Here is a 136,579-nt window from a genome sequence, read left to right as displayed (position 1 = left end):
TCATATGATGCTCAATAATGAATAGACGTATAAACGGATATCTCTTATACCAAACCATCTCCAAAAAACGATCTATTGGACGTCGGGACGAAACTGACAAACGCATATGTTCAACCTGTTGTGTATGAAGACATAAATGCGCTTTCTTTTTAATATTTAGAATATTAAGACACAACAAACTTGAGGTGCGGATTTCTGTCTTATCAATTTTGGCGATATTCGGTTTAAAAAAACAAGATGACGGTGTGTTGGTCAAAATCACCAACAGTTGAAATCAGTCTCAAACTTATGAGGTTACACACTACTAAATTATTTCCATATTCATTAAATGCAAACAGATAACATGTCTGATAACAACTTTGCTAATGGGCATAGTTGCTAACTTTCAAATCGTTTCTGCTCTTGAACTTTGATCGATACGCTTTTGTTCTGCAGTATTCTAACAATATTATAGACAACAGTTTCACCTGCACATGTTTATATTTAAAAATGTGTATAAATAATTCACGGTTAAAAATTTAACAACGATGTCATAAATCATGCTGCTTAATTTTATAAAGTTCTGAACAGTCGGCCCAAACATCTATGACAACATGGCATAAAAGAAACTGTCATCCACCCAAGAGTGCTTTCAAAGTTATTAATTTCCAAAGATAAAATTTGAGACTGAATAAGAAGCCCGTGTAAATACAAGTAGGATACAATTTCATGACATATCTTTAACATCGAAACTTGAGCTACTAATTTATATTTAAACTAGCTTACAACCTCACTTGATAAAGCCATATCATCATTTACTTAAGAAATTGTGAACGTTTTCCCCTTTGTGAGGCTATAATAGGCTTTTAGATTCCTATGCTGTCTTTTTATGTTCCCTTTTGTCTGTGTTATAATATTCGAAAACAAATTAAGAACGAGAATTTTAAGACGTTGAAGAACGCTCCTCTGCATAATATATGTCTTTGAAGTCACCATTGGTTTTACTGTAAGGTGTTCTAAAATGCAAACAAAAGCAGATTTACTTTGATGGTCTGTTTTTACCCTGAAATCATAGTCAGGAATGTTAATGCTTTAATGAGAAAATGACCATCAATCTGGGAGTTACCTAAAACTTCTTTGAGTTTATCCAACCACATTGTTGGAAAATACACTTTTAAGTCTAAACTGGGCTGTTTGAACAGCGGTGTCGTCAGTGACGTCACTACTTGTTTTATCGACGTTACTGAAGTTAATAACCGCTATAGAACGGCATTTATATTATCACATGTTTTGTTTTAGTTAATTGAGAAATATGGAATTATATTTCTTTACACATCTTAATACGTCGACGTTTCAAAAACATGTTAAACTATAAATAATTTTATATACGATCACCTTTTAGAAGCCGGGAAGTAAGTTTATATGTATTCTTTAATAGCTGACACCATGTTTAAATCTAGGTTATTTGTAAAGAACAACTGTGCAAATGAAATTGTATTCTTTTGACACAATTTGTTGTATGATATCATCATGGTCACAAAGTTGACAATGTCTAGTCTTACTTTTATAAATACAAAAACTAGTCATGCTGGTCCATTATGGGGTTATATTTCACGTTATTTGGCGATGGCATTAGAACATAGCTAACAAGTACATATATCGCATTTCGAGAAGGAGCTGAGCATGCTGAAGAACACCGGCGATATAAAACGTGTCGCTGACAATATATAATACAGATTAATAATACAGGCATCATGTCCAATACTTATATTGTGGAATTATTCTAGAGAAGACAGTGTTATATCTCCTACAAATACTTATACTTTCTAACACGGGGTATATAAAAGCCAGCATGTTCAATGGCTTTGATATTTCGCTGACATGGACGTTTCAGTGTCGGGCATGGAAATGTGTGCGATTTAAAGCGGAGCGGCAGACCGTCAGTCATGAGTGAAAGTGATGCAAATTCAGTACGGGACATGTTACAAGAAGACCGGCGGAGGACAGTGAGGTAAATTGGCGAATCCGTTCAGCTAAAAAGGACAGCTGTTCATAATATCAAAAAAGAGTGGAACGGACAGATATTCAAGCAATGGGTTGATTGTCACCATAAGTGTGTACGTGCAGAAGGAGTGTATTTTGAAAAACTGTAAATGACGTGACGCAATGGGACAACGAAGTGCTCCGTGGCTTGTAACCTGTACTGTTTGTAATGTTTGTTGTATACGTTCACTTCGTAGTACATTGTTGAAACTTTCAGGATTTGTTTATATTAGATACAATTGACAGCTGATTACATTTTAAATGCATCCTATGAGTGGTAAGCTTTTTATGAATGCAGTCTCAAAACTTTCCGGACAACCCTCGTAATGAGTCTATTTATTTTTTTGTATCGACAAATCGTGCTTTATATCAAGCGTACACAGATACATTTCTCGATTATAATTAAGGAAACTAGTAACTCTTACACGGTTACATCATAAAAATGCGCGTGTTTCGGATTTTAAGGACTTTGAAAAAATAATGTTGTATTAATTAATTCCTTAGAAACGAATGAGTTTGTCGTTTTGGGGAAATTTTAACCTTTGCTGTCCGATGTATTATAGATGAAATTATTATTTCAAACAAAAAGTGATTTTGCAAAGCGTTGGGGTGGAAATATATATTTGCTTTCATAAAATTAAGTTCCTTCATAGTCTGTCCACATACATGTAAAACAACACAGCTGTGATAACATTATATTGACATTCGATTGTCTACTTTACGCTATCATAGTTTGTTAAACAAGAGATTTTTAAATCCAATAACAAAACTGTACAATGTTTCGAACCCATACGAGAACTTAAGACTGACTTTGTCAAAACATGTATTATATCCAACAAGTGAACAATTACTATGGTGAAGAAACAGTGAAAAATAAGAACCTTCGGTTTAGGTTCACGTTTCAAAATGGACAAATTGAAAGCGTTAATTGCATTTTCAACCCTGTTGAAGAGGTGACAAAACTATGATATTCATAATCCTTTACAAAGGTCATGTTTTTATTCGGTGTTTGCGATGCAGTTTGCATCTCTAGGGGATGATGATATGTTATTTTAAGAACAGCTTCTTTAACAACAGGTGTGCAGATGTGAATTTAGCAACCATTTTAAATATAGCATATTGAATATACGTTTATTTATAGTAGAGGTTGTATGAATTTACAAATATTTTTTTAGCTAATTTATTGATATACTGATTATTCAATCTTTAGTTGCCTAACAATTTAAAAGATGATGCATCTTGTCGCATGATTTAAACAGTAAACTCCACAATCATGAATGGTTACCCCTTTTCAAAATAGCGCGAATGGTTTTTCCAAACACCTTGCAAGTCAAGTGATCATTTTACTCACTAACCTGTCTATAAGAGCTTCAGCCAATAAAGTCGTTATATAGTTATACCAGTTAGCACTTGCATTGCTATAAGAGCGCTTACATCATCAACGTATTTGTAATAAATATTTTCTTTTTTCAGCGGGTTAGGGGTATTTCTGCACCAAAATTTAAGTGCTCTTTTATTTTCAATGCAAGTATAATGGGAAACGCCATCACCAAGTACCGCCGTTTTTATAGTTTGAGCACGTATGCGGATAATATGTTTGCAAATTGTGATGTAAAGTCTTTGTTATGATTGTTAGTTGTATTTGTTTTTTTAATTAAAACTCTGTATAAGTTTCAAGACACGATCCCCTTTTATAAGTCGGAGAGTCACTTTATAGGCCGTCTTTTATAACTGGCACCATGGCTAAATCGATGAATATCGTAATGTGCAAATCTAATTGTTTGATTTCGACACATATGTTTTATAATTTCATCATTTTCACAAAGTTAATAAAAAATGCCTTAACTTACTTTCATACAGCAATATACTAGTCATGATGGCCAATTATGTGGTTATATTACACGCAATTTGACGATGTCATTTGAACATACCTAGTTGTAACATATACCAAAGGTCGAGAAGGATTTAGAGCATGCTAAAATTCACTGGCGATAATAAATATTTAACACGGACCCATTGTTCATTAAAGGCATCGTTTCCAAAACTTACATATTAGAAAAAGTCTGTTTAACCCCCCCCCCCCCCCAGAAAGTCCACGTCTTTAAGAGATCATTCAAACCAAATAGTTAATGCATTGTTAACTAAATATTCACACATGCATGCAATCTATATTCCAGATAACATTGGAAAAAAATCAACAAACAAACACATATACACAAAAACGTAAGAAACTTTGATCGATTAAATACAGATTAATGGAAAACATGGCGTCGACCTATACATTCGTGGTCATTTTGAGTTTTGTTCAAATATGGCCAGGCGTTAATTTATTTTCCCATATAATATTTTTTCCGAGATCATTTTATGGTAAGAACGCTTTGTAACAGGCCTTAATGTCAAAGTCATGATATAGTATCTTGTCTCAATTATTACGCTATCATCATTTCTGTCAACAAACATGTATAACAACACAACATTGATAACATTTTATATTACACCGAGTGTCCACTTTAGGCTACCATTAAACACAAGGATTATCTCATCCGATCAAACATTTATTTCACACCCTTATGGAGAACAAGCGACTTAATATGCCAAAACCATTTTATATACAACACGATAACAATTACTGTGATGGAGAAACAGTTCAAACTTAAGAATCCTCCGTTGCTTTCTCAAACAAGTGTTAGGTTGACTTATCGAAAGTGACAGGATGACAAGGTTAATTGCATTTCCCAACATTGTTGAAGGATATACAAAGTAGTTTGTCCATAAACAGATTACAAAGATCATGTGTCTGTTTTTCTCGGTGTTTGCGCTGTAGCTCGCTTCTCTAGGTGATGATCATATGGTGTTTCAAGAACAGCTTTTGTAACAACAGGTGTGCAGATTTGTTGTAGAGATTGTATGGAATTACAAATAATTTTAACCTTTTTCTGATATATTATGTTCTCCTTTTTAAGTTGTCTTTCAATATATCGACTAATTATATACACGGTTGGAATTGTCTGTGGATAAGCGGATGACTGTATCGACTAAAGAATTTTAAACTGCTATGATCGGTAAATTGATAGTAAACTTAGGCCAACCAAATATTCTATTACTTTCTTTGATTCAGGTACGATCTACGACCAAGGTCAACCAATTCTTAGTGATGTTAATACGGTCGACCTACGATCTACGACTAGGGTCTATCTTTTTTCAGTATATTTTAGATGGTCGAGCTCCATCTATGACGTAGGTCAACCTAGTCGATTCGCACTGTGGATGGACGGATGGTCAATCAGTTATAAATGTATTTCCGATGGTTGAGCTACAATTTACAAACCAGATAAAGCTTTACACACAAGTCATAAGCAGTTTATTGTATTCCACATAAATACCAGTTACAATAAAATAATGTCGGTATATCTATCTGTGCTTATAACGTGACTTTCAAATGCTAAATATACACACTATAAACTTGGAAAGCATTATGCGCTTTTATAACGTGTAAACGCAGCTGAGACGGCGACCAATATCATTGGCTTCATACTAAAAAAGCAAGTAACGGCTTTCGAGGAAATGTTGTTTTTGCCGATTTTTTGGACCATCTAGTGTCACTTTAATTTCGACACATAACAGCATTATGATTATTGTTTTATGCTTCCAAAACGTAATAAACGGTGTTTATTCTTAAACTGTCGGCTACTGGACATGTTTCTGTAGATTTATAAAGTATATAACTAATAGAAGGTAAGCGTATGATACATTTCAGGGTAGCTGCATCATAACGGCTTCTTTTATCACTAATCAAAAGAACTCACGATGCTAAGGATATGATCAAGCACCAGTTAAACGGTATAATTATAACAATAAAGTATGACAATACATACATTAATCAAACACAGTTGTTTAAGTGGTATGAAAATACGTCTTTCAGCCATGGAGTGATATCCATTATGATAAATCATTATGCATTCTCTGAAAGCGAACACCAATGTAGATTTTAACGAACTTACAGAGTGTAGTTGATTATCACTTTATCTTATTCTTGACAATCGCGAAAGAATAAATAAATCAAAACTATAAAAGCCACATAAGTCGTGTGCACCATTTTGCCATAACTCTACCGGGCGGCTGTCTGCAATGAGGCACGCCTAAAGGTTACGGATGTCTCCCATACATCACATATCAATAAGAGAGACTTGTCTTCCCTTTAAAATGTTTATTATATCTAATATTTCCTGTTCAGTATCACTTCTGTAATGTGAGATCAACCTAAAATGGCAATTTCGTTGGCTACGTAGTGTTCGCTTGATATCACACTCTCCTCCCAAAGACGGTGTGTGTGTTAAGGTGACATAATGAAGAACAAGAACCGTTTTACCTACATGATCCTCGAGTATTTACTATTATAAAAAGAAAAAAGCTCTGCAAATCTTTTCATCATTTCTAAGATATGCTTTTGAGATTCCTCGAGCATGATGAACAACGTTCTTTTACATATTTGTAATAATTGAAGTATAACTGTGTTGTGATCATGTTTCTTCCATTGGGAGCTAGGGTTGCAGTACATAATCAATGTTGTTTTTAAGAGTAAAAGTATGTGAAAGATACCGAACGTGATGTTGTCCGGTATTTGATAGCGGAAAGGCATGTTGCGTCCTGTTTAAGTTTTAAATTAAATAAAAACGAAAACTTATTTAATACGTTGTATGCTTCGGAGACAAGAGATAGGTGCTTTTTGTAAATATTATCCTGGGTTTTCTGAAAATAACCTTTAGTTAAATGATTGTCAAGCATATTCTGATAGAAATACTTAAGTAGTACAAACTAGATACGAAGGATGACAACTGCAGCCTCGCTGTGACTGAGACTGTTCATTACAAGCAACAATGAGAGCAATATTGCGAACAAAGGCATCACAATTATGATAGCAAAAATATCGGTACGTTAACGGCAAAGATAGGTGTTGAATGGAAACACCGTCTTGCGCAAGCATGCACAAGAACAACTCCATTTTCAGGACCGTCAAGACAAGTCCAAGGATTATGAAAGACAAGCAAATAGACTAATAAGCTGTAGATGTCCCTCGCTCCTACTTGCAGAATAACGGCAGGACACCAGGTATTTACACATGCGGTTTGAAAAATATATTTCACATATAAAGTTCATGATAAGATGAATAGATTGCCATTAAGCGTATATCACTCATAACGATATAAAAACTGTTTCTTGAGATAATTTGCCTGAAAAATAGGCTTCAATTTTCAAATGTCAATGAGTGAAAACTAAACATCGAATTTGTTATTAAAATGTTTTCGTTTCTTAGAGAAGAAATAAGATATCTCGGATAAATGAAAATTAGAAGATTTGGCAGATTAAAGCGACTATCAATTGATACGAGTATAACAAACAGTGAAAGTTTATCTGTCAATGTTCTTGTTTATAGTCTTTTGCCGGACAGTGATTTCATTGATTCATTTATGTGAATCCTCAAATGCCTTGTAGGTAACATGAATATTCCTTACACAGACGCACACATACATCAAGTATGTGTATACGTTGATGTAATGAAGCGCTTTGTGTACTTGCAATTTAAACATAACGTGTTCAAACTATTTCGACTAATCTGAAAAAAATACATTTTGTCAAAAATGATTGACAAGTACATTATGTTTTAGAACGATTTCACACGTAGAAATTGTACACAGTACGGCTCAGTATATTTTAGTATCTCAATCAATAATGTAGGCTGATTTTGATGTTACTGGAAGACAGAGAATGCCATGTCAATTCCGTAACGAAAGAGATCGCTTGAGTGATAGCTTTTGTCATAGAATTATAATTTATTAACAATAATGTAATGCTACTTATAGTGTCAATCCGGAATCTCCGTTTAAAATACAATGTAAATAACTACAAATGCGGTTGACTAATAATATAAAACCTTATGTCTAACTAAATCACTATTAAGATTCCTAGATGTAAAAGTTGGATTGAATTAAGATATTCATACATTTTGTCGAAATAAATTATGATTAAACATATCACTATTCTGTCTATTAACAATAAGGTAACTGAGATTAAAAATGAACATAACAGTTATTTCCGTCAGCACCTTTTGCGTTCAACATAATAAAATAGATAATAGTTTATAATTGTCAGTAATTGTAATAGCACTCCAACAACAAAATACCGAAAATGGAAAAATGACCTGATCTTGTACTTGCAGGTACTTCGCGTGTGATTAGAAGCCGTTGTTTATAAAGAAAATATTAGCTTTATTGAAATCAAATCCGAAACCTACCAGTAAAAATACTAAACACATTATATCCGACATGTCAAGCAGTTACGTTGGTGTACCAGAAACTGGGCACTACGTATGTCCCTGTAATTGTGAGTTTTCTATTACAAAGAATGTCAAAACTATGCCAAAAGTCTACGTATGCGCAGTGGTTTCCATACAATTGTTTACGAATTGTTGGCTGTCAAATTATGTCAAATTTCATCGGAAAATTCGCCCAATATTATATTTCATAATACTGGTCAAGCAAATATTTCTCTTTTGATGAGATAGGAAAGTTTTCAAAACTTAAGAGCATTTGTGTGCGTGCGTGCGTGCGTGCGTGCGTGTGTGTTTGTGTGTGTGAGTGCGTGCGTGTGTGCGTACGTGCGTGCGTGCGTGCGTGCGTGCGTGCGTGCGTGCGTGCGTGCGTGCGTGCGTGTGTTGATATTTACACTTGATAAGCTCTGTTTTGAGTATTTCATTTTAATGACTATACCTAAAGTTGACTTCAAAATGTTTAAAAAAATATCAATATTGACCATGTTGGCCATGAGTGATGACTGTCAAAGTTCGAATATAACAGTGAAAATGAGTCCACTCAGTCTTTAGAAATAGTGCCTCTTTTTGTTTTTCCATGTAGACAATTGTCCCTATTCTGAGTTGTGCATATGGTGTGTTCACTTATATGATTTTAATTTGTTTTGTCAAGTTGATTTGTGTTTCGTTTAGGTGAAGGTTTTATTAAATGTAGGTCACATTCTCATATTTTGGAAAAGTGTCCTCTGATTCCTCAAAATAGTATTATTCACGGCCATATGATCAACAGTAAACAGAAATGATCCTCATGGATCGAAGTCAATCTTCTACGGAAGTATGTTCTACATGCAATTTGCCATTTATTGCCAGCGTTCCGTTGCAAATACATGAAATAGAAAGGTTAAAACACAGCGTTTGCACAGCTGGCAAACAAGGTAGCATTTGTTTACTGCAGTTGTCATTATGCTAAATACTTATAAAACAGTATATGTTAAAGAATAATACTTAAGCTTATCGATCAAAACATTCCTATTTCTGGCTTCCAAATCTTATTATTAAATCAATTACCGAATCTTGATTAATACATTTAGCATGTAAGACGTTTTAGGGTCATGTTGTTTGTATGATACCATAACACACATATAATCTACGCTGTCAATGCAAGAGGGTTCAATGATTTAAAAAGTTACTCCGAAGAAGCCTTTCGCTTGATATCAACAATGCAACAGAAACTAGAGACAGTGAGCCCATTTAGGGTCATTAAAAGAGTTATTTAAATTATGAGTAGCCTGAATTAAGAAATGCTAAAGATACGAACTGTAATGTTCACATCAAAGTTTGATGATTAGTGTACATTGTATTACTTTTGCATATGCCATTGTCATGCTAACATTTCTGAAATAAGTCGTTTAGTGTAATTATCTGAGTGTCAAACTTTTACTTATCTTAATATAAATGTATTTTTGTATAATCGACAATGTTAAACGCAAACAAAAGTAAAATTGTTGTCATCAGTGGCGTTCACACATATCTAAGGTTTGTCAAGTAACGACTAAAATGCTAAAATGATACAGGGCAAAAGTTATTTAACTATCATAGTCAAGATTTTTTTAATATTAAAATCAATTGAAACACTTTCGCTTTTTCAACTGTTTTACATGGTTTGAATTCCATAATTATAATCAATTCTTTTTCCATACTATAAAGCAAAACCCTATTGCCTAAATCACAAGATATTCAAATTCATCACTTGCGTAAACGCTTGTTCTAAAAGGTTCAACAGTTTATTGAATATGTCATCACACGAATATATTTGTACAGATGCACAAAGTTGTTTATTTGTTTCATATCCGTGAACAGATGTATCAGTCTACCTGACATTCCGAAAGCGTATGGTATGCAACTCTAGATTGCTATAAGTATACAAAACAGGCCTAAATGATGGATACATTTTCTGTACAATTGAATTTTCATAGCATGAGAGCTACGAGATATGTTGCTCATCTTTGAACTGTGTTGATATAAGTTGGAACGGCTATATACAAGTGCTATTTTGATATTCTACTCGCATGTTGAATTCTGTTTTTCTCTGAAAAGATGTGACAAGGCACATTATAGTCCAATATGGAACTGGGTGTGTTGGAGATGATGATGCAAGAGCAAGGCCTAAATCACATGATACTGAGAAAAAATCAACACACTATGCCCCTAGAGAATTGCAATTCAGCTGTATTTTTATATGGGCGAAGGTCAAACCATCTTTGCAAATTTAAACTTATACAGTCTTTATCCAAATTCAAGCTTATAATCCTAAATACTAAATAAGTTTCATGCTTTAAAAAACAAGGACTACAACAGCTCAGTGTCTGAATCTTGATTTTAAACATTTACATTTAAGCTTATGAGCGTATGAGCCAGGTTTTAAAAAATGGCAAAAAAAAGGGTGCTGCAAAAAGTGGATAGGGTGCTAATGGAGAAAGGGCTAACATGTAATTGTAGAATAGGCGTTAAATCAGTACAATGTAGCCGGTCAAAATAAGACACGGAATGCTGACACATAAACTGTCCGTTGTTGTATCTGCACAAAATGCAATTTTCAAAAACACAAAGTTTAAATAAAACCAATAGTGATTTACATCTTTGATACTGGATATTAAAAAAATACCGTATCCTCTTGTCACTATAATTATTTAGCATTGATCTAAATAGCAGATATAACACGATAAGTTACTTGGCTGGGGGTATCTTCTCTCCTATATATATACCTGTAGGAAGCCGTATCGAAAGTAAATTTCAGTCGGAAGTGCAGTGGCTAGGTATACAGTATCTGAAAGATTAAGGGCAATGCTTTGAGACATAAAGGTAACATTTAATCTTCAATTTTGCTGAATCTTCAACATAAATGTTTAAATTTTAAAAAGTTTAAAGGTTTAAAATCATTTTATATCATATTATATTAGTGAGGCTTTGTATTTCTTGAACTGTTAAGTTTATGTTATAAAAAAAAACTTGTTTAAAACGTTATTTAGGTAATAAAATCTGCAACCTAAATTAAACAATCAATTTAGCTTTAAACCAATGAAAACTATTCGTTATAAAGCTTGATGATCTGATTTATACATTTGTTTATTGAAAATTGAACTGCAGTCAGACTGGTTTAAAGATGCACTCTTTCTCCCAAATAAGATTTACCACAATTAATAATATTGTTTAAATATTCCAAAAAGAACGAATAAATAACAAAAACAATGGTTCTTATGACGGATATCGAGTTAAATTTGAATGAAATAAGCACAGGGTATATCTACATCATGAGACTATTGTAGACCACTGTAAATATTTTAGCATTCACCAATCATTTAATTTTTTTGCGCTTTCTGTTATTATATACACGGTTACAATCTTGTTATATGTAAGTCATATTTTCCATAAATGCATTATTTAGTAAGTAGTTAGTCAAAATTGATGTTTGTTATACATGTGTATGTATTGATTTTGAATAAGAGTGTCACATTAAATATTTATGTTTGTTAGGTTTAGCTATTTTAAATAAAATGGACATTATAAAACAAGCCGAAATAAAACTAGGAACGGCAATTCAATGAGATAAACGAGAGGTTAAGATTCCAAAGTCTCTAGATACGCAGTATCTGATTATATTTTTTTTGCTTTTATCTTGCTTGATAAATGCATTATCATGCCCGATCAGACGAAGTCATGTGATTTCGTAAAACTAAATAGTTTGTAAGCATGCTCTTGATTAGCGACACTAATATCGAGTGTCCAATATTCAAACCACGACCTAATATACTGCAGAATTTTGACCTACTGGGTGCATATATTAATGTTTTCCATGATATAATATTACAATACCTTTTACTGGGAAATTACTAGCAGCCGAAATTTCCAGAGACGAACAAAATAAAGACTAAACATGAAAAGATATCAAATCATCCACTATACGATTGTTTAACAATGACAAAGAATCCATTTGTTTGGGCTGAAAAGAAGTTAGTTTGACATATTTTAAGCTAATAGACCCAGCCGTTTTAGACAAAAACATTTCGCCTTTTTTTGCAAAAATTACAGACTGACAGGAATGATCTGCCATTTTCATCATAGTGTAAATATCGTCTTACTACTAAATTTTATATAACGTTTCATTATTTAAACAAGTGCCTCTCTTGACATTTGTGGGACAAACATAGCGGTTAATTCATTCGATCTTTCCAAACAGTCTGTTGAAACATTTTGTGAGGCATTTACATGTGAGAAAAAGGAAAAGACAAATTGTATGAATGTAACACTACGTGGCATCATATTGAAGTGAAATATAACAAACAGTTTTGTGGTAAAAAAGAAAATATGACGTGATATTTGTTAATATCGTCTTTCGAAATATGGTCCGATTAAATATTTAAACATCCATATAATATAGACCTGTAGAAGTTATTACCCCTTTAAATTCTTCAATTCAGCAACCCTTGTGGATATGAAGTGTACATGTCGTTTTGTTTCTACTACTGCTCGAGTGTTTGTATGATCCATGAAGTTTTATAGAGATTAATGTAGTGTATAAGTTATTCAAAATTGAAGTAGTATATGGCTCATATTCATTTAGCAACAATTTGGAATGTATACGTTAATAAACGTAGCACTTCTATAAAAAAACGTTTACTTTTGCATTGTCAATTCAAGCAAAACACAGATTCATGAATGAAACGAAGACAATCTAAGACACTTGTCTATTTGACCACCGTAATGGACTGCGAAATGCCATTTACGGTAAAGCATATTACTGCTGAATAAGATTTTAAAAATGGTTTGATTAAGATAGTGCTGTTATAATTTGGATTGCAAAAGGGCACATAATTATAGATAAAGAAGGTGATACAAAAGTATCTTCTCTAATAAATAACAAAAAGTTCCTGTTTCATATGCGCTGGTGATGAACACAATACAACAAATAAAAAAATCAAAGCTATTTCCAGCCCGTCATTACACATTTGTTTATTACTACATTAAATGTAGTACCTGACAGAACTTGAACAACAATATACATATCTGATAATTTATATTCCATTTAAAAGAAGAAAGAATTATCTGATGATATCCAGAAAAAAATAACAGACAGCAGACAGTCTCTTCAAACGAAATTTGATTTCTTTTTAATGGTGACATCACAACCGGTAAGAGCCACAATGCTCAATGCTTAACAGGATCTCAAAGCGAATACAATGCTCAATGCTTAAATGACACTCAAAATGAGGAACATGCTCATGGCCTAACATACACCCAAAGCCTGGCACAATGTAGAATATTGAACAGCAACTCAAAGCTCGGCACAATGTAAAAAGCCTAACAGCCACTCAAAGCTCGGCACAATGTAAAAAGCCTAACATCCACTCATAGCTCGGCACAATGTAAAAAGCCTAACAGCAACTCAAAGCTCGGCACAATGTAGAATATTGAACAGCAACTTAAAGCTCGGCACAATGTAAAAAGCCTAACAGCCACTCAAAGCCCGGCACAATGTAAAAAGCCTAACAGCCACTCAAAGCTCGACACAATGTAAAAAGCCTAACAGCCACTCATAGCTCGGCACAATGTAAAATGCCTAACAGCAACTCAAAGCTCGGCACAATGTAAAAAGCCTAACAGCAACTCATACCTCGGCACAATGTAAAAAGCCTAACAGCAACTCAAAGCCCGGCACAATGTAAAAAGCCCAACAGCCTCTCAAAGCTCGGCACAATGTAAAAAGCCCAACAGCCACTCAACACTCGGCACAATGTAAAAAGCCCAACAGCAACTCAAAGCTCGTCACAATGTAAAAAGCCTAACAGCAACTCAAAGCTCGGCACAAAGTAAAAAGCCTAACAGCCACTCAAAGCTCGACACAATGTTAAAAGCCTAACAGCCACTCAAAAGCGAGGCACAAAGTAAAAAGCCTAACAGCCACTCAAAAGCGAGGCAAAATGTAAAAAGCATAACAGCCACTCAAAAGCGAGGCACAAAGTAAAAAGCCTAACAGCCACTCAAAAGCGAGGCACAATGTTTAAGACCTAACATTAACTCAAAGTTAAGCACAATGTTGAATGTCTTAAAGACATTCAAAGCGAGGCACAAATTCCAATACCGAACATATATACTCAAAGGAGAGGAACAATGCTCAATGACTTACAGACACTCAAGGCAGACACAAAGTTCAATGCTTAACATACACTTAAAGCGAGAAACAATGTTTAATGGTTAACATACTCTTAAAGCGAGACATAATGTTTAATGGTTAACATACACTTAAAGCGAGACACAATGTTCAATGCTTAACATATGCTTAAAGCGAGACACAATGTTCAATGTTTATCATACACTAAAGCCAGACACAATGTTCAATGCTTAACATACACTTAAAGCGAGACACAATGTTCAATGCTTAACGTACACTTAAAGCGAGACACAATGTTCGATGCTTACCATACACTTAAAGCGAGACACAATGTTCAATGCTAAACATACACTTAAAGCGAGGCACAATGTTCAATGCTTAACATACACTTAAAGCGAGACACAATGTTCAATGCTTAAAACATGCCTAACGGATAGTCAAAATGAGGAAAAAGTACAATGCCTGTCAGGCACTCAAAGCGAGGAATATATTTCAAGGCTTAAAACATACTCAAAGCGACGCACCAAGGACATCTATTAACTGCTTTCCTTGTAAATTTCCATTGTTTAATTGTAATTAATCATGACTTTTTGTATAACTTCATATGTTTTGACTTGATTAAATATGTAGACAATCTAATTCATATTGTACTTCGTTTGATATGTAATATAACTAAATAAGCATTTGGATGAGCTCCATTCATTTTTGTTAATCAAACGCTAGCTTATCTCAGGTCTATTGAATTAACTACAACGTTATTTACTTTTTCATTCTAATATTTATTACAACCGATTTTAATCGATTGTTTTCAAGCACTTGTCAACTTTGTAAATTATTTTATTATATCTTTGACTGCGAAATAAAATGAAACGGCATATATCAATTGAAGGTTGCAGGAAAGAGAATAAATTTAAGTCTAGTACATGCAGCAATGCAAATTATGTTAAGCTAAAAGGATGCAATTCCAAATGCTCTGTTTGGATGTTAGTACAAATAAACAAGGAAACGTAACAAGTAAGTGGAGTGTGTGTTATTTTAAAATTGTAGTTTCGAAAAGCTTTGTTGTTGTGTTTTTCTACTGGCGGTTTGTGTAGTGTTAAATGTCTGTTGGTTTTAAACAAACTATTTAATGTTGGACTGTTATGTAGATATTTAAATTTTCCTTTACTTTAATTTCATAAACAAACAATGTAATTATAAAAATAGCGTATTGTTTTTAATTTGATGATTGAGCCGTTTATATTTACATTATTTTGATACTTGTATACGAGCCTTAGATGAGGCAAAATAAGTACTCGTGAAAGAAAACATATCAGTCGCCTTGTACTAATATTTTGCCGAGGAATTTCCAAACAGTTTAAATAAGAATCAATTATTTATTTTTATAACTATATTCTGCCTATAGGTGTGTAATTGTGGTGGTTATTTACTGAAAAAAATCCTCTGCTGCCAAAGTCAGAGGTAAAATTACCCCAGGAAGGGCATATCACCGAGCGTAAATCGCGTTATATAAAAGACGTACAAGATGTTTTATAAACATTATGTATAGACTTTAAGTATTCGCATTTTACTCATTCATTGTTTTGAAAGGATATGAACGTTGCTTTATCATACGCAGTGTGTCATTTCAAAAGAATCATTTAGGTACAGATGTAATGAGATAAACTGAATTATATCAAGGTTGCAAATTTAACTTTCGACCCTAATTATTATCAAATTGAATATACTTGAATGATTTCAACTTTAATTTAATAGGCAATGTCAGTGACCTTTAAGTGTCAATCACTTATGCGATACTGCATATAGTTAAAATTGTCAAATTGAGCAAATCATATTGATATGACAGGTATAAATGCACTGATTTTTGCTCGTGTCAACATGCATTAACTCATTTGGAATTGTAAAATAATGCGAGACCTCCGACTGAATCCAAATGCATTTCGTCATTTGCAGCTGTAATGATTATAATATTGCCTAAATCGATTCGCCAGTCATTTATTAATACAAACGACAAAAACAATTAAATCATTTAGATCAGACAGAAAAGGACATAAATAACCGCTACAAGTCAATTTAACCTGTTTTGTTTCGTATTGTACCATATTATTATTTTGTATGGTTACGTTCGTTCTGTTGCAAAATGTTTATAATCAATAAACAATCATTTATTGTATATAATATATGTTGCTAATCTGATAGCTAATCTGATTTATTAGACCATTTTGACCTTAAGCATATAAGTGCACTTTGTGTTTTTATAGCTATAAGTTATATTTTCCTGTTTAAACACAGGCATTATTTGGACGTAAATTCACGGTGTAGCCGAGCCGTCGAGTGATTATAAGCCCGAGTGACTCATAATTGCCCGAAACGTAGTCGAGGGACATTATGGGCACGAGGGCCAATTTCCGTCTGGCTTGACTACGATGAGTTAACTCACTCTCAAATTATTTTTTTTGAGAGTAAGCCAAAAAGGCAAACAACATTTTGTTGTCATTTCATGTTCCCATCAATTTCAATTGTTCAGCTTGAAAATTCCACAAAACTCCTATCCGACATCGCATTCACATGTCTTGAATTTCCCAATTCAGTTTAATAAAAATAAATTCGAGCAAGCAGATCATTTTTTTGTTCTAAATTAAACAAATACCTTGTATTCTTGATGTCAGCATGTATAAACAGTGCTGTTGTTTTTCAAATAGATACAATTTTGCCTCTCCGTTTGTTTTGTTTTTTGACTGTCAACGATGAGTAAAAAACGACGCCCTAATAGTTTTTACTGCTTATCGAACACTAGCATGTCTTCATAAGCTGCATTTGCCTCCCTTTACGATTTTCATTGTTAATCAAGCAGATCACTAAATTGTGATTATTCAGTTAAGACATTATTTTACAGTCATCAAATTATATTTTAAGACAAACATTGAATTTACGTGCGAACGTTCCACCGGCCGCAAAATAAAATTGATAATCAAACCGGGTCGCAAAACTAATAATCGCCGAGTCATGCAAATAATCGCGGAATCCATGTACAAATGTGTTACTAAATTTAGTATTAAATGATCGCGTTACGATAAGCGGACATTCATGTCTTTTTAATTCAATGTTTGATAAATGGTATAATATTTGTATTGCGGTAAATGTTTAAGTCTCTTATAAAATAATTAAGAATAACCATTTGCATGTTTTAACTGATTAACGTACATGTATGTATATATTGTATGTATGAACATGGATGGTACTTTTATAAACAAAATTGATATTAGTCGATGAAGCAATTGTCGACATATGGATCTGTATTTACAACAAATATATACGGCGGAAAACAAATTAGTGATATCCAACTGAGCTGATGGGTATTTTCTTTATCAACTGGTATTATCTGAAAAGAGAATGATATAGTTTAAGGTTCATAACTATTTATAACGATATTTAAACTGACCGATTTTTGATTCATATTTTGTTTGTGAATAATTTGCTTGATTATTTATATAGGCTATTTGGAGAGGGCGAGACTTCGTTGTCTCGGAGAACACGTCTTTACACACCGAGCTCGGCGTGATACTGGTCGACAATAGCGTCCCTTATAGTATGCCTTCTTTTAATAATGTTCACTTTTATTTTAAGTATTGCAATGAAGATGGGGTCTAATATTGAACATGTGTGTTTAGCAAATGTGCAGCTGAAATCTAAGTATCTTTAAACTGCATTATCAAACCATAGTTTTATTTAGTGGTTTTTGATTTCACTTTTGATACGTTCCGGTACCTATACGTTATAATTAAAAAATACACACTGACCTGTTTTTAAAAATAAATTAACAATGGTAATGTTAGCGTGATTTGGTGAAATTATCTGAGAATAGTTTTAACTAATGTGTAATTGTTTTAACTTTCTGAAATGAGACAGCAATTTCTTTTGGATATATATCATTTAAGAGAAGAAAGTTATTTAAGAGACCAAATGTTAGTACCCTTTAATCCCGTTCTGTCACATAGAGAAGCACAATGAATAACATGTATTACTGTAAAGTGGTTTGACTCTTTGAAAACCAATTATCCAATGTATCAAGCTGTGCTTTAAAAAGGTTTAAGTGAAAGTATCTAATTTGTTGACGCCCGAAACTAGTTAGTATCACAGAAACACGGAAATCTGGTCGTAAAGCAGCGTGTGTGAGATAACGTAAACAGGTCATAAATTGTGGAAGTGGCTACAAAGAGATTGATTAATTTGGTCTCATACATTAATTAGTTTGAATATTTCGTAAACCAAAACTGCATTACTTATTTTAACGTCGATCATCCATTACTTATGGGTTTGTTTTATTTAAACATCAAAATGTTTAACAAAATGACATTTGTTACATTTAAGAGTCGGCCTCTTCAGCCGTGCTTATGTTGTGTTAGATCGTTACATATTTCACCGAAAGTCATATTTCGCGAGTGGAGTAAGAACTTTTCAAATATCAACTCCTGATGATAATGAGGAGACATTCATTGCGACCTGACATAAATACACATCTTGGGTATGCTTCAATCCTAGTTGAAACCATATTTATGCCTGAATCATATCTCGACCAAATTATTTTTCTTGTCCAATTTATGTTTATTTGCCCAATATATATATATATAAATCAAGAAGCCAGAATACATTATAGATTGTACATTGAAACGCAAAGACATGTTCATTTTGTCGAACGCAGATAAAGCAACTTTTGTCCAACTCCTTAATACACCAACAATTGTAGCAAAGGATGTATACTTGTAAACCGTGATAATGATGAACCACAAACCTAAATAAAAATGACAATTTACGGTTTAAGGTCCTCAATCTTTTGTAAGAAGATGCAAGATTTCAGTCTAAACGGTTTTCAATTTCGACGCATATTTCATGCAAAACATGTTCAAAATGTTTGAGATTTAAGGAAAGCGACACTAGGTCTCACAAAGCTTGTAAATATATAAGGTACACAGAGTAATTAATTTGAAAAAGTATTAGTTAAAGCTTTTAAAGTATTACCGCTATCCTTACAATAGATAACCTCATGTTTCAGAAGTGACAGATTGATTGGGTAAGACTGTTTAAGATCTTTTTATAAAATTATAATATGTAAGATAGTCTTTTTCAAATAGCATTTATCTGCACCACTTGAATTTGAATAGAAGTATCTTCTTTAATAGGCAAATTAATATACTGCACTAATTAATAAATAATATCATTTAGATAACGTTTCGAACATGATCCTTATTTTGTGTTGCTTATTTAAAAAATACCATTTAAGCAGAAATATGTTACAATATTCAAATTTAATGAAAATGAACAAAACCATATGCTAACAATATACTGAGTTTGATTTTAAACTTAAAAAAGGTTAACATGTAGAATGTATTCGCTATCGAAATTTGCACGTTTCATATCGTGAAGGATTAGATAGAATGTGGCGGTTTCATACAATCAATGATTTTTTTTGGACATTCCATACCCATAAGGATATTTAATCATTCGTTCCATAACTACCGAGGTATTTACCTATCATTTGATATAAGAATGCATAATTTATAAAATGTATATAATGGAACATTTCTTAAGTTTTTTAGAAATTATGCTCTATACCATGGGAACATTTTAGTCCGCTCCTCCTGGCAGCCTGATCAAGTTATTGCCAACAGCCCCTTGCAGAACTTTCATATTGTATTCTGCATACGCCTTTGTTTGATTAAATATGTAGTATGGAAATTAAAGTATTTTTTTTTCAATTTTAACATAGCCAAATTAGCATTAGAAATAGCTAATTTCAATACTTTTAACTAAATAGTTACTTGTCTGCAATCATATTAAATTAACTGAAAGGCAATGTACTTTACCATTTTATAATTTATTACACTCGACTTCAAGTGAATGTTTTCAAACGCTTCTTAAAGTTTGCAGTTTGTTTAATTTAAATTAGGATCAAGTTTGTTTTGTTATGCGGAAAATAAACATAAAAAATGAAAAAAGAACTTGTTACAAATGTAGGTCCACGTAAATCGAAAGTATTCGTTATCGAAGTATATTATAGTTATGCTTAATTGGATAAAGTGACCATTGCAGTCGCGTTTGTATATATTTAAAAATAAGCCAAAAGGCTGGGTTGTTTTGAGGCGCTGGAATGTTGATATCACATTCTGTTTTATCTATTGTTTATTAGGTGTTTTCAAGAATATTTTGATTGTGAATAATTTGCTGGGTTATTCAATAAGATTTCTTTGAAGAGAGCGAGATACTGGTCGTCGTCATTGTAAGCCTCCTTTAATTTATGTTCATGTTTAAACGCACTCTTCGTAGTTTTAACTACTAAACTGCGTTTCGTTTTTGCACGGCATTTCCCGAAATTTCATATAAGAACTTAAGACGTCATAATACGAAGGAAAACGGAATTAATATGCAAACAAAAAAAAACTTGATACAATCAACCCAATATATTTTAACAAATCATATTAAAACCTATAACAATTAAAGAAGATAAGAAATACATGTAATTCTCACTATAAATCCTACGCATGACTCGTTATTGCTATTGAAGTCACAAATCGATTTATCATAATTCTAATGAGATTTTTTTATTTATAAATTCATTTTGACACATGGTCATAAAAGGAAACCACAGGCATATGTAACAACATAATTATAAACAATTCTTAAAATTGACAGAGGGCATTGTCGACATCTGCAACTGTATTTAGAGTCTGTTTACGATACTTTTTTAACACCAAGTTGCATTAACGATCTTTTTCTAGTTTGTATGAACAATTTGTTGTACATACTGTATGTAAATATTGCGGGCCCTTTATTTAACTATTCAATGAAAAGAAAACAATTCAGTTATTCCGACTGAATCCCCTTTTTAAATTACCCGTTGTTACACGGCTACCCGTGGGACGCCCCTCACGCATTTCTTTACGCTGATGACGTAGTGTCGTTCAGGCGGTGGCTCGTGGAAAAGAAGTTTTGCAAGAGGGGTTTTAAAGTTTATTAGTTTCTCGTGTTTCAGTACAAACATATCATACACATTCACCAATGCAATTTAAATAATGAAGTTGTGTTCCTTATATAACAAATAATGCAAAAAAATATTTAAATAAACAGGACAGGACTATATTGACTAAATTACAGAGGTCGCCATTTAATGAATGAATATTTGAAAGCTTGATAGTGTAAACAAAACAAACCTGGAGTATTCGTTGTTGACTTGTTGTATGTTTTGAAGTGGTTTATTACAAGTCCGATAGTTTAAAAATTAATTAAATGCATGTTAAAAATCGAATTTGCATTCATATGTTTTCATCTAATGTTTGTACGGGCATTTGTACGAAGCAAATGTTCGGGCATTGAGCTTATAAAAACGTTTGAAAATGAGATTGCCATTTCCCTTATAAAAGGACTTTTTTATTTTGTTAAAAAAGGACGTCCAATTGACGATACTTGTAAGCATACGATAAGGACACCATTTGAAAATTGTTTTTATCGTAAAACAAATCATTGAAAGATATAAAATTTAGCTGAACGTTTATAGAGATGTTGTATCTAAAATAACAGATATTTATTTTATGCGTTTTATGCAATGTCACTCAATACACATTTGTATATAAAGCTGTTGTCCAACGATTTAATATGTTCAGTATCCGAAATAAATCCTAATTTCATACAAATTTATGAAATAAATCTGATTTCCACCAAAAAGAGCAGTACAGTTTATTTCTAATAGCGCGTTATCATATGTTATAACTATTTGCATGTATATGTACGTTTTGACTTCGCCAAATAGTTGAACTTTGAATTTAAATTTTTACTTCTTTACTTCTTTTCAACGTTTAAATTAGCAAACCTAAGTAAGCATTTCTATAATCTCGGGTCATTACTTAGATCAAACACACGTTATGTACGAAATTTAGGTATACGGAAGGCGGATGGAGTTCTTTTAAAAGACTAGCTCAATTATTTAGTGAGTGTTAAACTGAAACAAGCTCTAATTGTTTGGATATACAATATATTCAAGAATCATAAACAAGTAAGCGTGATTTGTTGACTATTAGTTTTCCTTTTGTCCCTCAATTTTATTTAAAGATGCACTATAACTCCTAAATAAGACTTAACCCATTTTATACAAGGTTGTTATAAAGGATACCGAGTTTAATTTAAAAAATGAGCATAAAACACGGTCAGAAAAAGATCTGATCGCAGATATTCATATTTCCATTCTAAATTAAATGTTTTATGGCTTACCAACGGTTTTAAGTAAAATGCATAACACATCGATTTTGGAGCGGAAATATGAAAATCTTTTGTCATCAGTCTTTTATCACTGCTTTGCAGATATTTATGCAAAAATTTGCTTGTTCCAAGACAAAAAAAAAGAAAAAAAGTTGTTAAAACGTTCAATCAGTAAGAGTGCAGTTTTAAGATCAATGATGGCTACATCTAGTGAAAAGCATATTCCGCTTATCTTATATTTTATTAAAATTAACTTTGTGTATCAAACACCATACTTATAAAACGATGCCTTGTATTACATTTACAAAACAAGATACATGTCTATTTCACACTCTCAAATGGTGACTGGTTTAAGGTTTACCAACTATCTTCTCTAAAAGATTGGCAACTGGGCTTGTCCGTTTACAAATACAACTGCCATACAAAATCATATGATTATCGCTTCTGTAATGTCTGCGCTCTTAACTTTAAAGTCGGTTCCTTGAAGTAATCATCCTCTGGGGTTGTCGAAGGTTAAAACATCCGTGTTTTTCATACGCCAGGCAAAACACCATAATGAGATTCAGTTGTATCCGTTATTGATTAACATGTTACATCAACGGCCTGTTTGGGCAACACAAATCTGTACTGTATGTTGCAAAACAATACAAAACACATGATATATAACATATGGTGTTTAAAAAGGTTGTATCGATATAATAAATGCTGTTTTATTGTGACTTGTTGGTGATCTTAATCTTAAATTTATTCGAACATGAAAATAGATTTATTCATTGTTCACACCACAATCGATTAATCCTTCTACAGAAGTGCACACACTCATACATACCCTGTTTAAACAAATACTGAAACATTGCATGTGTTCGACGTAGGTATTTCTTCCTCCCACGAAAAATCAATGACAAGATCCACGTACCTTGATTGTATGTCAAACACGTCATGAGAAGGTTTTGGTTGTGTAAATTGGCTTTGCTTATCAATATATCGTAACCTGTGCCGAGCGAGTAGCTCCCCATACACACCTGAAATTTTCGATACGAATATGTTACAATCAACATTTTCAGTGAGGTTGTTTAGTGATCATGAGAGTCACCGCAAACTGTGGATCAAGTCTAAAAAAGCTGTCATTTCAGAGAATGTGCTAAGCTGGTTTCAACGGCATCTAGTTATATTTATATTCGATTGCAGTATACCTGTCTTATTATTCAGTCCAGATTGGTTTGACATTAAGGAAATATGGATGACATAGTCGACCCCGGGACGGGACTTACAGAGCGACAGAAGACGGCCGTCCGTGAAAGCTGGGCCAAAATGGGGACAAATGACATTGTGGAGTTCTTCTGTAGGTAAGAATATTAAGGTTAAACTTGTTAGACTGCTGGCTTTCACATCGCTATGATTGTCCTGTTGTAAGATTTGCGACGCTTGCTACTGCAAAAATGTTTCAATCAAACGTTGATGATCTGAGGGGCAACAATCTAGCTTATCAGATGGGAAATGTTGACGAAAAGATAGAGAAATTTGGTAAAATTGTTCGCACGTGTACATGTCAGATAGTACATTCCTAAAATGCAGTATCAGTTTCCTCACACACAGGTAAATAAGACTGATAATAGTACTATGTTCAACTGGTTTGTCTATCATCAGGTCATAAAATAACACTATGGTGAATGTGTATGTGATTACTTTCAAATCTTCATGTGATCTATTCTGGGCAAATTCAATGCGCTCCATATCAAAAATACTTTGCTTTAAATGTTTGTCGTAATGGTATGATTAAAATACTATTTTTCTATAGATAAAATATATCTTGAAATAAACCCACATCTTATCGCTTTATATTATTGTGTATGTAGCGTTTGCTTTGTGTTTTTAACCACGCCAACACTGTTGTGTATGATATGTCTCCCTTAATATATTCTCTGACATTTCCATAGTTAGTTACATATTTCACTTCAGATTGTTTAAGACGTTCCCATACACACGAGCATATTTTAAGACTCTTGACGGCATTGACCAAGATGCCCTAAAGACCTCCTCTAAGCTACGAGCACATTCAATCAACTTCAAACACGGTGTCAGCTCCTTTATAGATAACTTGGACGATATCGAATGCCTCGTGATCCTCATTCAGAAAGTCACAGAGAATCACTTCAGGAGAAACATAAAACGAAAATCGTTTGAAGTAAGTAAAAATCTATATATTGCTGGACACTATTCAAGTATTCATAGATAGTTTTATAAATGGAAACAAGTCAGAAGCATTAAAAAGAGCAAAGTTGAAATATCGTGCGTTATAAACTTTTTTAATCTTTCAGCTGTGAATACTAAATTGGAATTATAGTGTTAGAAAGGGTTAAAAGGGTGGATACTACATTTACATAATTTTCCATTTAGGTAAAAGTACATACATTTTAAGTGTACACTCAATTTTTCAATGCCTCTCAATTCATACTGCAGAATGCATTGGTGACACATAAAGACTGAAAAGTGAAAAACTACAGAAACAAGTTCAGTAGCAAAAAGTTTAAACATTAACCCGGTATAATGGCACCGCGTAAACGCCACAGATATAGAACACAAAAACAAAAAATCACAAACAAGAAATATGGAAGAACAGCACAAAACTCCACAAACAGCACAGTGCATACATACTATATATAAAAACTAGGTATGTTTATCAATAATTGTTAGGTACCGCCTTGAATCGGTCAGTAAAATATAAATTTACTGGGGGTTTTAACCAGTTTACGTGCACAAACCTCACTCTTATCCCAACAATCCTAAATAAAGAAAAAACGTAAAAGGTAAATCTTATCAAAGTATACATTAAGCTGAGGAAACTTAATAATAAAACAAATAATAATAAACTTATAGGTAAACCCCAAGTACTAAAGACTAAATATTTCAGACAACGTTATAAACCTGTCAGAGATAACGTCATAACTAGCATAATATATTGGTGTCTCTCTATGAAAATCAACAAATGAACTTAATTCTTCAATTTGTTTACAGTAAACTTTAAATCGTTGTTTTTTTAAATGCCTTGGCATCATTTACCATGTGTAACTTGGTCCTTTCATATTTTTTTTATTTCACTAGTGGATTGGTCATGAGAGAGATAATTACTTTTATCTTGACGTGGTGAAATATTTAACAATCTTACTTTTAAACGGATAAAAATGAGAATTTAGTTGAGTTGATTTAAAAATGATTCCTACATTTAGCCATGAGGCCGTTGATATTTTAGCTCAGCTCTGTTTGCGCTGACGTTTGATTTGGAAAACAGAACGAGTGAAATTATAAATGGAATCAAATATATCAAATTGATTTGTTCTCTGTTTGAACATAAATTGTGATTTAATAACCATCACAAAAATCTTCACGCAATACATATCGCAAGCTGCAGAAGTCCGCATTCCACTCCAGTGCAATACGGCTGTATTTCACTCTTCTGACGTCATGTCATAAAAGTTATCATTGCACTATGTTAAAATGACATAATTTGTCAACCTCCCAGATCAAGCCAACTAAGTCAATCTTGTGTACACGTTGCTCGCACAATTTGCTCCATTCCTCCTTTATCTCAAATAAAAGCATTAATTCGATATACGTTTATGTTCAGGAGATTGTTAAAGTTCACATTAGACAGCTTGCACTAGCCTATGCTATGTTATTTTCTACCATCTTTGTTCTCTACTTCCAGGAGGCGTTCCCGCTATTTACGACGCTTGTCGGAGACGTCCAAGAAGCTGATGAGTTCACATTGAACGCATGGAAGGACACCCTCGCCACTGTCCTATCCGTGATCACCGAACACATAAAAACACTGGAGGCACAGACGGTTGGGCACGCATAGAAATCTGATAATGTTAGACTTCAATGGCGTTTAGTATTACGCAAGTGTAAAGTTCGTGCCAATATATTTAGAGCATGCACGTGTTATTGACTTATATCATGTAAATGCAAAAGGTTGTATTCAATTCAGATATGTTTTATGAATAGATTTTAAATTAGGTGAGCCTTGTTTTAAAGCCCCGTTGTACCTAAATGTTGTCTAGAAATTAGTTATTTAAGCGGGCTGCTATTGGACTCGGAAAAATGTCAATTCCACGTATAAGTCAAAGCACCGAAATCGTTGCAGGAAATGGGTGTTGCAACAACCAATGTATGTTAGGGGCGGCGCTAAACATGTTTCGAATGTATGTCTCCGTTTTAGTGTTGTCCACACGATTACCGTTTACTTTTATTTCGGCAGTTCGGGCCTTGTATCAATATTAGCTTTAATATGTTGCCACCGATGTAGGCAGGGAGAAGTCACTTAATTGTAGACTTTTCACCGAAACGACCGTAAAGACTACAGTTTGTATGCATCGAAAACACTTGACGTATGTGACATCCGCGGGACAAATAGCATGTTGTTGTTTTTATCGCACAGACGGACCACTCAGTATTCGCACTTGTATAAACGAAACCTCCTTACATATTGTCTGTAACTCAATCAAAACTTCGGTTGTTATTTAAACATATATTTTATTTGACGCATTAGGAAGAAAGATAAAATAGAACCGAGGCAGTTACTCTTCTTTTTACAACAAAGGTGAAATACAAATAATAGATACAGGAGTAATTTACAGTAAAATAAGTATCCACTCCTAGTAACAGTACAATTAATATGTATGCGAAAAGCTACAGAAACAGGCTCAGTAGCAAGAAGTTTAAACATAAACCCGGTTTAATGGCACTGGGTAAAAGCCAAGGACATAGAACATAAAATCACAAACAAGAAACATGGAAGAACAGCACAAAACTCCACAAACAGCACAGTGCATACATACTATATATAAAAAACTAGGTATGTTTATCAAGAGTTGTTAGGTACCGCCTTGGAACGGTCAGTAAAAAGTTAATTTACTGGGGGTTTAAACCAGTTTGTGTGCACAACCTCACTCTTACCACAACAATCCCGATTAAAGTAAAAAAGTAAATTGCAAATCTTATCTTATCTTATCTTATTATTAAGTTTATGTCATAAACCCGTTAACGCCTTATCTGTTTAAACTAATCAATACATTCTGACTATTATTTTTCTATTTACATGCATGAAAATGGCCATCCAGAAATATGTTTCCAGTTAAGTAATTCGCCAACATTTTTTAACTATTACTAATTAAGAAAAAATGGTCGAATTAAATTTCCGACTGCAACTAGATACCACTTCTTTACAGTTGCAATGCGTTTAGTACGTTTCATACACAAATTAGTGTTGTAATAAATTGTTGCATTAACGGAAATCAGAATTTTAGACTACGCAGAAAATGAACAGCTCTACCGTTAATAATCTTAGGGAACAAGTCATTTACGTATTCGCGATAACACTACAGTCATTAGAAGGATATGTACCGCACGTCAGGAGTACAATCCCTTTGAATTGTACACAGTGTTGATCAGTTAACCGGATCACAGCGTTAAGATTTTTGGGGGACACAGTGGAAACTTGAAAAAAAGTCTTCAACTAGACGCATGTAAAGGTTAACATCTGGTTGCTTTTGAAATATTGGAAGGTAATCTGCATATAGGCTGCATGTTTTTGTTGCAACTTTTTTCCTTGGGTACTTTTCTTTGCATGTGTTTCGTACTCAAAACCTTTCGATTAAATCGAAGTGTTTGAACTTTAGGCTCTGTAAGCCTTGCGAGATTTTCTGACATTTTCTGCAGTAGTGTATAGTAAGTATGCTAGATTGTCTGTAGAAGTGACTCCTTCGATAAATCTGAAGAAAAATATTTTTTCTGTTAAATGTTTGTTAATGTATTTCAGGTCATATGACACCAAAGCAGGAGTTGCGAGGTTTTCTGACATCTGTAGAAGTGACCCTTTTGATAAATCTGAAAAAAAAAATCAAAATAATTTTAGATTAAATGTCTCTTATTATATTTCACGTCATATGACACCAAAGGAGGTGTCCATTCCTTTCAAATGACTGTGCTTTTGATGTTTCACGTGTTTTCCTACAGACTGTAGCTTGTGATTTAACAATTTTTATTCGTTAACGGCTTGACCACTAACAATCATAACTTCACATTTCTTTCATATTAATCAATTAGTTTTAACGTTTTAATACAAGCTTCAACAGCTGAAAAGTTCTTACAGAAACCATTGAGATTGAAAGCGGTCTAATCAATCGGTCGCCTGGATACAATTGGTTCAAAGATAAAACCAAACTCAACAAAAAGTCATAATCAACAATTTTATTCTAAATTTTGAAGACATATTTCAAGGTGATATGAACGCAGATTTAAATTGCCATGTCATTAAAATTCAGGCCAAGTGTCTGCATTTCAGGTCAAGAATTTCAAATTGATAAATTGAGACTGAATATGGAAAATATTGTTAACAAGTAAGATCAAATTCCCTAGCTCACATTCATCATCGAAACTCGATAAATAAATTTTACAAAAACTTAATCTTAAATAGCCAGACTGTAGATTTCAGACTGCAGCATCATTCACTGAAGCTATTTTGTATGGTTTATATATGCACTTGGGTATACGTTGCGGTCATTTATATGAATTAATGGGCTATTTCAAGTATCCAATCTCACCAAATTTGAATACGAATTGTTTAGGCTCTTTGATACAGTTGTTTAAAATGCATTACAGTTAGATATAGCTGTAGTAGAGTTGCTTACATCAGCTGAAGTTAATGCCATTATTGTTAGTAGACGAGTACTTATATGAATGTATATGTTTATATATTTCAATATACCCAATGTAATTTCGAAGTATCAATTTCTGGGCGCCTATGAGCGCATGGTTGGGTAGTATGTAGGTTCCATTTGTGTCTTTCATATGAAACGCTATATATCCCATGATGCTCAATAATGAATTGACGTATACGCGGATTACTTATATATCAAACCATCGCCAAGAAAACAACTGTTGGACGTCGGGATGAAACGGAAACACGCATATTTTCAACCTTAATGTATATGAAGACAAAAATGCGCTTTCCTTTGGAGATTTAAAATATTAACACGACAAACTTGAGGAGGTTTTGTCAATCTTAGGGCAAACAAGTGCGGAATTCTGTCTTGGTAATTGTGGTGAAAGTCGATTTAAATCATTTGATTGCGTGATAAAACACTCTTCCATCTAAAGTTCGATTTTCACTTTTGCATGTTTTTCATGAAATTTTGCGATTCAAGAAACAGTCAACATGTAGTTTAGCTTTTTTTATAAGAGTTTAATGTTTAGCTGTTTGGCATATCCCTGTAATTGTCATTGTTATATGTACTTTGTACGAAGAAAACAGGGTGCTTTTACTTTTATGCTTATAAGGTAGTCAACTATGAAAATAAACATTTTCCAGGGCATTGTTTACATTTCAATACACTATTAAACGGCAAATAAGTTTATATAGTTATTTGGAAAAATATCCTTTCTTAAATTGTAATACTAACTTGAAAAAAAACCATAATAAAAACAGATTAAAGCATCAGCCAGAAATAAGCATAGGGACTGTATGCTACGGGTAAATAAATTACTTACGCATACAATAGTTTGTATAGTATACTTACAGGAGAAAAGTTTGCATAACATTTATAAATAAAATATTTAAAAAAAAATCTATAAATGAAGTACTTGTCATGTTGGTTATTAAATCACATACGGGTAAACAGACACAGCGTACAGCATAAACTCCAACCATTTTTTTAAATATTATTTGACAACGCATATAGTTGACTAATTAAATACGTTAGTTATACATATACGAATATGTGAAAAGATGCAGTACCAACATATCAACTTCTAGCAAAGCAACTTAGTACACTGATTCAGGTCGATACCTGTCAGATAATGCTTATTAATAAATTAATCTTATCCTGAGAAATGCATTTGCGCGCCAGATTGCATCATATGGAAGGTAAATTATGGTACAACATGCGGAATTTTTCCCTTCATTAAATGATAATGATGATTCCAAATAATAAAGGCAATGATATGCATAAAGTTAATAGTTGTTTACTTTATACTACATTCACCTATCCCTCCAAGATGACGGTGTGTGGGTCAAAATCACCAACGGTTAAATCATTTTAAGCTTATAAGGTAACACACTGCTGAATTATTTCCCTATACATTCAATGCAAACGAACAACATGTCTGAATGGAACAAAAGTGCCATTTCTAGCGTATTTCTCACGTATATGACAACCATACATTTCCTTATATTGTAGTTCACACCCAATTGATTTAAACAATAAAAAGGATATGTCGCGTGGATAAGATGTAAAAATAAATCAAAATTTCGGAAGAACGTTTTTGACAGAATACGAAAAAGTAAATAATTAACTCCATGTATATGCACGGCCAAATGTGATAAGGTTTGAAAGGGCATAATTGTTAACTTTCAAATCAATTCTGCTCTTGAAGTTTGATCGGCACGCTTATGTTCTGCAGTATGCTACCAATATCATAGACAACTGTTTCATTTACACATGTTTATTTTAAAAAATGTGAGTACATCATCAAATGGTTCACTTTTTAAAAATAAACAACGATGTCATCAATCACGATGTTTACTTTTATAAAGTTCTGAATAATCGACCCAAACAGCTATGTGAACATGGCATAAAGGAACCTGTCAACCACCCAAGTATTGACATACATGACATATCTTTAACATCGAAACTTGAGCTACTTATTTATATTTAAACTAGCTTTTAGCATCACTTGACACGGTTATATCATCATTTGCTTTACAAATTATGTATGCCTGTACCTTAATGAGATTGATATTGGCTTTAAAATTCGTATGTTCCCTTTTTATATTCCCATTTTTCTGCGTTAATGAATTTTAAAACAATATCAGTACAAGTATTTTAAGACGTTTAAGAACGCTCTTCTACATCACATATGTCAATGAAGGCACCATTGGTTTGACTCTATTGTCTTCCAAAATGCAGACAAACGCTATTTACTTTACTAAGATGGTATGTTCTAACTAAAAGAGCTTTTAATTCTTTGATGAGAAATTGACCATCAATCTGGCAGTAACCTAAAACTTGTTGTGGTTTATCCAACCACATCGTTGGAAAATAACGCCTCCAAGTATGGATTAGGCAGTTTGGACAGCGGCATCGTCAGTGACGTCACTTGTTTCATTGACGGAAAGTACCGACGTTATTTACCGCTATAGACCGTTATTTGTATTATCACAAGTTTTGTTTCATTAAATGAGAAGTATGGAAGATTTTGCTTTACATATCTTTATGCGTCGTCATTTGAAAAGCATGTTAGCCTATAAATCAGTATATAAACGATCACCTTATAGAAGCCGGAAAGTCAATGTATATGTCTTTAATAACTGACACCATGTTTAAATCTAGGTGATTTATAAAGAACTGTGCAAATGAAATTATATCCTTTTGACACAATTTGTTATATAATATCATCATATTCACAAAGTTGACTATGCCTCGTCTTACTTTTATATGTACAAATACTAGTGATACTGGTCCAGTATGGGGTTATGTTTCACGTTATTTGACGATGGTATTAGAACATATATAACAAATACCGGTGAATATATCACACCTCAAGAGAGGGCAGAGCATGATAGAGAACACTGGCGACATAAAACGTGACGTTGACAGTATGTAACACTGAGTCGTAGTACAGGCATCATGTTCAATACTTACATTTTGGAAACATTGTAGAGAGAGAAATAATCAGAAAGTGCACGTCTATTAAAGTTCATTCAAACCCAGTTACAATTCGCATCATTTGCATTATGTGTTTGTCTATTTACTATGAAAGCACATTTAAACCCAGTTACATTTCGCATCATCTGCATTATGTGTTTGTCTTTTTTCTATGAAAGCACATTCAAACCCAGTTACCTTTCGCATCATCTGCATTATGTGTTTGTCTATTTTCTATGAAAGCACATTCAAACCCAGTTACATTTCGCATCATCTGCATAATGTTATTGTCTTTTTTCTATGAAAGCACATTCAAACCCAGTTACCTTTCGCATCATCTGCATTATGTGTTTGTCTATTGTCTATGAAAGCACATTCAAACCCAGTTACCTTCCGCATCATCTGCATAATGTTATTGTCTTTTTTCTATGAAAGCACATTCAAACCCAGTTACATTTCGCATCATCTGCATTATGTGTTTGTCTATTTTGCTATTGGTTTGCCTGGAAAGTGTGGTAACAATATAGTATGCTGTCTTAATCATAACGCTCCCATAATGCTTAGCTATTTCATAGTATGTCGACATACATGTTAAACAACACAACTTTGTTAACTTTGATAACAATATATATTCATTTGCATGTCATTTTAATGCTATCATAGATTGTTAAACACGATGTTGTTTAATCGTATCACACAATTGTTACAAACCATTGAGGAGAACATGACACTAAATATGTCAAAACCAATTTATATACAACAAATGATTAGTTACTGTGATGGAAAAACAGTTAAAGCTAGGAAGCCTCTGTTGCTTTCTCAAACAAGTATTAGGTTTACGTTTCAAAAGTGATAAGGTGTCAGGTTTAATTGCATTTTTCAATACTGTTGATGAAGATACAAAAAAATAGATGTTATGTACTTATTCCTTTACAAAGGTCACGTTTCTATCGTTCTCTGTGTTTGCGATTCAGCCAGTTTCTCTAGGTGATGATTTTAATGATGTTTTTAACCAAAGAACATCTTCTGTAAGTACAGGATATGAATTTAGCAACCATTTTAAATAAAGCACAACGAACATGCTTATATATATATTCTGGAGATTGAATTACTACTGAATTAAGCTATACTTCAATATATAATTTATTCCTTGTTAGATCTTACAATATAATAAAAACACGATCCTGTACGTGGACATGTGTATGTTTGTAGCGACACGTATTTTGAAGCGCTATGATCGATAATTTGATTGAACACTATCAAAGTCAACCAAATCATGTATTTTTGATTGTCGAGCAACAATCTAGAACCAAAGTCAACTAATTATTAATGTGTTTTAGAACGTCGAGCTATGCTTGGTCGCTCAACAATTTGTTATTGAATTTTAGACGGTCGAGCTACAATCTTCGACCAAGGTCAAACACTTATTAATGTTTTTCATATTGTCGAACTACAATCAACGACCAATGTCAACGAAGTCTTATTGTTATAGGTGGTCTACGGGCTACGCGGGCTTACTCCACAACACCTGTCATATACGGATAATCGCAATGCAATCGAACTACCACGTCGTTCGATGTCGTGAGTACATACTTCCATATGAAGTGCCTTGATATATCCTTTTCAGTTATGCATATGACGTCATTTGAATACATCTCAAATCATTCTTGTTCCATAAATAAATCACAATAAATCATAGAAAGCAAATACTCGAAAACATCTCCAATACCACTTTAAGATACATTTTGATCATCTGAATTATCTAATGGCTGATACCTTAGCAAATCGCCGTCCGTCGGAAAATCGGTTCGTCCGCCACCTTAAACATTACGCGACCAGTTAAGAGCCCAAACACAATGACTAAAACATGCAATCGCTGAAAGAAAGTAGATTGATCTGTTCGTTCTGGTTGGTTATTGTTTTAACCAACAAACACTGTATCGATATTTAACGCATGCTTTCTTGTAAAGGTATTGTGTGTCGATGGCTATTTGAGTTTTGATGTCAACGAGCAAACGTGTACTTTAATTCAGGGATGCTGAGGCTTTTAGATTTGCATTCTTTAAGCGTTAAATTATATTTGTTAAAGTTAATCTATTTTGAAATATTAGAAAGGTAAGAGTATTTCTACATATAATAGTGCCTGCTTCAATTGGCTTCTTAAATTACTAGTTACCAAAACCGGTGCTAAGCGTTCATCATAAAAAGTATGTATAGCAATACTACCTGTAACAACAAAAACATATGAAAATATCAGAATCGAAAAAGTGTATGGCCGACAGTTAATTTGACCTTAATTATTTGTACAAATGGAAGACATGAGTTATTGCAATAGTCTCCTATTTGCGTGTGTGATGTTGTAATGGAAGATGGCAATGGCGACAAACGACACTTAGCTATGCGAACTATGACAGAGGAAACACATGAGTACGCAAAAGCTAAATATTATTACGAAGCAATATGTGAGCCCGTGCGAAATTCGTTTAAATGCAGAGTTGGTCTAGTGGAATGGGCGTCCGAATCTCAACCAAGGGGTGAGCGATTCATTCAAGCCCTATCAGGATCACATCAACATGCCAACCAAAATTGTACAAAAGAATTGTTGGTATAGAATGTGAATGGTTTTCCATCTAAACGTTCTCTATGATACAACTTAAAGCTACAAGGTCAATTAAATGAGCCAAAAAACAAGCGTCAAATGTCAAAGCCGAAACGATAAATACGAGCCTAAAACACCAAACATAATCATACATGTCATTATTAAGATATTGCGTTTCAATTAATGTCGACAGGGGAAGTAAACCGGTTTGCATATAACCGTCTTGACCTTATTGTCTATAAAATGAAGCCTTCTTGTGATGATTTGTGGCTAGTTCTAATATACTTAATACATACATCAATCAAACTCTACATGACCATCTCGCCCAAGCTCTACCGGACGACTGTCTTCAGCCGCTCAGTGAGACCCGTCACGAAACACGTTATATTGTGTACTTGTAATCTAAGTATCAGCATTCTGATCAGAAACTGTTTCTACTATGGAAATCAATGTCATTTTAAAGAGTATAAGTATTAAAAAAACTTTGGTATTTAAAAGTTTTTTTTTTTATTTTTATCCGCCTGTAGTTGTTGTTGGAAAGGCATTATCCTTTTACGATTTAATTTTAATATAACGAGTATTTAATTAAGCACATGGTATGCTTTGGTGTATTGTTTGTGCAATTGCATGACGCATTGACTTACATTTTAAGAAGAATGACAGTTCAATGGGCAATTTAACAGTGACAGTTGAGTTTTACAGTTGAAATTAGTATTTTCATCATAGTTACTAAATAACACGATGGAATCTACAAGAGCAAGCCTACTTTACCGAAACTGTCAATATGCACAACCATGAAAAACATTGGCGCTTCCACCTGTTATCAGTTGCTGAAAAGGGGAGTTCGCTTAGGGATAAAACTAGTTAATTAGATAAAAAAGTCCAACCAAATTTACAATTAAACGTTTGTCCAAACGTTCAATTTCCTCCATTTTCTGAGCATTAAAATCAAAGATGCAAAATTAACATTATTTTCTTTGTGATCAGGTAAAGACGCACGGTAATTAGGTAAACGAATTAAAAGGCGTTATTTGTAAAATCAAACTTAGTTCTGTAAGCTAAGTGTTACATTAAGATTAATTGTTAATAAGCATATTCTTGAAAGGGATTCTTCGGTTGTACACAGTTTATATAAAGGATAAACAATGCAGTCTTAGTTTGCCAGATACTGTTCATAGACAGCAGTGATAACTTCGACCATGGTAACGCCCTGGATTCCGTTTTGAGGATATTTAAGACAAACTGTTCGATGGACAAAGTAATGCATAATGCCCGCATAATTTTGCAGCAATACGGCCGGAAACCAAGTCATTGCCGATGCGGTTTTCAAATTTTAGTTTAAAGCTTGAAAGGAAATTTGTCCCTTAACAGCCTGTGAGGTTTTACAATATTTCAAATGAATCTGTAATAGGTACAAATGTACCACAGCTGAAGTGACTATATAATCGCAAATTTCACATCAATCGTTCCACGGTATCCATGTCAGTAAGGCATTCGTCAACAAAACATCCTACATCAAACTCATAGTACATGTTTCAGATATAAGATTCCACAAGATATTATTATTGTATGGCGTATACTATCATGTATCATGCCATTTGTTCAGAGATTAAACAAAACAGTTTTAAGGCCATACAGGTGTCCCACATACCCTGATACCGGGTAACACAAGTAATTTAAGAATGGGGGACACCCTAATGCAACACATCACATCAATTTCGATACGGTGTCTACATCAGTTTTGCATTCATCAATAAGATACCTATTATATCAATCTCATATTTAATCATTACAGATATAAAGTTATACTTGTAACTTTTGTATGTTTAATACTATCATATATCATGTCATTTTATTCAGCTTTAGACTCAACGCGGTTCTCTGTCCTGAATTTGGAGAAGTATCTAATGATAAACGTGTTACGGCTAAATTTAAGAATGACGAAGAACATTGTTATGGGAAAAAACCGACCTGTGAAAAAACATTACAAATACTGCTTCTCAACGAAACATAACGAATTTTTTAGATCTTTTATGTTTTTCTTACACTTGCGCCCCTATGAAGTAGATGTTTCACTTTTGGCTATTATTGTTTGTGAATTCGAAAGCACAAATTTGGAATCAGTATTGAAAGCTCAGACGCTCTAACACTTGATTTTACTTCTAATCGTTTTCCTTTGAAACGTCAGAAATATTCAGTTCTATCTTCAAATGTATGCGAATTTAACAATAGGCGAAAACAGTTTACTTTTGATCAAACTAGATACTCAGATAATAACCAAATGAGCAACACAGGAAATTTCAAATACTTCATTTGTGCAACTAGCCCACTACCCTGATAATACAAAAGACAACAGGACATTGCTATTTGAGTGCATTTTGCTATGTGTAAATGAAAAAAGAACTGTTTGGCGTATCATCACCGCAAAACGTTTTGGAGTGTATATCAAATGCATTTGAAAGTCAGTTATAGTCACAATGACTTATTACATGTAAGTAACATATTTTGACTGGCATGAAATATTCCTTCATAAGTAATAAAGACGCTAGGAAATGAATATTTCTTGTGGATATTTTAAATGATACTATATCTGTTTTTCATTTATGAAGGAAATTCTACCTTTGAGCGAAACAATTCCTGTTTCTGAGTGGTGGGCAAAACACTGCCATAGTCTTTGATTGGAACTGTTCCTTTTCTGGATCTGGTGAGCGCAACACTGCCGTAGTCTTTGAATGAATTGAGGTGAGTGAAACACTGCTGAAGTTTGAATGAAACTGCTGCGTTTTTGACTTGTGAGCGTAACACGACCGAAGTCTTTGAATGAAACTGTTAAGATTTTGGACTGGTGAGCGAAACACTGCCGAAGGTTTTGATTAAACTGTTATTTTTTGCGCTAGTGAGCGAAGCACTGCCAACGCCTTTGAAACCGTTACTTTGCAAGAGTGATTGGCGAACAAAACTACCAACGCTTTTTATTGAAACTGTGTTTTTATGAATGATGAGTGCAAACAGCCAAAGCCTCCTAGCATCAGCAAACAAATTGCCAGCGCCCTCAGATTGATTTATGACCTGACGGCATATCCTTTTCGTTTGACAACGATATCTGAAACGATGAGTGGGATTTCTAAACAGTGGGTAGAGAATCATAATATGAAGCTATACTAGATCAAAATTTATTGTAACTTAAGTTACAAGTCAATCAATGAAAACGGGTTTCTATGTTAGTAAGGCATTCATCAACGAGACACCCGCTCCACCAGTATCGTATAACATAAAACACATAACCGCTATGAGTAAACTATTATATATCATGTCATTTGTTGAGATGATTAATTAAAACATTCCGCAAAAAAGGTCATCTTCGAAAATATGTGAGAACAAACATTGTACCTGTATGGACAGGAAGAACATTTCTCCCACCTCATATAAGTTGTTCCAATAATTAAACCATGCTAGAAATTATATTTCCCACGGGCAAAGATAAAATGCCCGTATGGATCTCCTTTTTTATGGTCACCACATTGTAATTACCTCCCTTGTTGAAGACTGCCGTCTGTAGCATCATGAAAACCTTGTCATGTGGCAATATTTAGAACGCTCATTAATTATTTCTCGCTTCAAATGTCACCATAAAACATTTATCACGCACCTTTCAAAAAATAATGCTTCACTCTCCTTAGAACTATTTAAAGACCAATTTGACTGTTAAAATCATCTGAATCACTGCGCGCATATCCATGACAACCACGATCTATCGCATATCGCAATAATTATAGGATTTTAAGTATCTACCATAGCCGTTCGTGTAAGATCGGTTCATCGCGACCCTCGCGCAGGGTGTTTTGCGGAAACTCGGTAAACCTCGTTTCCGCAAAACACCCTACACTGGGGTATAAATGAACGTATCTTACACTATCGGCCATGGAAGATACTAAAAATCCTATAATTATTGTTCCAACACAAATGTAGTGTCAGTGCTAGTAGGTTATACCGTATGAATTATACTGTCAGAAAGACATCGGGATTTACGCTTCATCATGATATACCCACCATCTGTGCATCCACCTTCTTAAATATAGCATTTAGGTTCTGTTACCAATAGGTGTATTTAATTATTATAGTGAGAACAACCATTGTTGGAGTATGACCAGTAACAAAACATCATATTATGCTTGTTTCAAAGCGAATATTTTGTTCGTTCTCGTTTGTATTGTATCTGTCTTACTCCTAAAAATAAACACAAAGAAAAAAAAAACACTTTCGAGTAGTATGTACTTAAGGCAATAGCGTAATATGCACACCGTCAGTGCATCCATATTCTTTGAAATAATGGATTTTCGCGTTGTTATCTAGTAATGCAAACAATTGGTAATAATGATTATTTGAAGCACGACATATACTCAACCGGCACATGTGTAATGTCCCTTATCGATCCCTTCCTATATTATGGGAGGTCATTTCTTCTTAGACTTAACTCTTCTCTCTGCCTCAATAACCTTTTTTTTAAAGTTCAAACAGTTTATTTCGATATATGAACGCATTATAATTGTTTGTTTCTGGCGTACTCCAAATACCACATACTCCAAAATTATGTTGTTAATTCATTTATAGATTTAAATGAAAGGTAAGTATATTGATTTAATGATAACTGTTTTACACGGCTTCTTAACCCACTCGGAACCACAACCGGTTAAAAACATTCATCTTTAACTTTGTTCAAACAATATTTATCACAATACCTTTTAACATGTTACAACGAAAATATATGAAATACTAGTACCCAAAAACGTTAATGGCCGCCAGTTAATTTGACCTTATAAATTGTACAAATGGACTAGATGAGTTATAAAAATAGGTCCCATAAATTTATTTCTTACGTGGTAATGGAAGACGGGAAAATGCTTATATATTAATGTGGACAGGGTGGGTAAACCAGTTAGCATGAAATCGGCTAGACCCTACTGTTCAAAACTGCAGTCTTCTGCTGGTGATTTTTTATGCTCGTTTCAAAATAAATACATACATCGTTTATAATAATTAGGCGGAACACTACGCCGTTTAGACCATTTCGCTCAATGTCAACTGGGCGGCTGTCTTTTGCCGCTCAAGGAATGTTCCTTTGGCTCCGCAGTGTTCGCGTTATATCACACAATTAGAGCCAGGATGCACAACAAGGATGCCGTCATTAAGATCATGAAGACATGTTCAAGGATTGTGAAGACAAGCAGAAAAAGCAAGTAAACAAACACGTCACGGAAGTCCCGCACCTATGCAGCTTTACGGCCTATCACCAAGTCATGCCATTTGCGATTATAAAATTATATTATAGATGAAAATGAAGTACAACTTAAGTGGCAGTGTCATCCAAAGGAAAATAATTAAATTTTATACAGATCCATTTCAAAAATGCATTCTTCAACACGATGCATATCACATCAATATCAAATGACATACGATATATCTCTCAAAGGTTTCTATAAGATATAAATATCAAGTGGGGTATACCATCATAATTATATTATGCATTTTTTGTCAAGATTTTAAATCAAAATGCATAAAAACTGCGACATAGGTACATAGGTAACTCGTATGTCGTGTTTCTCGTGTTGTACCTATTCATTAACGTGTATTTAAAGAATGAGGATAAACGTTGTAACGACTAAACACCGACCTTTGACAAAAACCTTCATAATTCTACTTCTAAAGTGAACATAACGAAGTTACTTGAGCTTGTTTAAGGGTTGTCTTACATTTACGCACATAAAAGATTTGTATTGCTTTTTGATTTTGCTGTATATGAATTTGGGAACGATTAGCTTTAATGTTTTACTCTCTTCCACCTCGACATTTGTAATGCGTTAAAGCTTCAGTTTTTTTAAATGCATACATACTTAAATAAGTAATTTTAAAGTTTTACAAAATCGAACAACGGTGAAAATAATAGCGTGTCAAGTGCAGTCGTTTTTGCGTCGCATTACTTATTCAAACATAACGCATTACCTATTCAAACATAAATGGTAAAGCAATGAAATAATTATATAATGGTACATCTCACATTTAATATACTTCTATGACAGTCTACGTCGTTTGTACCATCACATAAAAGCTCCATCGTACGACTGTCGTTTGTTTGTTTTAAGCAGTACATAGTCGTACAAAGGTAACAATAATGTCCTGTCATATGCGACCTAATGTGTCGCGTTTCTTATGCATGGTTTTATGATAAAGCATTTAAATATCATTTTGTGAAATTCTATCTGTCTTTTGTCGTTCAGTTGGAGAAGGTGGTAGGGAGGTCCTCAACTCTTCAAGATGCAGACTTTGATGTTGAATATTACTATTATTATTATGTTCAAATGTTTATAATATCTTTAGATCATTGAATACAATATATGTGTGTTAACGTGTCACTTCCACGAACACTCAATACTTTAGAGATCAAAAGTTTTAACTATTTTAACTTCATATTTCAACTTCGTTCAAATAGGTTTAAAATCCTTTTTATTATTCTTTAAAATGCTATTTTGATATTTCTGGAGATAGCCTTATCACAATGTCATTGATAATTGTTATATTATACTTAGCTGATACTCGTTACCGTATACTCAATGCTAGAAGTGCAGTGATCTTCATATTTAAGGGAATCAGTATGTAAGCTTTTGACATTTCCGAACGTGATACGCTGATCATTTTGGTGGAGGAAAGGCATTACTCGTCCTTGTTCTATTTAATAAAACATTAACCTATTTAAACGCATTGTACATATGTACCGATGTTATTTTCGTGCAATTCAAGGATCCACTGAAGCTATTAAATGGCATATATTCGGACACTTAAACAGCATTTATATCATCAAAATCTTTAAAAGTGTAAACAGATGATAACTATATCTTGAACGTTTAACTTTAATAATAATTCTAAAGTTATAAGTAAAAAGTGCCTTAACATTACAAGGGATCTAAAGATCTGCACATCATTAGTATGGACTTCAAGCATAATTAAAGAGAAATTTGAACATGCAAAGACTACATCATATGATTCCCTTGACAGTTGATAAATCTAAAATAAATTTCTTTTGAAAGAGTGTAAAATTAAAATAACATTTAATCAAAACCGATGCTCTTTGTGAATACGATCTTGGGTTTGCAAAACATAATCTTTCAGTTGGCAAATTTTAAATTTAGCGGAACGATTTTTCTATTAAGAGCTCCTTTGAGTAAATTGAACTAATCCCATCTTGTTGTTATTATTAGAATTTCAGATAAAATACATTGATTAAAATCAATTGACAATGAAACTTTTACTTTTGCTCCTTTATCAAATATATTTCAATTTGTTTTCAGCAGTGAATTCAATTAATACAATTATTATCGGGACTAATCAGTTTTAGTCTTTATGATCTTACAAAAACTTCATGTTTCATCTTCATACGTTATTTCAATGTATATTAACAGTACGTTTATAATGGTTTACATAATTATAATATGTCCAAGTGTAACTTTCAGATACATTAAGGTCAACCATTACCCTCTGCAGCGCTAGTGTATAACTGCAACAACTCGGGCTGTGGATGCAGGGACAATGTCTTAATATACTGTTCGTCAACAAATGTAAGAAAATTTAACAATTGGCGAAACAGATTACTTTGGATTGAACTAGATACTCAGATAATAACCAAATAAGCAATGTAGGAAATTGCAACTAGCCCGCTATCCTGATAATACAAAAGACAACAGGACATTGCCATATGAGTGTATTTTGCTATGTGTAAATTTAATACGAACTGTTTGACATATCAAAACACCGCCGAAACTTTTTGGAGGGTATAAAATGCATTTGAAGGTCAGTTTTGGTCACAATGACTTATAGCATGCAAGTAACATGTTTTGACTGACATAAAGAAAATCCCTGTGTAAGCCATATCGACGATAGGTAATTAATAATTCTTGTGCATGTAAAGAATGTTGATTTCATGTTTATTAGGACGTTCTCGTAGAGATCCGTTGCAATCACAGACATCATGCGAATCGTCTCAATGATATTGCTTTGAAAACAACACTGAAAACAGCATTCTTGTTTAGTTTGATGCTATTCCTTTTTATAACTTTTGAGGGAATTTCAGCCAATGCCGTTAAATGAAACTATTCATGTTTTTGAGTGGATGGCAAAACAATGTTTAAGTCTTTGGTTGAAACTGTTACGTTTTTGGACTAGTGAGCGCAACACAGCCGAATGCTTTGAATGAAACTGTGTTTATTTTTGACTGGTGAGCGCAACACTGTCGAAAGCTTTGAATGAAACTGTGTTTATTTTTTACTAGTGAGCGCAACACAGCCGAATGCTTTGAATGAAACTGTGTTTATTTTTGACTGGTGAGCGAAACACTGTCGAAAGCTTTGAATGAAACTGTGTATATTTTTGACTGGTGAGCGAAACACAGCCGAATGCTTTGAATGAAACTGTGTTTATTTTTGACTGGTGAGCGCAACACAGCCGAATGCTTTGAATGAAACTGTGTTTATTTTTGACTGGTGAGCGAAACACTGTCGAAAGCTTTGAATGAAACTGTGTTTATTTTTGACTGGTGAGCGAAACACAGCCGAATGCTTTGAATGAAACTGTGTTTATTTTTGACTGGTGAGCGAAACACTGTCGAAGTCTTTGAATGAAACTGTTACGTTTTTGGACTAGTGAGCGAAACACTGTTAACGCTTTTGATTGAAACTGTTCCTTTTTTGACTGATGAAAGAAACACTACCGAAGTCTTTGAATTAGAATTTACTGTAAATCAAGTTACAAGTAATTCAATGGAACACGGGTTTCTATGTTAGTAAGGCATTCATCAACGGGACACCCGCTTCACCAGTATCGTATAACATGCAACACATGACCGTTATGTGTAAAGTATTATATATCAGGTCATTTGTAGAGAATGATATTCAATTAAAAAATTCCGCCAAATTGGTCATTTTAGAAAGCATTAATATGAGAATTAACATTTTAGCAGCATGACCAGGAAGACAATATTCTATAATTATTACCCCACGCGAACGTAGTGTCAGTGCTAGTTTGTGAAATCATATGAATTATACGGTCAGAAAGGTAGAAAAATATACGCTTACGCCTAATATACCCACCATCTTTGTATCCACATTCTTTGAAATCTTGCATTCACATGTTGTTATCTATTGGTGTATTAAACTTTTAACGTGAGAACAAAAGTGTAGAAGTATGACCAGTAACAAAACATCCTACGCTGCGTGTTCCAACGCGAATATGGTCATCACTCGTTTGTATCGTATTTGTTTTAAACTTGCAAACAAATACCGAAAATAACTGTGAAACATTATTTGTTCAATATCGAAAGACAGTGAAAGCTGTGCTTAATCGTAATACACCGTTTTTCAATCCATATTCGTTTTAAAACAAATGATTCACTCGTCGTTATCTATTAATGCAAACTACTATTAATAATGTTTATTTGAAGCAAAACATATACTTCTGATGTATGACCATCACGTATTTTTCTGTATTAAGCTCTGTTCTATAATTAATTTGTTAATATTTTCAGTTATGTGGATGATTGTACCGACAAGTTTTAGAAGTGCTATTACTATTTGATAGTAAACTAATAAGGTCAACGAAATCATGTATTTTCGATGGTCGAACTGAAAACAACTACCCAGGTCAACCAATTATCATGCGTTTTATACAGTCGAGTTACGGTCAACAACCAAGGTCAACCAATTATCATGTGTTTTATATAGAAGAGCTACGATCTACAACCGAGGTCAACCAATTTGATTTACATTGTTGATGGCCGAGCTACAATTTATGACCAAGGTTGTCCAATTACCAGTGAAGTTAAGGAAGTCGAGTGACATTCCTCGACCATGGTCAGCCGCCAATTCTAACTGTATTTTAGATGGTCGATCTACACTTTACGACCCAGGTCAACCAACTATTTATAGAGGGTGGTCGATCTACGATCTACTGGCTACGGGTTTACTCACACTCCTGTAATATGTAGACTATTACGATCGCATTTCCAATCATAACGTCAGTCGTTGCTTTGAGTGCGAAATTACATAATATGAAGTGTCTTGAAATGTCATTAAAATATTCATATGACATCATTTAAATACATCTCAAACCACTCATATTCCATACAAAATCACAATTAATTCCACTTTGCGAATCCTCAAATGCAACTCAAGTATCACTCGATACATGGAAATCATCTGAATTATTTAATGGCTGATACAGAATCAGCGGCGGAAAGTCGGTTTGCCACAACTTTATACACTATGTGCGTTTAGGACCAAAATAATTTTACATACAAATTTTACAGTCGAAGCCCGTTGGCTCGATATCGCTTGACTCGATCTTCTCGTTGCTCGAACCTTATGTAAAAAAACAATCTCCTTTCACTCTATGTAAAAAAATCCGCTTGGCTCGATATTCGTGAGACTCGAAGTATTTTGGCTGGTCCCCGGTACATCGAGCTAACGGGTTTAGACTGTATTTTGAATAAATAGGGGATATTTGTTGAATTCAGTGTAAGATCGTATTTTATTTCACGAGTGGTCACAAAAATACTTTCACGAATGGCGAGTATTTTCATTTTTAACCGATATACATGAAATAAAAGGTAATTTCTTCAATATGGTTTTGAGATTACTCGAGAAAGTTGCAACTGCGTTCAATTGCGTATTTGTGATCAACATTATTATGGTGAAAACGTGTTTCTACCATTCGAATGCTCTCGAGGATGTTTTATCTAAAGTGATGTTACCCTGTTATTGTAAGCAGGAACGCATTGCGCGTCCTTTTGCGATTCAGATTAAGTATAAACGAGAATCTAATTAAATTTAATGAATGCTTCATCTTTATCGTATGATGTCCTTTGAAATGATTAATATGAAATAAATTTGGATGCACTAGCGTAAAATTGAAATGACATAATAATTTAGGTATTAAAAATCAAATCTTTCACTCGACAAGTTTTAAATTTAGCCTAACCCTAAAGATATCTGTTGATTAAATTTAAGTTTCTGTTTGTTATAGAAGAACACTCCGATAAAATCGTATTACAACGCGATGTTAGTGTTTTCCGCCGTTTAACAGTCGCCGAGGAGGTGATTGCTTAGGGATAAAATCAGTCAATGAAATAAAATTAATTTAATCAGTCTGAGACTTAAAATTAATCAGTATTTCACTATCTGTTGATTTGTTAAGTAAATTATGCAAGAGGGATCCTTTGGTAGTAAATACTTCTTACGAAGGTTAACAACTGCAGCCTCGGTGTTACTTTGAATGTTCATTAACAGCAATAATACATGTAATGCTGCAAATGTAAGCAGCATCACAACTTTGATAGTAGAAGTATCGGTGCATTAACGAAAGTGGTAAGTTGGTACAATTGTAATACCCTCAAGCGCACAACAAAGATTCTGTCATTACGATCATGATGACATGCTCAATGATTATGAAGGACAAGAAAATAAACAAACACGCCTATGGAAAGTAGGCAGTTTTACGGCCTGACACCAAGTCATTCCACATGCGGTTATAAAATTATATTTCAAAACTTGAAAGAGGATTACCCATTAAATAGTCCGTGAGGTCTTAAAGGAAGCAATTATTGACGGAAATGTAGTACAGTACATCTGAATTGGCAATGTCATCCAAGGAATACATCAATCTTGATGCGATATCTATTTCGTTTATGCATTCAGCAACATGATGCCCATCACACCAATATCATATAACATGTTACAAGTTACTATAAGATATATCTTAAGAAGTACATTATATCATATGTCATGCCTTTTTGTTCAGATTGTAAATTAAAACGTATAAAAAATGAGACAAATAGATAATTCATCTGTCCTGTTACTGGTGAAGTATGTTACAATAAATGTGTACTTTAAGAAAGAGGATAAATATTGTAACGACTAAACACCGACCCTTTGACAAAGACTTTCATAATGCTACTTCTAAAGTGAACAAAACGAAGTAACTTAATATTGTATAAGTTTTGTCTTACATTTACACACAAACAAGATGTTTGTGAATTAGCTTAACGCTCAGATGTTCGTTCTCTCACCTTGACTTTTAAAGGCGCCAAAGTTTCAGGTTTAGAAATGCATACGTACTTACGAAATGTATGTTTAAAGTGTAACAAAATAGTACAACAGTATCAATAATAGCTTGTCTAATGGAGCCGTTTTTGCGTTGCAAAACTTATTCGAACATAAATGGTATACCAATGAAATAATTATATCATGATACATTCAACATTTGATATCTTTCTGTGAAAGTCAACGCCGTTTGTACTGTCGCATAAAAGCTCCATCGTACGACTGTCTTTTGTCTGTTTTAAGCAGTACATTTTCGTTCAGAGGTTACAATAATGGCCTATCACTTGCGACCTGATATGTCGCATTTCTTATACATGGTTATATGATGAAGCATTTAAATATAACCATACATATAGCATTTAAATATCATTTTTTTTGGAATTATATGCCGATTAAAGCGTGTCGAACAAGCTGACAGTCGGAAATCTGACTTTTGTTGTTCAGTGGAAGGAGGGGTAGAGATGCAGACTTTGGTGTAGCATATTAATATGTAAATGTTGATATCTTTAGATCATTGAATACAAAATATGTTAACGTGTCACTATCACGAACACTCAATACTTTAAAAGTCAAACTAATCTTGACTACATTTTTCAACTTCGTTAAAACAGGTTTAAAATCATTTTTATTATTCTTTAAAATGTTTTTTTTATATTTCTGTATCACTTTTTCACTGGTAATTTCTATATCATACTTAGTTGTTACTTGTTACTGTATACTCGATGCTAGGAGTGAGTGATCTTCATTTTCAAGAGTATCAGTATTTGAGCTCTTGATATTTCCGAACGTGATAAGCTGATTCATTTGGTAGCGGAAAGGCATTACTAATCTCTTTTCTATTTAATTTAATATAAACTTATTTATAAAAGATCCAATGAAGCTACTTCAAATATTACATGACATTTTAACGGACAATTAGACAGCATGTATACCATCAATACAACATAATCATGTCCAAACCTTCACATGAGTGAACAGTTGATAAGGATGAGTTGAATATTTAACTTTAAAAATAATTTCAAAATTATTTTTAAAAGTGCCTTATCATTACATAGGATGTAAAGATCTGCATATCATTAGTATGAATAGACTATAAGCATCATTAAAGACAAATTTGTAGATGCAAAGACTTATCATATGAATCATATCAATTGACATTTGATAAATCTAAAATAAATTACTTTTGAAAAAGCGTAAATTTGAAATGACATGGTTTATACATTTAATCAAAACCGATGCTCTTTGTGAATACGATCTTGGGTTTGCAAAACTTATTCTTTGAGGTGGCAAATTTTAAATTTAGCGGAACGATTTTTCTAACGAAAACTAATTCCAATTTTTTGTTATTTTTAGAATTTCAGATAAAACAACACATTGATTAAAATCAACCAAGCGTTGGGATTTTTATTTGACAATGGATTTATTACGTTCGCTCCTTTGTCGAATATATGTCAATTTGTTTTCAGTAGTGAATTCAGTCATTACCAGGACTCGTCAATTTTTGTCTTTTGACCTTACTCATTTAACGTTTTGCTTAACACATTGATAAAGTTTAATAACAAATACAAGAAAACACAGATGTTGAAATATGACTTTCGGTACAGCCAATCGATCCAAGGTAGAATCATCTTTTAGCGGGGGTAAACTGCTGGTAAAATCCCAACAACCAAATGGCCCCGCACCCCGGGGACATCAAAGTTGAGGCCCATTCCTCGCTATTTTCGCCGCGAAAACAAATAATGACCGTAACATATGAAGCCCTTTGACATTTGACCATCACAATCGCAAAACTGATATGACAATGGTATTCAGTATTCGGGTTTCGAAAATCTATCATTGATTGGACACATTTTAAATTTAGCCTCACATTTTAATTACCGTTTTGTATTCAATTAAATAACATTTTTTTAATTAAATTTTAGTTCAAAGTGCACACTCAAGTCACCTCAAATTAAGACGCACTGTTACACTTTTTGTGGAAGTACGTACCTAAATTGCTCATTGAGGCGTATTAAATTAAAAGTATTGTAATATGCCATCGTCTTTTCAGCAAAATAGAAGCTTCAAGCACAAGTCTAGTAGTCTAACACCAACAGTAATTAATAAATGTTGACGTTTCCGCCTTTAAGCTGTTGCCGAAAAAAAAAGTAGTTTACTTGGGAATTAATGAAATAAAATAAAAATAACCAGGTTTACATTATAAGTTTTTCCACATTTTCAATTTACTCCCACTCTGTGCATTAAATCAAAAATGCAAATTTGACAAAGTTTTCCTTGTGATCTGGTCGAAACTCCCGGTAACTAGCTAGACGAATTTTACGGTGTTATTGTCTAGTTCTGGAAGCCAGGTTTTGTTTTATACCAATCGCTGTTAAGCATATTCCTGAAGAGGATTCTTCGGTTATACGTTTCTTGATCGTGTATACGTTTTTCTTACTTTAACTGACATACAAGGTGTGTGTTGCACTGTTGGCTATAATTGTTTGTGGAAGCGCGTCAGTGTTATAATTCTAAACTAAGAAGCTTATACACTCACCTATACATCACTCTCCTTTGAAATGTGTCAATTCTTCAGTAATAGGAATGCAAACAAGTTAAAAAAATACCCGATTAAAGCGTTACATTCTCGTATGAAAGCAGAAATAAGAGCGTTTTACGCTCATCCCATTACGCTGCTTTTCATATTCAAATATATATGATACGGCATTTAAATACTTCACAAATAGCTTTGAGATATCATTTAGTGGCCGAAAGGTACTATTCGTCCTTTTATGATTCAAATTGAATACCAACCTAATTAAACACATAACTGTCAGTGATTTTGCTCATGCAAATTTAGAATTCTGTGGATCTGTTTCAAATGTAAATGACAGCTCAACGGATAATTAAACAGCATCTAATATAATTGCATCTGTAAAACATAACTATGTCAAGCCTTTTTGTAATCATTTTATCAGGATAAGTTAAACATTTAACTTCAGTAGTGAAATCAAAATTATAAGTATAAAGTGCCATGTCATTTTATCGGATCTAAAGATCTGCATATCGTTAGCATGAATAGATTACAAGCATCATTAAAGAGAAATTTAAAAATGCAAAGACTACTGTATCATATGATTCCAATTGACATTTGATAAGTATGAAATTAGTTGCTTTTGCAATGGATGCAAAAACGTGAAATTGAGAAGACAAAGCTTTATAATCTTTGATTTGAAATTTAGCGGAACGACTTCCCTAACAAGCCCTCCCTTGAGTAATTCAAACTTTTTTCCATTGTCGTTTATATAATAGTTAAATAACAGATCAAAGAGCATACCGGTTAAAATCAATTTAACATTTCTATTAAAGGCTTTAAGTAGTTTCGGCATTTTTAAATAGTTCCAAAGTAAACGTTCCATTATCAAATCCACTTTTTTGAACCGTGAATTCAGTTATTACAATAAGTGTCAGTACTCATCAAATTAAGTCGTGATGATTACCTAGATTGTTATGAACTCCTTCGGAAGTGTGCTTAATATTACATTGATAATGTATAATAATAAATACAAAAGAACAACATATGTTGAAATATGTTAAAATTGTATTTTTTAATGGAATCCGTCTCTGTATCAACTTAAAATGTAATGTCTGAAGTTATTCTCTCGTGTTGCCTTTGTTGAAATAGTTCAAAGGACCAAATTTAATAATGATTTTACACCCTCTAGAATCTCAGTATACGAGTTTGTTTAAAAGGGAATCATGTATATAAGCTTTAAGAAGAAGTAGTTGGATCCTACACAAATCTATCGAATAATACGTTTCTAGTCGAAGGGAGACACGGACCAGTCGAACTATTTTTAAACACGTCCGGAATTAAATTTGGCACACTCTTTTAGAGCAGACCTCTCGAGTTTACTCCCTCGCTCCCTTCCCCTATCGTATTATTCTTCCCTCGACTTATCAGCCTTTTTCTATAGACTGGGTATAATTCACACATAGTTATTTGATCTTGTATTTGTTTCTCTAACATTTAGCCACACGCAATGTATGTGTTGCACTTTTGGAATACTATTGTATGTGAAAAGTGCGGGACTCGCGTCAATGAAATAAGCTCAGACGCCTTTACACCTGCCTGTACATCACTTGCCTTTGAAATGAGTCAATTCTTCAGTAAAAGGAATGCAAACAAGTTTAAAAATAAAATACCTGTTTAAAGCGTTACATGCTCGTATGGAGGCAGAAATAATAGCGTGTCACGTTCAGTCTTTTACGATGTTTTTTTATATTCAAACTTAAATAATAAAGCATTTAAATAAGTCACAAAATGCATTTAGTTATCACTTGGTGGCCGTAAGGTTCTTTTCGTCATTTTACTATTCAAATTGAATACCAACTTATTTAAACACAAGTGTCGCAGATTTTGCTCAGGCAAATTAAGGATTCAGTGGATCATTTTTCAAATTTAAATGACAGCTCAATGGAAAAATTAAACAGCATCTAATAGTATCGCATCAATAAAACATAATCATGTCAAACCTATTTATTAACGCTTAAGTATGATAAGTTAAACATGTAATTTCAATTACAATAATCAAATCAAAATGATTAGTAAAAAGTGTCACGTCATTTTATCGGATGTAAAGATCTGCATATCGTTAGCATGAATAGATTACAAGCATCATTAAAAAGAAATTTGAAGATGCAAAGACTGTATCATATGATTCCAATTGACATTTGATAAATACGAAATTAATTGCTTTTGCAAAAGATGCAAAAGCGTGAAATTGAGAGGACAAGCTTTAATAATCTTTGATTTGGCAATTTTGAAATTTAGCGTAACGACTACTCTTTACAAGCAGTCATTTGCGTAACTTAAACTTATTTCCACTTTGACTTATTTGAGACGTCAATTCAGTTATTACAATAGGTGTCAGTACCCATTAAATTAAGTCGTGATGATCACCTAGATTGTTTTGAACTCCTTCGGGAGTGTGCTTATTACATTGATCAAGTATGATACTGAATATAAAAAACATCCTATGATAAAAAACAATTAAAATATATTTTCAAATGGGATCCATCTCTGTACGAACTTAATATTTCATGTCTGAAGTTATTCTCTCGTGTTACATTTGTTGAAAGAGTTCAAAGGACTCTCTAAAAGCTCAGTATACACGTGTGTATAAAAAGGGTATCATGTATATTACCTTAAAGAAGAAGGTGGGTCCTACACAGATCTATCGACTAATAAACTATTGATCGAACGGAGCCACGGACCAGTCGAGCCATTTTAAACCCGTCTTTTAGAGCAGACCTCTCTCCCTAGTAATGACCTGCCACCCTACCTATACCGTATTATTCTTCCCTCGACCTGTCACCCTCTTTCTGAAGACTATTAGAGTAGTTACACGTACCTGCCAAGTGCATACCCTCTATAAACATGGTATCGAATTCGTTAACACCAAATTTCAACCCGAATGAATGACAGTAAAGAGACATCGCATCAAGGTTCAGCTTGCTTCGCGATTCTGTCAAATACAAATCTTAATCATTTGTTAAGTGTCTATATAATATTTTATATGTGATATATTTAATGTCGATACCACTTATTCTGTATTATATACAGAAAATAAATATTGTTTTAAACAAAACAAAGAAGCTTCCAAAAGTAATACAGGTTTGAAACAGTGCCCTCCTGAAGTTTAATATTGCATACACAAACGATTTGAATAATTATATAAAGAAGTGTTCCTTTTTTTGAAATACAATTGACTTAGCTTCTCGTTTGGATTTCCTATAATCAGAAATAATAACTGAAAACAAGGCGGTACCTAACAATTCTTGATAAACATACCAATTATATATATATATATATATATATATATATATATATATATATATATATATATATATATAGTATTTATGCACTGTGCTGTTTGTAGAGTTTTGTGCTGCTCTATATTACTTGTTTGTGATTTTGTGTTCTATGTCTTTGGCGTTTGCCTATTGCCACTAAACCGGGTTTATGTTTAAACATTTTGCTACTGAGCATGTTTCTGTAGCTTTTTGCATAAATATTGTGATAGCTCATGTAATCACTGCAAACATAAAGTTACAAGGGAAGTAATCAATGTTTTGTTATGTCTGCAAACTTCCAACATTTATACATCCTTCCACATTGACATTATATAAAAAGTGTTTAAAATCCTAAATTGTTCGTTTTTTAATAATATCATATTATTTTATTGAATGATCCATTTACTAGCTACAAAGAAACCACAAAATATTTGCATAATGGTATTTAAGGCATCTTTTTGCGTCATGGGCAAATTAAATTCGATTTATCCAAAACTCATCGAAAGATCTTAAAACATCCTTGCATCTCTTTAATAAAAATGAATCAAAGAACAGCATTGAGCTGAAACAAATAACTCCACAGTCCGTTCCGTACTTTGGTGCGTATAAATTCAAACATTGATAAAAAAAAACTCAACATTCCTTCAACTATCAAAGGAATTAACACATACAAAAACGATTTTTAGAGATATCATAAAGGAAGAGATAACTGAGGTGTCAAATACATGGGTAAAATCCAATGACGGGGATAGAAAAAGGAGATACGTCCTGAATATGACAATCAAACTTGAGATATATGTAATTTTGCCGGTACAGACATGGACGTGTTTGATGGTTGCTAAGAAGAGCTTGTTTAGCCGGAAGCGTGATTCTACACAAGTATAGAAATCAGAACTGACATTAGATGGACTGAAAATGGGACCCTATAAACAACGATCTTATCGTATGATCATTTTTCTGAGCTGGTTATTCAAAGAAGTAATATCATTTGTTGCTTAACATAATTGTTTCGTTGGTCATGTAAGAATCCGTTTTGTTTTTCATTTCAAATAACACTTTAAATTCTATAAGTGGACCCATGGAGATTCAGTCTTAGATCGTGTTAAGCAGCGTTGATAAGATGGACCCACAGAGATTCAGTCTTAGATCGTGTTAGGCAGCGTTGATAAGATGGACCCATAGAGATTAAGTCTTAGATCGTGTTAAGCAGCGTTGATAAGATGGAGCCATGGAGATTCAGTCTTAGATCGTGTTAAGCAGCGTTGATAAGATGGACCCACAGAGATTCAGTCTTAGATCGTGTTAAGCAGCGTTGATAAGATGGTGCCATAGAGATTCAGTCTTAGATGGTGTTAAGCAGCGTTGATAAGATGGACCCACAGAGATTCAGTCGTAGATCGTGTTAAGCAGCGTTGATAAGATGGTCCCATAGAGATTCAGTCTTAGATCGTGTTAAGCAGCGTTGATAAGATGGTCCCATAGAGATTCAGTCTTAGATCGTGTTAAGCAGCGTTGATAAGATGGTCCCACAGAGATTCAGTCTTAGATCGTGTTAAGCAGTGTTGATAAGATGGTCCCACAGAGATTCAGTCTTAGATCGTGTTAAGCAGCGTTGATAAGATGGTCCCATAGAGATTCAGTCTTAGATCGTGTTAAGCAGCGTTGATAAGATGGTCCCACAGAGATTCAGTCTTAGATCGTGTTAAGCAGCGTTGATAAGATGGTCCCACAGAGATTCAGTCTTAGATCGTGTTAAGCAGCGTTGATAAGATGGTCCCAGAGAGATTCAGTCGTAGATCGTGTTAAGCAGCGTTGATAAGATGGTCCCACAGAGATTCAGTCTTAGATCGTGTTAAGCAGCGTTGATAAGATGGTCCCATAGAGATTCAGTCTTAGATCGTGTTAAGCAGCGTTGATAAGATGGTCCCACAGAGATTCAGTCTTAGATCGTGTTAAGCAGCGTTTATAAGATGGTCCCACAGAGATTCAGTCTTAGATCGTGTTAAGCAGCGTTGATAAGATGGTCCCACAGAGATTCAGTCTTAGATTGTGTTAAGCAGCTGGTCCCATAGAGATTTAGTCTTAGATCGTGTTAAGCAGAGTTGATAAGATGGTCCCATAGAGATTCAGTCTTAGATCGTGTTAAGCAGCGTTGATAAGATGGACCCATTGAGATTCAGTCTTAGATCGTGTTAAGCAGCGTTGATAAGATGGACCCACAGAGATTCAGTCTTAGATCGTGTTAAGCAGCGTTGATAAGATGGTCCCATAGAGATTCAGTCTTAGATCGTGTTAAGCAGCGTTGATAAGATGGACCCACAGAGATTCAGTCTTAGATCGTGTTAAGCAGCGTTGATAAGATGGTCCCATAGAGATTCAGTCTTAGATCGTGTTAAGCAGCGTTGATAAGATGGACCCATTGAGATTCAGTCTTAGATCGTGTTAAGCAGCGTTGATAAGATGGACCCACAGAGATTCAGTCTTAGATCGTGTTAGGCAGCGTTGATAAGATGGACCCATAGAGATTCAGACTAAGATCGTGTTAAGCAGCGTTGATAAGATGGAGCCATGGAGATTCAGTCTTAGATCGTGTTTAGCAGCGTTTATAAGATAGACCCATAGAGATTCAGTCTTAGATCGTGTTAAGCAGCGTTGACAAGATGGACCCACAGAGATTCAGTCTTAGATCGTGTGAGGCAGCGTTGATAAGATGGACCCATAGAGATTAAGTCTTAGATCGTGTTAAGCAGCGTTGATAAGATGGAGCCATGGAGATTCAGTCTTAGATCGTGTTAAGCAGCGTTGATAAGATGGACCCACAGAGATTCAGTCTTAGATCGTGTTAAGCAGCGTTGATAAGATGGTCCCATAGAGATTCAGTCTTAGATGGTGTTAAGCAGCGTTGATAAGATGGACCCACAGAGATTCAGTCGTAGATCGTGTTAAGCAGCGTTGATAAGATGGTCCCATAGAGATTCAGTCTTAGATCGTGTTAAGCAGCGTTGATAAGATGGTCCCATAGAGATTCAGTCTTAGATCGTGTTAAGCAGCGTTGATAAGATGGTCCCACAGAGATTCAGTCTTAGATCGTGTTAAGCAGCTTTGATAAGATGGTCCCACAGAGATTCAGTCTTAGATCGTGTTAAGCAGCGTTGATAAGATGGTCCCATAGAGATTCAGTCTTAGATCGTGTTAAGCAGCGTTGATAAGATGGTCCCACAGAGATTCAGTCTTAGATCGTGTTAAGCAGCGTTGATAAGATGGTCCCACAGAGATTCAGTCTTAGATCGTGTTAAGCAGCGTTGATAAGATGGTCCCAGAGAGATTCAGTCGTAGATCGTGTTAAGCAGCGTTGATAAGATGGTCCCACAGAGATTCAGTCTTAGATCGTGTTAAGCAGCGTTGATAAGATGGTCCCATAGAGATTCAGTCTTAGATCGTGTTAAGCAGCGTTGATAAGATGGTCCCACAGAGATTCAGTCTTAGATCGTGTTAAGCAGCGTTTATAAGATGGTCCCACAGAGATTCAGTCTTAGATCGTGTTAAGCAGCGTTGATAAGATGGTCCCACAGAGATTCAGTCTTAGATTGTGTTAAGCAGCTGGTCCCATAGAGATTCAGTCTTAGATCGTGTTAAGCAGAGTTGATAAGATGGTCCCATAGAGATTCAGTCTTAGATCGTGTTAAGCAGCGTTGATAAGATGGACCCATTGAGATTCAGTCTTAGATCGTGTTAAGCAGCGTTGATAAGATGGACCCACAGAGATTCAGTCTTAGATCGTGTTAAGCAGCGTTGATAAGATGGTCCCATAGAGATTCAGTCTTAGATCGTGTTAAGCAGCGTTGATAAGATGGACCCACAGAGATTCAGTCTTAGATCGTGTTAAGCAGCGTTGATAAGATGGTCCCATAGAGATTCAGTCTTAGATCGTGTTAAGCAGCGTTGATAAGATGGACCCATTGAGATTCAGTCTTAGATCGTGTTAAGCAGCGTTGATATGATGGACCCACAGAGATTCAGTCTTAGATCGTGTTAGGCAGCGTTGATAAGATGGACCCATAGAGATTCAGACTAAGATCGTGTTAAGCAGCGTTGATAAGATGGAGCCATGGAGATTCAGTCTTAGATCGTGTTTAGCAGCGTTTATAAGATAGACCCATAGAGATTCAGTCTTAGATCGTGTTAAGCAGAGTTGACAAGATGGACCCACAGAGATTCAGTCTTAGATCTTGTAAGGCAGCGTTGACAAGATGGACCCATAGCGATTCAGTCTAAGATCGTGTTAAGCAGCGTTTATAAGATGGACCCATGGAGATTCAGTCTTAGATCGTGTTAAGCAGCGTTGATAAGATGGACCCATAGAGATTCAGTCTTAGATCGTGTTAAGCAGCGTTGATAAGATGGACCCATAGAGATTCAGTCTTAGATCGTGTTAAGCAGCGTTGATAAAATGGACCCATAGAGATTCAGTCTTAGATCGTGTTAAGCAGCGTTGATAAGATGGACCCATAGAGATTCAGTCTTAGATCGTGTTAAGCAGCGTTGATAAGATGGACCCATTGAGATTCAGTCTTAGATCGTGTTAAGCAGCGTTGATAAGATGGACCCATAGAGATTCAGTCTTAGATCGTGTTAAGCAGCGTTGATAAAATGGACCCATAGAGATTCAGTCTTAGATCGTGTTAAGCAGCGTTGATAAGATGGACCCATAGAGATTCAGTCTTAGATCGTGTTAAGCAGCGTTGATAAGATGGACCCATTGAGATTCAGTCTTAGATCGTGTTAAGCAGCGTTGATAAGATGGACCCATTGAGATTCAGTCTTAGATCGTGTTAGGTAGCGTTGATAAGATGGACCCATTGAGATTCAGTCTTAGATCGTGTTAAGCAGCGTTGATAAGATGGTCCCATTGAGATTCGGTGTTAGATCGTGTTAAGCAGCGTTGATAAGATGGTCCCATTGAGATTCAGTCTTAGATCGTGTTAAGCAGCGTTGATAAGATGGTCCCATAGCGATTCAGTCTTAGATCGTGTTAAGCAGCGTTGATAAGATGGACCCATTGAGATTCAGTCTTAGATCGTGTTAGGTAGCGTTAATAAGATGGTCCCATAGAGATTCAGTCTTAGATCGTGTTAAGCAGCGTTGATAAGATGGAGCCATGGAGATTCAGTCTTAGATCGTGTTAAGCAGCGTTGATAAGATGGTCCCACAGAGATTCAGTCTTAGATCGTGTTAAGCAGCGTTGATAAGACGGACCCATTGAGATTCAGTCTTAGATCGTGTTAAGCAGCGTTGATAAGATGGTCCCATAGAGATTCAGTCTTAGATCGTGTTAAGCAGCGTTGATAAGATGGTCCCATAGAGATTCAGTCTTAGATCGTGTTAAGCAGCGTTGATAAGATGATCGCATAGAGATTCAGTCTTAGATCGTGTTAAGCAGCGTTGATAAGATTGACCCATGGAGATTCATTCTTAGATCGTGTTAGGCAACGTTGATAAGATGGACCCACAGAGATTCAGTCTTAGATCGTGTTAGGCAGCGTTGATAAGATGGACCCATGGAGATTCAGTCTTAGATCGTGTTAGGCAGCGTTGACAAGAAAGACCAATGAGATTCAGTCTTAGATCGTGTTAGGCAGCGTTGATCAGATGGACCCATTGAGATTCAGTCTTAGATCGTGTTAAGCAGCGTTGATCATATGGACCCATAGAGATTCAGTCTTAGATCGTGTTAGGTAGCGTTTATCAGATGGACCCATTGAGATTCAGTCTTAGATCGTGTTAAGCAGCGTTGATAAGATGGACCCATTGAGATTCAGTCTTAGATCGTGTTAAGCAGCGTTGATAAGATGGTCCCATAGAGATTCAGTCTAAGATCGTGTTAAGCAGCGTTGATAAGATGGTCCCATAGAGATTCAGTCTTAGATCGTGTTAAGCAGCGTTGATAAGATGGTCCCACAGAGATTCAGTCTTAGATCGTGTTAAGCAGCGTTGATAAGATGGTCCCACAGAGATTCAGTCTTAGATCGTGTTAAGCAGCGTTGATAAGATGGTCCCATAGATATTCAGTCTTAGATCGTGTTAAGCAGCGTTGATAAGATGGTCCCACAGAGATTCAGTCTTAGATCGTGTTAAGCAGCGTTGATAAGATGGTCCCACAGAGATTCAGTCTTAGATCGTGTTAAGCAGCGTTGATAAGATGGTCCCACAGAGATTCAGTCGTAGATCGTGTTAAGCAGCGTTGATAAGATGGTCCCACAGAGATTCAGTCTTAGATCGTGTTAAGCAACGTTGATAAGATGGTCCCATAGAGATTCAGTCTTAGATCGTGTTAAGCAGCGTTTATAAGATGGTCCCACAGAGATTCAGTCTTAGATCGTGTTAAGCAGCGTTGATAAGATGGTCCCACAGAGATTCAGTCTTAGATCGTGTTAAGCAGCGTTGATAAGACGGACCCATTGAGATTCAGTCGTAGATCGTGTTAAGCAGCGTTGATAAGATGGACCCATTGAGATCCATTCTTAGATCGTGTTAAGCAGCGTTGATAAGATGGACCCATTGAGATTCAGTCTTAGATCGTGTTAAGCAGCGTTGATAAGATGGACCCACAGAGATTCAGTCTTAGATCGTGTTAGGCAGCGTTGATAAGATGGACCTATAGAGATTCAGACTAAGATCGTGTTAAGCAGCGTTGATAAGATGGAGCCATGGAGATTCAGTCTTAGATCGTGTTTAGCAGCGTTTATAAGATGGACCCATAGAGATTCAGTCTTAGATCGTGTTAAGCAGCGTTGATAAGATGGACCCACAGAGATTCAGTCTTAGATCGTGTTAAGCAGCGTTGACAAGATGCACCCATAGCGATTCAGTCTAAGATCGTGTTAAGCAGCGTTGATAAGATGGACCCATAGAGATTCAGTCTTAGATCGTGTTAAGCAGCGTTTATAAGATGGACCCATAGAGATTCAGTCTTAGATCGTGTTAAGCAGCGTTGATAAGATGGACCCATAGAGATTCAGTCTTAGATCGTGTTAAGCAGCGTTGATAAAATGGACCCATAGAGATTCAGTCTTAGATCGTGTTAAGCATCGTTGATAAGATGGACCCATAGAGATTCAGTCTTAGATCGTGTTAAGCAGCGTTGATAAGATGGACCCATTGAGATTCAGTCTTAGATCGTGTTAAGCAGCGTTGATAAGATGGACCCATTGAGATTCAGTCTTAGATCGTGTTAGGTAGCGTTGATAAGATGGACCCATTGAGATTCAGTCTTAGATCGTGTTAAGCAGCGTTGATAAGATGGTCCCATTGAGATTCAGTCTTAGATCGTGTTAAGCAGCGTTGATAAGATGGTCCCATAGCGATTCAGTCTTAGATCGTGTTAAGCAGCGTTGATAAGATGGACCCATTGAGATTCAGTCTTAGATCGTGTTAGGTAGCGTTAATAAGATGGTCCCATAGAGATTCAGTCTTAGATCGTGTTAAGCAGCGTTGATAAGATGGAGCCATGGAGATTCAGTCTTAGATCGTGTTAAGCAGCGTTGATAAGATGGTCCCATAGAGATTCAGTCTTAGATCGTGTTAAGCTGCGTTGATAAGACGGACCCATTGAGATTCAGTCTTAGATCGTGTTAAGCAGCGTTGATAAGATGGTCCCATAGAGATTCAGTCTTAGATCGTGTTAAGCAGCGTTGATAAGATGGTCCCATAGAGATTCAGTCTTAGATCGTGTTAAGCAGCGTTGATAAGATGATCGCATAGAGATTCAGTCTTAGATCGTGTTAAGCAGCGTTGATAAGATGGACCCATGGAGATTCAGTCTTAGATCGTGTTAGGCAGCGTTGATAAGATGGACCCACAGAGATTCAGTCTTAGATCGTGTTAAGCAGCGTTGATAAGATGGACCCATGGAGATTCAGTCTTAGATCGTGTTAGGCAGCGTTGACAAGATGGACCCATTGAGATTCAGTCTTAGATCGTGTTAGGCAGCGTTGATCAGATGGACCCATTGAGATTCAGTCTTAGATCGTGTTAAGCAGCGTTGATCAGATGGACCCATAGAGATTCAGTCTTAGATCGTGTTAAGCAGCGTTGATCAGATGGACCCATTGAGATTCAGTCTTAGATCGTGTTAAGCAGCGTTGATAAGATGGACCCATTGAGATTCAGTCTTAGATCGTGTTAAGCAGCGTTGATAAGATGGTCCCATAGAGATTCAGTCTTAGATCGTGTTAAGCAGCGTTGATAAGATGGTCCCATAGAGATTCAGTCTTAGATCGTGTTAAGCAGCGTTGATAAGATGGTCCCACAGAGATTCAGTCTTAGATCGTGTTAAGCAGCGTTGATAAGATGGTCCCACAGAGATTCAGTCTTAGATCGTGTTAAGCAGCGTTGATAAGATGGTCCCATAGAGATTCAGTCTTAGATCGTGTTAAGCAGCGTTGATAAGATGGTCCCACAGAGATTCAGTCTTAGATCGTGTTAAGCAGCGTTGATAAGATGGTCCCATAGAGATTCAGTCTTAGATCGTGTTAAGCAGCGTTGATAAGATGGTCCCACAGAGATTCAGTCTTAGATCGTGTTAAGCAGCGTTGATAAGATGGTCCCACAGAGATTCAGTCTTAGATCGTGTTAAGCAGCGTTGATAAGATGGTCCCACAGAGATTCAGTCGTAGATCGTGTTAAGCAGCGTTGATAAGATAATCCCACAGAGATTAAGTCTTAGATCGTGTTAAGCAGCGTTGATAAGATGGTCCCACAGAGATTCAGTCTTAGATCGTGTTAAGCAGCGTTTATAAGATAATCCCACAGAGATTCAGTCTTAGATCGTGTTAAGCAGCGTTGATAAGATGGTCCCACAGAGATTCAGTCGTAGATTGTGTTAAGCAGCGTTGATAAGATGGCCCCACAGAGATTCAGTCTTAGATCGTGTTAAGCAGCGTTGATAAGATGGTCCCATAGAGATTCAGTCTTAGATCGTGTTAGGCAGCGTTTATAAGATGGTCCCATAGAGATTCAGTCTTAGATCGTGTTAAGCAGCGTTGATCAGATGGACCCATTGAGATTCAGTCTTAGATCGTGTTAAGCAGCGTTAATAAGACGGACCCATTGAGATTCAGTCTTAGATCGTGTTAAGCAGCGTTGATAAGATGGTCCCACAGAGATTCAGTCTTAGATCGTGTTAAGCAGCGTTTATAAGATGGTCCCATAGAGATTCAGTCTTAGATCGTGTTAAGCAGCGTTGATAAGATGGTCCCATGGAGATTCAGTCTTAGATCGTGTTAAGCAGCGTTGATAAGACGGACCCATTGAGATTCAGTCTTAGATCGTGTTAAGCAGCGTTGATAAGATGGACCCATGGAGATTCAGTCTTAGATCGTATTAAGCAGCGTTGATAAGATGGTCCCATGGAGATTCAGTTTCAGATCGTGTAAAGCAGCAACATGAGAACAATAATATATTAGATGGACCCAAAGAGATTCAGTGGAAACGATTATGGAAGTTTTACGATTATCCCAAAGTTGGCATATGAAATTCGTTTAAGATTAATAATATTTACTCTTAGATGCTTTCAATTATGTTGGAGTATATATGTATTTATATTTTTGTGCGTGCGTGCGTGCGTTTGTGTGTGCGTATGGGAGTGTCAAGGATTTCCAATCAATAGAGAAGTGTATATTTACTCAACTAAACGCTTCCCTTGCACTCCGCATATGCAAATCTAAAAATCAGTGATCAGCTTTTGATTTCATTAAATGAATTTTCCCTTTTCAGGTTGTGTTTGTTAATAACTTAAATACGAGTTAACTTAACACATGCTGTAATTAAAAAGTACTCGTTTATAGAACTTGTATCTGGAAACTAGAATATTATTTTGCGGCAAATATGCTTTCGTTTGAATAAGACTTAAGCGTGTTTTAATAGAATTTTATGCAGACAGATAATGTGCACTCACTCTCTTAAGTTTTGTTTATTCAACTAATGCGCGTTTAAAGCGAATTTAAAAACTAGCTGTTCGTTCTATTGATCGTTCTAACGTTTAAATGCAAATCCACTGCATTTTATAATTGAAATCTTAAAATCACATCATCCTTTTAAGTCTAGCTATCACCATACCTGAAAATGTAATAAGACGGGTTTTAAGACTTAAATCTTTTAATCTGTCTTTACTGTTTCAATTATTGCGAGTTCTTCGGGTCAAAAGTGGTTTTCTTAATGGGCATTTAACGCTTTAAACATATGGGTCATTTCGTATCATAGGCTTTCAGTCAAAATGATTTTGCATTGCTTTAGAAGTGATAAAATGCTTAAGTAAACTTTATAATTTGCTTTTATGGATTTCGAATGTTTCTCAAGTGATTTTGATAAGAGGCCATTTATTTTATATTGTTTCATATATTGACATTTCCAATTCTGTAGAGATGATATTTCTTTCTGTGTAAAAGGCAGTTTTGTAAATATGTACTTTGCAATACGATGTATTCACATCTGTTGTGTAAATACATCAATGAAGCCGGCACCATCAAAGGGTGATAGTTGTACATTGTGTGAAAACTCGATATAGGAAATGGACTTGTTAATATTTCGGATAATTCGGTGACGTCGGAAAACTATTAAACTAATTGATGTTATCTGATTAAGGGTAAAACAATAACTTATACAAAATCGTGTTCTTTAGATGAAAAATATTATATTGACAAACATGAGATCTCAAATGGCATCTTCTGTTGGGACGCGTCATGAATTCGACGCCAGCAAACGCACGTGGGATTTTACCAGTTTGCAGGAGGTGCACGTGCGCGCGAACGCCCTGCTACGACAAGCCATGCTGAACGAAAGATACAAACGATGGAAAAAGGTCACATATTTTTAACGTTACCTTTATATGTTTCTCGTATAACTTTATTGTTGTCGTTTGGATAAGTGAGACTATTAACCATTTAAATAAAATGACAATACTTAATATTAAGAATAATTATAAAAAAGACCCTGTTTTTTATTATATGATTATGTAGTTAGGACACCGAAGTCCTCTTAAAATACATCTTTATGTAGAACATGTAGGTCAGATTTTTTTCTTGAAATGATGTAATGTCTTAGAATTTTGGTGAAATGGTACATACTGTCTGGTACTGTCTGGTAATGTTACTCTGTCTCTAGAAGCCCTTATTTTTATTGTATTTTCTGTGCATGTCGACCAAACAAGATCTAGATTTTTCCTATATCAATGGCCTAGACAAGGTCCTCTGACAGCTGATTCCACATTTTAACAACACGGTAGGACGAATGATGTTCTACACAGTGTCTTTTTAAGCTAATAAATCTGACATCTTGAAAATAAATCTCCATGACTAATAACAAGGGTTGATAAATATTGTCATAATGGTGTCATGGAATTATTGCAGAAATATAAACAGTTTTTTTTTCTCATTTATATTCACATAGGGTACCAATAACACATTCATGGTCATCTTTAAGTAATATAACCTTCTATGCATTTTCTATGAGTATGGTTAAGCTCACACACACACACACACACACACACACACCCACGCACACCCACGCACACCCACACCCCCCCCCCACACACACACGCGCACGCACACACACACAGTGGAATATAAACAGTTGTAATCTCACTTGCATTAGTTCATATTGAACTGAACATAATTGAAAGGTTTAAATATTATATATATATTTATTTATCAATGAATACATCAGTTAATTGGAGAGCTAAGGTTTTGTGACATGTTACATTTCAACGTTAAGCAGGTCTATTATACAAACGAATACATGTCAAATGTTTGATTTAACGTCAAATTGTTTGGCAAATAATGCATTATGGTTTATTGGTTTTTAAATGGCTTTGTTGAAAAATGTTTCAAATCTTAAGTACATTTCCTGCATAATACGAAAATAAAATGGATCAATGTTTATTTGATTTGTCTACAATGAATTGTACAAACAAAGGAACAATTGATATCAATCGGATTTTTTAGTTCGATGGATTTTTATAAAACCGAAAGCGATTTCACAAGTATTTATCAAAATAACGCGTCCAATTTTTATTTTTTTTATTTTGTGTAAATAATATTGAAACATTGAACTTGTTGAGTATATATAAAAAAAATGAATATTTTTTTCACAAAAATACGAAGTCTTGAATACAGGTGTCAACTTTCTTCTTTCTTTCTTTCATTACATTCAAAACATTTTACATGTGAATAGAGGTAGACATTATATTAATATATAATATAACTATCAAATAAAACACAACAACTAATTAACAAGGTTTTTAGGGTCGGGATGTTAAAGCATAATTTGTTTGAAAATAAAAAGACATAAGATACACTTCACCATAAAAAGACATAAGATACACTTCACCATAAAAAGACACAAGATACACTTCACCAAAACAAATCATATAATGACATAAGATACACTTCACCATAAAAAGACACAAGATACACTTCACCATAAAAAGACATAAGATACACTTCGATACACTTCACCAGAAAAAGACATAAGATACACTTCACCATAAAAAGGCATAAGATACACTTCACCATAAACAGACATAAGATACACTTCACCATAAAAAGACATAAGATACACTTCACCATAAACAGACATAAGATACACTTCACCATAAAAAGACATAAGATACACTTCATCATAAAAAGGTATAAGATACACTTCACCATAAAAAGACATAAGATACACTTCACCATAAACAGATATAAGATACACTTCACCATAAAAAGACATAAGATACACTTCACCATATAAAGGCATAAGATACACTTCACCATAAAAAGACATAAGACACACTTCATCATAAAAAGGCATAAGATACACTTCACCATAAAAAGCATAAAAAGACACAAGATACACTTCACCATAAACAGACATAAGATACACTTCGATACACTTCACCATGAAAAGACATAAGATACACTTCACCATAAAAAGACATAAGATACACTTCACCATAAACAGACATAAGAAACACTTCACCATAAAAGACATAAGATACACTTCACCATAAACAGACATAAGATACACTTCACCATAAAAAGACATAAGATACTCTTCATCATAAAAAGGCATAAGATACACTTCACCATAAAAATACATAAGATACACTTCACCATAAAAAGACATAAGATACACTTCACCATAAACAGACATAAGATACACTTCACCATAAAAAAGACATAAGATACACTTCACCATAAAAAGACATAAGATACACTTCACCATAAAAAGACATAAGATATACTTCACCATAAAAAGACATAAGATACACTTCACCATAAAAAGACATAAGATACACTTCACCATAAAAAGACATAAGATACACTTCACCATAAAAAGACATAAGATACACTTCACCATAAAAAGACATAAGATACACTTCACCATAAAAATGACATAAGATATAATTCACCATAAAAAGGCATAAGATACACTTCACCATTAAAAGACACAAGATACACTTCACCATGAAAAGACATAATATACACTTCACCATAAAAAGATATAAGATACACTTCACCATAAAAAAAACATAAGATACACTTCACCATAAAAAGACATAAGATACACTTCACCATAAAAAGACATAAGATACACTTCACCATAAAAAGACACAAGATACACTACACCATAAAAAGACATAAGATATACTTCACCATAAAAAGACATAAGATACACTTCACCATAAAAAGACATAAGATATACTTCACCATAAAAAGACATAAGATACACTTCACCATAAAAAGACATAAGATACACTTCACCATAAAAAGACATAAGATACACTTCACCATAAAAAGACATAAGATACACTTCACCATAACTAATTATAGCCGAACTACTCATCTAAAAAATACTAGGTTATATTGCCAGGTGGGTTTTGCAATGTTTTAAAAAATATATGAATTTGCTTGTGAGTCATTTTTTCGGTGGTATTAGAAAGAAAGGGTTTACATTTGGTTGGGTCTTGTCTCTCGTTTTGCAGTTTAATCTCGGTTTACAGTGCAGTTTCTACTTCCAGATTGTACATTTTCATGGCTTAATCTTTGTTATAATGATTGTAATTATATATAATAGCATTAAGCACTTTCAAAAGGAATTAACCGGTGAATTAATCAAGTAGGCGTCATTTAAATTGTTCCCACCAGTACGAGGTAAATAGGGCAGCAGCCGAACATTATCCCACGGGTCAATGAACAGATCTGACTCTAGGTAACACTGTGTAATGCTTAAAGTCATATAGGATTATAGTGTGATCAAGCGATATAATGCAATATATATAGCCCGGAATTACCATAACTGGGTTTTCCCATGCCGGTACAAATAAAAGGTGAATTTCGAGCTATTGAAATTCATGTAACGGTCCAATGACTCTATTTTTTCCGAAGTAACGTGTGTATATTACAACGGTTTAATTTTGTTTGTACCGGAGGATTAGGTTGGAAAAACCAGAATTTCTATAATTCCGGGCTTGAACTATTACAAGCCCTGTAGCCAACACTTTAAGAGAGCCTCATACATATATGTGTGTATTCCTACCAGTATGTGACAAATTAGGCAGTAGGAATCATCACAGAGGCCAATGCACACATTCGACGGCAGTTGACACTGTTTATTGCTATAAGTCATTGGATTTTAAGGTGATTAAAAGAGTAAATGCAAGACCAATAGCCAAAAACCATATATAATCGTATTATAAGTTGTTTTAAGGTGAATTTAAACGTCTTCGATTTGGTTACTTATAGTTGCGTGGCGTCTTATGATGAATGTCCCAACATAATTTGGTCCCATGCACTGCAGAAATATTATTGACCATAGTAATTTCATAGATTAACAACCAATGTGTTTAAATTGACCTTTATTAGTATGTAACAGAACTATAATGACCATTTTGTTTGCATTAACTATATTAAAAAAGAAGATGGGTGGTTTTCTATCTTAAATGGTTCCCCCAAACATTGCCAAGCCCGGTGGCTTTGAGTCAAATGCATTTCAGTGCCTGTATCAATCTGTAACCAGAAGCTATAATATTTTGTTTCTTTTATTTGCCTTTTTGAAATCAATTTTCTTGGTCAGCATCTTAGAATTACATAACATTTTATAACATAGACGATTTGTATATGGGGTCTTACCAATATTTAGTATTTTCAATTGCCTTGCATAATTTTGTAGTAAATATAGACCCATTCCTTAATAAACATTCAAATACACAAAATTACAAAATATATTACACTTGAGGGCCTCATAAATTAAATGCAAGCTGAGTGCTCAAACATTTATTTCTAAATCAAAAGCCTTACAAATTAAGTCACTCTGTGTTTGCTTTAAGGTTAACTTTAAACCACCTGAGTTTCTTATCAAGAAAAGTTAAACATAAATTTGAACGTTCCCACTTAAAACTTTCACATCTTTCTCAATATAACTTTATCAAACTTTACTATGGCACTTTAAATAAATGCAGCTTTTATAATTAAAGCATAATCTAATCTTGAGCGCTTAGAGTATACTTCACTGCTTAAGATAACATTATTTATTACTTTAGGCTTTTAAATACCTCTTAACATTGCAAATGGTGGGAAGCCGGCATAACACGATGTCGCATTTTTAAGATAGTTTGTGCATGTTGAAAGTATGCTTGAAATTCGTTTTGCAGTTGTTTCTGCAATATAAACTATATGGTTGATATACCTTATTACGGCTTTGTACTATAAAACTACAGTCGAACCCCGTTGGGTCGAACTCGCTTTACTCGATTTTCTCTTTGTCTCGATCTGGATCTAAAAGACCGAAACTGAATGTAAAAATTCCCGCTTGGCTCAAACTCCCCGAGGTTCGAGATATTTTTGCTGGCCCCTTGGAGTTCGAGCCAACAGGGCTCCACTGTACTTTAAACTTCCATCCTTCAATTTACTGATTCTAAAGGAAACACCATTCGTCCAATGCCTTTATGACTTGATTAAAAATTGGTATTTTTTTCAGGTGATTGAGTTATACAAGGAACTTCTGTGGCTGATAAGCCTGGAGCATTTCCCAGATGATTACGAACCTCCATCAAGCTACTCAATGCTGGTAAAACTGGACTTTAATAGCATTCTTTATAAGTTTATGCTTTTATAGTACGAACTATAATTCCTGAATGTTGATACTCTTTCAGGGGTTTTTACGTTTAACATTTATGTTTGATATAAACAAGTTAGAAACACATTGGTGAAGAAACCCTAAACCTATTAAGTTATTGTAATGACACGATATAGTTATTGTAATGATACCATGTTATTGGCGCAAAACTAGACCAATGTAGCTGCTGTGGTGATACGGTGTTGGGCACGTTTAACTAGACTTTTATAGGTATTGTGGTGATAAAGTATTGATGACGTAACTGAAAACCTCTGTAGGTGACGATACACTAGACCTATGTATGTATTCTAATGATACAATGTTGGTGACGATACACTAGACCAATGTAGGTATTGTAATGATACAATGTTGGTGACGATACACTAGACCAATGTAGGTAGATCTCATGATACAATGTTGGTGACGATACACTAGACCTATGTAGGTATTGTAATGATACAATGTTGGTAACGATACACTAGACCTTTATAGGTATTGTAATGATACAATGTTGGTGACGATACAATAGACCTATATAGGTATTTTAATGATACAATGTTGGTGACGATACAATAGACCTATATAGGTATTGTAATGATACAATGTTGGTGACGATACACTAGACCTTTATAGGTATTGTAATGATACAATGTTGGTGACGGTACATAATACCTGTGTAGGCATTGTAATGATACAATGTTGGTGACGGTACATTAGACCTATGTAGGCATTGTAATGATACAATGTTGGTGACGGTACATTAGACCTTTATAGGTATTGTAATGATACAATGTTGGTGACGGTACATTAGACCTATGTAGGCATTGTAATGATACAATGTTGGTGACGACACACAGGACCTATGTAGGCATTGCAATGAAACATTGTTGTTGACGATGCACAATACCTATGTTATCATTATAATGAACAATGTTGATGACGATGCACTAGATCTATGTAGGTATTGTAATGATACAATGTTAGTGACGATACACTAGACCTATGTAGGTGAATGTGATGATACGATGTTGGTGATGATACTCTAGACCTATGTAGGTAATATAATGATACATTGTTAGTGACAATTCCTAGACCTATGTATGTATTGTAATAATACAATGTTTGTGACGATGCACTAGAACTATATAGGAATTGTAATGATACAATGTTGGTGACGATGCACTAGACCTATATAGGAATTGTAATGATACAATGTTTATGACGATGCACAAGACCTATGTATGTATTGTAATGATACAATGTCTGTGACGATGCACAAGACCTATGTATGTATTGTAATGATACAATGCTTGTGACGATGCACTAGACCTATGTATGTATTGTAATGATACAATGTTTGTGACGATGCACAAGACCTATGTATGTATTGTAATGATACAATGCTTGTGACGATGCACTAGACCTATGTATGTATTGTAATGACACAATGTTTGTGACGATGCACTAGACCTATGTATGTATTGTAATGATACAATGTCTGTGACGATGCACAAGACCTATGTATGTATTGTAATGATACAATGCTTGTGGCGATGCACTAGACCTATGTATGTATTGTAATGATACAATGCTTGTGACGATGCACTAGACCTATGTATGTATTGTAATGATACAATGTTTGTGACAATGTACTAGACCTATGTATGTATTGTAATGATACAATGTTTGCGACGATGCACAAGACCTATGTAGGTATTGTAATGATACAATGTTTGTGACGATGCACTAGACCTATGTAGGTATTGTTATGATACAATGTTGGTGACGATACACTAGACATATGTAGGTATTGTAATGATACAATGTTGGTGACGATACACTAGACCTATGTAGGTATTGTTATGATACAATGTTGGTGACGATACACTAGACACCTATGTAGGTATTGTAATGATACAATGTTGGTGATGATACACTAGACCTATGTAGGTATTGTAATGATACAATGTTGGTGACGATGCACTAGACCTATGTATGTATTGTAATGATACAATGTTTGTGACGATGCACTAAACCTATGTAGGCATTGTAATGATACAATGTTGGTGACGATGCACTATACCTATGTAGGCATTGTAATGATACAATGTTAGTGACGATACACTAGTATTGTAATGATACAATGTTTGTGACGATGCACTGTCTCTATGTAGGTATTGTAATGATACAATGTTGGTGACGATACACTAGACCTATGTATGCATTGTAATGATACAATGTTAGTGACGATACACTAGTATTGTAATGATACAATGTTTGTGACGATGCACTATCCCTATGTAGGCTTTGTAATGATACAATGTTTGTGACGTTGGACAAGACCTATGTAGGTATTGTAATGATACAATGCTGGTGACGATACACAAGACCTATGTAGGCATTGTAATGATTCAATGTTTGTGACGATACACTAGACCTATGTAGGCATTGTAATGATACAATGTTAGTGACGATACACTAGACCTATGTAGGCATTGTAATGATACAATGCTGGTGACGATACACAAGACCTATGTAGGTATTGTAATGATACATTGTTGGTGACGATACACTAGACCTATGTAGGCATTGTAATGATACAATGTTTGTGACGATACCCAAGACCTTTGTAGTTCTTGCTGATGTTCCTGTTGTTTTATAAAATTATATCTGACACAGTCGTATTGGTTACAGTTGTACGAGCTTCATTTCCATCTTGGAGTAGCATTTCAACATGTTGGTAAACACAGCAAAGCAGTGAAGGAGTTCGGGAAGACGATTGAGGTTGTCTCCATAGCAAAGGTAGTCAAGTATTCCAGTTATCGAATTTATATGATGTGTTAACGGTATATTTTAATGCTTCAATACACTTTTATTATAGTACGGCCCGTGACCTTGGCTACCTTGGTTTATAAAAAAACAGAAATTTTATTTATAAAGATAAATTAAATGTGAACGCGATCTATTTTTTTACTTCTTTTTCAAAATGAATATTCTTACTTGTTTTTATTTAAAGTATCTCATTGACTTCTGTATGCGTTGAATTATATTTCAGAATGGATGTCTTGCGGGATGTTTAACTAATTCGTGTTTGATGACACCGATATACGCGCGTAGGTCGTTTGCCTACGCAAAACTAGGTAGTTTTTTGACATCACAGTACGCTTTTAATTTTCAAACCAATCAGTGCCTTTGTCAAAAATGGCAAAACAGTTTAAATACTAAATATAGTTAAAGGTATGCGAGATTTATAAGGTCATACAAGAACTCCTTGAAGGAGGCAAAAATGGCAGTGGTGCTTGATAGTCAGTCAGCGATATGCATGTATTTCATTGTTTATATTAACAGGTTCATACAAGAATTCCTTGAAGGATGCAGAAACGGCAGTGGTGCTTGATAGTCAGTCAGCGGTATGCATGTATTTCATTGCTCAAATTTCCTCAACACATACACTACTTACAGTTAGAACTAACCAAACAATGAAAACTATAGGGATAATCTCAGTAGCCTGAAATGTAACCAATTTACTGTATAAAGGTACAGGGGTCAAGGCCAAACAAACATCGAACTTGAAAACAAATTGTAAACACTTATCAACATATTGTGAATGGTCAATGTTTTGGTAACTGCTTTGGCAACGTAAATGAATACTCACTACGACCGCACTGGTGTTTAAACGGGTGTACGAGTGCTTAACTTCACACTAACTCTAGCATGCTACCTTTTTGGCCACATATTGTCTAAATCATTATAATTATGTTGTTTCTTAATTTTCAGGACGTGTTTTGTATACGAGCGCTTGTCCGTAGTACATTTGACGACGAACTTCTAGTGAGTAGAGTAAGACTGTTTCGAAAAAAAATGGAAACTCAACGGAGGTTATACTGGATAAATGTTACATTCAAGTATATCTTAAACTAAATGTGAATTTGTTTATTAAGATTCTAATAAAATAAACAAGAATACAGACTGACGGTATACAAAATTAGCTTTTTATTCAAATTATTAACATGCCTCGCTCCAGGGACTCAAAGATCTTGAAACTGCATTAAAACTTGACAAGAACCACGTGTGCGCCGTGATGTTGTCAACCTCGTTTACGAAACCACTGGTAAGAGCATTATATTAGTACTCTATCATAGTTTAAACGCTACCTTGACTTATTTCACATGCTCAATATCAAATAATAATAGAAAAAATATATATGTGGAAGGCCGTGATAGTTGTTTAAAGGCTATCTAACATACTTAATTATTAGATCAAACATTTTACTTTCGTATTGAAATTAAATTTGATATTTACATATTCATTTAGTTCTTAAAGTTCCAAACCGTTATGTTATATAATACTTTTATACCAATCAATTTACATCCGATGCTCAGGTGACAGATAATAATGAGAAATATGGATTCTTTGAAAAGGTTTGTTTGAGCACGAATTCAAATGACTCCTGGCATTCATGTCCCCAAAATTCACAACCACCTAAACATTCCTTGTGTGTTGTTGGGTTTGTTTGTTTTTTCAGTAAAATCGTTTTTACTGGCGACTGAAACTTATTAATGAATGAAAAATTAAATATTTCCATTTCTGTTTTAGTATATACTATGAAAAATAGCTACTATTAGATTTGTCAGGTCTATATCCGGTTGTCTCTTACGTTTATGATTTAGCTTCTTTATACAAATTTATAGTGCGCAGACAGTGCCAAAATGGCAGCTTATGAAAAGCTTAAAGCAAAGGTATTACATGTAGATTTATAACACATTTCTCATAGTTATACCTTTTACTTGGTTACAGTTGGAGGAGTATCTATCACTGTCGTTAGTAGTTCTACTAGAGTTTCACAACATTGTATAGGCTTTTATATAGGTTCTCTCAAGATCTTTTCTCTACTCCTACGCAATTTCTTTCCTTCGGAGACGATTCGGATTCTGTTGAAGTCAGGGTTTTTCGGCTGACGTGTTCATTTTGTGCATGCTGTTCATACTAATTTATGGTGTTTCATTCACTAGTACCTTACTTTTCCACAGGTTCATTTTGTGCATGCTGTGCATACTAATTTATGGTGTTTCATTAACTATTAACTTACACTATCCTACTTCTGGCATGCTATACTAGGTTTTCCATCTCAAGTTTACACAATCGAGTGGTGTTTCAAATCAAGTATCATTGGCCTCGCTAAACCATGGCGATGTATGAGGCGTTAGAAAAAATATATAGTTCGTATAATAATTCATTACATTCATATTGGTATCGAAAAGTAAGTAACTGTGCATTCCAAAATTAAGACCTCTGCAGACATACATATTCTTTGATACTTAAGCAAACGTGGCACAAAGATGTACAAATGCTTTTTATGAATGTCAGTATACAAAGACACGTGACAACTTGACGGATGGGCTACTGAGCTGGATAATGGTGTTGTAGAGTTACTCAGGTCGTAATGTACCATCAATCATGAAAAATTTTGGATGTCCAACGGAAAAATGTGTTTAGCACTGTCAAAGGCCTTGGTCAGGGAGCACAGTCAGTACGGTACTGGTATTAACACAACATTTCGTCAAACATATTAATAAAAATGTTAAAAAGGTTCCATGGCTATTGTGTTGTTTTGTTTTAAAAGTAGAGGGGCTTTGTATGTTCCTTGTAGTTCTTGTTTCAATTTCGATACTTTCAAGTTCAAATGAAACAATTTAGAGTCAAATGCCAGTTTTTGTTTCAAATTGTTTATCACTTTTGGTTTTGAGAATCACAAACAGCAATTAAATTTGGGGATATCCGTTCTTTGTTGGGTATGCCTATATCTGATATCAGAAATATTATTTATTTTAAAATACATAAGACGTCTGCATCGTTGCAGATATTTCCAATTTTGGAAGATATACAATCAAAACATACAGAAAAAAATTGGTATTTATGTGAACTTGTATGATAGCATTGCATATGAAACACCCCTCGTTTGATGTATTTATCTTACCTACAGTTATGTATTTAAACTTAATCGTTGCCTATAATAGTGTTCCCAGAAATTGTAATTCACACTGTATTATATAAATTCATGCATATTAACAAGCATTCTGACTGAGCTGTAATGCACCAGCCAATTGTAACCACGCCCCCACCCCAGGCCCGGAGGAATACCGGGGATAGCCGGCGAAATGGGCCGTGTTTTTACCTTCCAGGTGGCCCAGCAGTGCCGGGTGAATGCGGTGGTTTGTTCTTCCCGCCAAATATAGCGGGGAATGGGCCTTACCTAGAGTCCATTGGGTGCATTTTGCGGGGGTTCACAAGCAGTTTGTCCCCAAACCGGTATTTTCCCGGGCTTGGCTGGACCGAAAGTCAAAGTCTCCGCTTTTCACCGGACCTGGGGGCCGTGGTTACAATTGGTGCATAAAAAGCAAAGCATAAAAAGCAACTTTTGTTAAGCGATCGCTCTGCACCTTCTTCAGCATGGACATGATTGTGTACTTATAATGATTGATTTTGATTTGAAGCATGTTTTAAATTATTGCAGTAGTCCATAAGTTGGATGGGTGTAACTGTTTACAAACTATAATGTACATTTTATGATATTTACATAATTAAAACGTGCTAATATAAATGCATAAATATATTGATGCAATAGATGAAATGGTATATAATAATTATTGTTAAATTGAATTAGCATTTTATATCTGTAGCAAAAGGATTTATTATTTGCTATTAACATTTTGACAATTTCAGCAAATCAGCACCCATTGTTTTGATAAAGAAATATTAATATCCTTTTACATGAGCATTCGAAATTGTATCTGCTAATATAATGTGTTTTGAACGGATATACATATTACATGTAAATTTCTAAAACAACGCAAAAACTATTTAAATAAGCAATAAAAAAATGTTTGACAACGTTTCATACTTAAATCATCATTATACATGCGTTATGTTACAGCAACATTTTGTCCCTGTTGACAAACCCTTAGATATTTATTTTATGTAACTGTTGTTTTTTTGTGCCAGGCTGTGCGACTATGCGAGGATGCGGAGACGTACCTCACATGTAACAGCTTCTCCCACAGCTGTATACTAGAATTCTATGATAAGTATGGGGTATTTCCTGTCAAAACCGTATCATAAAGAATAATGTTAATCATACAAAAATATCGTTTTATGAGAAATGTATCATTATAATATTGCATAGGTTGGTTAACAGAAATTATTCGTTTTGAGAAAGAAAACCAATTAAGTTGCCTTCAATAATATGCTTGCAACTCGTTCTCAAGAACATAATATTAAAACAGTTTCTAAAAGGTATGAGAGTAAGGAAAATCTATGTAAAACAGTGGCTGGCTGTTATGTTTGCCGTTATCCATTTCAAACAAAACCATATAATTTCCTTCAGATTTCTGTTTCCTCTGAGTGTCCCGCATACAATCACTCGTATAGACCTTCGACCGGAGAAGCCTAGCAAGAAGCAACTAGGTACGACTTATCATGGTTATTATGGCTTTAGAGACAACACATTCATTGAGAAAACCCATAAATATAATAGCTTTTTTATCTGAATAACGGAACAATACCGTAGCCAGGTGTATGTTTGTTGTCCTTGTTGAATGGTGGTATTTTAATGTTTACAAAGAAGTTGCCTTTGAAATAGATCGCATTCGCAGAAATGTGCTCAATAAAATCTCTGTATTAACCCATTTACTAATAATACGGGTCCCGTGCGTATCCTTAAACTGTTTTCCAAACGGAAAGGAAATCAAACCTAGATTGGGGGCACCTGATACCCCACCCGTGATATGAACGGAATTATTCAGGTGCCTCCATGTTGCGTAAAATGCCATGATTCTCATCCTAAAAATTTCGTTTAAGACTTCGACTATGAGTCCGGTCTTTTATGTATTTCCCATGTTACGTGCCAAATCTTGTTGTCATCACACAAAAAAAATGAAATAATTATAAATTTTAACTGCTCTTTCGTGGAAATAATTGTCTATGCGATTGCTAATGTTGGTTAACCGAATGATTAAAAGCTGCGCTTTATTTCGAGAGAATATATGCAGGGCGTAATATTCGAGAGAATGATTTATGATCAATAATGATTATTTATGATTACATGATTGAATGAAATTATTTCTATAAAGGCTATATTTATTGCACGCCATGTTCTTATTATTTAGAAAGCAAGGTTTACTCTAAGAAGCAAGGAGACACAGAGCCCACTTCCATTGAGAGTACCAAAGTATTCCGATGCGGCACTACAGCAAATATGGTGAACAATCTCATGCCCCTACAAAGAAGAAAAGATTACGGAAATGCCATTAGGAAACACATGGCCAGACCAAAAACAGCTGCTGAATTCTTTGGTATGGTATCCTCCATTTACACTAGCGCCCTCTCTAATTGTCGTTTTATATCAATATGGGGAAAAAAGTCTTGAAATACGCTCAATGCACCATTTCCGATTACGCATCGTTAATTTGTTCTCGAGGGAGTAACCCCAAATCCCCATGCAAACAGTTTATGCCTTATGCTTTCGGTTCTGAAGGAGGGGCGCGTGTTAAAAAGGTTGTGCCCCTAAAGTACGCCCCGTCTAATCTAAATTCCTGGATCCGCCCATGTTTTAAACTAGTATTTGGTGTTTAGTTGAAAAGACAATTGGCAAGTTTTGACCTACTATATTGTTTCCCTTGATGTAATTTGCATGCATCGAATACATAAGATAAGATAAGATAAAATAAGATAAATTTTATTTTAAGTCGGCAAGTCAGAAATAACATAAGCGACAAGCGCTTTTGAACCGACAATACATACAAATGAAATGAATTAACAAAAGCAAAGGCATAACAAGTAGCTGGTAATCGCGAATAAAAATACATACCTGCTTCAAAGTCATGGTAACAGGATATTCGGTCCACACTTCCAGCCCAGCTTGAAAAGGAGCAGAAAAGGGATGCTCAGCAGAAAAGAGCTCAGTCGGCAATAGTGCGACCCGGCGAGAGGTTTGCCAGATCTGCTACATCTACAGAGACAGAAAATAGCCGAGTGGAAACCCGCCCTACGACATCCAATCAAAATGAGCAAAGATTTTCCACTCCCAGCCAATCAGTGAAGAGGAGACCATTTACTGCGCCGGCCGGTGTGCGTATGACGTCAGATTCCCCTGTAAGGTCGGGATCTCCTGAAAAACCAAACACATCGCCAGGTATGTGTAGTTTAATGCAGGGATACGATTTATTTAGCATACGAAATATTCCTTTTGCAACACATTCACGGTGGAGAACCCACGTGATGATTTCGTATGAATAACTTACTAACACAAATTTTAGTAATATATTTGTCAGGGGCCGTGTACTTTGCCGAAATTTTCAACTCCCAGAAATCAATTGATCAAGATTTTCAGAAAAAAAATGCGATTTTAGAGAAAGTTCGATATAACCATGGAAAGTGTTCTTTATTTCGGGGCTTGTGGTCTTTATATGACAAAAATATCCCAATGTTATGAAAGTAATCTTTAAAAACCCACCTGAATCGAGACCTCTTATTTTTATTTGTTGCCGTGCACTTTACCAATAAGTCACGTGGGCTCTCCATCGTGTTATTATGATCGCATTCATTTCAAATTTAGGTGATACACGCTGTTTTTGCAATAAAATGCTTTGTCAGCTGTGTGAAACTTATTTTGGTACTGCAAATCACAATTAAACAAATGACTCCTCTTTCATTTCAGAGTTTCGCAAGAGACCACATACAACCGATGCCCAACACAAGACATCTTCCAAGAAGAATATAGTCATAGAAACACCTTCTAACTATTCCATATCAGTAAGTACACTGTCATAATTAGCCTAATACGTGCTTTCATGCCTGAAAAGTAAAATTCATAATTAACATGTTTTGCAAAAGACATTATAGTTGTGTTGTTGTCTTTATATTGACGTGAATATGTATAAAATTAACATACGCGTTTAATTTAGACCTAAAGACTACATATGGTTTTGTTGTTCAACTTGTCCTGCATAATTAGTTCTTTCTTTGCTTATGAAGCAGAACTGCTTAGTATTTCATTAGTCTTAGTTTCGTAATGGCTTATTAGAATAAGTCGTATATTACATACAATAAAAGTGCAACCCATTCCGACTTCACGAAAAAGAAGATCTTGCCTACAAATCTTGACCAAGACTAAATTGACAGATGAGTTTTGAACGCATACCGACTTTTGTGTTCAAAAGTGCCAGTTCAGAGTTTAAAGGCTTTCATTTCATAAGTAGAGTTTCATAAAGCTTCGACAGTACCCTTTGATAGATACAACTAAATAACTGTACACAGCTGATTCTGGATATAAGTCTGTCAAAAGTGAAGCTGCAAGCTATTTTCAGGGGCTTTTTACGAAGGGCTCGGGACTAATGCAGTAATTATCACCATTTCATTGCAGTTTAATGAAAATGGTGGTACTCACTGAACAGAAACTCCATATAGATATTTTTGTCACGCAGGATTTGGAGAGATTTCGGTACTCAATATGAGTGGGTGGGTTCTATACACATGGTTCACATACAAGTAGTTGAAAATATATTGGAATAATACAACCGATGACTGTGTTCATTTCTCTTCCTTAAATTGTTTAGTTGCATCTTACTCTGAACTCACCGACTTGTTGGCGTTATTCATTATTCGTGTCAGTTATACCTAGCAGTAGTTCTTTGCATTTGATGATTGTAGGTAAATAAAAGCCAGTGCTGCGGTGCTCGTTAAAACTAAATTTACCAACAATGACGATATGTCATTATGTCATGTTTGGTGTGGGTGGCGTTCGATGTCTCTTGTTACTGATTATATGACCTTGACCATTGTTTCTTTAAACAGCATCTTGATTACAATCTAGGCTACTTGGTTTGAACTTGATTTATTCCATTGCGTTATTTATTCAAATGTATAAAAGAGTAAGTCATAAATGTTTTTAAATGTTCATTTGCATTGGTAATCTTTTTTTTTATTTATCAATAATGTATGTAGTAAACTTCAAAGCTAGCGTTTGAAAGATGAATTAATTACTTGTTCGTCTAAAGGTACAATTATGATTTATGTTGCAGGTGTTTCAATCGACCAATATAAAGTTTGCCCCTCGAATGTACTATAGGTAAGTAGCTGACTTCTGTGTTTTAAAGTATTTATCATAGTCTTATATATTTGATTATTTAGTGTTCGTGATAATATTTCATCTACTTACCAAAGCCTTTGTTTAACCAATTACAGTTGGTAGTGAATGTAGTGTAGATTTGAACAAAACTGCCAACTCATTGGACAAAATTTATTTTCTAACACTAAGTTGGTTTTCTGATTGTGTTTGGATGCCATTCATTGTAATTGCTTGGCTGATGGCAGGCGTATCTCTATAATTTTCATTGCATCACTCATAAGTTAATAAATATATTATAAAACAGTTTGGACGTCTTGTATATCGTTAAACCTTATTAAAGTAATCGATAATCACCGAGTGTCACAAATGTTTACATGATGTTCGCATTCAATATGTTCGTTTATTATGGGAACATGCCTGTATATTAAGTAGCCTGTCAATTTTATTATCATCGAGACATTAAATGGTCATTTATGACTAAATCCATCAAATATTGCTAACTAGGACCGCCCGAGCTATTTTGAATGTTGAAAATGATATACGAAGAAAAACAGTTACAGAAAAAAATGCGTATGGTATTAAACTGTCGCGTAAACAAAGATGGTATTTACTGTATCTATATTTAAAACCAGATGAAAGAGGTGGTCATTGGTTTCTATTGCAATATTGGTATTAATCAGTAATTAAGCCATTTCATAACTTAAGTATTTTTCTTTCTGAAAATAAAAATGAATTCGTAAGTTTAAAATAAAGGTGTGTATTTTAAATATAGTATATAAATTGTCTTTACTTAGGCCATGCTCCATATCTATTCATCCCACTGATTACATTTTCTTAATAACTTTTGAAATACTTTAGTCAATATTTATATATGAGAATACTTTTTAAGTGCTATGTCATACGTGTATTATCTTAAGGTCTTTTCTCATATTTTACAGGCCATGGAGCGGCGACAAACTTCCTGTATCAGAAAGACCACCCATAACGTTTGCTCCTAAATTCTACTAGAAACACTTACTGAATACACTTAAAGACGTGCTACTGGGATGACCATGCCTAACGATTCCTGCCAATGAACATACTAGAGAGATTTTATTATATTGTGCATACATATTTCGGCTTCTGTGTGACTGCGCTTTAAGACGTATCAGTCCTCAAAACTTCATTCAAAGGATGTATTTCAATGTTCAATTTTCTCACCAAGTTTGCTTCTGCTTCAGAGTTATACACGCTGTCAACAAACATTTATTCGGTCATGTTATCAAATTATCACTTTCAAATAAGGAATCATCTGCCTCATTTATGTTAAACATTTGCTAAACGCTTAAAATTAAAAACAAATACAAATGGCTAAACTGTCAAGCGCTTCTTCGCTTCAGTGCCTGGGCCTCGTTTCAATCAAGATCGTAATTATGACGATGGTTACTTTTTAGTAGGCGTAGCTCCGTTTTTGGCGTCCGTTTTTGGCGTAGGCTGTGTTTCAATAAAAAAAATCATAAGGACTTAATATATCGCATAGTTTCTGCCCGTTACGTCATGGCTGAACCAAAGCACTCTTGAGCAGCGCCAGGTTTACGACTAATATCGTATTGAGACGGGACCCAGAATTTTATTTTCTAAAGCTGCACTAAAATAAGGCTTAAGCTGTTAAACAAGCTACATGTTTTATCAGTATGGTCATTTATTACCATAATGCATGCATTTAAGTTTTTCGACCCACAAATAAACTAGACAATTAATTATGTCATTGGCCATAATGTTAAACATTGATGTCTGGTGATCTCATTCTAAGTTCGATGGCATCTTGACTAAATGGCCGTCACTACGTTAAAGATAGCATTATAGCATTTTTATTCTTTGTTTCAACTTAATTGGACGTTAATTGACCTATTTTTAGAAAAAGGTCAATAATATGAGTACGTTCTATTATATTCGGCATGTTTTACTTATTCCTTTCGTACACGAAACAAATGCACATTATTGCGTACACAAAGTTCACATATTTCTCATGCCATATACCTTAAACTAGTAATAAATAAGATATAAGACCCACATGTCCGGCTTGGCGACCAGCATTCCCTTTGTGTATGGTATTGGCAAACGTGTGACTCACGCGATATGTTTGGGCCTCATGATTATTGTTTAATTAAAAGGATAGATACGTTAAACAAAACAAAGTTTCACAAAGAAATCATAATAACTTTCAGTGATCCAGTAAAAAAAATAGCCCAGCGATCATTCAATGCCATGTAGAAAAAATGTGTTTTAAAGCACTTTTATTTCCAATTTGCACTGAATACGTGTGTTAAATTTATGAACGAATGACTATGTTTTCATTTGTACATTTGGACAGTATAATTGTTTTATTGCACGCTTTTGCTCTTTATGACTGTTTCTGACCTATAACTGATAACATTGTTAATTATAAAGTACATTTTATTTTATTCAATTTATTTATGATTTCTATGCTTTATAATTTTGATGTTACCTTCATATCACGTGCAGTTGTATGAAAAAACATGCGCACAGGTTGTGAACATAATTCTTATTGTAAAGGAAACGATCAATTTAAGTCTTGCATTTGTTTCCTGAATAATTTTGTTAAGAGTTTAATAAGGTGGTTATGATTAAGTATGTCATCACATAATTATATAATCTAGACTAACGTAAGTGCTCTTTTAAACGTGTCACGTTTTTTTTTGTTTTATTTATGTAATTCGTTTGAATGTCTTCGGATTGAAGTATTGACAATAAATGGATGAAAATGTGATACCTATTTCCTCACCGTAACATACCATGTTATGGACTAAGATGGCATTTTATGCTGCTGCTGCTGCTGATGATGATGATGAGGATGATGATGATGATGATGATGATGATGATGATGATGATGATTATTACACAACTCAATTGTTGTTAACTTCTTCGCCATGATTAGCATTCTTTACCAGTAAAAGAATATTAACAAAAACGGACTAACGAAAAGTTAGCTTTGTTTACAAGTATGCATGACATTTCCCAGTGATCTATTTGCGGTACAGTCCCACGCATATAGTTCACACATGAGTAATACGCGTTGATAAGCTTTATGCGATCTTTCATAGTTTATTATCTTGGGTGACTACATGACTGTTCATCACTGTATCAATATTCAAAATAACAGAATAAATAAATGGTTGCCGGACTTTTCCCTGTCATCTCCATTACATAACGGAGTCTGAAAGGGACTCGCTCATGGTTCGTAAATTGCACTTTTTACAAAAAAAGAAAATACGAAATAAAGTGTGACAGAACATCAGGAGTTTCAAAACTAAGACATTGACAACTGGAATCCGTCAGCAAATACTAATACTCGATTAATTTTGTCTTTGAGGAGCACAGTGTAAAATACCTTAACTAACGCATTTCAGCAAATTGGTGTATCGTGATTGGTTGTACTAACGTGATGTTTCCAATATAGCTGATAAAGTTTAAAACATACATCAGCTATTGCATAGTCCTTGTGGTGAAGGTGACGTTTTCTTCTTGACTGTACCGGCATAAGTTTGCTCTTCCCTAAAAACAGAATATTTTATTTCTTTTTAATGTATTTTTCTGCAATTTCGGTATGAACTGCGAAAAAAGTACAACGAATATTAACTTCATAGCTAGAAAATTATTGCCAAAATTATGTCGTTAACACGAAACAATGCACGAACGTTAACAAGTTATAGCAGTTGTATACCACCATGAGTTACTATTCGTGAAACTTTTTCGGTCAGATAAATAAGACATAAGACTAAAAACTGATTTGAAAGTGCCCAGAACTGCCACCTAATACCTTTTTAGCAATACAGCATAAACTAGTTATGCTTTGCGAATGTCACTTAATAAGTAACAAAATAACTGGTTAACTAGGTAATTTTCGTGTTACCATTTAACTATAAATGCATTTTTGGCTTGTAGCAGTAACTGGTTATCTAGTTATGGTTTGCGAGTTCCACTTAGTAACTTACTAACTGGTTAACTAGATAAGATTCGTGTTACCAGTTATCTATAAATGCATTTATACGACTGGTTATCTACTTATGATTTGCGAATTCCACTTAATAAGTAATAACAAGTAATAACAGGTTATCTTAAGGCATTTATATGCCACCGTATAAATGAGTACGCCTATACAAGAAGATAAAATAACAACTTTCAACACGATATTAGTATACCGAAACAACAAACAAATCTGATTGAGCGACCAACCTGCTTTTTTCCGAATATCTCGCATTGTTTATTGTATTTGATCGATGATCAACGAGAATAGACTTGTATTATATGAGCGATCGTTTTCAAAGTGTTGATATTTATTAGTTGTTTTATATACGGTATTAGTAATAATACAAACGGTGACGCATAGACGTTTCGCGTATTGTTTATGATGGCCAAGTGATTTTAATATTGCTAATTAGTTACCAATTAGTATTGTTACCGCAAGTGTCTTTATTGAAACCATTTTTTTTCGATAGTAATTTAACCTCGGATTCGATTTCGTGATTGAAAATACAAATTATGAATTATTTTTTCTGTTGTTTTTTATGTGAGATGTGACTTTTAAAAAAGGCGGTAACATTTTGAAAAAGACATTTTTTGGTTCAAAATTAAACGCGGCAAAATGCACGTGCTCTGGTTGCATGCAGTGGTTATCGCTGCATGTTTTGTAAGCACCATCAATGGAAGACCTACCGGTAAGCCATTTTTTTATTTAGACAGATAACTGCATTAAGGCGTCATACATTGATTTAGTTAGGCATTCGGAACTCCGTGGCCATTTACCATCGAAAACAAACTCGGATGTATATGGACGGTTTACAATGTCAGAAATCTTTATAGTTAACTACGCTGCAACTAAATTGCGTTGGAATTTCAATATAGCAGTGAAACTTTACTATTGGGAATCGTAATTATTTTCGCAATAATTCACTTAATTGGCAATCAATTAAACTTAGATATACAACATACATGTTAAAACACTACAGTAAACTTATACTATTATGCACAAATTCACGAAGTACTTCTACTGATATACCGACATACATCAGAGGTTGTTTCCGATAGAAGAAACGCCAAGGAGTTCCGAATGCCTGATTAGGGCCAATGAGATGGAGAGAAGGTATAGCCTTTTTGGAAGCGATATAATGTTTCCAAAAAACATCATTCGTGCTGTGAATGGTACCGTTCATTTCCTTTTACACAAATCTGCTATGTTCATAGGCAAAATGGAAAACCGCTTTACGGGTTGTTTTAAAATAACACAACTTTTTAGATTATTTTAGCACGAAACAAAATCAGTGTGTTGTGTCCGAATAATATGTCAAAAACGATGTAGTATAGTTATCTTATTTTCTATTCATACTTATTAATTTAGCTAGATTGAAATGAAAGTTGATTGTTTATAGAATTACTATCGAGTTTCCTTGGCTGAATCCAGAACTTTGTACTTGTTGACAGGCCATTAAAAAGTACCACGGGTGAAGATCGAGGCTACAGCTCTCTTGGAGAGATGCTTAAACCGATACCAATATGCCTCTCTCTGGTTGGGATCAAACCCACATCGTGTTTGGTGAGAGTCGGACACCTATACCAAAGGTCCACCCTCACCCTGGTGGGGTTCAAATCCAGATCTTGTTGGTTGAGAGGCGGACACCTGTACGCGTATACTGAGATTGCATTTCAATTCTGGAAAATTTACCACAATGAATAACACACAACTTTCCTCTTTGTTTACAGACACCAAGTACATTAACCAGTTTGATCTGTTCGGGCTATGGGGGGCCGCGCCTCCTCCTCCTCCAAAGGTGACCAGGGCCGTTATCAAACAGGAGAAGGACGAAGGTACAGTTTATCTGGTTCAATAATACTTTTAAAAAGTACAGAGACGAGACAATTAGCAAAATACTTCGCAAAAAACATGTTAAAAGGTCCAATGTATAGACCTATTACAGACACTAAACGACGCAATAAAAACGCATACATGAACATATCTTCACTTATACATGTGTGGATTACCGCCTTGGGGTTAAACAGGTTTTTGAGCAACTAACCTATCTTCACGCTTGTCCCAACATCTATCAACAAAATGTCTTAGACGACACGGAAATGAGTTTTTGTCATTTGTTTTTTAAACAAATATTACTGCCATCAAGCTTGAGCGACCTCCTAAGTAGGGTTCATTTCCCGCTTTTTTCGGCGCGAAAACAAAACACAGCATTCATTCGGCACTGCGGGGGCACGTGGAAAGTAAAAACACGGCCTATTTCCTCCGATATCCCCCCGGACCTGGGGATCGTGGTTACAATTGACTTGTGCATAAGAGTTGCACTTCGTTGTACCATCAAGCAATAACATATTCAGGACAAGGTCATTAGTAGAGTGTGGGATAGGGTTAGGATATGGTTTGTCATTGGCTGTAGTCTCCTTTGCATGATTGAAATTACCAAATATGTGTAGTACATGTTCAAACAGTGAAATGAAGTGCATAATAAACATATTCATCAACTTCAGTTGCCCAAATAATAGTTCAGATACTCAGACTTTAGTTGCCCAAAATAATAGTTCAGATACTCAGACTTTAGTTGCCCAAAATAATAGTTCAGAGACTCAGACTTTAGTTGCCCAAATAATAATTCAGAGACTCAGACTTTAGTTGCCCAAATAATAGTTCAGAGACTCAGACTTTAGTTGCCCAAATAATAGTTCAGAGACTCAGGCTTTAGTTGCCCAAATAATAGTTCAGAGACTGAGACTTTAGTTGCCCAGATTGTAATTCTAAGATTCATACTTCAGTTGCCCGAATCATGGTTCAGAGACTCAGACTTTAGTTGCCCAAATAATAGTTCAGAGACTCAGACTTTAGTTGCCCAAATAATAGTTCAGAGACTCAGACTTTAGTGGCCCAAATAATAGTTCAGAGACTCAGACTTTAGTTGCCCAAATATTAATTTAGATACTTAGACTTGGGTTGCCCAAATAATAGTTCAGAGACTCATACTTTAGTTGCCCAAATAATAGTTCAGAGACTCAGACTTAGTTGCCCAAATATTAGTTCAGAGACTCAGACTTTAGTTGCCAAATAATAGTTCAGAGACTCAGACTTTAGTTGCCCAGATTGTAATTCTAAGATTCATACTTAAGTTGCCCGAATCATGGTTCAGAGACTCAGACTTTAGTTGCCCAAATAATAGTTCAGAGACTCAGACTTTAGTTGCCCAAAATAAAAGTTCAGAGACTCAGACTTTAGTTGCCCAAATAATAGTTCAGAGACTCAGACTTTAGTTGCCCAGATTGTAATTCTAAGATTCATACTTAAGTTGCCCGAATCATGGTTCAGAGACTCAGACTTTAGTTGCCCAAATAATAGTTCAGAGACTCAGACTTTAGTTGCCCAAATAATAGTTCAGAGACTCAGACTTTAGTGGCCCAAATAATAGTTCAGAGACTCAGACTTTAGTTGCCCAAATATTAATTTAGATACTTAGACTTGGGTTGCCCAAATAATAGTTCAGAGACTCATACTTTAGTTGCCCAAATAATAGTTCAGAGACTCAGACTTTAGTTGCCCAAATATTAGTTCAGAGACTCAGACTTTAGTTGCCAAATAATAGTTCAGAGACTCAGACTTTAGTTGCCCAGATTGTAATTCTAAGATTCATACTAAAGTTGCCCGAATCATGGTTAACAGACTCAGACTTTAGTTGCCCAAATAATAGTTCAGAGACTCAGACTTTAGTTGCCCAAATAATAGTTCAGAGACTCAGACTTTAGTTGCCCAAATAATAGTTCAGAGACTCAGACTTTAGTTGCCCAAATATTAATTCAGAGACTCAGACTTAGGTTGCCCAAATAATAGTTCAGAGACTCATACTTTAGTTTCCCCAATACTACTTCTGTTGTTTTGACAGTATTTAGGAATAAAGAAAGTTTAATATTGAGTACCACTTTTTCAAAGTCGACGATGATAAGATTACAGGGTCGTATTCTTAAAACATCTTAAGACATTTCCTAAATTAAGTTGAATGCTTAAATGTTTCATGGTCGAATTAAAAGAAAGGTATAAGTGATTTTAACATTCAAGTATGCTTTTTTTTTCAATGTGTTCAATGAAAATAATGAATTTTGGAAATTCTTTATTTTTTACTTCATATCACGAAGGAGATACTAAAGTTAGGAAAGTGACTTAAGTATGGAAGTGACTTAAGTATGGAAGTGACTTAAGTATGGAATGGAAGTGACTTAAGTATGGAAGTGACTTAAGTATGGAAGTGACTTAAGTATGGAAGTGACTTAAGTATGGAAGTGACTTAGGTATGGAAGTGACTTAAGTATGGAATGGAAGTGACTTAAGTATGGAAGTGACTTAAGTATGGAAGTGACTTAAGTATGGAAGTGACTTAAGTATGGAAGTGACTTAAGTATGTAAGTGACTTAAGAAGTTTTATGAATATAAGGATAAGACTACAATGTATGGATTACTGTTTAATCCACTGCGTTTGATATATAAAGGCAAAAGATTGCATGTGCTAACGAAAGTTATCTTAAAATGGATAATGCATGATACTTCATAATTAATGAAGGTATTTTCATCTTCGTCGGTAAAATGAGATCTTTTCCGGAACATTTTTTGAACTATTCATCATTGATATTCATGATGTTATGTTTTTTATGGTGATATTTTCAGATTATGAATACAAATCGTAAACGTGTTACTTAATTTAAAATGCAGAACGTGTGCATACGATGTATTACTATTGCACAATATCAACACTAGTTTTTATATAGAACGTGAGGTAAATCGTTTAAGTGACACTCTTATTCAAAATCAATACAAACACGTGTAAAACAAACATTATTTTGTGTGATAAGCCTTTAACTACTCATTAAATAATGCATTTATGGAAAATATTAATTACTGATAATACATTGCAGCCGTGTATTTAATGGCTGAAAACGCAACATTTAAATGATTGTTGGGTGGTTAAAGATTTACTGTGGTGTAGGATCTCATAAGGTAGAAATACCGTGTTTTGTGCACCTTTCTTTCAAATTAAACTCGGTATTCTTCGTAAGAACCATTGTTTTCGACAGTTATTCATCCTTTTTGATATGTTAAAACAATTTCATTAGTTTCGGTTAATCTTATTTGGGAGTAAGAGTGCATCTTTAAAAATAGAATTTACTCATGTACAATGTACTCGGCTTATATATCAAATTCATAATTAAGATAAACGTAATATTACTGATAGACATTTTGTATGCACTGTTGCAAAATAGCTTTTATCTGATTCGAATTTTAATTATAATAATTCGAAATATGTGCGATATTTATCGAGAGTCATAAAGTAATGCTAATTTTATTTCCTTATCTCAAATGTCAAGGTCACGATGCGTAAAAGTTTTCAACTGCTTCGAATGTTAATTATAATAATTAGTTATATGTGCGATGTTTATCGAGATTTCAAATATAATGTTAATATTCTTTTTCTCAAATGTCAATGTCACGTTCATGAGTGTTTCAATACATAAATAGCATCTTAATGGTTTTCAAAAATCAATAAAGCTGATCATCGTATCATATTAATCACGGTTATGTTTATCTATGATGTCTGATAACCCCACATAATTATGGTAGCATTTGAAATTTGAAAAGATCACTAGCAACAGATTTCAAACTCATTTTTTAATCAAGAAAATATCATACTTAAAATAACTATGCCAAAATTGAGAAAAAAAATGTTTAAAGATATGCACAGTTTACTGTACAGTACAAAGTGCATTTTATTGAAAAAAAAATCAATATTTTTTTCCATTTCTGGCATCGTAAATTATTGTTTGAAATCATAAGATTGTTTTTTTTAATTTTAAAAGAAATAATTAAAGTTTGAAATTCCGGTGCCAGTGGCGGATAAAGGTGAAAGGCGTAACATATATTATACTTTTTTAACAACATAATTTAAATCGACTTTAATCCACCCCCTTCCCCCATTTGTTTTTTTTTTTGTTGCATTTCTTGTTGATAAATAATTTTATTTCTTTATTTTTCTTAAATTCAACTCGTTTTTCTTACAGAAACATTACATGGAGAGTGTCATCTGGTTCCACATGTTCGAAACTCTCGTCAAATATCTGATGTGTTCGGAACAATTCAGCTGATTCAAAAGGTATGGTATTCTACTACAAAATATTGCTATTTGTCTATGAGTAAAGTCATTGTCCCCGTCTCTAAAACGTCATCAAACGCAATACAAAACATTTACCATTATTTGTATATATATTTAAGTTAGGAACGTCCATAAACCGTTGTTTGCATATGAGCTAAGCATTTCAAGGTTATGTTAAAGCTGCACTCTCACAGATTGAACGTTTTGACAACTTTTCAATTTTTTGTCTTGGAACGAGCTATTTTTGGCAAAAATCCATGGAAACCAGTAATATAAGAATGCTGACAAAAATTTAGATCGCATATTTTTATATTTAAGTTCTAAAATTAATGTTTTATGCGTTTTTCTTAAACCGTCGGTTTAAGCCATAAAACATTAATTTTCGAACGGAAATATGCAAATCTGCGATCTGATATTTTCTCAGTAATCTTTTATTATTGGTTTGCAGATATTTACGCAAAAAAATGCTCTTTACATGAGAAAAAATAAAATAGTTGTAAAAACGATAAATCTGTGAGCGTGCAGCTTTTAAGTGGTTGATTGTGGCTTAACTCTTTCCAAATATACCAAGTGTATTCCTTATCAATAGCCTGACAGTCGACAATAAATCAACGAAACCGTCCGCCATTGTGATCGCTTTTGCGTAAACATTTACAAAATTACAATTAACGAGTTGCTGAACTTGTGGTCTCATACCCAATCAGAGCACTCATACATACTTATGTACACATTGGTGTAAAGAACAATGTGATCGTATATCATTGAACTCATTGTAAACATAAGAATCGAGAGCATACTTAAGGTTAAGTGTTCGTTGTCTAGCCCGGTTTTGATTCTCGGCTTAGATAATTTCCCCAAAATACACTGGAAAATAGAGGGACAAGCCCAGAGATAGGTCATGAGATTTGTGCAACTATGTTAAGATCAATGGGTAACAATTCGATGTAGTACAAAGCGGCTTTCAATGCATTTAACAGGGTGCTTATGTTCAATTTACATGTGTAACAGGATAAAATACAGACAATAACGTCGCGAGTTTTTAACCTCGTTTCACTGTTTACTTTTGCTTCAATTACAAAACCCTACACAAATTGAAATTCCAAGCAAGTTACAGGGTAGTACACCCATGTTACGTTGATGTTACATGAGTTACAGTTGATAAAAACTTCGATTTGTAAAATATTCTTAGAATTGTTTTCTGTAACATTTGCGAAAACCTCCACAAATTGGAGTCCAATGCATTTCAATCGAATACCTTGATTAAATATACACTGTTATGCACCAGTCAACTGTAACCACGCCCCCTCCAACCCCCCCCCCCCCCCCCCACACCCAGGTCCAAGGAATAGCGGGGACCTTGACTTTCTGTTCAGCCAGAACTAACTACAAAACTACACATACAGACTAAATGGGGCATCATTGCAGGTAAAGAGCGGCGAGGCCGGTCCGTTGCGAGTGTCAGTTCGGATTGACGGGATGCCCACGGTGGGAATGTGGGGCAAGTTTTACAAGCTCGAAGTGCACAAATATGGCGACGTCACACGGGGATGTAGGGCAGTGGGCCCTATACACTCTACACAAGCGTATGTTGGGTTGAAATGTTAACTTCATAGTAATACTATATAGATCAACATCTTCATGGAACAACTTTTATTAAACTCTCTTCGTTGAAACCAACGGTACTGTATGCGTTTAATTAACTTTGCAAACGGAAAAATGCAAGTTTGACATACGTGCATAAAACGAACAATATGAAAAAATATAATGAAATGTTTGGTTTCAAAGTATTTGTTTACCAATACTCACATTGTTTTATGCAATGTAGTAGACAAAAAGACCAATGATCTTAAGTACTAAAACTCAAGAGTTCACATTACTGTAACTACACAGCTAAATTGCATTTGGATACTCACATACAATCCAGGACGAGCGGTCACCTTGGTGACTTCATCAGCAACATGTACGGCGAGGTAAATATGGACATCAACGACGCCGCATCCACTCTCTATGGCAACGGATCCATATTCGGGAGGTCCATTGTGGTAGGTTATATTAAAATTGTTATAAATAATTCTTGAATAATTTTGATATCAGTCAAATTACACTATTGGACTTTTCTCTGAAAACAATTGCATTTTCGCCTCCGCTTTACATGAAAGCTGCACTCACACAGATTGAACTTTTTTTGTTATTGTTTTGTCTTGGAACGAGCCAGTTTTTGCGTAAATATCTGAAAACCAGTGAAATAAGACTGCTGACAAATGATCTGATAGCCGTTTCTCATGTTTTCGTACAAAATTAATGTGTTTGTATTATGGCTAAAAGAGTTACTAACACATTAATAAAAAAACGCATAATACATCATAACACAAACATGTAGACCTGCGATCTTATTTTGTGTCTGCAGTCTTACATCAATAGTATCCATGCATTTTCGCAAAAGACTTGGCTCGTTTCAAGACAAAAACAATGTTGTCAAAACTTTCAATCTGTGAGAATGCAACATTAAAGGTACCATAGCCTTACGTTTTACGGAATTTATCATGGTGCCGAGTTAAAATGTTTAAGTTAACGTTTGCATTGCATTACAGAATTATGTAATCAAACCGTTTGGTATTACAGTGATCAAGATTGACACTAACATACAATTGGCGTATACCGTCCATGTATAAAAATGTAGAGCAGGCAGGTTCATTCTTCTGGTTTGCTTTTATCTCTCCCAATGGATGAAAAATGGTATTTAAAACTATGTTGATAAAAGCGTGCTGTTTTCAGTATCAATAATTGAATAAGCATAGAGCCAGAACAGGCGTTTCTAATTCCTTCTCCTTTTGATAAATATAATAATACATTTATATTATTACCCAAAAGGTTAAATTTATTCCTATTGATAACGGCAAAGTGAGTGATCAAGCAAATTTATAAACGGCATTTGAAACCATAAATATCAGTTGAAACCTACTTCATAACTTACATGACACGATTGTTTTTCCGTATCATATTTGCAAGATATTTAATGAGAATGCTGTATTCTTATGTTGCTGGATCTAAGTATCCATGCATCATTTCAGGCATTATTTGGTGAACATTTAAGGTACAATACCAGCAAGGGGCTTTAAATGGGCTAGACACCAGATTGTTCAAAAATCGGCAAAAACAGTATTTCCTCAAAACAAGCCTAGAATTGTCAATGCCAGTTAGTAGGAGGCCGATGATACGTCACTTTACATGGTTTAAATAATAAACGCAAAAATCATGTTGCTGTTTCATCAATGTGTCCCCGTTTAAAAATAGTGCATTATGGTTTTCAAGTTTAAATCATATATGTTTATGGGTACAGATAATTATACCGACGCTATTTTTAAACTTACTGGAATTTACGTGGTAGACAAACCTAGTAAATTTCGAATTGGAAAAATGCCAATAAACATACAGATGCATGTGTCGTTTTTGACAATTTTCTTTTTTTTCTTGCAATTGTATCATCGGTGTCTAGTCCCTTTAACATGTACGTGACGTGTTTAGCGAAACTAAGTAATGTTGAGGAAAAAGTGACGAGGTTGTTAGCATCATAAGTATGCAATTATTGCTATGTTTACGTGTTTACAAAAAGTATCTTTATTCTTAATATTTCCCATTCTTATATAAAGGTTTAGTAATCCGTGTATTCGATAAAATAAATGTTGTTTTTTTCTTGTTCACGTGATGACGGCACTTACTTAAAAGCTGCACTCTCACAGATTGAGCGTTTTGAAACCTTTTTTTTTATTTGTCTTGGATTGAACCAATTTTTGTGCAATTTCTTGAAAACAGTTAAATAAGACTGTTGACAATAAATCATTATCCAGTGTTGCATATTTACGTTCGAAAATTTGTTTAATGGCTAAAAGAGTTACTAACGCTAATAGAAAAATGTAATTTTCGGCAGTTTTCTAAATATTTGAGAACTGTTCTGTTGTTAGTTGTCTTATATGACTGGATTGAATGCATTGATACCAAATTCAGGTGATTCTGAAACAAAAAATAAAAATATTGTTAAAACTGCCAATCTGTGAGAGTGCTGCTTTAAATATTGCATAGTCACAAAAAAAGTAATATCTTACGAATAAAATATTCGTTACGATTAAAACATTTATTAGCTTAATGAAAATCAATAGAACCATATCGATTTGGTGTTGATCAATTATTGTAACAAAGTCCTAAACTGAACTGTATAAAAACGTTTGTTCTAAAGCAAAGTATCTAGTTTTTTTGTTTTTCTTTCTTCACTTAGTTTTTAAAATGAATGAAGGTGCCACAGTAAGGTGTCATCGCAATGATTAAATAGTTGCATGACCTAGGATACAATTATTTAAATTATGTCATTGATATTCTTTTTAAGCTGCAACCAGTGTATTCCCAACGACGATCAAGGGTAAAAGTCAACCGACTGATTAAGTGTTTATTAGCTACTGACTCTTTGAGAGCAAACGTTTACGGAAGGTCTTCAGTCTGTCTTAAACGTTTTACTCAGAATTTAATTTTGGTAATTTAAGAAAGTAAACTTTCTACAAATAAAATACAGTAAGTACTGTAAGAGACTAGTAAATTTAGCCTTGCGTAAGAGTAGCCAAGACTTTTTACCATCGAATCACTTCTAAATTAAAATGAAGTTCAACATTTTTTGCTTGATTCTATGAAATAGTCCAGTCTGAGACCTTTCGTAAATACCCTGGTTCTTGTCTTGGCATGTTCTAGATGCGACTGTTTGATAATTTCATCTTTAAATTTCTTAGAACGTTTAATGAAAATAATCGAAATAAAAAAGAACGTCAGCAAACTGATGGTCTACGGACATTATTATGCTTTTTAAAAAACCCACCTTTGCATCAAACAGGGGGTGGTTTTCAATATACAACTTAAGTCAATATTATGGTCATACAGCATTGGCTTCATTCACTCTATTGTGATTTATTTATAACAAGAAATCCGATATTGCGTTGAATACCAGCCCTGGTCTCTCTATCTACTGTTTGGTTTTGTCCTTATCTTTCTTCTTCATTGTTTGGTGCACGTTATAATAATTTATTTCGCTAGTGTCTTTAGCTTTCCAACCTGCAACAGTCAAACATAGGTTAATTGCATGCATTGTTTGCATTTTATGCATGGTCTTATAGTTTGAAGTAGCGTCAAAAAGTAGCTAGTGTCAAGAACAAACAGTTCATGCCTTTTAGCCCTATAACATTCATTATTATTGAATGGATCTTACGTTTTAAAAGTGACTAAAATAGACAAAATATTTTTATTTTATTCAATTTTTATTTTGATGAATTGGAGGTGGAATGTAGTTTTGTGATACATGCTAAACTCTAAATACTGAAATAGAATAAAAAAACAAGTCATTAATATTAATATTTAATATAAAAATATTTGAATATTGCGTAAACATGTGAATATAATTTCTTCCATTCATTTGTGGTTTTATTGTGACTTAACTCGAAAAACCACATATTCAAATTCATTGCAGATGACCGGGATGTTCACGCAAGATCCTCTCGGCTGTTGTGTTGTAGTCCGAGACAGACCGAGCCATGAGTTTGCCCGTGGCCCAGAGATACCAACCTTGAAGCAGGAAGTAATTTCTATTCCTCGTCCTAACGTATCTTCTACTGTCCGAGACAGACCGAACCATGAGTTTGCCCGTGGCCCAGAGATACCAACCTTGAAGCAGGAAGTAATTTCTATTCCTCGTCCTAACGTATCTTCTTCTGTCCGAGACAGACTAAGCCATGATTTTTCCCGTGGCCCAGAGCTTCCCACATTGAAACAAGAAGTAATCTCTGTTCCTCGTGTTACTGTTTCTTCAACTAGCGACAATGCGAGATCTTCTCCAATACAGCCATTATCGGCAGTTTACCCTCAAACTATAACAAGAAGCGGTGCTAAAAGTAAAATTGAAACCCGAGTGCTGTCCGGTACAAATTCGGACGTCACATATTCAACAGTAGGTGGAAACGTTATAAAAACACAAACCTATGTTAATCCTGTCGAAACGTTACAATTTTTGCCTGTTCTTACGGCCGCTACTTTAGACGGTGGCTATGATGTTGCTTTTGATATTGATAACGTATTAGCCGTTCCCGATACCGTTGAAGAAGTAATAGACAATATGAAAGATTTAGCAAGTGACGCAGTTGATACGGTCAAAGATATCGTTGATGTTCCTGACATTATAGACGATATTAAAGACTCTCAAGAAGACATAAATGAGTTTGTCAAAAGTGATATTGAACTTCCCGGTGTTGTGGAAGAAGTCGTTGAAAATGCAAGAGATAAAATAGAGGAAATTATTGATTTAGAAGAAGGCGGAGATGGAATCGAAGATGGTCTGTTAGAGGATATGGATGTTCAAGACATCATCGACGGAGATAAAAGTATTGATCCATTTTACAAACCTGGCCAAAATGACGACGACGACGACGATGATGATGATGATGATGATGATGTAGATGAAATAAAAACCCTTGTGAAGACAGATGAAATGGACGCTATTGTAGAAAATATCTTTGAAGATAAAATAGCCGATATCGTAGATGACTCTGTAGAACACATTAAAGATGTACTAAAGGCAGATGATGATGATGATGATGATGATGATGATGATGATGATGATGATGATGATGATGATAAATTAAAAACCCTTGTGAAGACAGATGACATGGCCGATATTGTAGAAGATACATTTGTAGATAAAGTATCCGATATCGTAGATGACTCTGTAGAACACATTAAAGATGTACTAAAGGCAGATGATGATGATGATGATGATGATGATGATGATGATGATGATGATGAATTAAAAACCCTTGTGAAGACAGATGACATGGCCGATATTGTAGAAGATACATTTGCAGATAAAATATCCGATATCGTAGATGACTCTGTAGAACACATTAAAGATGAACTAAAGGCAGATGATGATGATGATGATGATGATGATGATGATGATGATGATGATGATGATAAATTAAAAGCCCTTGTGAAGACAGATGACATGGCCGATATTGTAGAAGATACATTTGTAGATAAAATAGCCAATGTCGTAGATAACTCTGTAGAACACATTAAAGATGTACTAAAAGCAGATGATGCTGACGATGACATCAACGAGGACGACGTAGGTGATAACGTGCAAATCATCGATGATATAAAAGACGGACAGATAGTTCCAGGAAGTTTCATTCCAATATCTGACCTATCTTTTAAAAATATGTTTGATAATGTAAATTTTGGAATAAATGACGAAGCTTCAATAACATTTAAACCTAAAGATATTCAAAACAAAGTGAACGACACTTTAATTAAAGCACATAATAATATCGACGATTCAGTTGAAGATAGCATCGACAACATTGAGAATGTGTTAGAGAAAATAGTGGACAAAAATGATGACATCACTGATAGCATAGATGATAGGGAATTTAAATCGGATGACCTAGGAGTTGACGATGCGGATGAGAACATTGATGAATTGCCGGATATTTTCGAAGATTCATTAGAAATCGTCAAAGACAATGTTGCTGATGCGCTGGACATTTTTGAAGACGCAGATGGTTTAGAAAATTCATTGACATTGAATAACGAATTTTCTGAAACGGATTCAATGTCAGATGTTATCGAAGATGCAATCGATGAAACAGAAAATGAAATATCCGATTCTTTTGACACCCCTGAAGACCCAATCGATGTTGTAGCAGACAACTTGGTAGATTCTTTTGAAAATACTCTCGATATTGCAGACGATATCACAGACAATGTAAAAGATGTTGTTTCCGATACCCTTGAAAACATAGAAACCATTGCAGATAATTTGGAAGATGATGTTGATATCAAAATTGATGCTACGGAAGATGCCATCGACAATATGATTGATGATGTTTCCGATTCCTTTGAAAACATTGACACCCAAATCGAAACCATTTCAGATTCCATTGGAGATGTTGTTGATAACACGTTCGATGCAACGGAAGATACCATAGATAAAATGATTGATGTCATCTCCGATACCTTGGAAAACATAGATACCCATATCGAAACAGTGTCGGATACCATGGAAGATGTTGTTGATAACACACTCGATGCAACAGAAGATGCCGTAGACAATATAATTGATGATATTCCCGATTCTTTTGAAAATATAGATACCCCTATGGAAACAGTGTCGGATACCATGGAAGATGTCTTTGATAACACAATCGATGCAACAGAAGATGTCATAGACAATATGATCGATGATATTCCGGATTCTTTTGAAAACGCAGATACCCCGATGGAAACAGTGTCGAACACCATGGAAGATGTCGTTGATAACACACTCGATGCAACAGAAGGTGTCATAGACAATATAATTGATGATATTCCCGATTCTTTTGAATATATGGATACCCCAATCGAAACAGTGTCGGATACCATGGAAGATGTCGTTGATAACACACTCGATGCAGCAGAAGGTGTCATAGACAATATGATTGATGATATTCCGGATTCTTTTGAAAATACAGATACCCAAATAGTAACAGTGTCAGATACCATGGAAGATGCTGTTGATAATACACTCGATGCAGCAGAAGGTGTCATAGACAATATAAAAGATGATGTTTCCAATTCGTTTGAAAAAATAGAAACCCCGATGGAATCCATATCAGATATAATGGCAGATGTTGTTGATAATCCAATCAACGATGCAACAGAAATTATGCTAGATTCGGCTGAAAGTGTAGCGAACCCAATAAATTTTGTTACTGATACGATGGATGATACTGCTGAAAATATTGAAAAGATTGTCGAACACACGAATGACATTGTGGCTGAAAGTATTGACACGGTCGGAAACGCAGTCGAAATAGTTCAAGACACTGCCAATAACATTGTTGACAACTCTGTAGATTCAATGCAAGATGTAATGGACATTCCAACAGAAGGAGTAAAAGATATGGTACAAGATGCAGTTGATAATACTGTTGAATTTACAGCAGATGTTGTCGACAAAACAGTTGATATTGCTACCGAAACCTTTGATTCCGTTGGAAATACAGCTGAAATCATTAAAGACACTGTTAAAGACGCTACAGAAGTTGCAGCAGACTCAATTGATACGATGCATGAAGTAGCAAACGATAATGTAGATACTTCTCTAAATATGGTTGAAAATGTAATAGGAGAATGATTTATTTTCATGATTTTGACGCTGTTTTATGTAAAATGTTTTTATAATAAATTGTGGAAAACTTTTCCGTTGCATGTTTTGAGGTTTAAAGTCAAATTTATATAACAATGTTAGATAATTGTTGTTTTATTTAGCGCAGTAATTGATTACTTTTACCTAGTCAGGTTGAAATCACATTTACTCTTTTACTTGACTTTTTTCGGCGTAGCAGTATAAGATTGATTTTGACCTAGATTTTAGACCAATCAACTGCAGTATACAAACAGCGGTGCTTAAAACACAGCACATAAAACGTTTTCATTGGTTATTTTTTTAAGTAAAGAGTCACCAAATGTATCTTAAAAATAAAGGTATTTTTTTCTTTAATAACCCTTAACCCGTTATACAGATGGCGATAAATAGTCATTTAGCTTCGGAACGTTTGACTTAACTGATCACATTTTTAAAAAATGTTTATAATTTTATAAATTATTTTATTGTTTTATGTGTATATGGTAGATTGTTTGTATCAGCACTTATTATTGTTTACGATTATCTTTGTGTGCGTGTGTGCGTGCGTGCGTGCGTGTGTGCGTGTGCGTGTGTGTGTGTGTGTGTGTGTGGTTTAAGCGAAATTGTTCGCTTTTTGAATTGATTATATCACAGAATACGATTTTTGGAAGAATATGTTTATTAACTCAAACATTCATTTGATTTGAATCTTATACATATATTAAACAGTATTGTGAATGTATGTATAGGTCAAGGTCCGTACATGCAGAAAATTCAAAATAAGTATTTATTCAGTTTAGTAGGAAGATAACAAAATAATAAACCAATTTACAAATGATACACAATTTGATCTTACAGCTCTACAACAGTGATTGCTATACACATACATGATATATAGGGGATATTGTTACAGGAAGCTTTTCTGACGTCCTGTTTCACGTTGAGTAATGGTGTATAAACGCGTCTCTTTCGAGACCGCACAGTGGTCGAGACAGATGTATGTTTACACACTTAACAAGACGTGATAAAGGTCGTTAAAAAACGTCCTATCGTAGTATTCCTGAGTATATGTTTCCTTTGATTATTTCTATGTTTTTAGAAACTCTCCGCTTTTATTTTGAACCAACGATACTGCACGTATACTTTACATGACGTTTTCCAGAATCTCCATGTCGAAAATGACATCATTAATCAATCGCATTAGTGATTAAGTTCTCCGCAATTGAATTCATTCCATCATCATTTCTTAAGGAAATATAGTACGTAACTATGTTACTGATAAGTAAGTTCATAATATAAAACAAACATGAATAAAACATCAGTCTGCAAAAGTTGGCACTCAAAATATGCTACTATGCTGATACGAGTTTGGAAAACGACAGTAGCGTGAAATGGGTTTTTCAACACGGCAAGCTGTATTTTCACTGTTGTATATGGAAAAGGAAATTGATAGGCATATACTGAATGTTTATATGATTAACCTATTTCTTTATTAATTGGTCACCAAGAGTCTTTCTTTTACTTTGGGCGGGTTTAGGGACAGTGATTTTCTCCAGCGAAGTACTCGTTACCGTTCTGCCCGGTGCAGGTCCAGGTTTACTTTTTAGATTGTTTGAGCTAAACGATTTGGTCACATAATCATGTGTTCCTCCAGTTGGCCTTTCTCGCCGAGGATTATTTACAGGTTGTCCTCCAAAACTCGTGCCTGCAAGACTTCTAACGGCTTCTGAAATCTCACTCAACATCAGGTTCTGTTTTCGCATTCCTTTGTGTAAAGTTTCCTGTTCTGTATAGAACTTGTCTTTTGTATTTGTTAAATCTAGTTTGATTCGTTTGTACTGATTGTCCATCAGAATCTTCATACTTGCAAGTTCGTGTTCCTTTTCAACGATCACAGTTTTGAGCTTCTCTGTTCTCAACTCCAAGAAAGCTTTATCCTTTCGCAATGATTCATTTTCAGATTTAAGCCCGTCAATTTCAGTCATTAAATTCTGAACCTTAGCAGATTCACCCTTGATCCTAACATTCTCCTCTTTAAGGGAGGTAATTTTCTCTTGCTGGTTTCCGATTTCGTGTTTCAAAGTTTTCTGGTGATCTTTCAAACTGTCATATTCATATGACATCTTTGTCAGTGCGGACAGTTCTCTTTTCAACGTTACGATCACCTCCTCCTGGTGCCGCTTGTCTCTCTCCAGGCGGCGCTCGAAGTCCTCGCGCATCTCCGCCATTATCTGTGACTCCTTTCGGTCAGATTTGTTGTTAACCATAGGCAGCTGAGTGTCTATGTCAGATGCAAATGACGCCGATGATGAGGCCCCATCCGAGCTGTCAGGCTGAACAAATAATAAATGGAAATGTTGAAATGCATTTACATGTATATCAAATGATTTACCTATGTCATCATCATCATCATTATTATTATTATTATTATTATTATTATTATTATTATTATTATTATTATTATTATTTTTATTATTATTATTATTATTATTATTATTATTAATATTATAATTATTATTATTTGTATTATTATTTATTATTATTATTAGTAGTAGTAGTAGTAGTAGTAGTAGTAGTAGTAGTAGGAGTAGTAGTAGTAGTAGTAGTAGTAGTAGTAGTAGTAGTAGTAGTAGTAGTAGTAGTTTTTATTATTATTAGTAGTAGTTTAAGTCTTTAAGATTGAACGTTTTAACAACCTTTTTTGTCTTCGAACGAGCCATTTTTTGCGAAAATGCTTTAAAGCCAGTTATATAAACCTGCTGTCAAAGAATTAGATCGCAGATTTTTATATCTTTGCACGGTACAATTCATCACTGAATCTCAAGCATCTAGATTCCGGGACCGTCTTAAATACTATCTAATAACACCAGGCAATCTTACCCGTCTTGGTACCAAGAAGGTCTTTCCTCTTTCTTCTATAAAACTGTCAGAAGCGTCCATCGCTAGCCCTGTTTATTGAGAAGGTTTAAGTAAAACAGAATGTACTTTAAAGAATGAACTTTAAAAATAAGTGATTATTAGTGTAAAGAAAGAATGTTTTAATCTTATATCAAATGTAAATTGGTATGCTTTTAAAATTCAATTACCAAAAGTGTAAACGGTTTCATCAAGATCGAGAACGTATTAATTAGACTATAGAATGTACGTGTTATGTATAAAAAATGCGTACTGTTAGGAGATCTAGGACTTCTATTCATTTTAATCCGTGTGTTTCTAATTGGTTGAATTGGTCTATCACATGTCCGTTTTCTAGATCCTTTTTCACACAAGTTATGGCTGACGTTTTATCGAAGACATGTATAAGAATTCCTTATAAGAATTCCTTATATTCTTATTCACAATGAAACATCCATGAAACATCCATGACCTAAGTAAAACTAGAATGTCTGAATATTCTCGTACTCGTGATAATCACTCACATATGAGTTAACCCTATACTTTGCTTCCCCTGTTGTTTTCATTGAATAATTGATACTTTGTTCAACCTTACTTATAATTGCGTTTTACAAAACACTGTAACAAAAATTCCAATTCAACTTAGTTATCTAGAACACTTTTCCAAAGGCAGAATTAGTGTCTCCGCAAAACAATGACATAAGCAAGCGATATATCCACGTCCCGAGCAAGGGCGCAAAGCTAATGGAGATCAATACCCACACTAACAAACGTAGAAGAGACCATCAGATTAACTTCGCAGAACAGTGCACTCAAGCGCATTCTTGAGTAATAGGTCTCTTAGGAGCAGAAAATGTTATAGGTTTCTGGAAGTGACATTTACAGAATGAAATTCATGTCAATATAAAATCAGTACATTCGTAAATGCTACCAATCCATTTATTTCGGTAAAGGTAACTATCTGTATAGTTATTAAAAGTACATAAACCTTTCTAAAAATAGAACACACTGATATGCCGATTGGCACCAATTCATTTAAAGGGACTCTTTAAAATGATGCGCATTTAGATTTGGATTGCAATGCCTTTTGACAAATGGGAGCAATCTGGCGTACTATCGCATAATTTCTTTTATCTATAGTTGTCTAATTCAAACGTCTTACAACGAGTTTTCAGAGTCATTTTTTACACATTACTCACAAAATTTAAATGTTCGATTTCTGGACCTATAGAACATGAGATTCCTTTTAATACAATGCTTCAAAGAGCTTTAGATATGGGAAATTAAAACAGAACAAATATACACACGAGACGCGCCAACGTTGTTTAGACTGGTACTATCCGTTGTTTTGGGTAAAAATCTATCGACTCTTTTTGGAGAAAAGAAAACAAGGGTACCAGTCTACAAAGTTTTAGGATGTTCAGTTTATTTATTTTTTTAGTTTAAACCGGTTTGGGGAAACACAATACAACATATACAAACGTAAAGCCCTGTAAGCATCCGACCAGTATGGAACAAAAACATATTTTACCAATAAGATAAATGTTTACAAAAAAAGGACGATTTGTCGACACTCTCAACAATGACGTTTCAAATCACCCGAGACAATAAAACAACAAAAACATTTTTAACATATCAATGTACAAAAAAGATTCTTTAGAAGTTTGTATTATAACGATAAAGTTAAATTTATTGGCTACTTATGACAACATTTAAAAGCAAGTCAAATGTGAGTTTGCTATTCATCTATTTTAGGCAAAAACATTGGTAAACATACGTTGCCAGATTAAAATATGCTCATTAAGAATTCACTTGGATATTACGTATGTTCTTAGGGTCGATGGCTGAGCAAATTGTGACTTAATTCCGAAGGGTAATAAAATATTCACGAAAAACTTCATTGGCATGTAAACATTGCTATCTTTCATCTATTCTCATTAATTATGCAAGACTTTTATAGAATATTACTCGCTCGATTCGCGTTCTACAAATACTCTGGACAAAAAGGTATCAAAGTAACTAGATTTGTGTATCATACCTTTTGTAGTAACAGTATCAAGCTGATAAATTGGAAGCTGTATACGTTTTTTTTTTCATTTAATTAAGGAGTGCAAAAGATACATTAGGTATATAAATCTTAATTGGTGTAGTTCAAGAACTTTTTTTCTACCATTTGGAAATGCAAAGAAGTATAACTACATATGGATATGTGCCGTGTGCACCCCCCCCCCCCCCGAACCCCCGACCCCTGAATCTGACCTGTGCATGTCTTCAATTTAGATCAGATCTTTATCGTGAATGTATGTCCACTCCCAACGAGCTTCAATCAACCGCTCTGGTCTTATCTTTGGACTTTTACAAGGCTTTTATCTTTGTTTACAAGTAATTAATTGACCGTTTAATCATCGGAATTGAACATGAAAGCATCGATAGTTTTACTTCTCTGCTGCGTTTACGGTAAGAACTATAACATTTTTTTAATATGCGTGTGTCGTTAAATTCACATCTAAATATGTTTGAATACAATTGACCTCTATACGCTAGTGTTACTTAAAGCCAAAATTATTAGACTAATATTTGAAAGTTTCTAGTTGAATGGTTCTTGAAGAAAGATCCTTCCTAATTGAATATTAATTTAATTTCCCTCGAAAAAAATCACAGACTATATTAATTTTTATACTGACCATTACATTTTTTTTTTTTTTAACACGTAGATGTTCCTTTTTTTCCAATAAATATTTTCTTATCAACTGCTCAGCAACTGGTTTCGGAATGCTATTTTTCCATTCGATCGTTGCCAATGCGACTGATGCCAATACCAAAGTTATGTATGTGTTTAAAGTCAAACGTTTCCAAACAGATGCTTGTATGAGATCAGAGTTCCCTTTAGGGATTATGCAAAATAATAGAAGAGCAAGATACGCTCGAAATAATTCTGGTACATCGTTACTGAAAATGGTCAATACAACCTTTCGCAAAACTCTTTTTGAAATGATCAAGTGAAAAAGTTCAATATTCATTAAAGTATCTTTGCTGCTGCTATCAAACTTCATTGTCGCACTGTAGTTGAATTTGGACCTAAAGTTATTTGCTTCAGACTTAAGTTGCTCACTTTCACATGCATTTCAACGATAACAGCGGAACCCATTATCCTGGTGAGTCAACACACTACAAAGACGTGGAAAAGCAGCAGTCTTTCTGTATATACAGGTAGCTTATTTTAACTTGCATTTCAGCTGTCTACAGCATAAACCCTTGTTCATATGGTGCGCCTCTGGCTAATCATAATTGTGGACGTGGTGGCAGTGCATGCCCCAGTCACCACTACTGCGAAATAGCCCCTGATGATTCTTATGCCGTATGCTGTCGTAAGTTTAAAACATTTCTCATATATGTTTATGTCTCTAGCTAAATTAAACTGAAACACATTTTCCAAACACAACCCTTTGTAAAATATGATCATCACATCGTTGCATACTACATGTAGTATTTCATGATCTGTCTTGAAACTTTAATGTTATTTGCCATCGCTATCCAAACGCTATATCTTATTATTGTTGTTATTTATTTACTTGTCTGTGTGTCATGAACGTGTGTTTCTCAACAGCAGGATTACATATACAGATTTCTGGTTAAGCTGGAATTTAGGGATGTTGGCAGTGCTGTCAATGAACATTCATAAGCAAACAGAACCTATCTGTTGTTGTCATATTTTGTACAAGTGTCGTGCTTCAGAAATTTCTTTTTTTGCAATGCAATTTTTTACAAAGTTGTTTTTATTAACAAGTTTTGACGCCTTAAATGGCAGTGATTTATAAGAATTTGACAAACAAAGTGTACTTATTTCAGCCACCCACTGTGCCAGCGGTGCACATTTGAAAAACAGTGACGGTAGCCCTTTAAATTGCGGGCGTGGAGGGGTCAGATGCCCGAATGACTACACGTGTAACGTTGCTCCGACAGATGCATGGGCCGTTTGCTGTCCGAACTAATACTAATTAGTAATTAGTAAATGCAATTGTTATTTCTGTTCGAATAAAAAGGGTACAGACAACACTATTTTCTGCTGGGTGACAAATATTGAATCTAGCTAAACCGATATCATCATAAAAACGCATTTCATTATAACTAAATTAATACAGGTTTTCCAAACGAATGGCTCGCTTAATAGTTATTTATCTGCAGCAAACATTGTTAAGCCTACAAAGAAGAAGTATCATGTTAGATACTGCCAATAAATTTCAATGAAACATTTTTAGTGTTCTAATTATATTGTAGCTGCACGCACTTTAACCGTTATTTTTCCCAAGAAACAAATTGAATAAATTAGCATATAAAAATCAATAGAACTTCGCACTAGTTTAACCTTCACAACACCATACGTCCCAAAAGAAGAGCAAGTTAATTATTTAACATGTCATGTCAAAAAGTAAATATGACGAAAGTTCAGTTAAATTAAAATATATTGCCACTTTTACTTTCAATGCTTTTATAATATATAGCCATTAAGTAGCTGTTTTAGTAGTTTTTATTGCACTACAAGCTTACACGTTCATAGAAGTAAATCTGATATTGTAATTTGAAGATAATTTTAAACCTATTATGCCAGATGACATGTTGCTGTACCAGTATATACTTATACTTTGTTTTTATTTCTGCTATGCTATGGATCTTGTCTATGACGATACCTTATTTCCAATTGCGGAACTAAAGCCTATGGCCTTAGACCAAAAACGGTACCATATGTGAAAAGATGAGTCCTGCATGAATAACTTGGTCCATTTTTTAATAGTTTCCTCCCGTTTAACATAACATTTTCTTAAAAGAATGTGACATAATCCGGGGTTGGTTTAGGATGTGACGTTACAAATTGCGCACTTTGAGGGTTGGCATCTGAGGACATGGGCCCCAAGGAACCGAAACAATTAGGCTACAAATATTTGTAAGGGTTTTAGGGTCAGTCCCTAAATCAAAGTTGGGTATATGAGTCTAAAGTGATGCTGGTGTGAGTCATGAACCTTTTTCTTCTTTATTGACATGAAAAATACAATTGTAATAGGATAGCGCCGGCTACGCCTCCCCCGATGCACGGATCTGACTTGTGTATGGCTTCAATTTAGGCCAGACCTTTATCGTGAATCTATGTCCTCTCCCAATGAGCTACAATCAACTGCACTTGTGTTATCTCTGGCCTGCGTTTAAGTAAGGTACCGTGTAATCACCTAGGAGACGAACATGAATGCAACGATAGTTTTACTTCTCTGCTGCGTTTACGGTAAGAACGATAACATTTTTTATTTATTTTTTACATGTAGTTAAAATAACGTCTTTACATAAACATTCATACAAACGATCTTTATGATTTATTTCAAGTCATTTTTCAGACATGGAATGTTTCCTAAAGGAGGGAACTACCGATTTGTAATATATATATATATATTATTTTCCCCTCGAGTTCGTCTCCGATCTTGATTTGTATATAGTCCGATGAATTTCTAACCTAATCATTTACTTGTGTAGTCCATCTACAGACACATTTTGATAGTCCAGCATGTAGATGGGCAAACATCTTTCAAGTCAATTTGTTGTATCTACCTTTGCTCTTCAAATGGTTTTGGTATGCTATCATTTCCTTCGATCGTTAAAAGTGCGACTGATACCAATGTCAACGCTTTATTTGTATGTGTAAGAAGTTTCTAAGTAAAGTCAAGTACGAGATCAGATTTCCTTTTAGGGATAATATAGGAGAATTGAAGAGCAAGATATAATACCAACGAATACTCGAAATGATTCTGGTACATCATTGTTTTGTTTTTCGTCCCGAATCATTTTGTCTGTATTTGTTATATGACAATCCCTTGCGCACATTCGCAAGCGAGTAATGAAGGCATTAATCGTATCATTTTCTTGCGTTTGATGAAATAATTTATAGCGAGCAAAATAGGATTGAGTTTTGGCTGCACATACGCTTGAATCTTTCGTAGAATGTACTGAGATTTTTTGCATCAGCTTTTGAAATGTCTTTCGTACAGTGAATATCTTTTCCTCTGTCGCCTATCCACAACAGGAAATGCGACACTTGCTCTTCTTCTGTTTTCGCCTTTAATGGTCCAGAGAACATCAGCTGCGCGTGACGCTCAAACTTTTTGAATGCTTCTGGCAGATTTGTTGAGTCCCATTCCATGCGTGGTGCTTGAATTCCGCTAAATTCCATGTTTATTAATGTAAAATTGTTCAAATCAAAATTTAGTTTATCCACAAAATAACTTGTTAACACCATGTTTTGTTTTCCTTGTTGTGCGTGCGTGTGTTCAATGTTCACTAATGTGATATAATAAATAAGAAACACAAGTGTGCTCTTACTCTTTATTATGTACTACGCTAAGCAATGTAAACCAACAGACTGACCAAGAGTACTCAGAATGCAAAAAAATAAAGATATAGTATAGTCTGTTTCTAGAATCTGCAACAATCATTATTGAAAATGACCAATGTTACGTTTCACGAATCTCTGGGTCTGTATTCACTAACATCTTTAGAGTTGGTGTTTTAGTCTCAGACTCAGAAAAGGTCAACTTTAATTGTTTTGTAAATACTATTACATGAGGAAAGATGGTCAAAATTGCTGTATCAATTTCAAATAATCTGTTCTACAATCAGGCACTCATCTTTTGTCCAAATTAGTTATATTAAAGATATTTTGTACAATTAAGATATCAGTTTTCTGAGCCTGAAACTCTAACTCAGACTCAAGACGTTAGTGGATATGAGTCCAGAAAAATAAAATTTGCTGCCCCTGTCAAACTGTATTGACTCGCATGTTGTAGAACACGAACATTAATTACTAACTTCTCAAATGGATCCGTCGCACTTGCCTTTCAATGACAACAGCAGAACCTATCGTCCAACTGACGCGAGTCTGGTGAGTCATAACACTGCATAGACCTGAAATAGTAGCATTCTATAGGTTGCTTATTTTCACTTGCATTTTAGCTGTCTACAGCATAAACCCTTGTTCATATGGTGCGCCTCTGGCTAATCATTTCTGTGGACGAGGTGGCAGTGCATGCCCCAGTCACCACTACTGCGAAATAGCCCCTGATGATACGTATGCCGTATGTTGTCGTAAGTTTAAAACATTTCACCTAGTTTGATTATGTTTCACGCTTTAATAAATAAAAACACATATCATCAGGACCATTTTTAGAAGAGACTCAGCACCCTTATGCAAATTCAGGATCGGTCTTGTATTTTTTACATAATTCATATTTCCATGTAAATGTCGTCCTCGATTTTCTTGTTCTTTGTGATTTAAGCTAAATATTACTTAGTGGTTCTTAAAATACTGACCGTTCAAAGCAGGAATCTAATAATTCAACGGTAAAGCAATTTTGACGAGGGTATGGTTTGTCTGTAATGTTTGTAATTGTCTAGGTGGTGTAAGTATTTTTGTGTCTATAGTCCATTGTCATTTTGGTACTTGCCCTGTGCCCCTAAACAGTGTTTTGACTTCTGGGCTCGTCTTCTCTGTCTTTTCGTTGTATTTTTAAAAACAGGTCCACTTATGCCAGAACTAGAGGACGTTGGTTGTGCTGGATTTACTATTGCTGTTTATGAACAGTCTCAATCAAGCCGAGGCTTCTGTTTTCATCTTTTGAATGCATGTCCTGTTTCTTATATATCGCTCTCCTCGAATATAATAAGTGTACATCAAGAACTATATAATAATTCATGACAGGTTTATACCATTAACCAATCGAAGAACATCACAATCAAAGTGTGTTTGAATTTCAGCAACACACTGTACCACTGGTAGTCATCTGCTACATAGCGATGGGACTGTTGTCTTCTGCGGGCTTGGAGGGGTCAACTGTCCTAACTACTACACGTGCAATGTTGCTCCAAATGATGCCTGGGCCGTTTGCTGTCCTAACTGATCCATGAATTGTCCGTGTTTGGTTGTGTTTGGTTTTCAAAGTTTCCAACGATATAACTTAAACACAAATTTGACATTTTGTCTTATTCTTCTTAATCAAAAGATGCATGCCATGTAACAAACCAATATATGTTTTTTAACATGTTATACCTGGGAGTAGGAGTATTGGTCCCAGGTTATACCATTGAATTTGCGTCTTTACATTTCTTATAGTACCATCAAATTGACAACTATTAGGGAATACTATCAAAGTAATATAGTATTATATCCAGAGCATGTGTAGGGCCTACTGTTTACTAAACAATTCAGACAAACACAAAGCGCTCTGTAACTTTTATTCATGCCAAAAGGACATGTCTCAAATCAAAACAGTACGTCTACCACTAACGAGAAAGATCACAGATAGAGTTATCACTAAAGTTAAAACATTCGGCTTGAAAGTTCAAACCTACCTTTCTTAACAAATCATCTTGTAATTCAAATCTACACCTAAAGGACAATTTGTAAAAATATCCCATGTATAAGAAACAAAAGAAGATAAAACCATAGCATAATTATGCTAAAAAATAAGCATAAAATAAATACGCATAACTGATTAAAACAAGTTAAACAACCTACATAACCCCTTTTAACATTGAGAATGACATATATTATCACAATTATTTGATTTTTAAACATATAATGCATCACTGGCAAGATGATGGTCAATATATCAAAACAGTTTAAGATGCACTCTTACTCCCAAATAGGTTTTCCCACCATTAATACAATTGTTTTAATATACCAAATAAATAAATAAATGAATAAATACCGAAAACAATGGTTCTTATGAAGGATACCAAGTTTAATTTGAAAGAAAGGTGCAGAAACACATATTTCTACCTTAAGAGAGATAGTAGATCACAGCAAACTATTAGCACTCACCAGTCATTTAATATTTTTGCGTTTTCAGCTATTTGATACATGATTACAATCTTGTCATCAGTAATTAATATTTTACATAAATGCATTATTTAGTAAGTAGTTAAAGGTTTATCACTCAAAATTTATGTTTGTTATACATGTGTATGTATTGATTTTGAATAAGAGTGTCTATTTAAAATGTGTTGATTTATTTAATTAAATATAAATTTGTGATCCTGAATTCAATAACATAGTTAAACCAGTTATACTCAAGCAAAAATAATCAGCATCACTAACAACAAAAAAGAAATAGAAACCGATATGCATAACAGCATATCCAATCGGGAGAAGTAACAAAATCACACTTAAAGACTAGTGAATGTAATGCATGAACATCTAATGAAACAATTAACACAGTTTACAATTGCACAAGAACATAATAAGAGACACGACTGAGACAACTGAATAAATAAACACATTTCACCAACCCAAATGCACCAGCCTAGTAATGAATCTGTTCCCCTGGGGCCGTGGTCATAAAGCATTTCCTAACTTCAGTAGATTTCTTAATATTTTCATAGTGAATTTATAAGAATGTTTAAGTGCTTTTAACATTAATGTTATGTTGTTTTCAATAAGGTCAATGCGAATAATGTTTTTTAGAAATTCTTGATTTTTTAATTTATATAACTAAAAAGATATACTAAAAATAGGAAAGTGACTAAATAAGTTAAGAAATGACGTATGAAGTCTTATTAATACCGCCCCTGTCTATAATATACTCTTTTGTAATATTAAATAAAATTATATTATTCACAACACAAATGAATCTCAACAACAACAACAACAATAAATTTAACCAAAATTCGATTTTCTGAAAACCATAAGTATATATTGTAACAGTACAAACAAACAAGTTGGAGACAAAGGATTGGTATCAATATTACTTTTGTTCGTAACGTTTTTGTTTCTTACATCTCTGCAGTTATTTGAAATATGAACACGATCCATGATAACGAAGGTAATGTGTCCCTAACAATAATAATATCATAATATCATAAACATTTTTACAAGGCAAAATCTCAAGCGTTCGACTCGGTTTTTGTGTACTCCTGCACTGGGAACATTTTACGTGGCATGTAGACATTTTTGGTGACAGGGTGGGCTTTTGCTCTCTCGTCAGCTGTCTGTGGGTCAACTCGTCCTACCTGAGAACATTAAACACAGTTATTTTTAACATATCAATTCCCCAATGGAAACTACAGGGCCAATCCCAATACACAAAAATGTAAATGAAGCTTAGAGTAATATTTTTAAGGTCAAAACGATACGAACTATGCATGTATAGTATTATACTATGTTCAATGATAGTTTTATAAAAGTTTAATTTAGAAACATAATTAAACAGTACTGTTATATACTTGTTAAATAAAAATCCATATGCTATTTGACTTTTAGAAACAAAATTACTACATGTAGCAACAAAAATTAGGCACAAATTACCATCGCTTCAAAATTCAAAATCATGGGACAAAGGCACAAATAAATAAGTTAGCTTTGTCACATTCATAATGATAGTAATTCTGCCTAAATATGCAATCAATGTCCTACACCAACAAACGAAGCGTTTACACAATCAAACTGAACGTAATCATTTAAAAGCAATAGTATGCAATCTCAACATAATAATTACACATTCACAGTGTACAACACGTCGGCTGAAACACACTAAAACTAACACGTCTCTACAGAATTCACTTAAAAATCATAATTCTCAAACTTAAAAATCTGAATATGAAAACATTTTCAACTACTGCAACACTGATCAAATAATCATGAACATAAACAATCACAAACATTGTCAACATTGACCAATTCATAATTAAGCAAGACATTGCTACATGTGGCCTGAGAAGTCAGATGTATTAAATTACCCAAAAGCGCCGAAAAGTTAAGTTTGTGTCATGAAATAACATATTTTCAGAAAGCGTTAAAGGTTTTCATTTTACCAGACACAATGTTCATGTTTGTTGAAAGAGAATAGTTGTACATTTCTATAAATATATAAGGCGCTTTGTGGGAAATTCAATCAGTCTGGTGTCTTGGACCAATAGTTCTACGTGCCAACTAAAACACCCACATAACTCACTCTATGACGCTGACTTCAACCGCTGGTTCAACTATGGTGCATACATTCAAATAATCAGGTTAATTCATTGACATTTTTTCTACCTAATTATCAAAATAAGCCTGATACGATATGGGTCATTGAGAGGTTTTGTTGCTTTTTTTTACAATGAATCCATCTATCAAAATAATTGAGCTTGTAATATAAGCAAAATGTCTCTTGATGTCACAAAGGGGGTCGCTCATGTTTTGTAAACTGATTTTTTTACACTGAAATTAAGTGTTGCAAATCATCAAGAGAGTTAAAACTAAGATACTGATGGCTAGAAATCTTCAACAAAAGTTAACATACGCTTTTCAACAAAATGCTTAAAGGTAAAATTATCCCCTAGCTTATAGATTTCTTGTCGGCGAACGGTTTCGTTTTCAGTTTTCTATTTTTCTCGGGTTTGCTCACCACTAAAGCATTTTTTTATTGTATTTTTGCAATTTCCGTAGCAAAGAGTAAATTAATTATAATATAAGCGTATTTCAGATGCATTATCATGAAAAGCAATGGCCCAAAAACATGAGCGAGTCCCTTTAAATATCTGATCAAATTGCCGAGAATCAACTTTATATAGAATAGGAACCTGCAAAATTCACTGGATCAAATGATTAAATATACGATTATGTTGAAAGCCTAAAATATTCTAAGAGCCACACATCCATGTGAAAGCAATTTTCAAAAAACAATCCAAATTCGTGATATTTTTTATATGTACATTGAAGTTTACCTCTTAAAAAGTTCCATATGTTTTCTCTAGGAATCTAATATACAATTTAGAATAAACAGGAGGTAACATATTGGCATTTAACCGTTAAAAAAAGCAATGTTATTCCAATACCATCCGGCCACATAGCAATGCTGAAATGATTTAAACATAAAATGGAATATGTGTGCCAGGTAATGCAGCCTAGGTAACGTTTCAGCGTTACCACGTGATCATGAACATGTGATGTCATAGGTTAAACCTTTTCAAGTTTAAATGATAACTACTTTATATTGTAATGAGTATGCCAGTCCTGTTTAATTTGGATCATCCCTCCTAAACCTTGTTTAGCTTATATTCTTATAAAAGTGCATACCAGTACACTAGCAAAGTGCAAATCAGAATATAATTTCTAAAATATATATTTGAATGGTTTCTCAAATACACAAACAATTAGATACAGCATAAGACATAAATCCTACCATGGGTGTAAATAAAAGCGATTGAATGAATGGCATGGACTTTTATTAAAGTATGACTTAATGACATGAGACTAGATGACAGTGTATATGGCATTGCACATGAAGCCACATTTGGAGCTGAAATACCTAGAGTTCTTTGACTACCATATAGCCTGGGGGTAAACGTTCGCGGTTGGGCAGAAGCTACATTTTTCCTTAACTGAAACAAACAGTCTTTTTCCTGTCATGCATTTTTAGATAATAACAGCTAATCCTGACCCCAAGGGCACGAATTGAACACACTTGGAAGAGGAGGACCTTGTATTATAGTGTTTATGGGTAAAATATATACAGGCTGCTGCCAAGTGACATACAATTTCGCAATGAAAAAGAATTTCAGGATATGATGCAATTAGATTTTGGAGTAGTTATGCCCTGCTTTTGTTGGTTGAAGTAGTCATGTGCAAAACAATTGGATGTATTATGACCACATGCGTTGGCCGTTATCCTTGGTAAACGCTTTTTTCAAAAAGCATATGGGCTTTAAAATAGTGCAAAGAAATATTACTAAGAAGATTCAACAACAAACAGTCCCTTACAAGTTGTAATATATTGAGTGCCTTCTGCATGTGTGTGTGCTATGCATTGTGCAACAAAGATGTCAATCGGCTTACTTCTGAGAGTGTGCAAATCTTTATCAATGTTGTAAATCACTATATTTCTGGTGAAATCACAAAACTTTTCAATGTTTTAGTTTCCAAAGTATTTTCAAGGAATTGTAAACAATTTAATAAGAATAGTTGGTACTTTTTCATTTTAAAATATGTCAGACAAAGCATTCATCAAGAATAGGGTATAGAGTAAGTGCATTACATGCATATATCTGTTTACTAACGCATGCTTTAATTATTAATGCATGTAATTCAAGCAAGCATAAGTATTTTATCACTCATATCTTATGGCTATATGTTTTATCATACAGTACATGCATTTTATGTTTTTTCTTTATGAGTTCTTTAACAGTACATGCCTTTTGTATGTGTATAATTTTACTGTTCATGCATTCTATCTGTGTTTTATTTGACAGTGCATGCTTTTGTATGTGTATAATTTTACTGTTCATGCATTCTATCTGTGTTTTATTTGACAGTGCATGCTTTTTGTCTATATGCATTCTATAGCAGTACATGCATTCTGTCAAGTATGTGTATTGTTGTTATAGTGCATGCTTTTTGTCTATATGTATTCTATAGCAGTACATGCGTTCTGTCAAGTATGTGTACTATTGTCGTGGTGCATGCGTTTGCATATGGGTTAACAGATGCATGTGTGCCATACTCATGTTCACTTTGGTCCTCTCTTTCAGACACAGGGGTTCGTAAATTAGGATCGTCAGTCACCATACTGTGCAACGGATCGGGTGCCAGTGGTGGAAACATATTTCGGCCACGTGACTTGGCATTTTTAAGCCAGAGGCCAATGACCTGATTTTGTAAAGGAAGACTTGGCTTATGTTTATATTTATAAGAATTCCCTGTAAGTAAAAAAAACTAGCAAAAGCATGTCTGATTAATGTTTTTACATTCTTAATGTTGTCAAATACATCATCTGTATTTATGAACCATGAACTAGTTATACAATAGTGAATAAAGTTTCAAATCACCATAAAATATACTGAGAATGTTGTAACTATAATGCTTTATTCGTGTTACATGTGTTATATTTTGTTTGATAAAACCAAAGACAGTAAAAGACCACTTCATACCTGACTCCAACGGTACTCCTCATCAAACTGGGCAATCTGTTTCTTGAGAAGGATCCAGTCTGATGCCTGACGTGTTAGACTCTTGGACAACATCTGATGCTGTAATAGTGGAGCAAATAAAAGCTTCAGGCAATGGTAACAAAAATGTTCTTCATAGTCATTCTTATGAAGAACAAAAGACCAGATTAAAATGTGTTGTGAGTTGTTCTTTCCCAATAAACTTTAATCCACAATTTTAATCAAGATACAACAGCAATGATCAGGTAAATTTCAAGATACTACACCAATTATCAGTAAATATCAAGATTCAACATCAATTATCAAGTAAATTCCAATATACAACACCAATTATCAGTAAATATCAAGATTCAACAGCAATTATTAAGTAAATTTCTTGATGCAGCAGCAATGATCAGGTAATTTTCAAGATACAACTACAATTATAAAGTTAATATCAAGATACTACAGCAAATATCAGTATATTTCAAGATACAACAGCACTTATCGAGTAAACACCATGATACAACAGCAACTAGAGCTGTCTCAGGAGTGACGAATACCCCCAAATGCCGCCTGGACACAGGAATGGCAAACCATTCCTTTGAAAAGAGGCCATAACTCCAAGGTTACTGCACACTGCATCTTCTTTTATCATGCATGTATTGTTTTATTTAAATCTGTTGAGTAATTTAAAAGTTACACTGCTGACAAGAAAAACTAGCCTTTCATGACTTATCGTCCGGATACCGTTTTTCTATTTTTAGTAACAGTGACCTTGACCCCACCAGCCCCAATATCGAACTTGACCTGTATCTTCTGATGTTACACCTGTGCACCAAACTGTATCTTCTGATGTTACACCTGTGTACCAAAAATTGTTCAAATCTGTCTAGCCTTTCATGAGTTATCGTCCTGAAACCGTTTTTCTATTTTTAGTAACAATGACCTTGAACTTGGCCCCACCAGCCCCAATATCGAACTTGACCTGTATCTTCTGATGTTACACCTGTGTACCAAAAATTGTTCAAATCTGTCTAGCCTTTCATGAGTTATCGTTCGGAAACTGTTTTTCTATTTTATGTAACAGTGACCTTGACCTTGGCCCCACCAGCCCCAATATCGAACTTGACCTGTATCTTCTGATGTTACACCTGTGTACCAAAAATTGTTCAAATCTGTCAAGCCTTTCATGAGTTATCGTCCAGAAACCGTTTTTCTATTTTTAGTAACAGTGACCTTGACCTTGGCCCCACAAGCCCCAATATCGAACTTGACCTGTACCTTCTGATGTTACACCTGTGTACCAAAAATTGTTCAAATCTGTCTAGCCTTTCATGAGTTATCGTCCGGAAACCATGAAAACCGACAGACCGACCGACTGACCGACCGACCGACAGACAGACCGACCGACAGACCGACCGACCGACCGACAGACCGACCGACCGACAGACCGACCGCCAAGCTCACTCCTATATACCCCCTCAAACTTCGTTTGTGGGGGTATAATAATTAGTAAATTTCAAGTTGTACTTGTCCTTTCTCCTTGTCAAGTCGTTTCAGGAGGTTTCTTCTATTTGATTCACTTGTCTCTAACTTGTGCTGCAAAGGTTTGAACATTTTGATGAAGCATACATAATCTATGGTTAAATGATACTCTTACAGCCAATGAAGTAGAAATCTTTCAACATCTTATTCAAATTTTGATGTTCATGGTAAGCAATGGCAGTTTATTGTTTATATTTACAAATAAAGAAAGAAAAAACAGATCAAATGAGGCCTCTTGAACTCTTTTAATGTCCCTACAACCTGATTGAAAAAACTGTCTACAAAAGTGATAGCTTTGTTTAAAAGTTTGTTCATACAACCCTTAAAAATTATCAATATTCATATATTGACAACTTTCAATAAAATGTTGATAAATTATGCCATAATTCAAGATTTGTTTAACTGTTTCACTAATGGATATGGTCCATGACTGCAAACTTAAGAGTACTCTGGTTCTAATCCTGCTGCTGATGGAATAGTTGTCCATTTTTTTTCTAATATCTTTTTATCTTTAAATTATTGTTTTTTTCCTGTCTGAACTCATCACCTATTTAAAATCTTTTCAGAAAAGTTTTTTTAATTTTTATTTATTTTATTTCAAACAGCTGCCATTAAAACCAAAACTATTTTTATAAAAGTGACTTTTTTTCTAAAAAAAAAACATGTTGCACTAATACAAAATAATTATTGCTAAAACTAATATCACATACCAACATCTGGTCTCGATCGCCCATGGCAATCTTAGTCTGCTTGAGGAACCGCTGGTTGTCTTCCTTGAGGCGCCTAACCTCTCGCCGCAAATCGTCATTCTCCTCCCTCAGAACCTGGGAGAAGGCAAGTTTTTCATGATATAAAAACATGCATACATAACTGGACTAATGCAGCACAGAATTGTTTCAAATGATTTAACATATATAAGTAGCTTTTCTAGAATTTTAAGTTACCTTACTGTACCAGGTGTGGTGGGCATTTTAATATTGGCAACATGTTCGTCAGAAGACAAGATGCCTTTCAAAACTTGTCCGTTTTCTTCAGTTGGCCTGACTTGTCATTTTTCAAAACATATTTTAGCTAGAGTTATATACATTTTTCTTATGCATATTGTCAATATGAACTGTATGAAGGAATGCATTGGAATATCTTGAACAATGACAGAATGTTTAGGTTAAAAATTTGCATAAGATCCCTGCAGACTCCAGCACATTGACACTCACTGTACCTCAACTGTTGTTTTTCTAAAAAATAGACCCACTAAAATTCCAAGGCTGTATTAAGTATGTTTTTGATTTAGAGCAGTTAGCAAAATTTGCATTCAAAGAATAACATTGAGGAGACATTCAGAATGTAGGACACACTTACAAATTTTGTTTTTTTATAAATGCAGTAAAATAATACAAACTTACCAAATGTGTTTTATTAGATCTTTTTCAGTTTGATTAAGAGTACCAATACTTGTTTGTATTATTTTTTTAAAGGATGGTAGAACCAATGTTCATGAGTAAAAAGAAAACATAATTCAAAAACAAAATATATCTAAATTTTATGTCTAGGAAAAGAAATAACACTTATGCACTAGTCAATTGTAACCACGGCCTCCCAAGGTCCGGTGAACAGCGGGGATTTTGACTTTTGGTCCAGCCAATCCCGGGTAAAATCCCAGCGCTGCGGCTCGAACAGATGGTAAAATCCCCGCCAAATGCCCCCCCACCCCAGGGACCCTAGGTTAGGCCCATTCACTATATTTTTGCGAAGACAAAACCACGCAAACACCCGGCACTGCGGGGCCACCTGGAAGGTAAAAACACAGCCCATTTCCCCGGCTATCCCCGGTATACCCCCGGACCTGGGAGGGGGCTGTGGTTACAATTGAATGGTGCATTATTTTAAGGCTAATAAAACTTATTTTTAAAACTATTTCAAGATAAAAGAATGAAATAAAAACATCTTCATTATTTTAATGATTTATACTTAATATTAAGCAAATTGGAGTGCTGCTAAAAATAAATCGTAACATATATAGCACTAATGAAATGAAATATGAAAACTATGCAATAAAATAACTATATAATCATTAAAGTCTATGAGGGCCAACATTTAGGAATCATTATATTTCCGTGCTATTCATCAAATTTTTAACTACAATCAGGGAAATGCTACTTTATTAAATAGCTGCTATATATTTTGTCATTTTGTGTATGCATAACTCATTTCTCTACATTTCAAGCATGTTACAGTTGTATATATACTGACTTGCATCCTAGATTTCTATGCAAATATAAGTTTACAATATTATTAATACAGTTCTTGTGAAATAAATGCTCTATTTATAATATAATAGCATTATAACAAGATTATGAACAGTGTGCATAGATATATATTTAATACAATAATTAATAATGATAGAGCTAAAATTATTTTTACTTTACCCTTTAGTTTCATATCTATAATACCAGAATCAAGAGTTACAACAAAGAAATAATACAGAGAAATAAATATGATTCCTTCTTAAAACTAGAATTGCACAAATATGTGTTGATTGCAGGGAGAACTCATCATTACCATACCAAAACATATGTCAAATTATAAATGTCAGAGGTGACCTTGAAATTTGACCTACAGACCCAAGAATCAATAGGTATCACCTTATGACCATAATGTTTGAAGTCTCTATAACCAGGTGACACAAAAAAACAAATGATTTGTTTAAGACAATAATAAATGTTGAACAAAATAACATCAGAGAGTATGTATATTGCTTCTTAAGTTAAAAATTAATGAATAAAAAGCTTGCAGATATCTTTATATAATTCAAGAAATAAAAGACAACATTTTCAGTGTTTCATTTAATGTCTGTTGTTACATTTTTCCCCTCAAATTATCATCATAATTTCTATATAACATACACAAAAAAAAATCAAAATATACAACTTCACACAGGACACACATATACAAACCTCATTTTTCCTGATGACGTCATTGACCCTAGTATTCCCACCAAGAAACGTGTATGTGGATTCCTTGTTTGGCAGGTTGTCCTGTCCGTCAGAAACTGGTGGTAGATGGTCTCCGTCCTTACCATTTTTACGTCTCTCAAGCTCATAAAGGCTTTTGTATTTCTCCGCAAGATCCTGTGACCTAGTTACTTCTAGTGCCATTTCTTTTAACTTAAAATCAGCTGAAAATATGGAAATTAAATGATTATACAATATGTCAGGTATATGTAAGGTAATCATTTGTTTTTTTATAAGTTATGGTCATAATATAGATTTTCATTTCAACGTTAATTATGAATAACATTTCCCTGACATTGGCTGAATATTATCAAATGAACATCTACTTTTTTGGTATAAAGATAAACGTATACAATATAAGTTACAGGGTTAGTAGATGACCCTATATGGGATATACGGGGCAAAGGAAACCATATCAGGTGAGAGCCAAGCTCCGTAAATCCCACATTGGGTCACCTACTAACCCCGTAACAAATATATCACATTGACAACCTATTTACATCTTTCATTTTTTCATCGGAATATACATCGATTCGGAAAATAGACACCATTTTGGTACGATATAAATTTGGTGACCAAATATGGAAAAATATGGAGTCACCGCCCGCATGACCAGTCCTGGCGTTGCGTCATTTATGTTGGAAGCGTGATATTTAGCAATACTCCATGTTGAAGAACAAACATCATTGTATCCTTATTCTTATTACCTAATACCTACTACTATATGGATACTGAGGTTAAAGTTAGGCATTGATTATGGATATTGTTGCCCCTTCATACAACTAAACTCATTTCCATGAACATTCAATGATGCAAATATATAATACTCCACAATTCCACAACTTAAAATGGCTAGACACTTCCAAGTAATTTTGACTATACGATGGCTCTTTCCGTTTGAATAATTACTTATATCTGTCTGTAACATATAAATTATAGCCCACAACACTGTAGTTACGGTAGTCCTTTTTAAGTCAGCTAGTTACTACAATATTGCAAACATCCCTCGATAACAATTATATAGCATATTCACCTTCTTTAGCTTTGCGTTCAAACATCTTTATTAGCCTCATGGAGTTGGCCCGAGACATCGACACGTCATCGTGCAGGCGCTTATTCTGCTGACTCAGCATACGAGACTCAGTCATTTTCTCGTGCAGCGTGAACTCAGTCTTGAGTTTCTGATTCTGTATTTCGATGTTCTTCATCAGCTGAGACTTGATCTCGTACGCCATCTCTTGCTCCTCCGGCTCCAGCGGCTTCCTACTATGTCCATACAAAACAATACATGTACATAGGTTTGAAATATATACATATATATATATATATATATAACTATATGAGTGATGCATAAACAAAACAGAAGAGAAAGAATTGGTCTCAAAATGTTTCATCTCAGGTAATTGAAAGCAGGTTATTACAAAGCAGGTAATTACAAAGCAAAGGTGAATGTTGAACTCATATTGATAAACACATAACTAAACCAGAAATGCCATTAAAATACTTAATATTTATTAAAAAGGTATAAATTATAATGTTTTGAAAAACAAACCCCATGCACATCCATTTTGAAACACTCATAAAATTCATACACAAACAAACTGATACAGGTAGAAAAAATCTCAAAAAGGACACACAAAGAAACACAAAGTTCAAAGAAATTTCAAAATTCAATTTTCCATCATCATAATATATAGGGAACACAATAAGCTTGATACAGTCGAACCCTGTTGGTTTCAGCTTGTTTAGCTCAAATTTCTCATTGGTTCGAAATGGATGTAAAGGACAGCAGCCAATTGTATAAACGTGGATAACTCCTAACCAATGGTTATCTTTTGGTTATCTCCCTGGTTTGGTCAAGTTATCCGAAAACCGATTGTATAAAAATTAAGCTATCCTAACCAGCGGGTGATTCGGCTAACTTTTGGACAAAATTTAACCGACCATGTTGATCAGTGCATTGTGGGTATTTTTAGGAAGTTTTGGTTAGGTTAAAGTTGTCCAAGTTGGTTAACTTAGCCGCCGCATTTTCTGCCTTTATACAAACGGATAAACGGTTTGGATAAAATGGCCAACTTGGTTAAAGTTAACCGCTGGACAACTTTAGCCAGCGGTTAAATCTAACCAACTTTTATACAATTGGCTGCAGATTTCTTTGTACTGTTGGTATAATCTCCCACTTGGCTTGAATTTTCCAAAGTTTGAGGTAATTAAGCTGGTTCAAGCCAATGGGGGTTGACTGTTTACGGTATGTATATTTTGCATCATTCCATAATACTATTACAGGCAGCATTCTTCAAACTGATACAATATGTGCCATACACAAGACTTACAACCAATCTTTCTTGGGTTGCTTTAAAGTATTCTTATGTTCAACGCTGATGTATGGTTTATTTTCCACAAGAGTCGGGAGAGTGTGTATTTGTCCACTTTTTGTCCAATGCATCCTTGGTCTAAGTAGTGTTACAATGAACATATATTGGTAGAAATTTATTATCAGTGCTTTAAAAAAATCTGGTTTTATATAGCTCACAGATATTTGATAATGAACTGTCATTCCCTTTCTTAAATGGACAAGTAAGACAGGATAATGTGCTTATAAAGATATAGCAAATTTCATTTAAAGCTGCTTTTAAAGCACTCTCACAGACTGACAGTTTTGACTATTATTTTTTGTTTCGATATCAGCTGATTTTGGCATCAATGTCTTTCAATTCAGTATTTTAAAACAACTCACTAAAGAACAAATCTCAATTGTTCAAAAAACTGCCAAAAAATCATTTTTCTGTAAGCGTAAGTAACACTTTTAGCCATACAACACCAATTTCGAAGGTAAATATGAAAATCTGCAATCCAATCTTTTGTCAGCAGTCTTTTATCACTGGTTTCCAGACATTATGCTAAAATTGGCTCTGATGATTCCAAGACAAAATTAAAAACATTGTCAAAACGGTCAATCTGTGAGAGTGCAGCTTTAAGTATCTTTTTCGGCATGTTTATCTTATTTAAAAAGTCAGTTTATTTTCGGATAGAGAAATCCTTTGGAAGCACTTAACATGTATCTTAAGATATCTGATATACAAATAAGCTTATAGTTTCATCCAGTTATACAAGCTATAATATTTATTTTTTGATGCCTGGTGACTTCATATAATGTTGGTATAATTTGATATGGCGTTGCATGGATGCTGAATTATAAATGTCCAAAAAATAAAAGGATAATATCATGGCAGTTTGTATTTGTGTTCTTTATTACAACTCAAATCAAACCTGAAATGATTTTTTTGCGATCTTTTGTTTGTTATATATTTCCGCATTCCATTCTCTACATGATAAACTCTTACCAATGATATTAATATAAAGGGTCACTAAGGCATCCAAAATTCAAATTCTTACACCAGTTAAATGGTGTTCTATATTCAAGAATTACTTAAAGACACAGGCAATTTAATCTTCATTTTTGGTAACATGGGCATGTTTTGAATATACATGCACCTCTTAAAATCTTGACAATGAAATTATACTTATGTAAATTAGGGCATAAACTTTTATTATCTTATCTATACATAAACGGAAAAATGCCTATATTTTTACTAAACTTTGCAGAATGGTATTATTTTTAGCGAGAAAATTAAAATTTCTACAACAAAGAAAGTACTGGTAACCAAAAAAGGTAAAACAAGCATTCCACAACAATCTTGTAAGCAACACCTGACAAAAAAATATAACCTCTATTAAAATACTTAAAAAAGAACTATGATTACACAATGTATCATTTATCTACACCTCACACGAGGTTGTGGGTTCGATCCCCATCAGGGGTACTTTCTCATGGCCTCTCGAAATGGACACCTGAGTACTGGTTTCTGCCCAGGAAATGGGCTCAAGAGTGATTCTATGAGCAATCAGCTATCTTCACAATCAAGCTTAAAGAAATTAGTATAAACTACACATCTCCTCTTGACTTGAACCAACCTTTTTTCTGTTGCAGCAGATTTCTTGCCCAGTTTTTGTGTGATATCCGTCTGTGTGTCCTGCATCTCTCGCTCAAGCTGGAAAAAAAGAATTAATACTGAAATATATATCAGGTACTTTAAATAGGTGATATACTATAATAAACTATCATTAGAATTGTTGTTCACTTTTTTCCTCTTTTAAAGAAATAAGATAAAAATACACACATGCTCTTAAGGTTGTTTTGGTGATCAATTATACTGGTAATCAAAAATCTATTTGAGTCATTACACTGTCCAAACACTGTCGTACCCTCCTCATGTGCTATAGAGCTGAATAGGGCTGAGGATCAAGAGTCGTACAAACAAAGGTATTCTTATTTTTGTAACTATACTTTGCATGTGCATACCCTCTTCATGCGCTGTAGGGCATCCTTAGTTAATTTTAGGGGCCTCCAAATCTGTTTTGAAAAGAACTTTTACTTGTCATACATACTCTGTTCATGAGCTGAAGAGCTTCCTGATTCAAAAGCCTCCAATGTTACTTTATATATAGATATCTATTAATTGTCAACATACCCTCTTCATGCCCTGTAAGGCTTCCTGATTCAAGAGTCTTCAATGTTGCTTTACAAATAAAGAATATTAATTGTCATACAAATCCTCTTCATGCGCTGTAGGGCCTCCTGATTCAAGAGTCTTCAATGTTGCTTTACAAATGAAGAATATTAATTGTCATACAAACCCTCTTCATGCGCTATAGGGCCTCTTGATTCAAGAGTCTTCAATGTTGCTTTACAAATAAAGAATATTAATTGTCATACAAACCCTCTTCATGCGCTGTAAGGCCTGCTGACCCAAGAGCTTCCAATATTGCTTTTTAAAAAGAGACCTATTAATTGTTATACATACCCTCTTCATGTGCTGCAGGGCCTCCTGAAGCTGGGAGTCAAGAGTCTCAAGCGCGGCCTTGTTCTCCTTCTCCTTCCTGTTTGTCTCCATCCTCTGTAGACTCGTCATCACCTGCCGGTTCCACTCCTCAACATCATGCACTCCCTCATTCAGCTTCTGCTCAAAGAAAATAAAAAATATAAGAAAGTGCTTTTATATCTCATTTCCAAGAGTCAAACTGAACAAGCTATTTAAACATTGCGGAATTTTATATATAAATTGACATTATTTTAAAACTTGACAGGACTTACTGAATTTTCTAAAGTTTAAACCAGTTGGATAAAAGTCATATGTATCAACTTCATTCTTCTTAGTTTCAAAAGCAGTAGCAGTGATTATAATTCAACAGATATCTTTGAAAGTATAATACAATTCAATAATATGCTATTTTTCAACCGTAACTGTTCATGATTGGACGCACATTCAGGTATCATATCAGATCAGTTTTGAAGCACTTAGAGAAGACTGTGTTATACAATTGTGTCTCATAACATATAACATACAAATGTACTAAACCATTAATCCTTTTTTTAACAATGACACAATGTGAAGAACTCTTAATTTGTTACATCCTCTCTGGTTGGATAAAAAATATGGTTAAACCAATGAAAATCCAACTTTCAACTGACCAGTCTAATTGACACTTTCGCAATTACTGTTAGTTTCGGCAATCAATACAATGCAGCACATGTGCCTTGCAAACTGATTTAGAGTTATTAATACACACCATGAGTTGATGATAATCAAATTAAGCTTCAGGAAGGAAGAACATTATTACTGTAAACATGCTTTTCAAATTCAACCCTTTAATAAATTTGCGTAAATTAAAAGACTTTGTAATTCCGGGGGATATTCATCCCCCGCTAGGAAACCTGGGGATCGATCGAAATTCCCGGGGATTTTTCCATCCCTCCAGGGGATATGGCATGTATGTACTTTACTATCAGCTGTCAAGGGCACTTCCAACAGCCTTGCTGATGAGTTACTTTTTATAGCAACACATTTGTGATGTTGAAAGGTAGTGTTCAAACCACGGTTTGGGCTAGTCTAAAATAATAGACATTCATAACGGGATTCTGTTAATCTTCTGAAGGAATGGCCATATCAAAATTTAATTAAAAATCTGTCCAGGTACAATTATTTGTACTAAACTTGGATATACAGTTTCACTTGAATGGTGTCAGAAGTAATTTAATAGCGCTTGAGTATGTTAATGTACAGTGATGTTGATGCTGTATTGGTCATTGTAGTTTCCATTTTAATCTCAGAAACAAAATGACATTTTGAATGTTTAAAAGAATTCTTAACAAAAATGTATTACACTTCCCCACCCACTTGTTTTACAGGACACCTGTCAAATTATATTTCAATTTACGTAACTTGGTCTGAAAATACAGCCAATAATTGAATGCCGTTGTCTAAAAAAGCCTTTCATTGTACCTTTATCTTTTCTTGCGTTGTCATTTTGATTTAAAGCTTGATTTACGAGCTAGAAAGATATCAGGACATGACAGATTCTTTTGTTGACACTGTTGTGAAGTAGTAACATCCGTCAAGGGAGATAACAAAGATAGGCTACGTTCTACTAATTATATCCAATGCTAAACGTAGCAAATACTAACAACTTTTCCCAAAATAAAAAGGTAAAATAAAGAGGTTTTGACGGTAAGATCCATGTTTGATTCAGTAATAATACAGGAGTTTATGAAAGTGTTATGCTTATTTAATTATAACCGTAAAGAATACAGTTAACAGGGGCGGTTCCAGGAATCGACGTTTGAGGGGGCGTAACTTGGGGGGGTGTAACCTTTTGACTTGCGAAATTTTAACAATTTCTGTTCAGAAATGGTGCGTTTTGGGCCGGTTTATTACCTTTTTTATCTATATTGAAATAAACATTTAACTTGGACGATTTTAGTGTGTGTGTCGGGGGGGGGGGAGGGTTGCTCCCCTTCCCATCGACCCGCTAGTGGTTCATGAAATATTAATTGTGTGTGTTTTATCAGGGAACCCTATTGGTCTGAGGTTATACACACTGTAGTAAGAACGTTTATGTTAAAAATGTTGTTTATCAAGTGTCATCAAAATTGGCTAAATAGTGATCAACCTAATACCGCTTAATATGACGCTATCAGTTTTGAGTAAAAAGCATCGGTTTTATTTTTGTACCTTACAGCCTACGTGAACTTTGATGAGGATTTCCAATCCAAGTGAAATAAGAGTAATAAATAAAAAAAGAATACATTCAACCGTATTAAACGTAAATTTGAAACGCTAATGACAACAATGCATCTGACATAACACCTTCTTATATGTATGTTTAAGGTTTTCGTTGCCTGCTGACACAATACAATCAAAACATAATAAACGTTGTTTTTTTTCGGACTCCACACACTTTAACCAGCTCAACTGCGTTCATACCCCGATAGTGACATCAATTTTGCAATTTTTAAATGGTAATCGGTTGTAATGGAATACCATATTTACAAAATATCTATTGTAATTGAATACAGTTTTTACAAGTAATCGAATGTTATTAAATACATTTTGCAAACATGATTTTAATTAATTGGAACTTGCAATAGATTACTTTTGAAATGAATGCTGTAGTCCTTTTTATTACGCTTTGATTACTTTTCGATAACATTGTACGTATCGTCAATATGCACAGATAAAGATTTTAGCATAACAATTTACCCAAAACCAATTCAGATTTAAAATACTTTTGTTGTTGTTTTTTTTAATTCCAAAAACTTTGTTTCTTTTTTATCCTTGGATATATAAAAACATGATGAAAAAGTATACAAATTTAACACATCTCCGAACATTGAAGCTAGCTATTCCTTGTGCTGATACACATATCAAACTATATTGAATAATTAACTTTGTTGTCTTTTATATTATGGATATGAGTATAAAAGCTCTAAAGTATAGTAAAAAGACATATTATATAACTTAGAGGCCATTGAAGGAATGAATTGCGGGGTTGATGTCATTATCGGGGTATGAACGCAATTGGGTTGGTCAATGTGTGTGGACCCAATTGCGTTCATATCCCCTATAATGACAATCTCATTAAAATCAGATCCCCAATACACGCTTCACGACGTTACGCTATGTAATTAACGTAATGAAATGAAGTGAACGTCACGATATGATTTTAATGAGATAACTATAATAGTGACATCAACCCTGCAATAGAATACTTCATTTCATTTAAGAAAACGTTTCAGTAACCCGTTCTTACCCATTTTGTAAATAGAACGACCCGACTATAACCGGAAACATTTTTTTTTCAAATGACGTCACAATAACGCGGGAAAAGATCAACCACTTGAAATCACTTTAAAACGTAAAATTGAAACACTTCTTGTACCAATATATTTAAAATATAATAAACTAACACTTTTAAAAATGTTGATCTATATTTTACGGGACGTGCAGACACAATACAACCAATAACAAGATCAATAGCTTTCATGTATATTGTTATGCAATGAATTACGATCCGAACATATCCGAAGATGTTACGTTCATCGATTGATGAACGCAATCGCCGAAAGGCAGTTCATTTAAGGAATGGAAGTTGAGGTGTAAATATTTATACCGTTATCTTAACAGCATCAGTATTAAAATGATTCCGTGTAAAATGTGTAAAAACGGAAAGAAAATATCGATTACTTTATACGAAATAAACTTAACTAATCGTTTAAAATAAGGAAAAGGTAGCAAAATTAACCATTATTGTAGTTGTTAAAACAGTTGCAAAAGAATCGCAATTGAAACTATTTCATTTAGAACTTCTTCTTCATTGCGATGGAATGTAACCACCTCTTCGACGTTCTTATCGACATTACAAGTAGATGTTGTAAATAGTTAATGATCGAAACTCTCATCTGTTAACAACTATCCTGTTTAAACTGGATATATATATGTGTTCAGTATGGTGGCATATTACTGCCGTAAAATAGATTGATAACGATTCGAGCATTGTTTCTTGTTAACCATTTAAATTTCACGGTAATCAAATAGTTATCAAATTAATATACGCGTAACTTCTCGATAAGATAAATACACTAATACTAAAAACAGGCTTAAAAGTGCACTGAACGCCAACTCTGTGACCTTTTCATGCTGCACAACACTGACAGATTGTCTAGTTACGTTTTGCGAATTCCACTTAAAAAATAACTTTATAACCGGTTAACTATATAAGATTCGTGTTAACAATTATCCCTGTAATATCTTGGAACCAAAGAGAATTAACCAAAGAGAATCGACAAACCCCAGATTTTACTATACATTTAAGGCCTAAAAAAATATGTCCGTTTCGGGTAACCCGACCCTACCAATAAATATGCGCCGACCCTAACTATTTTTTCCGTTTCTGGGCAAAAACAATATTTGTTAGCGAAAAGAGAGTTACGAAGGGCGGATAAATGAAGATTTCAATCAGAATTATTGTTAATATGATAAAACAAAGTCAGGCAATGACAGTAATGTAGGAAAGACTGTCATGTGCAAGAAAAACACTCTGAACTTACGACAGATTTTGAAAAAAAAATCTCTACCTACCCTACCTAGAAATTTTGGGAAGGTTACCCTAAACAAACTAATTTTTTTTGCCTAATATAGGTCTTAATACAGTGCCTCGCAAACATAAATTGTTATCATGGAGGCTTTTCTGGCTGGGAAAACACCAGGTAGTCTATCATATTACCACAGCAAGTATACTACAATCCCGCAAATATTTCGCTTACATTAGCTATATAGGTAGATAGTTATCGCTAAACTGATGCTTTACACGAAACGGTTCGCGAACGTTAACTGTTTACATTACGGCAGTTTTATGCCACCATAGTTCAGAAAGGAACTACTGGAGCGTATAAAGAGGTTTGTTATTAAGAGACTTGTTTACACCAATATTTCTTAAGTGATTATTTATATAGGATATTATAAAGTGGTAAGATTTTGTTATATACATGTATACGTTCCTAATAAATGAATTGCTTAAACTCTTTATTGAGTGTTGTTTAGTTTTATAAGTTAAAATGATTGTTTACTTCGTTAAATTCATCGAAGATTAATAACTTTGTTTTGTTATAGACATGTTCTATCTAACCTTTTTGACCTGCTCACTGGGTATGTTGTACGTTACAAAGGGGTCTACAACCTGGTATCCCACAACAACGCCTAGGCCTACCACAGTCCCCGGATCGTGTTTCTGGGAGGGAAAATGGTATCATGATGGTACATATATTACTATTTCTTGTTTTTGATATATATGTTAATATAACATTTACTAATTTTCTATATTGCAATTCGAGGGGGTGAAAGCAAAAAGGTTCTATCTGCTTCTTTATTTAATGTCACTTAGAACCTTTTCGCTTTCATCCCTCGAAATATTCAGAGCACAATTTCAAAAAGAACTTCTTGAACTGAACGCCCTTATAACAAGAGCTATGCTTGCTATATTTTTGTTTGAATAATTTGCATAATGTTCTTTAGACTTTAAATAACAACAATCTTAATAATATTCAGAATAAACCATTTTTCATTCATCAATTCAAATTGAAGTTTGTATTTAGGCTAATTGAAAAATTGAAATTAGCCATATAATACTGTTAAAGGCCTAGTTTAATCGTTTTATAAGTGCCCCCCCCCCCCCCCTCCCCCTCCGTAAAAAAATAAAAAAATAATAAAAATTGTACACAATAAATAAGGAGTTTCAAGAAATTGGGGACAGAATGGATCATTAAGACACAGAAAGCAAATTATGTGTTATTTTCTACAGTGTATAAGGTTTGGTTGTTACACTGGTGTTACAAGCTCTGTTCCAATCTGTTTTGTATTGTTTTATTGTATCTATAGAACAAGGCACTAAGTAGCAATGCTCTGTGAAACTTACTGTTCTGTTCATTCCTAAGGGTTTAAACGTCTAGTCTCAGCTAGCGGATATGATAACGTTTTCATAAAGGACGGACTCCCACTCGCACATTTTTAAAATTTAAATCTTTTATCAACATATACATGTAGTTTCTGCTATAACTTAAGTGTGTGATGTTTTTTTGTTATTTAACAAATTGTAAACAGAAAGTTTTGTTAAATAAAATTGGGTCTTGATGACACACTGTCCTAGTTTTTTTTTTGTAATTGCAGTGATTAAAAACAAATTAATATTAAATAGCAGCAATAAATAAAACATGAATCTATTAAACATATTTATCGAATCGACATGTTTTAGATCGGAATTGATTCGGATCGAGCTTAAAGTGAATCGTTGCAGCTCAAGTTACTGGTCATATGTATGAGATCTGGCTGCGATTACTTTCCACCGCAAGGGTTCTAAGTCAGTTACTTAAATTTGTTACATGTACATAAGAAAGAGTTTCTTTTATAGTCATAAAACTGCAAAAGTTTATGTTCAGCACTGTGTCTACCTGTCTTAAAGGCCTAGTTCAATCCTTCTATAAGTGACCCTTCCCCCAAAACTTTGTATTGTACACAACCTCTGTGTATTGGTCTTTATCTAAATGCCTATTTATCTTATCAGATCTGAGATTTGAGTATCCTGCAGTACAATTTTGGAGGTTTTATTATAGAAATGGACCCTAAATGGCCCTGAGCCAATAGACAAATAAACAGAAAATTTGCCTCTACTGTGACATCAGTGCAATTAGCAGGAGAAGTACAGCAGGGGATTGTCATGCCAAACATTCCCTTTTCTAGGCCTTTAAGTAGACGGTCTTTGGGGAAAATGGCTTCGTTAGGGAGAGTTAACAGTGTTGCACTTTTCATCAATGTCAATGAACAGTTTGAAGCAATATTTATATGAAAAAATACATAAACAAATCCAGTTGTCGAAAGTTTATCATAAACGACGTTCAATGGAATAGGGCCAACGCAAATAACATCAAACAGAACATATCACATTCACAATCCAGAAAAAACACATAACAATAAATCAAAACACAACACACAACACATCAAGTATATACCATATAAAACTAGACATATTGATCAAGGATTGTTAAGTACCGCCTTGAACCATCCAGTAAAATGTAAATTTACTGTGTGTTTAAACTTATTTGTGTGCACAACCTTACTCTTATCCAAACAATTATAAAACGTTAATACATAAATGATTAAACTTATCAAAGTTTGCATTAACTTGAGGGAACTTAAACATAAAATAAATGACAATAAAAGGAAAAAGGTAAGCACTAAGTACTCATATGATGAGAGATCCCAATTCTAACTACAGATGAAGGAATACAACATTTAGAGTACCTAATGCAAAAATGTTTCAAAGATATGATGCATTTGGTGATTGAAATTCGTAAAATAAAAAAATCCGAAACAGATATGTTGATGCAAAGGATCATTTCCAAAATGCAATCGTTTTAGACAGCTGGTTTTAAAAAGGAAAAGATGCGGCAAAAGGACACATGATGCTAAGGGCTAATAGAGCACATCGTGTTGGGCAATAAAGAACTTCTATATTACATATTTGAGAACAATACGTGAGCTAAAACATTGAATTCTAAGAAGGCAGAATGATAAACGTGCCCGTCTCCATGAGGGGAGATGGGTGCTTCAAAAAAGGACAGGTGCAACACCATTCTATAACTCATAAATTCTCCAGGCGGAAGTCTATAGAGGATAATATTTCAATTAGATTGCATTGTGTAACCATTGTTTTGTGTTTAACTGTGATAAGAAAAGCAGTTGTTAGAAAGCAAAACCGCACCTGACATTAAGCATGATAATTAACTGCAGCACTGAAAATACACATTCTAAAGTAGTATTTATATTGACTTCAACTACATTTTCCAGGTGACGTCCTTTACAGCGCACCTGATGGATGCAATGGTGGATACTGCGAGGCTGGTGGTGTGGTAAACTGGGACCATGAGTGCTACTTCTACACACCAGACTGTTTTGGTCAACAAATTAAATTACCCGACCAATGTTGCCCTCTTTGTTTGAATACAACAACACCACCATCAACGACTATACCGACGACAACAATTCCGACGACGACTCCCCGAGCCCCGCCCGGAGCCTGTGTTATTGACAACAAAGTCTACGCTAATGGTAAAAACACTTAACTCTTGTCGTATGCTATTTAAACGACGACGAAGATGTTCGGCTAATGGGCTTGTTCTTGATGCTATCACAATGTCAGGTCATCATATTATTGACATGGAAACTATCTAAACTTGGTATTTTAATTTTGGGAATTAATTGCTGTTGTTTTTCTTGGTCATTGATATTCTTTTCAATTTAATGTCACAACGTTTGAACCTGTTAGACTTAACCACATTTTGACACAGGGGAGGAGATTTCGCGTGCGCAAGACAACTGTTATGGTACTATTTGTTCGAATGGTCAAACGGTGTCCTGGGACCACGAGTGTTTCCTTCAACCACCTTATTGCTCTGGTATAGAGGAGAAACTACCTGACAAATGTTGTCCCCTGTGTCATACATCAAACACGACAACACCACCACCAACGACCATTCCGAGGACGACAATTCCGACGACGTCACCCCGAGCCCCGCCTGGAAGCTGTGTTATTGACGACAAAGTCTACGCTAACGGTAGAAACACTCAACTCTTGCAATGTGCTGTTTAAAATACGACCCTAGATGTTAACGTTATCTTGTTGTGTTTTTCTTTATGATACTATTACAATGTCAGTTCATCATAAGGTCCACATGCCAAGTATCTAAAATTAATTGCTGTTGTTTTTCTTAGTCATTGCTATTCTTGAATACAATTTAATTTCACAACTTTTGAACCTGTTTAACTTCACAATATTTTGACACAGAGGAGGAGATTTCGCGTGCGCAAGACAACTGTTACGGTACCATTTGTTCGAATGGTCAAACGGTGTCCTGGGACCACGAGTGTTTCCTTCAACCACCTTATTGCTCTGGTGTCGAGGAGAAACTATCTGACCAATGTTGTCCCCTGTGTCATACATCAAACACGACAACAGCACCGCCACCATCAACCAGCAGTAGCACTAACAGCAGCACTGAACCCCTCCGTGACGTTTTTAGTTCAACGCCTTCTTACAATGCCAGTACAGACTGTTTGATTAACGGAAGATGGTTCGAAGGAGGTAGAACGTTTCTTTTTTAGTACTCACTTTTGCATAAGATTTCTGAATGATACTGCATAAATAGAATACATTCTGGAAATTACACTAAAATGTTTACTACAACGTAGTTCATTTAATGGACAAAAATGTTGCGTCCAATTTGACAAAATATTATAACTGATAACATATATGATCATATAAGTATAATTTTATAATGTCGCTCCCAGGAACTCGAACCTCCACGGATCCGTGTAAACCATGCTTCTGTCTGAATGGAAAGGAGCGGTGTTCGCCACGTCAACAGTGTAGCGAGGTGCAGGACTGTCCTGAGTTCTACACCCCACAAGGGCAGTGCTGTCCCGTTTGTGGTAAGGCAATATTTACATTTCTAAATATGGATAGTCTCATTCAAAATCATTAACAATTCTACAATTACTGTAGTCATATTAAGTAAAGGGACTAGCAGCTGGTTTTGAAAAATGCACTTTTTAATAAAAACGTAATTTATGTAACTGGTGTATCTGTTTACGTAAGACAAGGCGATATTTCGAATTCGCAGTCAGTTTACCAATCATAACGAATGTTGTTGTTGTTCTTTTTTCAGGATCGTCGGCTGACAAGTGTTCACCCCTGACTTTGTGTTTACTTGCTGTGCTTTCATTTACAAAATTGTCGTTCTTCAATACGTAATTAGAGTTCTGTATGTGTGTGTATTTTTGTTGAACATTGTTATGCATTGGTGTCAATGGGTTGCTTTCTTAATTTTGGTAATAAAACATTTGGGTTTACTCACCATATTTGTTGTGACGCTAGTAGTTTTAGTTTCGAAATGAGAACACATAACATGTCACGTGACCAACTGAACGGATATATAAACATTACGTGTCCAAATGACCTAATGTCACCGTCTCCGAGGCCTTGTGGTTTAGGCGTCCGCCTACGGAGCGGGAGCTTGTGGGTTCGATACCTGGCCGCGTCATACCGATAGACGTTAAAAATTGGTAAAAGTAGCTCCCTTGCCTGGCGCTCGGCAATTAAAGGGTAGTGCTTGGAAAAATGGTGTACTCAGTGCTGGTTCAACCCAGGAAAGTTGTATCCCGTGTATCGGTGCTTTACACCGAGTACGTTAAAGAACCAAGAGGTGTCTTCGCTAGGGAATCGCACACAAATCTCTTGTATCTCACTGTTTCTTCAAGTCTTTCATTGTCTGGATTTGACTGCAGATTTCTATCACTTCTATCTCATGTAATTATGGCATTTAATCACAATTTAAGTCGTAATGGCGTCACGGCGGGGTCAAACCATAATGCAGCCAATGGACGCGGGCAGAGTTGCTAAACTCAAATAAACAAAAATATGATGTAATGTCAAGTCGATTTCTTATTGTAGACAAATATGGACATACATTTAGTGATATTCCTTTTATTCCATATCGCCTTATATTTGCCGATTCTTGAGGCTCAAGCCTTGGGCCATGAT

General features: G+C 34.5%; 8 protein-coding genes across 14 annotated transcripts; 6 read left to right on the top strand and 2 right to left on the bottom strand.

Annotated features, from left to right (window-relative positions):
* The first annotated feature begins 11,082 nt into the window (after nucleotides 1-11,082).
* LOC128218386 (hemoglobin-3-like) lies at nucleotides 11,083-26,766 on the top strand. Its single transcript, XM_052926044.1, has 4 exons — nucleotides 11,083-11,191; nucleotides 23,958-24,094; nucleotides 24,708-24,933; nucleotides 26,455-26,766. The coding sequence occupies exons 2-4, from the start codon at nucleotides 23,985-23,987 to the stop codon at nucleotides 26,605-26,607; spliced, it is 489 nt and encodes a 162-aa protein (XP_052782004.1). The 5' UTR covers nucleotides 11,083-11,191; nucleotides 23,958-23,984; the 3' UTR covers nucleotides 26,608-26,766.
* A 36,459-nt stretch (nucleotides 26,767-63,225) lies between these two features.
* On the top strand, nucleotides 63,226-83,079 carry LOC128216927 (uncharacterized). Of its 3 annotated transcripts, none has more exons than XM_052923640.1 (15): nucleotides 63,226-63,887; nucleotides 69,047-69,136; nucleotides 71,879-71,986; nucleotides 72,240-72,324; nucleotides 72,533-72,594; nucleotides 72,962-73,015; nucleotides 73,209-73,295; nucleotides 73,876-73,923; nucleotides 76,187-76,269; nucleotides 76,569-76,648; nucleotides 77,350-77,535; nucleotides 78,096-78,374; nucleotides 78,900-78,994; nucleotides 80,263-80,309; nucleotides 81,248-83,079. In XM_052923640.1, exons 1-15 carry the CDS (start codon nucleotides 63,708-63,710, stop codon nucleotides 81,315-81,317), a joined length of 1,554 nt encoding a protein of 517 aa, XP_052779600.1. In that variant the 5' UTR covers nucleotides 63,226-63,707; the 3' UTR covers nucleotides 81,318-83,079. The 3 variants fall into 3 exon arrangements, with proteins under 3 accessions (XP_052779600.1, XP_052779601.1, XP_052779603.1); XM_052923641.1 differs by lacking the exon at nucleotides 73,876-73,923 and adding an exon at nucleotides 73,567-73,605; XM_052923643.1 differs by lacking the exon at nucleotides 73,876-73,923.
* A 1,644-nt stretch (nucleotides 83,080-84,723) lies between these two features.
* LOC128218183 (protein PFC0760c-like) lies at nucleotides 84,724-99,731 on the top strand. Its single transcript, XM_052925764.1, has 6 exons — nucleotides 84,724-85,027; nucleotides 86,070-86,174; nucleotides 90,405-90,496; nucleotides 91,922-92,079; nucleotides 92,421-92,538; nucleotides 96,003-99,731. Exons 1-6 carry the CDS (start codon nucleotides 84,955-84,957, stop codon nucleotides 99,699-99,701), a joined length of 4,245 nt encoding a protein of 1,414 aa, XP_052781724.1. The 5' UTR covers nucleotides 84,724-84,954; the 3' UTR covers nucleotides 99,702-99,731.
* A 735-nt stretch (nucleotides 99,732-100,466) lies between these two features.
* LOC128218541 (uncharacterized) lies at nucleotides 100,467-103,300 on the bottom strand. The gene is made up of 3 exons (XM_052926230.1): nucleotides 102,862-103,300; nucleotides 102,573-102,640; nucleotides 100,467-102,025 (listed from the first exon to the last, which is right to left on the bottom strand). Exons 1-3 carry the CDS (start codon nucleotides 102,887-102,889, stop codon nucleotides 101,174-101,176), a joined length of 948 nt encoding a protein of 315 aa, XP_052782190.1. The 5' UTR covers nucleotides 102,890-103,300; the 3' UTR covers nucleotides 100,467-101,173.
* Nucleotides 103,301-104,928: 1,628 nt separating this feature from the next.
* On the top strand, nucleotides 104,929-106,841 carry LOC128216441 (uncharacterized). The gene is made up of 3 exons (XM_052923006.1): nucleotides 104,929-105,044; nucleotides 105,824-105,955; nucleotides 106,437-106,841. The coding sequence occupies exons 1-3, from the start codon at nucleotides 105,005-105,007 to the stop codon at nucleotides 106,577-106,579; spliced, it is 315 nt and encodes a 104-aa protein (XP_052778966.1). The 5' UTR covers nucleotides 104,929-105,004; the 3' UTR covers nucleotides 106,580-106,841.
* Nucleotides 106,842-107,783: 942 nt separating this feature from the next.
* On the top strand, nucleotides 107,784-110,597 carry LOC128216905 (uncharacterized). The gene is made up of 3 exons (XM_052923609.1): nucleotides 107,784-107,862; nucleotides 109,581-109,712; nucleotides 110,382-110,597. Exons 1-3 carry the CDS (start codon nucleotides 107,823-107,825, stop codon nucleotides 110,522-110,524), a joined length of 315 nt encoding a protein of 104 aa, XP_052779569.1. The 5' UTR covers nucleotides 107,784-107,822; the 3' UTR covers nucleotides 110,525-110,597.
* A 247-nt stretch (nucleotides 110,598-110,844) lies between these two features.
* LOC128218392 (uncharacterized) lies at nucleotides 110,845-127,534 on the bottom strand. Of its 5 annotated transcripts, XM_052926055.1 has the most exons (11): nucleotides 127,432-127,534; nucleotides 125,953-126,108; nucleotides 125,063-125,139; nucleotides 122,121-122,353; nucleotides 121,031-121,251; nucleotides 118,787-118,900; nucleotides 118,062-118,130; nucleotides 116,532-116,630; nucleotides 114,914-114,986; nucleotides 113,576-113,606; nucleotides 112,501-112,634 (listed from the first exon to the last, which is right to left on the bottom strand). In XM_052926055.1, exons 1-11 carry the CDS (start codon nucleotides 127,453-127,455, stop codon nucleotides 112,631-112,633), a joined length of 1,101 nt encoding a protein of 366 aa, XP_052782015.1. In that variant the 5' UTR covers nucleotides 127,456-127,534; the 3' UTR covers nucleotides 112,501-112,630. The 5 variants fall into 5 exon arrangements, with proteins under 5 accessions (XP_052782014.1, XP_052782012.1, XP_052782013.1 ...); XM_052926052.1 differs by lacking the exons at nucleotides 113,576-113,606; nucleotides 114,914-114,986 and adding an exon at nucleotides 116,105-116,250 and having other exon boundaries at nucleotides 112,495-112,634; XM_052926053.1 differs by lacking the exons at nucleotides 113,576-113,606; nucleotides 114,914-114,986 and adding an exon at nucleotides 116,105-116,250 and having other exon boundaries at nucleotides 112,495-112,634; nucleotides 122,121-122,350.
* Nucleotides 127,535-130,663: 3,129 nt separating this feature from the next.
* LOC128216034 (kielin/chordin-like protein) lies at nucleotides 130,664-135,888 on the top strand. Its single transcript, XM_052922628.1, has 8 exons — nucleotides 130,664-130,694; nucleotides 130,853-130,884; nucleotides 131,154-131,241; nucleotides 133,828-134,088; nucleotides 134,328-134,594; nucleotides 134,825-135,121; nucleotides 135,328-135,468; nucleotides 135,705-135,888. The coding sequence occupies exons 1-8, from the start codon at nucleotides 130,664-130,666 to the stop codon at nucleotides 135,788-135,790; spliced, it is 1,203 nt and encodes a 400-aa protein (XP_052778588.1). The 3' UTR covers nucleotides 135,791-135,888.
* Nucleotides 135,889-136,579: the final 691 nt, after the last annotated feature.

Source organism: Mya arenaria, chromosome 14, assembly GCF_026914265.1.
Source record: "Mya arenaria isolate MELC-2E11 chromosome 14, ASM2691426v1".
Lineage (NCBI taxonomy): Eukaryota > Metazoa > Mollusca > Bivalvia > Myida > Myidae > Mya > Mya arenaria.
The sequence above is the reverse complement of the archived record's forward strand: the minus strand, read 5'-3'. Positions and strand labels throughout refer to the sequence as shown.

Coding starts and splice junctions, on each gene's coding strand:
- LOC128218386 (XM_052926044.1), top strand. CDS start 23,985: ATGGATGACATAGTCGACCCCGGGACGGGACTTACAGAGCGACAGAAG. Junction 24,095..24,707: donor ATTGTGGAGTTCTTCTGTAG/GTAAGAATATTA, acceptor ATTTCACTTCAG/ATTGTTTAAGACGTTCCCAT. Junction 24,934..26,454: donor TAAAACGAAAATCGTTTGAA/GTAAGTAAAAAT, acceptor CTCTACTTCCAG/GAGGCGTTCCCGCTATTTAC.
- LOC128216927 (XM_052923640.1), top strand. CDS start 63,708: ATGAAAAATATTATATTGACAAACATGAGATCTCAAATGGCATCTTCT. Junction 73,016..73,208: donor CATTTGACGACGAACTTCTA/GTGAGTAGAGTA, acceptor GCCTCGCTCCAG/GGACTCAAAGATCTTGAAAC. Junction 78,995..80,262: donor CTTCTAACTATTCCATATCA/GTAAGTACACTG, acceptor TTTATGTTGCAG/GTGTTTCAATCGACCAATAT.
- LOC128218183 (XM_052925764.1), top strand. CDS start 84,955: ATGCACGTGCTCTGGTTGCATGCAGTGGTTATCGCTGCATGTTTTGTA. Junction 85,028..86,069: donor CATCAATGGAAGACCTACCG/GTAAGCCATTTT, acceptor CTTTGTTTACAG/ACACCAAGTACATTAACCAG. Junction 92,539..96,002: donor TATTCGGGAGGTCCATTGTG/GTAGGTTATATT, acceptor AATTCATTGCAG/ATGACCGGGATGTTCACGCA.
- LOC128218541 (XM_052926230.1), bottom strand. CDS start 102,889: ATGAATAGAAGTCCTAGATCTCCTAACA. Junction 102,641..102,861: donor AAGTCCTAGATCTCCTAACA/GTACGCATTTTT, acceptor CTCAATAAACAG/GGCTAGCGATGGACGCTTCT. Junction 102,026..102,572: donor CCTTCTTGGTACCAAGACGG/GTAAGATTGCCT, acceptor TTATTTGTTCAG/CCTGACAGCTCGGATGGGGC.
- LOC128216441 (XM_052923006.1), top strand. CDS start 105,005: ATGAAAGCATCGATAGTTTTACTTCTCTGCTGCGTTTACG. Junction 105,045..105,823: donor ACTTCTCTGCTGCGTTTACG/GTAAGAACTATA, acceptor CTTGCATTTCAG/CTGTCTACAGCATAAACCCT. Junction 105,956..106,436: donor TTCTTATGCCGTATGCTGTC/GTAAGTTTAAAA, acceptor TACTTATTTCAG/CCACCCACTGTGCCAGCGGT.
- LOC128216905 (XM_052923609.1), top strand. CDS start 107,823: ATGAATGCAACGATAGTTTTACTTCTCTGCTGCGTTTACG. Junction 107,863..109,580: donor ACTTCTCTGCTGCGTTTACG/GTAAGAACGATA, acceptor CTTGCATTTTAG/CTGTCTACAGCATAAACCCT. Junction 109,713..110,381: donor TACGTATGCCGTATGTTGTC/GTAAGTTTAAAA, acceptor TTTGAATTTCAG/CAACACACTGTACCACTGGT.
- LOC128218392 (XM_052926052.1), bottom strand. CDS start 127,455: ATGACAACGCAAGAAAAGATAAAG. Junction 126,109..127,431: donor CAACGCAAGAAAAGATAAAG/GTACAATGAAAG, acceptor TTCTTTGAGCAG/AAGCTGAATGAGGGAGTGCA. Junction 116,251..116,531: donor AGGAGTACCGTTGGAGTCAG/GTATGAAGTGGT, acceptor TTACAAAATCAG/GTCATTGGCCTCTGGCTTAA.
- LOC128216034 (XM_052922628.1), top strand. CDS start 130,664: ATGGAGGCTTTTCTGGCTGGGAAAACACCAG. Junction 131,242..133,827: donor GGGAAAATGGTATCATGATG/GTACATATATTA, acceptor TACATTTTCCAG/GTGACGTCCTTTACAGCGCA. Junction 134,089..134,327: donor CAACAAAGTCTACGCTAATG/GTAAAAACACTT, acceptor ATTTTGACACAG/GGGAGGAGATTTCGCGTGCG.